Source organism: Lytechinus variegatus, chromosome 3 (assembly GCF_018143015.1).
Source record: "Lytechinus variegatus isolate NC3 chromosome 3, Lvar_3.0, whole genome shotgun sequence".
Classification (NCBI taxonomy): Eukaryota; Metazoa; Echinodermata; class Echinoidea; order Temnopleuroida; family Toxopneustidae; genus Lytechinus; species Lytechinus variegatus.
In genome coordinates, this window is record NC_054742.1 from 64,558,346 (window position 1) to 64,662,157 (window position 103,812).

The 103,812-nt window shown below is 36.1% G+C and overlaps 3 protein-coding genes and 1 non-coding gene across 5 annotated transcripts; all 4 read right to left on the reverse strand.

Annotated features, from left to right (window-relative positions):
* Positions 1–583: 583 nt before the first annotated feature.
* LOC121411661 (protein SSUH2 homolog) lies at positions 584–20,307 on the reverse strand. 2 transcript variants are annotated; one of them, XM_041604485.1, is made up of 12 exons: positions 19,875–20,307; positions 13,950–14,521; positions 13,359–13,507; positions 12,465–12,594; positions 11,894–11,954; positions 9,350–9,474; positions 8,274–8,336; positions 7,636–7,757; positions 5,390–5,482; positions 4,312–4,414; positions 1,697–1,801; positions 584–928 (listed from the first exon to the last, which is right to left on the reverse strand). In XM_041604485.1, the coding sequence occupies exons 2-12, from the start codon at positions 14,493–14,495 to the stop codon at positions 782–784; spliced, it is 1,644 nt and encodes a 547-aa protein (XP_041460419.1). In that variant the 5' UTR covers positions 14,496–14,521; positions 19,875–20,307; the 3' UTR covers positions 584–781. The 2 variants fall into 2 exon arrangements, with proteins under 2 accessions (XP_041460419.1, XP_041460418.1); XM_041604484.1 differs by lacking the exon at positions 19,875–20,307 and adding an exon at positions 18,455–18,608 and having other exon boundaries at positions 586–928.
* Positions 20,308–21,798: 1,491 nt separating this feature from the next.
* Positions 21,799–33,493, reverse strand: LOC121411662 (phosphate carrier protein, mitochondrial-like). The gene is given in 9 exon segments (XM_041604486.1): positions 21,799–22,995; positions 24,189–24,299; positions 25,608–25,780; positions 26,165–26,346; positions 26,752–26,931; positions 27,642–27,763; positions 32,994–33,163; positions 33,287–33,345; positions 33,347–33,493. Coding segments are annotated over 9 exon segments (1,293 nt in total). The 5' UTR covers positions 33,479–33,493; the 3' UTR covers positions 21,799–22,831.
* On the reverse strand, positions 23,686–23,897 carry LOC121412304. Its single transcript, XR_005969600.1, has one exon. It is a non-coding gene; the product is annotated as a small nucleolar RNA SNORA53 (small nucleolar RNA).
* A 9,232-nt stretch (positions 33,494–42,725) lies between the features above and the next one.
* Positions 42,726–65,432, reverse strand: LOC121411665 (forkhead box protein P1-like). The gene is given in 13 exon segments (XM_041604489.1): positions 42,726–44,703; positions 45,640–46,304; positions 46,961–47,090; positions 48,898–49,019; positions 50,010–50,191; positions 51,019–51,250; positions 51,252–51,389; positions 53,553–53,727; positions 55,892–56,005; positions 56,385–56,583; positions 58,147–58,357; positions 62,667–62,903; positions 65,267–65,432. Coding segments are annotated over 13 exon segments (2,763 nt in total). The 5' UTR covers positions 65,363–65,432; the 3' UTR covers positions 42,726–44,441.
* Between the last annotated feature and the right edge of the window lie 38,380 nt (positions 65,433–103,812).

Consider the following 103,812-nt stretch of genomic DNA (forward strand, 5'->3'; position numbering starts at 1 on the left):
TAGAGTAAAATGAGAATTACATGTAGACAAAATGTTGTCTAGACCAATGGAAATTAGTCTAAACTGGATCATAGACCAAATGGGTTTAGCCCATGTGGAATTAGACTGTCTGAAAAGTAGGTCAACTAATTGTAGACCAAGTGGAAATGAACCCTTGCCTTCCCTGCATCATGCTACAACCCCAGCAAAATGTATTTCCCTACAACACACCAGGGGGCCGTTTCATAAAGCTGTTCGTAAGTTAAGAGCGACTTTAAGAACGACTGGTGATCCTTTCTTACGCGCTAAACCATCGCCAATGATTATACCATGTACTACAAGAAAGGAACACCAGTCATTCTTAAAGTTGCTCTTAACTTGCAAACAGCTTTATGAAACACCCACCAGGGCCCCGTCTTACAAAGAGTTACGATTGATTCGATCAATCGCAACTATGGAAAGCCAGTAAAGTCAACATATGAAATGCATGTTTGCTCAAATTTTTTGTACATTTGAATGTATATCCATAAATTATATCTTGACAATTTGGTGTGTTCTCCTTTGTTTACAAATGATATTTTGCAAATTTCCTGTAGAAAAAAATTATGACACTGGTGGATTTCCATAGAGTTACCACTGATTGGATCAATCGTAACTCTTTGTAAGACAGGGCCCAGAACCCCAGGGACATTGCATCAGAAAATTTGCCTCCAACATGCTACAACCCGTGGAATGCATCAGGTATCTCCCTACAACCCCTACAGCACACTTCAACCCCAGCAACACTGCATTGGGTGTCTTCCTACAGCACGCTACAACCCCAGCAACACTGCATGGGGTATTCGGGAGCATACACCCGATGTTCAAAGCCATAGACAAAGAATACAAATGATTTGTCGTTATACAGGCACTTTGGTTCAGCCACAGGGATGATGCGAACGTGATGACGCTGTAGAGGGAAAAAAATGGAAGAATAACATGAATGGTTAATTGCATGATGAAACAGACGTATGTCATGATTTTCTTTTTCGACTGTTAAGCGAATTTAAATCCCCTTTTATGAATATTCGGATGCAGATCAAATGATATGCAACATTGTATAGTGTACTACAAATGTGTCTAAGCACTGCGTACTCAAGGACTCAGTTTTATAATAATGAGGGGAGCAATAAAAAGCTCTCCTAAATTTTTTAAGGGGAATTAGAAGAGCACTACAAAAAGCTCTTCTTTGACATACAATGGGAGCCCTCTTGTCCGATTTCAAAATGGATGGAGGAAAATACACTAAGTTACAACCCACAACCAAAGGAGACAATCAGATCTATGCAATATTTATCTCATAGCACTCTAATGTCATTCTTGCAAGTGTGTTATTGCTTACAATGTAATTGTGTGTTATTTACCAAACCTTGACAAACAACAAGGTTTTCAAGGTTGACTCTAAAACAGTTTGATCATTGACAGACACTCCTTTTAAGCAATTGCTGAGACGAGTGATAAATCGCTCTACCAAAAATGGATTAAGGAGAGCAGTAGCAAGTGATCACTCTCACCCCCCTTAAAACAGTCCCTGCATACTATTACCCCCGCTTTAGCATGGCTACCCTGATCAATATCTTCTCTTTGATTGTGTTTATGAATGATAAATACCTCTGCATTGTCTTTGTTTTGAAATGCAAGAGAAAATGATATCAACTTTAGAGCATGATTTCCTTACCTGCTTGTGCAGTCTCTCATTCTTGAATGAGTCCTCGTGCCTCTTGACAATTCTCTGGGATGCCTGGTTGATGGCTTCATCTGGAAAATGTGTTATAGGCCACACCTACAAAGAAGAAAGTGAAAATATTTCACATCTATTACAAATCAAAATCAAGCTATTTACCAATCGTACTGTCATTTGCCATTCATTTATTAGGACATTAGGTAACCCCCCCCAAAAAAGGGCTCTGCTTACTTATAGATGTGATTGAAAAGCCAGTATTATCTGGTAGACATATGTCTGTTCATCAAAGTGTTTTCTAGATATGATGTACATATATACTTGTGCAGGCATTACTCATTGTCTTGATCAAGTAGTCACCTCACCTGCTCACCTTTATTTAAAAAAGGGATTTAGGTATATGAAAAATTTGATGGATTTCCCAAGTAGAGACTAATTTGAATCAATCAAAAACTCTTCATACGATAGGTCCCTAGAGTTTGATATTTCTAATATTATTGGAGGACGAGTACCCACTATACTGTGTAGGACTTGTGGCCTACACCAAGAAATGCAAGAAGGTACACTCTTCAATATAACCAACCTGTAGGTGAATGTGTGTCCAGCCAATATAAATGGTCAATATTAACGAAAAGTTTGGTAGATAGTAGATAGTAACTCTTTGTAAGACGGGGCCCACAATTCAGAATATGGACCCAATTGACCGACGGCTCGGTGTAAAAATGGCAGAGGTAATAATGGCAGAGGTAATAATGGCAGAGGTAAAAATGGCAGAGGTAAAAATGGCAGAGGTAAAAATGGCAGAGGTAATAATGGCAGAGGTAAAAATGGCAGAGGTAATAATGGCAGAGGTAAAAATGGCAAAGGTAAAAATGGCAGAGGTAAAAATGGCAAAGGTAAAAATGGCAGAGGTAAAAATGGCAGAGGTAATAATGGCAGAGGTAAAAATGGCAGAGGTAAAAATGGCAGAGGTCATAATGGTATAGGTAAAAAGAGTCTTCAACCCCCATGAAAAAAAAATCAAAAAGCCCCCGCATGTAAGCCCTACATAGATTAACTAAGAAAGGTTTTAAGAAAATGAAAATAATGGAAAGGGTGACATTCTTAAAATCATAGATAGATCGTCTGCACCAAATTGATAATCTTTTAGAATATCCTATTTTTTCTGGACTCTCATGGCCTTCTCATGTCAAATCGCTGTATTAGTATTCAATTTGAAGCACACTCTTGATCGCAATTGAACTTAATTCATTGCAGGGGAAGTTTAAAAGTCATTGTAGAATAGCAGAAAAAAAAAAGATAATGGTGAGGGTTTTAGGAAATCAATCAAAGATTTAAAAAGCTATACTTTTATATTTCAATGGTGACGTCATTTGCGAGCAGCTTTCCCATATTTGGTGTATAGAAAATATTAATGAAATGTAATTTTCTAGAAAAATCCAAAAAAAAAATTTATCTTCAGTTTATATCAAGCGACAAATCATTTCACTGACGCTCCTGAAATATTTTTAAAGCAATTATGAACCATTTTTTAGTGCATAAAATGTCATGGGGCAGCTTCCCATATATGACGTCAAACCCTTTGGGAACCTGGCATCCACTTGGACTAGCTGCATTGAGGTATTGCTCTATAAAGACTGAACAATAATTGTATCATTTACATTTAACGTATCACATTAATCAGGGGCAGATCCAGGATTTTCCAAGGGGGGCACATTTTCCTGAAAAATGACATGCAAAAAAGTTTTCCGCCTACTAACTCGTAAACAAAATAAATAGCAAGCAGAAAAGGGTCTCGCTTTAAAAAGGGGCACACTTGAGTTAGCATATTTGCTAAGATTTTAATAATTACTTCTCAAGGGGGGGGGGGCCACGGGCCAGCTGTGCCCCATGGATCAGCCAGTGACATCACTCACTGGCGGATCTATTCATCATGATCCATCATGATATGGAAATTAAAAAAATACTTTTATTACAGAATGTTCAGTTATTTTTTTAAATCCAGTTTAAATTATGAAAGTAGTTCGACGTAGACCCGAACTTGTTCGTTTCAGAGGGTTAGTGGCTGCACACATTGGTGTTTACATTTAAAAATCGTTGGGTTTGTATGTAAAGCGTTGTTCTGCTTACGAGCTTAAGATCCTTTCATCATGCAGTCACTAATGAAATCATTTTGGCAAGAAAATGACTGAGTTTAGATCTTAAATGATGAATAAACAACATAATATTTAATCAGTTTTTATAGCCCATTTCGTCGACAAGAATCCGGTCATGGATGATAATCATAATGTAGCCTATCTTTATAATTTTTACCTCTGCCATTTTTACCTTTGCCATTTTTACCTCTGCCATTTTTACCTCTGCCATTTTTACCTCTGCCATTTTTACCTTTGCCATTTTTACCTCTGCCATTTTTACCTCTGCCATTTTTACCTCTGCCATTTTTACCTCTGCCATTTTTACCTTTGCCATTTTTACCTTTGCCATTATTACCTCCGCCATTATTACCTCTGCCATTATTACCTCTGCCATTTTTACCTCTGCCATTTTTACCTGGCACCTTGACCGACACACTGGTCATTCTGAATAATGATTTTTAAGAATTCTAGTACCTTTGGAAGTTCTTCCTCAAACACCATCTTGCCTGTGACATTACGGATGAGTTCATCAGGTAGAGCAGTCCTCTCTACGATATTGTCCTCAACGTGATTGATCCTGCACAGACAAATAAGGAAGAATAAACCTGAATTAAATATTTCACTTTACTTTAATCCAACGATGCTATGCACGTTCATCGTTCCTCGGGATGAACTGTATGCTCCACAATATCAGTTCAAATTAGCTGCATATATGGCAAGTAGTTGCATGTGATTTAGCTTCAGGAAAAGCAGAACTGTGATCAGAACTGATCACTGTTAAAGTGTAACTATTGATCGTGAGGCTGATTTTTTACCATACAGGTTATACACAAATAATCTAAACAAGCATAGAAATCAGCATCATCATCAATCACAAAGCTTTATGTTATGCCTGGGGTGGGGATGGTTTCATGAAAGTTGTCACCACTATTAACAAGTTGTCATTATCTGGTCCTACATAGTAACACTGAGATACACCTGTGTTTCTCAACCAATCGCAACCTAGAAATGTGGTCAGGGGCCCGTTGCAGAAAGAGTTGCAATCAATCGCAACTCTAAAAATCACGCGCAACTTGATTTTCAACCAATCAACAGCGCGCATTTGGGACTTGCGATTGATTTTTTGACTTGCGTTTAAACGCAACTCTTTCTGCAACGGGCCCCTGATCTGACAACTTCAGGTGATAGATATTGATGAAACTCTCCCCTGAAATGCCCTGTAGTATTCAAGACAATGATGTTCAGTCTCAACACCCACAAAAAGAAAATCTTCTATAAAATGCATTTCTTGATTAAATAATAGCATAGTTCTTAACCTTGGGCTCATTTAATAAAGAAGGTTTGATTGTTGTAAATTTGATGGTATTGTAATTATCATGATGATGGTGTCTATTAACCAATATCTTCATCAGAATTTCCACCATACATCATATGAAACAGGGCTCTAGCTCTGGCTTATCTTATATAACCAAGTTATCCTAATGATGCTGATTGTTAAAACCTTATGTAATTAAAAGAGCATGCAGAGAGAATAATTTGACAGAATACTTACCATTCGACTTTGAGTTCAATGTAACATTTGAGCTGGGTGTTGCCTTCACATACTGGACATGTGATCTGGCCATAGCCACTACAACGGAAACATCTATAAAATAAAAAAAAGGAAAGCCCGCATCAATCAAAAGTGTAACGGACATGATTTTTTTTCTCATATTCCCACCCCAATTTGGCTATACACCTAATATGCGTGTTCAACTTATTTATTTTTTACCCAAAGGTCGATCCACTGGCGATGAAATGAAAAAGGATCATGATTCATAAAAGTCCATTATTCATAAGGTCTCCTATTCATGTGATGAAATGAGGGTCGCTATTCATAATGCGAGACTTTTGCCTGGCTTTGGCTTGATTCTTTACGTGTTAAAATGAGCAAGCAAATGCTTGTGCTCATAAGCTGAGGCAATTTTCTAACTGCCTGCTAGCATTAGCTATTGTATGGAAGCTTAAAAGTGCCACCGAGATGTTGAGATAATTATCTTGGGAAGTTGACATCATGATAGCAAAAGATCGAATGACGAGATCCAGGATCTCATCATGTTGACATCTTTTAGAAGAGATGATCAGATGACAAGATCCCGGATCTCATCATGTCGACATCTTTTAGAAGAGATGATCAGATGACAAGATCCCGGATCTCATCATGTTGACATCTTTTATAAAAGATGATCAGATGACAAGATCCCAGATCTCGTCATGTCTACATCCAGTGGAAGAGATGATCAGATATCATGATCTCGTAACTCGTCATGTCGACATCTTTTAGAAGAGATGATCAGATGACATGATCATGGATCAAAGATCTTGTCATCTGATCATCCAGTGGAAGAGATGATCAGATGTCATGATCTCGTAACTCATCATGTCGACATCTTTTAGAAGAGATGATCAGATGACATGATCATCGATTAAAGATCTTGTCATCTGATCATCTGCTCTAAAGGATGTCGACATGACGAGTTACGAGATCATGACATCTGATCATCTCTTCCACTGGATGTAGACATGACGAGATAGAAGATCTTGTCATCTGATCATCTCTTCCAAAAGATGACGACGTGACGAGATCCGGGATCTTGTCATCTGATCATCTCTTCTAAAAGATGTCGACATGACGAGATCCAGGATCTGTCATCTGATCTTTTGCTATCATGATGTCGACATCCCAAGATAATTATCTCAACCCCTCTCAACATCTCGGTGGCACTTTTAAGCTTCCATACTATTGCTATAAAGCGAACCTTTTACTTGTGTGTTTGAGCATTTTCTTTGCATTTTTTGAAGCACCATCAGAGCAGCTTGAGCATTGGCTTGAACAGTTTGTTTACGTTTAATCGTGTTTAGACCCCCGAGAGAGAACCCCCAAAGTGTACAGTAGCCTACATGTGCATGTTTTCTTCCTAGTAAGTGCAAAACGTCTGCTAATTTTATAAATTTAATAATTAGAAGCAAGTTAAAGGAATTTTTTGACACCTTGTCTAAGGAAAAAATGTTACATGGGAGATGCGTTATTTTGCGCTTGCACACCTTTGCATCCGAGTCCCGCCTTTGTTCTAATCTTGTTTGCACCAGCGTGACGTTGCTATTGTTCAAACCGCTAGCAATGGCTTTCTGAAGGCAAGAAAAGGGTTGAAGCACAGGCAAAGGGTTATGCAAATAAAAAAAAGTCAATCGCTAAGGCATGATATTTTGCTCGGCTAGCGATTGCTTGCAAGCAATGGCTGCATTTTATGCATCTGACCGAATGAGGTCACTAATAATGAAGGGGCACTGTTCATATGAGGGTAGCTATGATGGAAGAAAATCAGGTTGCTACTCATATTTTAAGAAGAGGGTCACAAGTCTGATAATTATTAAGAATATTCACCTTCAATCTTTTAATATTTGATTATAAATAGCAACCGTAATCTTCATTCTGTTCTTATCAGGTCAATGATGAAAAACAGCTTTTTGCTCATTTTTTTTGCCAGTATAGATATATTCTAATAAATAAATAACTGTTGTGAACATATACCCCTATAAATAATGACCCTTCTCCTCTTAAATGAATCTATTTTATGGCTGTGGTGACAATTTCCTTTGATAATGAATATTGATTGTTAATCCACTACTGCATGACTATCATTATTGTGAACATAGAAAGCCTTTTTTTTCCTATTATGACTTCAATCCTTGTGATCAGCGGGTAGGTAATGTGACACCTATTGCATTTTTTTTTTCAATAGTGGAATATGTACTCACGTTCTCCTGCCATCCCCTCCACAGCTGTGGCATGTAACTGTAGTATAGTAATGACTCTTGGTGTTGGCATTGTAACGTCTGACCCTCCTCCTACCGTCACCACCACAACGGCGACAACGAACCTATAAAACACAAGTAAAAAAATGTGATAAATAATTTGTCTCATTCAAGTCCCGCATAATTATGCTTGTGCAGTTGGCAGAGCGCGCCTGCTGTATTTTGAACAGGAGAGATTTTTTTTTGGTTTGACATACGACTGGGTAATAAAATGACCTGACAGATCTGAGAATAGATTAATTTGCACTGTTTATTTAGCCAAGAATTTGATATATAATTTGGTATACAAAAGGATACATAATTTCTCCCTGATTAGAAGAAAACGGGTCATGCAGCTGCATGAAAATGTTGATGGATGCATACTTTACAGAAAATGGGGTTTTTTGATTTCATAAATTGCAACAGGTATATGGATGAAAAAAAAATCCAGAGTGATTTTTTTTTCATTCTACTGTACCTGGAACGAACATGACTGTTATCCATAAAAAAATCTGTACGTTTGGACATACAGAAAAAGGTCTATACTTCTGAAATTCATAGTGCAATTCAGATAAAATGATTGATAAAAAATGATGACTTACATTTCCTCTTCCGTAACACCTTGGGCAGCGAATATAACCAGTCACACGACAGTTGTGACAAGGCTGCAATTAAGAGACAAGCAGGATATTTTTTATTTTAAATTGTCAATTTTTTTAAAATCATCATATAATATAGTATCTTGGAAAAACTGGAAGTATAAGAAGCAAAAACAGAATCAAATTTATTTAATAACTTTTAGAAGATACAAATATTTCGGTGAATTAAAGAGTGACCCTGCTATAGTGATGATATTAATAGGGGGTATTTTCACATTTTACATCGCATTGTCAATCGGGAAATTTACAATGACTGATATAGTTTAAGATGAGCAGGCTTTTATCAGTTGTGATTTGTTGACAGGGCTTACTTTGGTCGCTTGAAAACCATTAGAGCTTGTTATATTATCTAAATTATTTGTACTCACTCATGTACGAAGTACCATGTTACAAGTTGCATTGGATGTAAGAGCATGGACCTGTTGTAGGTCCATGGTAAGAGGAACATCAAGCTTATTCACACAAGTATTACTTGACTTAACTTTTGTTTAAGTTATGCTTGAGCATTGATAATTCTAGGATTCAGCTTTGTCTTGGACAGGGATGTATTCTCTTAGAAATATAATAATAGCTATTTTTGTATAGCGCTTTTTCCCATGATAGCCCAAAGCCCTTTACAGCATGTTATTACCCCGGTCATCGGATCCTTGCATGCCCACATACAATTTATGCACCTTAATCACCACTCCCTGGGGAGCATTCCAACAAGAGTTCTAAGACTCAATTGCAAGGCATACTACATCTAGGCTTTCGCATCCTACCGGGTACCCATTTAGCACCTTGGTCAAGAGTGGCAAAGTGTGGATTAACTCCTTGCCAAAGGATGCTAGACCAGGGTGGGATTCTAACACACGACCCTCTGTTTTCAAGGCGAGAGTCAGAACCACTACACCACGGCTCTTCCACAATATATATATATTTTTTCAATTTTAGATGACAGTATGATGAATTGTCATGTTTAATTTTCCATGAAATGTTTGTTTCATCCTTTTCCAATTGAGGCTGGTATATGAACTTACTTTTACTGATGCTGTATGGGGCACTTCAATCTTCCTGGTATGATTTTTAAAGAGGGCCGGGAAATCCGCGGTGATGGCCCATGGGAGTGGAGCTGGCCCATTGTGAGGTCCATCAATAGGTTGACCTGATGATTGCAGAGAAAAAAAGATATTCATAAGTGTGTTCGTAATTAAATAGGAAGCTATTCACTGATAGTAAAATTTGAAATTGATGGAGAATTGGTGTGGCTCATTATGAGTGCACTGTGTCACACTGTGGAATCAATGTTGTGGAACATTATGAGAGTAATTCAGTTCAATATGAGTGTACTGTGAGACTTGAATTATTGTTGAAATGTAGTGATTGTAGTACATTGAAATTGATTTGGTTCATTATGAGTGCATTGCGGTGCTGTGGTACAGTGAATAATTGGCATTGGTGTGGTTCGTTATGAATTGCACTGTGGACTCCTGTGGACTAATTCAATTTTTGTGGTACAGTAGATATGGTGCATGATTATGATTATGTGATCACTGTAGTTCATTGCAAGTGAACTGTGGTACACTGTGGAATCATTATTGTGGTACACTGAATGTGATATGTGGGATCGATGTGGGTTATTGTGAATGCAATGTGGCACAGGAATCATTGTAGTACAGTGAATGTGGCGCATATGGGATTTCTTTGGTCAATCACTAGTGCTCTCTGGTACACTGCGGAATATTTTTTTGTGGTACAATATGGGATTAATGTGATTTATTATGAAATCTGTGGTACACTGCGGAATCATTTTTGTGGTACAATATGGGATTTATGTGATTTATTATGAAATCAATGAGGCACACCGAAATTATTGCATTGCACAGTGAATATGGTTATTGGTTCATAAGGCCAATGAGGAACAGTATTGAATTATTCGTTGGTGTGAATGTTTATCAGAAGAAGAAGAATGTAATGCAATGTGAGTGCATTGAGGCACACTGTGCAATAATTGTGTTAAAGGGGATACGTAGATGATCATTATGTGTGTCACACTGGTACACTATGGAGTATGTGTTGTCATACAGTAAATGTGGTGCACTAGCTGTGGGACTGATGTGGTAAGTTACCACATCAATCCCACAGACTGTTAAGTATGTGTGGCACTGTGATCATTGCTGTGGTAAAAAGAACGAGTTCCATATGGGACTGATGTAGTTCATTATTAATTCAACTGTGGGAATAATAACTGATCCAGTGAATATGTTGCATTATGTAATTAATGTAGATCATTATGAGCGCACTGTGGCACACTGTAGAATAATTGTGGCAGGATACATGTGGTTCATTATATGGGATTGATGTGGTCATGAGTGCATTGTGGCACACTGTGGGTTAGATTAAAATGTTGTGGTACATCGTGGGATTGGTTTGGTTCGTAGATGAGTGAACTGTGGCAAATTGTAGAAATTATTATGGAAATGATGTGGTTTAATATTACTGTGGTACAGTGAAGGGGTTCGGATTGGTGTGGTTTATTATGAGTGCACTATGACACATTGTGGAATCATTGTTGCGGTACAAAGAATGTTGTACTCTGTGAGACTGATGCGACTCATTATGATTTCACTGTGGCACGTTTGTGAATCATTAATTGCTGTAATGTGATTCATGAATGAATTGTGTGGTTCAATGTGAGTAATTTAAACTGTAGTACGCACATTGTGGGAAACTTTGTGGAATCATTGATGTTTTAAAGTATTATGGTACAATGTGTAATTGAAGTGGTTCATTTTAAGTACACTGTGGTTCATCACAAGATCAACCAGGGGGCCGTTTCATTAAACTTTGTGGAATCATTGATGTTTTAAAGTATTATGATACAATGTGTAATTGAAGTGGTTCATTTTAAGTACACTGTGGTTCATCACAAGATCAACCAGGGGGCCGTTTCATTAAACTTTGTGGAATCATTGATGTTTTAAAGTATTATGATACAATGTGTAATTGAAGTGGTTCATCTTAAGTACACTGTGGTACATCACAAGATCAACCAGGGGGCCGTTTCATAAAGCTGTTCGTAAGTTAAGAGCGACTTTAAGAACGACTGGTGAACCTTTCTTACGCACTAAACCATCGTCAATGGTGTATACCATTTACCAAAAGAAAGGATCACCAGTCGTTCTTAAAGTCGCTCTTATCTTATGAACAGCTTTATGAAACACCCACCTGGTCTGTGTTAAAGCTGTGATATATTGTAATTCATTATGACAGCACTGTTGCACATTAATTGTTGGATCAATGTTGTGGTGCAGTGAATATATATGGCAATATTCTCTACAACAGCACTAATCACACTAAGGACTACCTTTAATGTGTCTTGATCAGTACAAAACATATATGCTTTATTCCTGTTACTAAATTATTCCTTTATGTTACAAAATATCGTTTCATACCCATTGCATACCCATTGTACTGTTTGTGAACAATTACTTTAGTTCATTCATTAAATTAAATTAGGGTAAGTATATGTGGTATGGTAGTGAAAGGAGCCCAATATGATTTCGGTAAAAAAAGCAACTTACCAACATAAGGAGTATGAACCCATTTAGTTGTTCGCCTTTCAGAAAAGGTCTCCAGTGTGTACTGAAAGGGGAAAAAGGGTACGATTATTAATAAGAATGCTCAACGCCAATCATTCTATATCATTAAATTTGTTCACCTCGTTAAATATACGGTTTTGATTAGTCGACGATTTCCAAAATGAATTTTGATCAAGAAAGAGAAAGATGTTTGTTGACACATTGAGGGATTTTCGTGTTTTTTGAATTCATATTCATCATGAATATTCATATTTCTATAATTCACATCTAGGTTACAAACATGATGAAAGAGCTAAAAAGGCAAACGTTTAAATACGAAAATAATCATAAATGTATAGGCCTAAAAGCGGCATGGCGGAAGAGGCAAAAACCAATTATGATTTTGATATAAGATGGAAACTTTTTTTTGTGGGGGGGGGTACATTTTCATATGACTTCAACAAACGAATGTTATGTACTAATGTAACATATAACTTTGCAGAATTTGCATTGATCAGTTTAACTTAAAACTTGATCCACTTGGTATAATGTTAAAGCTGATTCTTCTACTCACATGAAAAGCTGCGCTATGTTCAATGTTGGTGAAGGTGAGACCCTCTGCAGCTCTCTTTCCCCAGCAACACTGCTCAGCTATGTGGGATAACAGCGCCTCTCGTGCTTCAGAGTTTGAAAGCGTAGGTAACCTGAAAAATGGGAAAAATAAAACACACACTCATAAAGTTATATAATCTTTACTTATAATATTCATATATGGTATCCATAGTAAAAAAAAGTTAATACAAATGACAGATCACCCAAACAAACAAGCTTATGATATTAATTTGTTTATCTTAAAATAGACTCCGTTAAATTCTGTTTAGATAAGATGAAGCGTGCAGGATCATGAGTCGCCACCATGCAAGATGGCTTTAAACAGTAAGTCTATTTATCAACATTACAAATGTTCACCATACCACCACCACCATCATCATCACCTTATTTATCATCGTCGTCTTCATATTCACGACCATCATCATCATCATCATTATCATCATCAAAATCGATCATCAGCATCATCAAGATGGTCATTTTTTATCTTTGTTTTTCTCTCTTATTTTTCAAATTTTGATGAATTTCAATCTGTGTGCCTTTTAGAGACAAGTTGCATGTTCTTCATTATCATTTTACTTTTTTTTGCATTCTCAATGATCATTGTACAAATGTTTAATTCTGTAATACGTGCTTCATTTATTGTATAATTTGTTTGATTTGAGAGAAGACAATTAAAATATGTTATAAAGCAAAAAAAAAAAAGATTCGAGAGATTCAAGATAATCATCATTGTCGTGGTCATCATCATCATCATCATCATCACTTGTATCCCCCCTCTCTCTCTCTAGTCTAACGGAATGTACACACGATGTTTTTTTTTTAAATCGAGAGTTGTAACATTTTGGAATATACTTACACCCCGTCGGTCTGATGGGTGGGGCGTTTGACAGCCTCGTCATACGTGGGTGGAGGGGGTGGTAAAAAGTTGACCCCCATCACATCATCATATCCAGTGACCTTATCCATCTGATCGTAGGCGAATTCGGTAGTGGGAGCGTCCGTAACCTGTCATCATAACCAGGAAAATGATGATTACTTTTTTTCTATCTTTATATAAAAAGTTAATTTGCATTAATTCATGGTGGAATTAGGTGGCCATTAAAAACTAGTCTTTCAAGTTTCTTTATTATAAAAATACGATAAAAAATAGAACATAATGTATACAAATAATTATATTGACGTGAATGATAAAATAAATATATCTAATATCCCTTTGTATATAGAATGATGATATATTTCCCTGTAGTACATAACAATCATACCAATAAAAATTTGCTTCGAAAATGGATCGCATCTTGCACACTTTCAAGCGTTCCTGTTTTTTTTTAAGAAAAAAAAATCAAGTGGTATATCGGTCTAAGCAATTAAATGCAATAGCAAATTAACGATGTGTATATCGTATGTTCACGTCTTTCCAGGGGGGGGGTGAAATAAGTCATGCATATACCTCATCATCGGAATCTCCGGATACATCTTCATCGGGAATATCACCAGCGTATTTGGTCATCGCGGGTTTGGCACCCCCAGCAGGTTGGGCGGTGCCTTGATCTACACCCCCTGGTAAAACAGCATTACCCCCACCCTGAGTAGGAGCTGATCCCAGTGGTCCAGAAGGTTGCTGTGGAGGAGGTGCTTGGCCAACCTCCATTGGCACCGATTGCTGCTGTTGAGGTGGCTGCTGGTACCCTTGTTGTGGTGGTGGGTACCCTCCTTGTTGTGGTGGTGGGAAACCTTGTTGGGGCGGTGGATACCCTCCCTGTTGTGGTGGCGGGTACCCTTGCTGCGGCGGTGGGTACCCTCCTTGTGGTGGTGGGTACCCTTGTTGGGGCGGTGGGTACCCGCCTTGTTGGGGTGGTGGCGGGTACCCTCCTTGCTGTGGCTGTTGGTATCCTTGCTGGGGCGGTGGATACCCTTGCTGAGGTGGCGGGTACCCACCCTGTGGTGGAGGGTATCCCTGTTGGGGTGGTGGATAGCCTTGTCCAGGCGGGTTCATCGTTGAGCACACTAGATCACAACCAACTACAAAAAAAAATGAAAGGAAACAGAAAAAATATTAAAGGAGAATGAAACCTTTGGACCAAGATCGCTTGTGTGAAAACAGAAAAATCAAAGAAACAGATCAACGAAAGTTTGAGAAAAATCGAACAAGTAATGAGAAAGTTATGAGCTTTTGAATATTGCAATCACTAATGCTATGGAGATCCTCACATTGGCAATGCGACAAAGATGTGTGATGTCACTCTTGAACAACTCTTCCCATTACTTTAGTATATATTTCACTTAAATTGCCTCTTTTATTACATCTATCAGTAGAACATCTATTATTTCTATAGGAGGGCATGTAATACAGATTTTTAAAGAATACATCATGGATAAAGAGTTTGTATCAACATACGAAAAAGCAAAAAGACACATTTTCAGGGTATTTCATAGTCCATCAAAGGGAAAGTTGTTCATGTGTGACATCACGCATTCTTGTCGTGTTGCCATTATGAGGATCTCCATAGCATTAGAGATTGCAATATTCAAATGCTCACAACTTTCTCATTATTTGTCCGATTTTTCTCAAACTTTCTTTGTTCTTTTTCTTTGATTTTTCTGTTTCGACACATGCCTACTTGTTACAAAGGTTTCATTCCCCTTTAAGAACATATAGCAAGCATAGAAGGGAATATATAGGCTAGGCATATAGGTATTATGTTTTCGAAAAAAAAGTATAAACATATATGTTTAGGGGCCTGGGAACAGTTTTCGAACAGGGGATGCTGGTGTGAAAAAAAGAGACTTGATAGGCAAAGAAAAAGGGACATCGTTCCAAAATGAAGGTCATATGCAGCATCCCAGACAAAATCTCGGGGTGCTTCAGAAGCGCCCTCAGCATCCCCTTCACCCCACTGCAAAGGGCCGTATTATACTTGTGAGAAAAAAAAAATGCCATTTTTTATACGAACAGACATATAGGGCATGGAAACAATTTGTAACAATTTCCCCCATCATAGCACTCTAAAATATCGTAGTGCTTAACCGTGAGAATGAAGCGTGCATGATGGAAACATTAAGGTCTGGATTAATTCCGAATGTTTTATTCTGGAAATGGAATAAGGGTCGATAATTCGAAATAAAAGTCTCTTCATCCAAAAAAACAAATAGGTTCATTCTATCGATTGACTCATGTCCATTGACTTTATAATTACTAGTACATCCATTTCGTTCATAACTTTCCAGTGTTAAGGTAAAGAAAAACCTATCCATCCATTTATTCATCCATCCACCCACCCACCCATGCATACATCTATCTATCTATCTATCTATCTTTGTATCTATCTATTTATCTATCTATCTTTGTATCTATCTATCTATCCATCTATCCATCCATCCATCCATATAAATTAATTACAAAAAAATAGGTTTGATTGCCATTTAGAGAATAGAAGAATCACCAATGGTAAAAAGCATACCATTACCAAATAAAACAATATCTTAAAAGAAAACGAAGCATAGTTCTAGGCTATTTCATATATTGTGAAATTGCTCATGGCTGGAAAGATTAAATATGGTTTCCAGCAGGGGCGTAGATAGCGGGGGGGATGGGGGGGATGCATCCCCCCAGAATTTTAGGTGGGGGGGGGGGATGGTGTGTACAATCATCCCCCCCAGGTTTCTGTGGGGGAAGAAGCAAAACTATACAGTAATAAAGCAATGAACGCTAGTTAAAATCAATCAATAATAATAGCAGTAATAATCATAACGTACAGCAATGACAAACATGATAAAAATTGGACTTTTATTCAGAGTCAATCATCTTATATGCATTTACAACTTGCCAGTTTTAAGTAATAACAACTGTCCTGCGTCGTCATATACATTTAAGGATCGTTATTCAGAGTTTCACCAAGTACAATTCCTTATAATAATTATGTATTTGCAAAGGAGATAAGTTCAAAATATTTCATTACAGATTTAAGAAAGTGTCGCTTAATCACTCCCTTTCAGAGCAATTGCTTTCATAACACATTAACACTGTTCAAACTAATTAATAAGAAATTACCTATACACATACACTGACCCTTTTCCCTGCTGGCCATGTCCTCAAACCCTACTTTGCAAAGGAAAGGTGAAAATTTTCAGTCTCTAAGGAGCGAATTAGTAAATGAATGATTTTGGAATGAAAGTGCAAATTTTGGATGGCCTCAGTGATATCCGAGGGTTTTTTCACTCAATATTCACTCTTTCATATATTCACTCCTATAAAGAGTGAACTATTTCACTAATTTTTTTCAGAGTACTTTGTGCTTTTCAAAGAAGGTAGAATCATCCAATATATAGACATGCCTTAATTCACGAAGGCAGATTGAATCAATCCATGCATAAGATTAATTTATGGTCTAAGATCACAGAACAAGCCTAACTCGCAAGAGAATAGGAACTTAGCAAGTATGTTCCTTTCGAGCGTGTTACCTGATACTGCCATATGAAGTATTAGTATGCCTGTTTTTCCTTCATGTTGGGCATTATAATCCTTTACTGTTAAGGACTGTTTTGCATAACTATATTGGGTGAAAATAAACGTCTTCCAGTTTCAAGAAGAAGTAAGTCGAGGCGCAATGTATTTTGGAATTACTTATACCAGTGATTTCTGTACGTGCGCAGTCTTCTAGGTTTGAAGGTTATAAACTGTTACATTTCCTTACCTATGTTTTTATCATAATCATCATAACAAGGTACATAATAAGAAATGAATTGAAATTATAACAAGTTACTATCTATACAGTTTACTTCCGACAACCCGGTGAGGTTTATTTCATTTCCATACTTAATTCAATCAAGCCTTTGTAATCATGGTAATTTTAAACAGAGTGTGCTTATCATTTCAGTGTCCGCATATCTGCACGTGGATAAGAAATATAATGTTGAGCTTTTTTTATTTGACCCCTATTACTATAATTGTAATTGATATTTTTTTTAGTTATTTGGCTGTTTATTTGTTTATTCCCTTAGTTGTTGATTCATTCGTTTGATCATTAACAATATCGCTACTTTTAAAAGAGTATACTACTATACTAGTAAAATAAGGAATACTAGTTATTCTAGATCATGTTTAGCAGGACTGTCATGACCAAGATGATAACTAGACATCCGACAAATGACATTTCTCTTATGATCATCTTTACTCATTGTCATTAATCAAACAAAAGATTACTGCCATGAAAAATGTGCAAGGAAGTTTGTTTATTACTGGATGCCCTGTTTATTGCTGAAAGCAAAGTGATTAAAAGACACACGGGATAATCCATGAGGCAGATCGTGTTATTTTGTTATCTTTAACTCGTCTGCTTTAGCCCATGATATTTTGTTTTTATCGAGTACGTTATCTCCTTCATTCTGTATATTTATATATTAATTATATATATATATATATATATATATATATATATATATATATATATATATATATATATATATATATATATATATATATATATATATATATATATATATATGTAAATATAAATATATATAATATATATATATATATATATATATATATATAATATAAATATAAATATAAATAATATATATATATATATATATATATATATATATATATATATATATATATATATATATATATATATATATATATATACATATATATATATACACACACACACACATATATATATATATATATATATATATATATATATATATATATATATTATAAAGTATGACCCAGCTAGGGATCATCCCCCCCAGGTCTAAGGACCTGTCTACGCCACTGGTTTCCAGTACCATCAATAATATGATCTGTGGCAGACGTGATGCATATCAGAAATTAAATGTCACTGAGTTGGCAATTTCTCCATCTGTCCATCATTCTGAATGCACAACTGTCGGGGACAATTATTGATATACTTTATATAGTAAAATATGTCATATATATATACTTACATTGACAAATCCTTTCCAATTACTCCTTTTTGCAGTCTATATTCCACATAGGCCTCATATACATAAATCCTGAGTGCTGATGGTCACCCCACGTCCGAGAAAGTGAGTAGGCCTATATTTGCTACAGTGCGTCACTGCGCCGTGGTAACCGAGATAACAGTACACTTACTCTATTTGAGTTGTTCGCTTCAGTGGACAGAGGATAACAAATCGATAAGCACTAAAAGTGTCTATCCACCTCGTATTCTGTTTTACAATAGGATATTTTTTTCTTTAAAAAGATCGTCATGTGTGCATATGAAAACATCACACAGTGATGCTATATTTAAAGGCAGCTATAGGCGATAGGCAGTAAAAGTATGTTTGATATAAATTATGTTTGGTTTGTCTAAAGTGCACGAAAAATATAGTCACTCTTATATGCCACTTTAATGAGACATATCCCGGAGATATTTTTCATTTTCAGTATTACAAATTGCCCTGTTTTCAGATATTATATTGATCTGTAAATTTCAGCTCGCGATTCGCGCTCACAATTAATATAAAAATAAAACCCCGCAATTATACACCAACGCTGAAGAGCAGAGCTATAGCCTATAGGCAGCCCCTTTTAGTGTCCGTTTTCCCCTTCTTTTTCGTTTCATTTTCCCTTCTTTTCGCTCTCTCTCCGTCTTTCTCTCTTCATATCATGTATTTCACTTCTCATTTTCCATATTCCTTTGCTTCTACCCCTTTCCCCTCCCTCTCTCCATTCCATATTTCCCATTTTCTCTCTCTTTCCTCCTCCCCCTTTCCATTATTTCCTTCATTTTAAAAAAATATCTTTTCCATTCCTTCTTCCCTCCTTTTAGCTTCTTCTTTTCACTCTTTCCTTTCTCTTAACCTTTCCGTCAGTTTTCCTCTTTTTTCTATCTGTCATTCTCTTTCCTTCTTCCCCCTTTCCCTTCTTTACTTTCCTTCTCCCCCCCATTGTCCATTATCGTTTTCCTTTCCATTTCTATTCCCTCTCCTTTTCCATACTTTCCCTTCCCTTTCTCTCATCTGTCTCGCCTTTCCATCTTTCTTTCTATTTCCACCTTTTCATATTCATCTCCCTTTCCATTCACGTTCTCTTCTCTCTCTCCCTTCCTCTTTGTCTTTCCATCTCCATTTTCCTCTTCTATATTCTCTCTCCCTTTTCATTTCTCTCTTTTTTTACCTATACATTTTCTGCCCAATTTTCCCTTCTTTCCTTTCTCCGCTTCCCCCTTTTCTTTTCGGGAAGGGTGGGGGGCAAGGTCCCCCTCGGCCCCCCATGGATTCGCGCCTGTATGATCAATCATATTTTAGCTAATTCTACAGTGACTAAGGATAATAAAAATCAATCTTCTATTTTAGACCACTCTTTTGATGTATCACTCCAATCGACAAAACAACTTACAGTCTGTCTGGAAAAGTTCTGCTCACTATAACCACATGCTCTCATCCAATGCCTGTCCTGATCAAGAATATGAATTATACTGCTTCCAAATCTTGCGCCGAGCAGCTCATCAAAAGCTCATGCAATGAAAATGGCGCCTCTAAAAGCTGTTTGCATGCATTTTCCAAGGTGCCCATTTCCCAATCTACTGAGTAGAGATTCACTCTACCATGACATAACAAAAGGGTGAAAAGGAACCCTAACTCCAATGGAAGCCTAGGAATTATAACCACCTGCTTTTGGCCTACTATCAATTAAAGAGCTATGCACTTTGTTTTGGGGACATTTCCCACATTCTATACAAAATAACAGGTAAAAATATAATTTCATACAAGTTTTCTGAGAAAATTGCATTTTATCGAATTTACATCACATGACACATGGGGGAGCTGCTCACATGTGAAATAATAAAAAATACTTAAAATTTCCATGTTAATTCATCGAAAGCTTTTTAATTTTTTTTTTTTGGGGGGGGGCTTTTATTGAAACCAACATTATAACAGCCGTTTTGGAGTTGCCCAAAATAGCCAAAATATTGTGTTTTTTTTGGGTGCCTGTTAAATATTAAAATTAAAAATACATGCTATGGGCGACAACCGAGAATTTTAACCAAAGTATCCTTCAGGACTTCCACTAATTTATTTTTTTTTATGTTTTAAAAAGAAATCATACTTATTTCAAATTAAAGTGTATATGTCTCCTAAAGTTGCAGCAATGATTATTCTACAAATGAAATCAAGTCTTTTTTTTCTTTCTTTGAGGACTAAACTCTTGTTCCCCAAAATAATGCAAACATTTGAAATGTCATTATTTTGTCCCATTTTCAATGAAAGTTGGCAGCATTTTGTCCGTCTCATTTTACTTTATCTATAAACTATGTCTTTCAACGTAGAGCACCCCTTTAATAAATTGGTCTATTGCCAATTGGTCTAATTACCCACTCGTCTACTATCGTTTGGTCTACTACCAGCTCTTCCACTATCCACATAGTCCAATTGCCTTTTCGTCCACTCACCATTTCGATTAATAACCAGTGCAGTTAATCCAACAGCCATTTAGTCCATGTACCATTTGGCCTAAATGGACTGTTAATTGGACAAAATGAAGAAAATAAAATGGACATTAAACCAAATGGTTAAGAGACGAAATGGTCATAGACAAACTGGTGATTAGACAAAGTGATGATTGGACCAAATAGTTATTGGATCAAATAGTTGTTAGACGGTGAGTGGACGAGTTGGCAGTAGACAAATTGGCAATTACCAATATATCCAGACCTGCCAATTTCTGGGAATGAAAAAGTGTATTCTGTGATAAAAAAAGTGTATTTTCCCCCCAAAAGTGTATTTCATAATAAAATGCTTGGTGCACTCGCTCATCGCGGCGCTCAAGCTGCATGCAAGCAAAAATGCGCACTGCTCTTGCAGATGAAAAAAAATATTGAAACATGTGTATATCTTCACCCTGGTTTTAACAAAATGATTTAAAGAAAAAAATCACCTGAGATTACATTGATCTAATTTGTGTACGTCTTATGAAATGGAGACATATTGAGATGATTTTTCTCAATAAATTACAATTTTGTAAAAAAAATGTATTTTTGAAGAAAAAACGTACTGCCGTATTTTGGTTGCAAAAACATACTAAATACTCCTAAAACGTACTGGTTGGCAGGTCTGTATATCTACCAACCCATAAATTCATAATAAAGATATTCATTCTACAGCTTAGTTTGGCACACCTTCAAGGAAGAATCCATATGACCAACATCGATGTTTAAAACTCGACAATGATGCTAACAAAAAACACATCTAGCCAACGCCTTCACTTAACTTTGGATTACACAAGGTTGACTTGGAATACAATCAATGATTTGAACAAGGAATATGGTTCTTCAAGAATGACCATGTGGTCGATTTATTTATGCATATTTTCAGACAGACACACATTCATTGTTCCACGGGTTGTGCAGAGAGGTTCAAACATTCACTATCATCTCCACTGCAAATTACACAATTATCACAACGATCATTATAAGCAAAAATTTTATTTCTTTCTCTCCTTACTATCACACTAGTCTTGACTTCTTGTGGAATAACTAGCATTTCATGGGTATTCACAGCAATACAAGACAATTTGTGGTATTTTTAGCATATTTCACACAACTCTTTCTGGGTCATTATATTACATTCTCTATAAAAATAGACAGACATTTTCTGGTTTATTCTACATTAAAAAAGTGCCCTTCACTGACACACTTTCGCTTTCGGTTGTAGGAATATTAATTTTTATTGAATCAAGCTACTGTTATCAATTTTGATTTCAGCTAAATCTTGCAAGATTACGTAAAATGTGATAAAATCAATTATTCATTCTAATACCTTAGAATAATATCCATCCTATGATCTGATCATAAATACAAAGTGATCATATGAATACATGTAGAAGTTTACTAGAGGTCATGAAAATGCATGATGCCATTTATTCATCACACAGAATGTCTCACAATATGCATAAATGTGATATAAGACCTTGTCTTTATTTCATATTAGGTGTACTCATCCAAATACCCATGGATGATAACACCCAATATTATAGTCATAATACCCATGATATACAAGTAATACATATATATATTATATTTTTTCCCTTTCATAATGTATAACGTGATATCACTTTAAAAATTGTCCTTTTCAAAATAAATGTTGAGCAATACTTAAACCTGATATTGCTTTATGTTTTCAATAGTATATTTTGTTATTAACAAATGACAAGGATTTTTAGTTTTAAATGGTACTTAAGCCAGACATAAATATAACAGTTTGTGTTCCAATAAAATAGTATGCCTCCTAAACATATCCAGTAAATTTGTATTACTTAATGCTATTTTGTTTGAGGATGGTCCATATGATATCTGTTTATTGATTCTTGGCAGCAAGCTTGGCCTTGAGGCTAGCAGGCATCTCTGGTGGGGGTGGGCGGGGCATACGGAAGAAGACCTTGACAGAGTCGTAGATGAACCACTGCAGGGCAGTCAGGGTACCGATCATGATGATACGTGGTACCAAGCCCTTCCATAAACCTAGACAGATTAGATAAAAACACACATTGAAAATTACCATCAATTGGATTGCACGTTATCAATACATTGATCAAATCAATCTTCATTTCAAAACGACACACTTGACAGTGAGTACTTCATGATGATTACAAGGAAATATTAAAACAGCATAAAGTAGGAATTTGGTTGAATAAGGTCCATACAACCGAATTTCCAATGTACTCAGTCATTGCCATAGAACTTGATAACAAGCAAATACCTGAAAGTAAAAGTATAGCTCCCACTTTTTTTTCAGATGTTCTTTGGGCCTGATGTTGCCATCAGAAAATGATGAAAAGTGGCCCATGACTGCCACATCATAGACCATAATTAAATTAAAGTACAAGTTTTCACATCAAGCTAATTAAATGTGTATTAACACTATTTTTAATCTGTCCACGTTGGGAGCTACATGGAATGTGTTGGCGGGAAAAGAATTCCACAGCCGGGCCGTCCTTGGTACATATGAAGATTTATGAAGAGAAGCATCTACTATACCATTTCTCAAGCAAATGATCCTGAGCCCATTTCATAGCGTTAAACTAGGGTAATTTGCCATTATGGCATCTACCATGGTAACAGAGCTTGAGCTAATCACAAGCAAGATTTCTCTGGAAGTTACAATAACGTAACGATAGTGAAGGTAATCCATACATCCTAAGCGAATAGAATAATGTCCCCATCAAGAGCAGCAAACTTGTTAGCATCAAACAAGATTGTCAGAGTGCTCCTACTGGAGGTATATTGATCTCACACACCAATGACTCAAGCACTTCCAATGGTACACAACGTTGTAGCGTTGCTGGGTGGCTGCAACACCTTGTGCAAAACACTGACACAGCCATACAATAACAAGACACAAGCACCGATGGAACTAAGGTGTCCATGATCCACTGATACAGGAAACATGCAAGGGATTCACTTGAATCACAATGGATGCTTCATGCTCAGTAGAAAGGACAACAAAGGACCAGGGTGCCACCATGTCAAGTGAGAGATGGGTGTGTAGCGTGTGCAAGATGAAGAACGCCACCCTGGAAGCGGATCTAAGGAAGTGTGTTTCTCTCAAAACATATACCACATTCAAAATTTTATGGATTTCACAGAAGAGCATTTAAACAATAAAATGGTATTGAGTACTCCTACCCTAACTACTGGAGAAAAATGTAACTTACCGGCCATGCCAAGTTTCTTTGCAGCCTCAATGGCAGTGCTTCCCTTGTCTTGGTTCAGCTTGGATACGACGGTATCAGCAGGGTGGGAGACAACAGCACAGAATACACCAGCTGCAGGACAGAAATGAATAAATACCAGTTGTGGTTAAAATCTAAAATTGATTTCAAGCAGAATCCAGTAAAATGAATACCCAAGTGTTTGTGTGTATAAAAAAAATATGTGCCACATGATTCTGAAAATGTTCAATTGCAGAGAAGTTGGCCAAATCAGCATGGCATTCCAGCCAGATGTTAGGTCTTCTTACAAGCAAAAATAATACACTGTCCCACATGAGCTTATCTGTGTAGGTGACCTGTAGAGTGGACATTATGCCAACTCTGTTGACTCAGCTAATATGATGCACATGTGTGGCTGTCAGGTAAAAACAAAAAATCACTGTTTGCTTGATTTTTCTTTTTAAATTCAAATCATCCTTCATTAAGAAAACGTAACCCTAATTCTCCCGGGGGGGGGGGGGGGGGCATAATGCCCCCCCCTCAACAATTTTCGCGATATATCTGCTGCGCGAAATTTTGAGACCAAAGTTGTGATGCCCGGGTACGCGGTTACGACATTATGCAACATTATGCAAGTGCATGTCAGACCCAAAATTGCTCATAAACGTGATTTCATGTACAAATCCAATGCAAATTGCGTATTTAGCCAAAATTCATAAATGTATCATTATTTCTACTTTTACTGATTAAACTTAATTAATTTTGCCTTGTTTATGATCAGAATTATGTCTGGAACAATTTCCATTGAAAAAACAATAAAAAACAAAAAGTAAAAAAAAACAAAGAAATACATAAGAAATTCATAAAACAATAAAATACATAATTTATTTCCAAACCAAAGTTTTTTTGAATTACGATTGTTAAGAATGCTACAAAGAAAATTTTTACCAAAAATTAGCATTCTAGGAGCTTTATTTAGTGAATTAGAGCAAAAAGTATGATTATGCATAAATTAGCATAATTAATTCATATAAAATAAAATCTCATTATTTTGGAGAATTTTACCATACAGCCTTGTAGATTACATCGCACACTACCAGCGTGCAAATTTTTGCGTCGCTCGCGCGATCGGCGGCCGAGATCTTAAGGGGGGGCCATAATGCCCCCCCCGGGAATGACAAGAATCAAAATACCCGGGGAGATTTAGGGTTAACTTTTAACCAATTTTCTTTATCAGCAATGACTTGACCCCCAAAATAATTCAATCAAAGAAATGATTCAATTATTTTCACTCTTTAAAATCACAATGAAAAATGATATGAAATAGTATGAATATTAACATTATTATCACTAAAGATGTGGGAAGTCATCAAAAGCAATTGGCTTCTCTGGGGTGACTTTCCAACATTTAGTGTTACTTACCAATGTAACCAGCGAGGAAGGTGACAACCAACTGCTCTCCTTTGGTGCAGTCACTGCGTGGCTTAGGAACCACATACTTGTAGAGGGCTTCCACGGTACGTTCAAAACAGGCAAACTTCATCATGGTGTATGGGATCTGCCTCATCCAAAGAGGGGGGAGTCCCTTGTAGAAACTGGTTATCACAAAATATGAAATACAACATCAATGAATAAGCAGCCAACAATATTTAATTCCAATTTAATTACTGATTCACCAGATTCATGTTAATTCTAACCAGCAGTTTGAAGATTTTAAGTAACTCAGCTCTAGAATATAGAAATTCACCTTTTCAAAATATTTTTTCTTGCTCAAATACATGAACCTCTCTGTGACCACACATATATATTTCAAATATCATCACTTCTTCTTGGGTCACTACACAAGTCTGTCCTTGTACCCTTCACTGGACGGGTCTTGTGTAGTGACCCGAACTGCAGTGACCATATTTGAAACCTATCACCTTTAGATCTATTTCCTTATTCTATATTCCATAGAATGTGAGTCTGAAGATCCTTACCCATTGAGACCCTCTTGGCCATAGATCTTTGGTGCTGCTTCTCTTAAAGTGTTTGCAAATCCAGGCATGGTCTGGATCCTAACCTTGGCAGCCTCCATGGGAGACAATGCAATATCAGCAAAGAACTCGGCGCTAGCACTGGCTGCAAGGTACAATGACGTCCTGTACAAGAAGGCGTTTTCCTAATAATTCAATAAAAAACAGAAAGAGAAATTCAGAACGATCCAAATTGAAGGCTCGGGCAAATGATTGAAAACTCTTACTACAAACACACACACTATCTGTACAATTTATGTGAAAAACAAAAAGTATGTTTTTGTAAATCAATCAGCTTTCAAATTCACTTTTTTTGAAGAATCATCGTCCCTCCCCATTGCTCCTCCTCATGATCATCACCATCATCATCATCACAATAATTTTCAGTGCCATTACCAATATCACAATCATAAATTTCATTAAAGCAAGAAAAGATTGTAAGCTACAAGTATTTACATGTATCATCATTACTCCATAAAATCTTGACAATCAAGATATCAGTCAAGCCCGCCATCCAATGGAAAACTCACAGCACATCGAGATTAGCTTACCTCACCGAGCATGTTGCCATAGAGGGCCTTGAAAACCTCATAGAATCCAAACTTGCAGAGACCCTGCATCGAGTAGCCAATGAAGGTGGGTGCCCATCCCTTGGCCAGAGCACGTACACCTTCTTCTGCTACCGTCACCCTGAAGCCATTGAAGATGCTCTTATATTTGGCTGGATCAACCTGAATGAAATAACAAATGTGAACACAGTAATAAAAAGTGTGCAAGTTACATTCCTAAGGTTCTGAACTATGCCAAAGTACCAGCAGCTCGCTAGATATTGAATTGAATCATAACAATCGCTTTATATGAATTCACAAGAATTTGCATTCTTTCAAGTTCAAATAATTCACACTGCAACATTTATTCCACATGTTATAGAAAAGTACAGGGTCACGTAACACAAAGCTTAGTAATTAAACATACAATGTGGTTGAAGCAATCAATTACAAAAGTGTGCTCGATGATTGAATCATTACTATGCTTTTTGTTATGGGCTCCTGTAAAATGTATTACAAAATGTAATGCCAACCAGAAGAAATTTACATACAGTTTATGATGAATTGTTGTTTTCATTTAGCACAATTCTAACATTGTCATCCAATGTCATACAGTAATTCAACATCAATAATAATGAAAGGCATAGCATCTATTTAGAATGAATATCTACACCCATTCTAATAACGTTCAATATTCCATTCTATGTTCTAATTTTAGTATACAATTAAAAATCATTAGTTTGACGATTCCTGTACATAAATGGATAATTTACAAGGCAAGTACATCTTTCATGTGAATGTTATTCATGAGCAAGATAATGCATTGATTTCAGAACCAGTTTCAAAGATGGTAAAATATTACATACATAATGTATACAGTCAACAGTTCTCACCTGAATTCTACATTTGACAAGATCTAGAGGTACAACAGCTGTATGTGTGAGTCCACAACTTAAAACACCACCAAATCCACACAGAGCATAGTATTTCGCCGACCCATATTCACAGCTGATTTCTGTAAATATAAAGAGAAGTCTTGAGATTAAAGTATGCAGCACAGTGTATGTGATGAAGAGTGCAAATATATATTAAGATGTGGATTAGAAATGGAAGCTTTGTAACTACAGGTAGTTAGTTCCCACTGTCATATGTGTCATGATTGAAACCATAGTCTTAGTCGTGGAATAATCATGATCTTATCAGATCATATCAGATCAGTCATGGGAATTGTATTGATCTCAGAAAACTTTTTGAACGGTTCAATTTTTTTAGATCTGCTACAAAAAGCCAATTGTGGCATTCGTTACAGACTGCATGACAGTTGGAACGAGGTAAAAGTACTGTATCAGCAACAAAAAGTCAATAGACTCTAGTCTGTACTGCAATACATAGAAATATATTCATTAAAAAATCCAATGAAAATGGTGGAAAAATAATGAATTTCAGGCATTTCATGTGATGACCTCAAAATGCAGCCTTCCTCATCAAAATCCTTGACTCATGTGTTAAGTAAATGGGTGCGCAGACATGGGGAAGTCTGCTGTGCAAACCCTTCACTCAAGTTAGGGGTTTGAATATGCAGGCATCCCTTGTGCACTGAAGGCAGCAAGTTTTGTATGTGCTAGTCTTTGCATGGAGACACTCTTGTTGATCAAAGTTTCAATCAGGGTCTATGCCTGCAGACTAGACATGGGACACCATTTTTTAGTTTATCAATCTAAAAATGACTGGCCAAGGTTTTTCCCAAGAAAATCACATTTCTTTTTTCAAACTTCAATGAGATTTTTGGCACACTTACTCATAAGAATTTAAGGAACATTTTCGACTGAAAATTTTTGTGGAATAAAAAGAATTTTATGTTCAATCATAAGTTAAATACTTAAAATGTAGGTGCGCAGACATGACTCCTTCATACATTTCACAAAACTCTTGAGTCTTGAGCCAAGGTTTAACACCAATCTCTGTGCACCTCCTTTTTAACTTAAGATTTAACATGAATTTTATATTTTACAAAATTTTTTAGTTGGTCATGCTCCTTTACCAAAAATCTCATAAAAATGTGAAATATATGATTTTCTTGGAAAAAACCTTGGCCAGTCATTTGCATATGAACAAAAGATGGTGCCCCAATGTCTGCCACCCATTCACTTTAAACATGATTTGAGGAATGCTTCATTTTGAAGCTGTTTAAATGCCCCAAATTCACTATTTTCCCACCATTTTGAGTTGGATATTATTATTAAAAGAGAATATTTTATGTATTGCATGTATAAAGTTTGTGGTCATTGCATATCTTCTTTTACTAGAATCATAGATAGGCATGTGCGCAAGCAAGGGGGACCTTGCAAACTTTGGGGACCTTACTATCATCACTAGAGGCGCATGGCCAATATGGGAGACTCTCTCTCCAATATGGGAGATTGTCTCCCATATTAATTATTAGACTTGCTTTGCAAAAGACAAGAAACAACACCAACAAGAACATAGTTTTTTCTACCCAAAATATTGTCTAAGGTCAGATGCCCATTTGTTTTGTGTGTGAATAACAATCCTTACAAATCCTTTTTCATGAAAACATTTTTAAAGTTGATCTGAGCGTGAAAAGGGGTAATTTTCATTTTTCATTATGAATATTCATGATAGGAAAAGAGATTGGGATTGTTTCGCATTTTCAAAATTATAGTCCTATCATGAATATTCAAAATTTGATATTGCGATTTCCGCGCATGCGCAATTTGCGATGTTTTGGAATCGGCAGTTAATTGATGCGTGAAGAACCGGATACTGGCTGAATGACGGTGGCCCCAAAGTCTGCGCACCTAACGATTTGGGTTAAGATTTAACAAAAATTTCTTTTTATTTCCCCAAATCTTTCAGTTGATAATGTTCCTTATATCATTATGAGTAAGTGTATCAAATATCTCATAAAAAATTTAAAGAAATACGGTATATGATTTTCTTGGAAGAAACCTCCGGTGGTCATTTTCAGATTGAACCAAAAAGTGGTACCCCATAATATCTGCGCACTCATTCACTTTGCACGCGATTCAGGGATTTTGATAAAAAAAGGCTGCATTTTTAGGCCTTCACATGAAATGCCCAAAATTCATTATTTTTCTACCATTTTGAGTCAGATTTTTTAATGAATATCATTAGAATGTATTGCATGTGTAAATTCTGTGGTCGTCACGTATCTTCTTTGCCTAGAAATAGAATTGCGCAGATACGTGTATGCGCAGACAAGGGGGACTGCACAGACTAATGGGAACTTGCCATCACCAATTTTAGACTAACCAGAGGATATGGAGTGAAATTTGTACGGTACGGTACCGGTACATCTTTATGATAAAGATGTATGGTCAGTTCCCCCATGTCTGCGCGATTCTAGTACAAGAAGAAACGCAACGAACATGAACTTTACACATGCAATACATAGACAGGTATTCATAAAAAAATCTGACTCAAAATGGTGGAAAAATAATGAATTCAGGGCATTTCATGTGACGGCCTCAAAATGCAGCCTTTCTCATCAAAATCCCCGAATCGTGTGCAAAGTGAATGAGTGCGCAGACATGGGGTACCATTTTTTTTTCAATCTGAAAATGACTGCCCGAGGTTTTTTCAAGAAAATCTTTTCTTTTCTTTCATTTTTTAATGAGAAATTTGGTACACTTACTCTTAATAACATAAGGAACACTATTAACCAAAAGATTTTGTGAAATAAGAAGAAATTCATGTTAAATCTCAACTCAAATTGTTAGGTGCGCAGATTTGGGGCCCACCATCATACCGGTACCGTACCGTACAAATTTGGCCAATTTCCTTATGTTATGTAGTGAGTGATTGTATTACCGACCGGCCTTGTATTACCGAACGCGCGCATCATATGCGTCAGAAAATAATCAAATACGCTCAAACCTTTGCAACTTCCTTCCAAAGGGAACTTAAATAGAAAAATTATGAAAAATTATCAAAAACACAATTTCGAAGTCTTTATATCCTCAAAACAATAAAATATGGTCAAAATAGCTCATCAGTGACTTTGTTGTTTTCCTAACTTTTCCCATAGAAAACACACGTTCGGTAATACGATAACTTTCAAAGTGACCAAAATATTTCACTTGCGAAGAGGGGTCCGATTGGAAGCTGATGTCGTAAAAATGAAAAACAATTTCGGCAAAATTTCTGCATATTTATATTTTGTAGGTATTTGTGTATTTATGGTGAAAGTTTGGTGAATTTTATTGGAATAATGTGTTTGATATGATCAAATTCATGAAAAGTGTTCGGTAATACGATCCACTACCATACTGTACTGGTACCGTACTCCGTAGGTATCTATTGTGTATTTTAAAAGTTTTGTGAATTTCATTTTCAAGATCATCAATGGCATTGATGATTTGAACAAGGACATGTTCTTCACATCTGCATCAACTCAGACGACACGTGGACATCTATGCAAATTGTGAGGAGAAGCAGACTGGATGTTAGAAAAAATACTTTCAGTGCCAGAGTTGTAAATGACTGGAACTCCTTGCCGGCAGAGATAGTTACTGCATCAACGTTGAACAGATTCAAGTCACAGTTAGACACTTGTTCACTGCTACCACCCTGCCTGTGGGGAATCTACAGGTAGGACTATGGTATGCCAATGTTGTACAGAGCACACACTTCAAAAAATCATTAAAATATCACTTTTGTGACCAAAATTACTAATTTTCATACAGTTGCAATTTATTTTTCATTAGTAACTTAGGAATAATTTTGTATTCACCAGAGCGCTCAAAAACTTGAATTTTGGGCATATTTTTGTACGCCCTCTATTGGTGGAAAGTAATATGGCAAGAAAATTTTCATTTTTTGATCTCTATTTTTAATTAAGAAAAAAATGATTTAAAGAATCAAATTGAAATAAGAGCCAAGTAGTATGAATAGGTGTAATGAAAACTGTCAGTGTAAAAAAATCAAGCATTTGCCCAAAGAAAAAGAGAAAATAAGCCAAACATTGCCACCCTTATTTTGCCACACATGGAGATATAACTGAGAACAAGGTTATATTATAACCTTGTTCATTGAATGAGTGCAGTTAGACAAGTTTTGGTCTGCAGTGCAATATGCTCACCCATGGGAATAGTAACTCTGGCACAGCACACATTATTTTAATAGTTAGATGGAGATAGCAACAGTGATAGTAGGGTGTCTGGAGAAAAAAAATAATTTTCTTATTTCAAGAAAATATCACATTTTCTTTGTGAATTTGAAAAGAAATGACCTTCAGACTTACAGAAATGTAACATTTTTGAAAAAATTCCAATTATTGGCTGCAAAAAAGAAGAATGAAATTGGGTAATTTTTCAGCATTTCTCTGCCATAGACTGTGTAGTTAAGAAATGGACACACACAAATCCAAATTTTTAGCTTCCAAGTGCTGTTACAAATTTATTATTAATGCCAAAAACTTGTCCATAAAGAGTCAAATAGGATTTTTTATGCTCTTTCTGATGGTATGATTTTTATAAAGATTTGGAAACCAGATCACAATGAAAAATTGCGACAAAGTGAAAAAATTGTGCAAAACAGAGATTTCATTTTCCCATAGAAAACGCATGGGGAAATGGCAATCTCAACACACACAAAAATAAGGGTTTGCAATTTATCTCTAAATCCTTATTTAGAATGATCATATAAACTTGTCCTTACTGTCAAAAGAAGCCCCTGAATTTTCTCTTTCCATACATGCCAAACACAAGTTAATTAATTATCAATTCAGATCACATTTTTCTAATAGCCTGAACTTCCCGAAAAATATGTGCCACATTTTCCCCTAAATCAGCCTGTTTTATGCTGACACTTTTCAGTGTGGCTTCAGACACCCTAGTGATAGACCTGGAAACACGACTGCATAATTACATGTAATTGCATTTTTCCAGTAGATCCGGTAATAAGTAATAATAAGAATATTGTGTGTGTGTGTGTGTGTGTGTGTGTATTTGAGTTTTGTCAGACGTGTATCAATCAGATATGATTATTTACGTCTGGGACCGACCTTTAACGTCACCATCCGAAAGACGTGACCAGGGCTCGAACCTCGACCCTCTGCATCAATTTGTAACTTCCCCACAGCTTGGATTACAGGCGCACGCCACAACGCCCAGTTAAAGAATATTGTTTGATATCATTGAATTAATAATTCAATGGACCGATGTCTGACCATGGTGACTTTTACAAATCTTGTTAAAACTCACCTTCTGTCGACGCAGCAACCAGATTTCTGTGACTGGAAGGATGTGTAACTTGGGGTATTCTTGATTCTACATTGTTCTCTGCAGAGGGCTCGCACCTTGCGGTAGAGAGAAATGGACTTGAAAAGTGGTTGCGCTTGGCAGTATCAATTAGTGATTGAAACATCTTGAATCTGAAAATAAACAAACAACAAATAATCTTGAAATATCAACTCATCAAATCACAAACAGACATTCACTCTTAATAAAGGCGAAAATGTTAAAATATCGACATATTACACAGGTTATGCACTTACGTATTGGTCTGTTGATTGGGAAAGATGACGGACGTGTGATCAGCGCATGTTCTGTAAAAAACGCCGGTTCCTGTATGTGACGTCATCAATAGAAATGAGAGTCTGCATGCGCAGTTCATGTATGGCGCATTTACTAGTCATGAACGTTGCTGACCTAGTCTGCAGGAACAGACCCCAAACCACTAGTACCATAATATCAGGAAAATTGTGATTAGCCTGCCAGAACAGACTCAAATTTGACCATGTTTTGAATAAATTATATACGACTCCAAACTGTTTGTATGTGATAGGAGTAGCCACGAATCATGAGTGATAAGCTTTGGACTGTAGAATGCACAAAGCGAAAACTAAAGGTCTGCAAATATGCCTGCATGCAGACTAATCTGTGCCAAGGGGCGCCTCGGAACTGAAAAAAGGGAGGGGGCGAGCTGATGGGGTGTATTAATTTGTCTATGTGTAGGGGTATGGAACCACACCCACACCCCACTGCTCGCGGGATCGTAGGTGGGAAACTTGTCATGAAAACTGAGAAAGAAGAAAATCAGAATGAAGGGAAAATTAGGAAAAAGTAGAGGGAAAGAAAAGGAAAGAGGGGGGGGGGGTGGAAGAATGATGAAGAAGAAGTCCAAGAAGCAGAAGAATAAAGGGAAGGGAAAGGGAAAATGAATTTGAAGCCCGGGGGGGGGGGGGTATGCTTCCATTGAAGAGTATATATAGACAGTATCCACGACAATAAATATGGATTGTCGGAATAGTGAATTGTGGGGTTCAAATTTTTCAATGTTAATTTTATCTCAAGATAAATCACTGGCTTATTTTTTTCTTCTTTTTTTTGCACAAAGTTCTTAATCGGGCATTTTATCTGTTTCTGTTTATGGTAACTCCTGCGGGAACTTGGCAGGACAGCATTTTGCTGGTAAACGCCAAGCTGGTATATAACCAATTACCTAGGAAACTTTTTACGTGTTGGTTAATCAGTCATAGTGGCTGACATTATGGACGACAGATATCACTCTCAGGCATTTTTATCAAAGTGGCGATAATGGCTGAGTTGGGATTCGAACTCACAACCTTGCGATTATGAGTCCAATGTTCTAACCACTGGACCACCCAACTCTGATGATCTTGGTGGCTTATAGAATTTTCTGTCGAAGGTTCATGGATCTGGTTACATCCCATGCAGTCTGTCATATATAGGCCTACTACATTGATGCAAGTTAATACCCTTTTCATGTTGTAGGGATTTTTCTATACTTTTTTGTGTGACACTCCATTCATGTTCCATGGCTACCCCTATAAAACACCACAACTTCTCCATTTTTGTTGTCGTTTGCTGTCAATGGAAGTGACCCCCTCACCCCTTCCCAGGGGGACACATCCCCCCTACCAAAAATAGTGGGGGGCACAATATCATGTCCCCCTACTTTTTTTGGTCTTTTATGATGGATAAAAATAAATCATTCACAGTTGAAATAATAAATGTATTTTGGAGTAAATGACCTTACATTTTTGGTGAAAACTTTTTTTTTTGCTTGTCATTTTTGGGGGTTCAAAATGACTTAACATCTTATGTAATAACTTTTTTTTTGCGTGTCAATATTTGGGGGTTGAAATTACCTTACATTTTGCGTGATAATTTTCTTTTTTTTTTTGCTTGACAAATTTTCCAGCCCCTTGTCCCCCTACATTTCGGGACAGATTTCCGCCCATGCTTCCAGAGCATTAATTCCTATCACTCCCAGTGGCATTATCATCACACATCAGACCTTCCATGTTGGTTTGTCTGTGTGCACTACCAGACTGCAGAAATGAGGAAGTTTCAATGATTCATTTCATAATTCTATTCTGGTGTGAATGACTAAATCCTGCCCACAGGCAATGGGAGGTCATTGGTTTGGTTTGTCATAAACACCTCAGAATTCTCTGAATTGCTAGCATCCATTTTGGTACCCCTCCCTCATTCAACTCTTTCTCAAACACACACACACCCTTATCCAACCACCCTTACACACACACACACATACACACAGTCATCACTATTAACTAAAGACATACTTCATGTCATTTTTCGAAACAATCTCATCATCACTAAGCCAAAAGGCATCCTCATTTACCCCTGCAATATGAATACCCTATCACAATCTACTTTCAATTTGCCAATTTGATAGTCTTAGTGATTCCATAATTTTCCAATTCCATTGTCAAACTTTCTCAAAAACTTTCACGATTCTCTCATTTTTTCCTATGTCACATATCATTCCCGGATATCATTACAAACGAAGAGCCACAATGGCTCATATTATGAAGTCCATATCAACTTTGGCCAGTTTAGCTCTGTGCTAAAATGAAAATTGGGAAGTCGAAAATGTCAAAATTTAATTTTATTGCAATTTTTTTATTGTGTTCTCTCCCCATGTTTCATGCTGATGAAAAATATTTCACTTATTATTCCCAAATAGTTATGATAAAAACTGAATCTCCATCAGAGATTTGTGTCACAATCAGCTTTCCATACTTGACCCTCAACTTAAAGCCAGAGTTTAGAATACAGACAAAGAATGTAGCAAAAAGTGATCACACTAGGCTAGTGTGCAAGCATGGCACTGTCACTAATTATACCATGTCTTGAGTGATCGCTGTCTATTCTAGAGGCAACCACAGTACACACATGTAGTAAATGTAGTTTCACTACTTCAGACTCTGCATTATGTGAAGTATGAAAACAAGAAGTCTGTGCCTGCAGACTATTATTACTGATGTGGTTTACTGTCTATCTTCAGGAGACGGACAGTCAACCTGTCCGAAAACGTTGAGTCTCTCTACTACTCATCATCTCTACTCGCCGACTCAAGCCAGCATCTCCTCATCAGCTCTACTACTCAAGCTGTTCTCACTCTACATTCCTTCTGGTTTACAGTCCTTTTCAGGACTATTTTCAAGAAATACTCTACTCTCAAATCTCCACTTTCTTACCTATCCACTTCTTCTCTTCTTCTATCCACTGTTTCTATAACACTCTACATGGTGTACCGTAAACCACATCAGCAATTGTACATGCCACCACGCAAACATTCAAACAACATCAGACTCTTATTAGGCTACACATAGTTAAAACAAAGGGGTTAAACCATATATCTCTATGGATTAAACACACCTCTTCTCTCATTTTCTTTCACATCAGTTCTTTTCTTCTCGTTGAACCCACAATCATAAATCATCAGGCAAATACTAATCACAAAAATAACAAGAAATGTACACATTTCAGTCATGATTCAATCATTTCCTTTTTTTATAAGAAATCAGGTGTAACCAACTCGACATGGATCCGGTACAACATGGACATCATATATGTGATCCACACTTTCATGCCCAAAACCATCTCCTATATTCAACAACTTTTTTTTTTAATATCTCGTCGGCCATCACTATAAATTATCTTTGTTTTGTGTAAAATCATTCTCATCACTAAAACGACTACTCTTTGGAAGGCTTTTGTCTTTACACTACTACGCAACAAAGAAGAATTCAAATGCTTCCTAAAAAAATTATCATCAGCCAAGTAACAAACTATCCTTTCTCAAAAGTCTTTTTACTACCATATTTTAGTATAGTATTGTGTTGCTCAATGGAAAAGTTTGGTACACTCCAGTCCCTTTTCCCCCTGTTGGCATGACGATTACTAGAAATTTAGTACATGCTTACATACCTGCAACAAATGCAAGAACATTGATATTGATCATCACCTTTCTAATATTAAGCATGCTAAATAGAATAGCATGCATGCAATAGCTGAAATGTATACGTGTATGGTATGCAATTCTTATCCATTTTACTTCACATAAACTTGCAGCACTCTCTGTTAAGTCATATACGATGATGATTATAAGGATCTAAGGTTTCTTCTAATAGATTTACTAGCATACCGATCACTAATTTTGCAATCATAAAACAAGCAAATGCAACAAAAGTCAAGCTAAGTATCATTGTATTTGAAGACTGCTACTGCACTGAAAACCTGGCCTTTTTTATGTTTCTACTACAGATTTGTACAAAGAAAATGGGAGACATATTTAAGAAAATATCAAAATAACACAGTTTTGTGCAACAATCAAGATAATTTATGAATCATTGGTCACAGTGCAATTCTGATATCTACGTTTGATTTTTTTCTTACTGATCAGCATATGTACAGCTTTTGTATAAACATAAGGGATTTGATCCTCCCACTTAATAGAAATGGTCACAGAAAGGGTGATTCTTCATTTAAGAATTGATTTATTTAGTGCTATATATTAGAAGGCAATTGGAAGCATTCACAATTATCTCTCAAAAAGGCCCAGTAGATTTCCCTCATCAAGGGATAGGCTCGTTTCGTACGATTCTTTTGTCTTCTTTGAAAGAAAATCTCAAAATCACAACCTTAGATAAAAAATAAGCTTAAGAACTTTTACAGTAAGGGCTCTCTTTGGTATATTCTTCAACATATTATACACAAAAATAAAGAGAAAAAAAGGAAAACATACACAAATTACATTACTCTATCTATTTGTACATAATACATATGTATACTCGATGAAAGATTAACTCACTTTTCATGTACATTGCAAAAAGTACAATATGATAAATAGAACTGGAATGACAAATACCAAACTATTGGGGGGTCTACATACAACCAAGGCCAGATACAGCTTCATGATAGAAAGCATACTGGCATACTAAGTATGCAGTTTAGTCATTACAAATAACATGTCACACAATTGCACAATAATGGAATGGACATAAGTTAGGTTAGTTCTAATCACAGTAAAAACAAGTTAACTTGTTTCTTTCGGGTTAGTATAACAAGGCAGGTTTATATAAATAAGAAAATGATTGCATTAAAATGAAAAGGAGAGAAATCAAATGTGAGTACAGTGAGAGGGGGAGGAGATTAAATCAGCACATTAAAATCTATAATTGGTTACACTTGATACACCCACTCATGGGTATACATGAGGGAGGGGAACAAAAATGATTTTTGAAACAGAAATTTTTGAAATTACTTGATAGAATTTCCAACCAAGGCCACCTTTTACAAACAGACAAATAAATCTTCTAAATCTTCCACAAAGACCATCACTTAAGAAATTCATTTTTTATTGAAATATTTAGTTTATACAGATTCTGTAAAAACAACCCATCTTTCCTGAACAAGCTTGATGTTGGCAAACTATCTTTGAATGTGGAACATGCCATCTTGATTATTTTAATAGTAGGCCTATAAAATATCTGAGCCAATTATCTACCATTAATTTGACTCAGACGGAGGGAAATGCCAGCATTACTTGAAACTTGATTCAACCCCCCCCCCCCAATTTTAAAGTCAATTTGATATCAAGCTTACATCCATAATTACAAGAGAGCAGACTTTGGTAAGGTATGGTGTCTGTTGTTTTTTTCTTTGAGTGTGTGAATTTTTGTGGAAAAAGAGAACCATTGCATGTATTTCAGTTAGCTCTGTACTCCTCTAGATAACTGGTGATTTGAACAGTAAAATCGCAAACAATAACCAATATTTATAGCAGTGTGAGCTCAACAATGGTAATATTTTGTCTCCATACATCATATTATACAATAATGTAACTTAACCAGCCATCAATATGTAATTTTACTTGAATATTTCTTTCAATTGTGACTTTACTGGGACTGAATTACATACATGATTTCCCTGCAATTTGCATATTTCAACCTACAAGCTTAAGGGGGACTAAAATCACTGAATAGTAGTTGATGTTCTAGTTTAATAACATAACATGAAAATTACAATTTCTTACATTTCCCAAATACCCCCCCCCCTTATTCGTATTGCATATATGCTTAAAGACACCCCTACGTACGCTTTGCATATCACTCTTTTTCATTCAAATCAAAGAAATATTTACACAAGTGGCAGAGTGAAGTAGTATGTGAAAACAGGATAATCTCCATCAACTATACAATATCCAATATGGAAACAGATTAAAACACACATTAAAAAAGGGGAAAGATTAGGAGGACTTTGGCAAGATCTATATACTACTTAAGTTTAAAGGGGATAAGCTGTGCAGCAAGTCATACATCACGGTGAAAAGATTAAAGAGAGCAAATTATTTAAAAACAATTCAAGGCATAAAAGAATCAAACATATTTGACAATTTTCATACAATGGGAAAAGACTCTTGCATTAAACTAATGAAAATAAATAGAGCCAGATAAGTAAGATTTAGTTGGATTAATCAAAACTTGAGGCCACACCAAAGTAATCAACTCCAGACTGACACACCTATTATTTCATTTTTAATGAAATACCATTGATTTGTTAGAAGTCAAATTTCCTTGGTGTAGCTGAAGCATTTAAAACAATGTATCATGGTCCAATTATCTTTACTAATAATCTATATTTGTTACAAGAGAGTATGGTCTCCCCATGAAAAAGACACCCAAACCACCCCTACCCCCTTGTTTTAGTGTGCACTTTCATCTCTCTTGAACAGAAACTGTGCACATCTATTACAATCTAGTTTATTGAATGGAGTAGTCATTTAAATAGATATACTCAACCAAGTGAAGGGAATACAAAAATATACTATCTACATCATAAACTATACTCTAAACCATTCTTATTTCTGCATAAAGTTTGGTTGTACTTGAAATGTCACGTGAAAATAAATCTCACCATTTCTCATTTCATTTGGCATGTCTCCTCAACAGAGCTTTCTGTGCACACTCGACTACCCATCCCATCTATGGCCCAGTGCACAAGATGCGATAGCACTTAAGATTCAATTGCAACACGTTGAAAGATCGCATCTCAGTGTAATCGCATCGCGTGCCAGCGCACACATCGTAAAGCAACGTGCTACATCTCCATGGCACTTTTAGTCATGTCATTATCAGAGACAAATCTGATTGGCTGAAATTCTCAAAATTGTAAAAGAATCACAAGATGAATTGGCACATCAAATGTCTGAGATTTGGTCTGCCATTCTTCTGCAACAAATCGGATCGCAGTTGCAGCACGTTGCAGGTCAGCGCACCCTCTGTGCTGAGCTATTATGAAAGCAGTATTCAGAGAAAAATTCTGAATTAATCTTAGAACACAAGATGCTGGAAGCCATTTCCAACAATAAAATACAAATCATTTCATGTAATCAGACAAAAGAAATTCATTACATACTACGCAGCATTCATAATCACGATATATCGTCTCTTCTTCATGTACAACCTTATTAGATGAAACTGGAAAGCTAGAGAATTACAATCAACACACTACTCGAGATTGTTTTGCATAAAGCCAATGTTACATCTGAAAGCCTTCTCAATAATAGATACATACATCTGTTCGCCTATCTGGTATTTATGTTGGCAGTTCCAATCTACTCATAATCATCTCACAGTGATACTAATTTAAAACCATATCCAATACGGCACAAAATATCTGGGATCAGACACATGGTCATGTGTCTGACGTTTCAAACTACAAATGAAACATAACTGAAGTTAATTGAAGAGAGAATCATTTGCAGTTATTACGATCAACAATGTAATTCATAAGAATAGTAGAAAATGAATCAATGATATCCCAAAATGTTACTAATTTTGCAAACTCTATGATATGGAGCTTTTTTAAAAAAAAAAAAGGTACACTTACACTTTACTTAATTGTAGAATTGATTATGTTTTATGTTAAAGGGTCCAGGGTGATTACATTCAGGGTAATATATCCGAACTGGGGCCCGTCTCACAAAGACCTGCGATTGATCCGATCAATCGCAACTATGGAAAGCCAGCAAAGTCAATATATAAAATGCATGTTTGTTCATCAGATTTTCTAGATATGAATGTATATCCATGAATCCATTGATTTCTTGACAATTTGGTGTGTTCTCCTTTGTTTACAAAGGACGTTTTACAAATTTCCTGTAGACAAAATTATGGCACTGATGGATTTCCATAGTTATGATCGATCGGATCAATCGCAACTCTTTGTAAGACGGGCCCCAGGTCTAAATACAGTGGTGCTCAAAAGTTAGTGAGCCCCTCCAGAAAATGAGCATATCTAAAGTATTTAAAGTTTAGTCAGGTTTTAGATAATTGTGAAGTCAGGGGATAAACTATTACATTGAATAAAGTTTGTTTCTCGGGGCTCACCAAATATTGTAGTGTTGTTGTTTACAGTCAACACTCATGAATGAAGCATGAAGGATCGCATGTTGTGGTGGGATTCGCAAACTGAATGCACAAATGGCAAAAGAATAATGGATACCACATGATAGAGAATAAAGGTATTGTTTAACTTTGTGAGCAGCCGATTTAAAAAATTCTCAAACCAAGATGAAACATGTGTACAAGTACATGTATTAGAACTAAAAAACCCTGAAAACAACCATTATTGAGAATGGAAAGCTAAAACTACAAGGCAAACCTCCAATGAAATTTAAGATGGTGTTTCCGGTCACTTTAAATTTCAATTTTTGAAGCACTAAATAATTATTTTCGAACGCAATTTTTTTCTCGGCTTCATTTTTGTAACATATCACAGGCACAAGTGACAAGTGTGACCTTCTAGCTCAGATTTTTTAAAAGTCAAACCAATGTTAACCAATCACTTTAATCAAATGTAATTCAAATAACTCATGGAAATCTTTTCCACTTTAATTCTGATCCTTACTAGGATAATTCCCACTTACCAATCATCCTAATATAAACGTATTCTATTAGAATGATATATTTGGTGCCGATATTGACAAACACTTTTTTTTCCAATTAGGGGCAATGTCAGCCTTCTCTGGGCAAGATAAGACACGAATGAGTTGCTCCAAGTGAGATCGTATTGGGTAAATATACCTGGTTATATTTTTCAAGGAATACAGTAATATATTTAACTAGGTTGAAACAATTTTGGCAACTGCTTCACGATAAACTTCGGACTAAAAAAATCTAGCTACATGTATATTTCACTTGCTGTGACTTCCTCGTGAAAACCTGGCTTAATTCTTGAATGAATGAGTGTAAATCACTGGAAGTTTATTCATTTTCATTTGATATTGTCTCGATTACATACTTGCATATATCTAATGCAAGGCTGGAATGGTATTTGCATCCCATTTTCAGAAGAGAATATAAGAAAAATTCAATAGAGATGATCATGATCCGACTTTAATCAAATTACACAGTAACAATAATTTAGAGAGAAAATAATCATTAAGCACGAAAACAGAGTTATCTCTGTGTCTGCAGAGATTTGATATCATGCATATTTACATACATGTACATGAGTTTGAAGGATTATATGGGCATCAAACACAGGATTGGCAGTTTTTAAGAGAGAGAGAGAGAAAACAAATATACAATAGCATTTCATCAAATAAGTGAAATAAATAGTAAAGTAGTTCAATTGATTTTGAATGTTACCACTCCATATTACACATTAATTACAATATATGGCATCTGCCATTAAAGCCAGTACTCAAAGTTGAACTTTCTTCCTCTTTCAAATGGACCAAATTATTACCAACCATTATCAATCATATAATGGACTTCTCTATAGTACTTATATTTACTTGTGGAGTGACAGCATAAGTCAATTACTATGTAAGTAAGGGGCGGGGTGGTAGAAAAGGTTCGAATAAGTTTTTGGAATAAAATAAAGAGCCTTCAATACTAGAAAACTATTTTCATTATCTAAATCAAATTTCTGTCTTAATAGTCACTCCACATTGGATGGATTGTCAAAATAATAGTAAACATTCAATACACTTTGACCATTCAATGCATATTCAATGTACTTTGACCACTCAATGCATATTCAATGTACTTTGACCGTTCAATACATATTCTTTGAACAACCATTTTAATGTATACTGAACATTAAAATTTAATGTTCAATATACATTGCATTGGTTTGAAATGTACATTTTATGCACTTTGAAAAGTTCACAAACATTCCACGTACATTCAACATACTTTGAATATTTACATACATTCAATATACATTCAATGTCCTTTGGCAAGTTTATTCACACTACCACACTGCATTATCAAGGGATCATAAGAATCTGTTCACATATGCTGTCATCAATCATTGCATTTTCATTTCATTGGTGTGTAAATGATTGACATGTACAAAAAATCCATATAGTATGCACTTGGCTGTGTGTATAAAATATTGTGAACTGTGAGGCATATTTACATGGTTTGCTACCAGAAAAAAAAGGGGGTTAACAGGTCAGGGATGACATTTTATTATATTACTGTACATAAATCTGCATATTTCACTGTACCTGCATTCAATATAGAAAACTATAACTAGAAGAGAAATAACATTTTTTGCTAGCTGTGGTATGTCTACATCTCTATATTTAATTCAATTTTCCCTTGCACCATGCAATCTTTGTTACAAGGCTAATCAAGCCATGTTCAAGATGAAGGCTTCTAGAAGTAATGAATGGAAATGTAACATTCATTCATGATAAGGAAATTACAATATTTTTGTCGACATATCAGAAAAGTTATGCCTTATCTTTGCTTCTAGTACCTCCCAGCCATGAAAGTCAGCAAATTCTTCCTTAAATTCACAGGAATCCCTTTTGAAAGGTGTACAATGGGCGATTTCAAGAACATTATTTTTGTGTGCGCTGGTGATGGTATCAATTGGGCTACTGAACAGAGCTCATACAAACTGTTTGGATTTAGAAAAAGAACACCAAACACAATGTTGAGAGTTCAATTGAAAGTGACTTTATAATAATAACTGGCTTTTATACATAGCGCGATGTCAATCTACGACTGCTCTAAGCACCCAGTCACTGGATTCATAACTTTTTTTAACAGCCTGTTAGGCGCACACTTGCTACGATTTCAGCCCTGGCACCAGCCTTACCACAAGATGGGTGGTAATGCCTGGAAAGCATTTCATCAAAAAATTGTGTCTGACAACATGTCAGATATGGCAAAATTTCCTGATTTTGATTGGATGGTAAGCACAGGTGCCCAAGTGTTACTATGCTAACTATTGGATAAAAAAGACTGTCGAATAAAACATATGACAAGTCCTCTCATGAACGACTCCCTTGGTATTTCCTTTCCCCCAAACAACTTGGTCAGCATTCAGTATTAAACTTGAAATCATTTATCACTACACCAAGGTAAGGTTCATGTGATCATGGAAGGTCAGCGGAAATGACAGAAGCGATGACATGGATGAATGGACGATTACATGACCCCCTGGCTTGGCCCCTCTAAGGAAGCTTCTTGGTGATGTTCGGAGAGATGATCTGATTGGCCCGTTGGTGGACACAGGTATCATCATCATGGGGTTGTGATGCATCATGCGCTTCAACTGCTCCATCGTCAGCTGATTGACTTTCCGACGGTGGGCCGCGCTCTGGCTTTCAATACTAAACAGGGGGTGAAAGAAAAGTAAGAAGAAAAAATATAAAATTATTAACTTCAAAATGTTGTTGAAAGGCACATCTTTTCGGAGTTACATGTTTCATTGGTCGTTTTACTAAGAAATGATCACAGAATGCCAGCAGAAAGGGAAAAGGGAAACTACTTCCGTTCATTTACTTCATGTTTTTTACTGATGAAAAGGAAAGGTTTCACAATGGTTCCTGACTTCCATGTTTTCCAATAACATTTGTCTATGAAACCAACATTTTGTGAAACTGTGACCAAACTTCAATTTGAGTCAATGGCAATGTTATTTGAAAGAGAGTCCTGCAAATAAAAAGAAAGTGATTGACCTATTTAAGGACAATACAGCAGGCACAAGACCCTTCCAGGAATATCTGTTGCAATTTTATAATTAATACATAAATGTTAAAGGTAAAAGACAGTGGTTACAGCAAACAATTATTTCATGAAAAAGTCTTTAGAATCAAGGTTAATTGCCACAATATTATCATTGATCTAGATCTGGTACATTGAAATAAACTTATCTTTGTGAAATCATGAAATTTTAGCTGAAAACCGATAGTTCTGATGATCACTAATACAGGAAAGCATATGTGGGACAGTGTTTTAATATTGCTCGGAAAAAATGCCTGACATTTGATGGAATTTCGTGCTTATTTTGCTCATTTCTCAGCAATTTCTTCCAGAGCCATTTGGCACATATTTTTTATTCATACATACAAACATTTGGGTGGTAATTTTATTGTATTGTGTTCGAACTCGTTTTGAGATCGTTACCAAAAATGGTATTTATCTTTAATTGTACAAAATCAATTTACACTGAAAGGAGCAAATTAGTCATCAATGAAAGAAGTATGATTGATTTGGGGACCCTGAATAGATTTGCAATTGATTCTTGCAACGCCCATAATACTCACATATCTGCAATGGCATGATTAGTTTCTTCATCATGATCCCTCTCATCTTCCATATCATCGTCCTCCTCTACCAGCTCATCACCAATCGCTGCATTCCTAACCCTCTCCTCCACATCACCAATATCCTGCTCTTCCCTCAACCCCTGGGAATAGGATTCCCTCTCTTCCCTCTCAAGGGCTTCGGCATCTTCATCTTCTTCCCCTCTGGCAAACCGTTCTTCTTCGGCCCTCCTAAACCTTTCTTCCACCATGAAGCGTTCGCTCTCCTCGCTTGCAAATCGCTCCCTTTGCTCTAGCCGATACTGCAGTTCACCCTCGCTCACCACCTCCCCAGGAGAGCGTTCTCTGGGTGGGGGGTATACATCCCTACGGGTGTCAGCGTGGGGAGCACCCCCACCCTGAGGATATGAGTCTCTATCATCATCGGGGAAGGGGTCGCCGCTACGTTCCCCACCGGGATACTCCCCCCGGTCTTCCGCCTCCAACAGGTATCGCTCCCTTTCTTCTTCTGGATAGGCATCATGGTCGTCCTCTGGATAGCGCCCTCTTGTGGCCCCAGGATAATCATCTCCTTCAAGATCTTCTTCATTGTCCAACACCTCGATTGCATGATCTGCTGCTGCGGCTGCTGCATCACTCAACAATGGCAAGCTACCGCCCATAGGCTGTAGACAAAATATCAAATGATAAATGATTCTAGCAATTATCAACATTCTGTTGTTTCATGGCATACTAACATGGATACCGATGTTTCAATATCATCCTTCAATAACTATATTAAAGCCTAGGTAATAATTGTGAAGGGCCAGGGTGTCACATCTGAAGGACTTGAGCAGTATTTTAGAATTTACTCTAATTACAATCATACTATTTCCTAATAAATTATTCTGGAATAATTATCATTCATCTTTTGTGAACTCTAATGATCTTCACTTTAAATCTTTTAATCAAAGACATTGCCCCCCCCGTGTTACATATGATACTACCTATGGAGCAATAATTGTGGAGTCCCCAACTTTCCATGAAATGAAAATAAACAAGTTTTACCAAATATTGGAAGAACATGGAATTCACAGAATGTCAGAGAAAAGTTTTTATATGAAAAATAACCCCCCCCAAAAAAAAATAGAGGGAAGTCCATATGAACAAAAGAAGAAAATGTAAATGGAACAACAATTGGTGTTAGGGAAATATTCTTTAAAAAGATCTTGTTTTATCTTGTATCACTAACTAGGGAATTTGCATTTTAGAAACATCATCGAATACGCTTTCAGAAAATTAGAAAACTGGATTGACACTCTAGGACTGGATTCAAACTTACATGCATATGTGTCTCTAGATTGAGCGGCATGTCCTCTGTAGGCAGCATATCGGCTGACTTGCTGATGGGTGTGGTAGGTGTGTTGGGTGTACTCGGAGGCGTGTTCAGACTGTAAGAAGATAACGACGGTCTGTCAGCAGGTTATTTCATTAAGCTCATGCAAGTTAAACAAACATGCAGCAAACATATTCTTTAAAAGAATTTATAGGGACTTTTTTTCTTAGTAGGTGAACTGATAAAAGTGTGAACTCAAAGCAAAAATAAATCTGAGAGAAACATTGAATTATTTTCTTGACTAGCTTTACATGCAAGATGAGCGATTGATTAGTCAGTGAATTAATTATAAGCTTTGAAAGATAACAGTTATGAATTTCAGCTGAGCATGTACAGTAGGTCTAGAAAAGAGGGATATCTAAAAGACAAATATATTTGACAAATGAATGCTGAAGACTATTCAAAGACTACATGCAAAATTATATGTATCATCATAATCGTAGTTATCATCATCATTGAGATGTCATCATCATCACCATCATCATCATCATCATCATCACCATCATCATTACAATCAACACCAGTATCATTACTATCAACATCATCATCACCATCAACACTATCATCATCACCAACATCCTCAATATCATCACTACTATTATCATCATTGCCATCATCACCATTTTCACCATCAATGTCATCACTGAACTGATTATAAAGATGCCCTAATGGTGATGTTATGACATTGCTAATTTGTAATATTTTTAACAGTATTAAGTCATTATCTCAGAAAGCGCTACTTATGCACTGGTGATTGACTGCATGCAAAAACACTCCTACTCTGAGCGTTCGAGAGAGCTGAAGCTGAGAAAATTACATTGCATTTGGTATATAATTCATTCATCAGGAAAATATTAAACAAGTACACCAAAATTAAAATATATCAAGTTATCATTAAAATATCATGCATAATTCTACAATGTTAACAAAGGCATGCATTACATTTTAAAAGCTGGAACAAAATTATTCATATCACTATTTAATATAAAAATAATTGAGGACAACAAATACTAGGCCTGTATTCTGAAGTCAGGTTTAACTTAGACCACGGTCTAACTCTGTGCTAAAATTATGAGGGGCCAAAAATTAAAAATTTCTGTCTATATTGTATATCTGTTATGTTTAATATTTTGTCCCTTTTGCTTTCTTAACAAAGAATAATGCTTCAAAATACTTCAATTATCATTCCCAGACAATTATGAACAATTTGGGTGTCATATGAGTTAATGAATTTGACGTGTACTGTTAGTGATTTGTGCTCCAATCAGCTATCCATAGTTAAACCTCAACTTTAAACCAGGGTTTAATTTAACCTGAATTCAGAATATGGGCCATAGAGTACAAACTTTGAAATATTATATCCATAAGGGAGATTAAAAAAAGAATAAACCTAACTTATAAATAAGAGCCTATTACATCTTACCACAAACCCATTTTCAATATATGAAATATTCAGATACATCTGGAGATTATCAAGACACCTGGGCCACGTCTTACAAAGACATGTGATCGATCCAATCAATCTCAACTATGGAAATCCATCAATGTCATAATTGTTCATCTAGGTAATATATAAACAGTCCCTTGTAAACAAAGAGGAACACTCTGAACAAACGTATGCATTCTAATACTGCAGTTACTGGCTTTCCATACTTGTGATTGATCCATCAATCTGAACTGTGGAAATCCATCAATGTCATAATTGTTCATCTATACAAATACACATTCCTTTGTAAACAAAGAGGAATACTCTGAACAAACGTATGCATTCTAATGCTGCAGTTACCGGCTTTCCATACTTGTGATTGATCCATCAATCGCAACTCCGTGAAAGACGGGACCCCGAATGGTTGATGACATGAAATAACATTTGTGCAACTCACCTTCCCATTCTCTGCGGTCTTCTTTTCATGAATTCAATCTCGTCAACCGTCCACACGGCACCCTTCACATTCTCAACACGTACAAAACACTTGTGAAGACTTAAGTTATGCCGTACAGCGTTCTATCGAGAAAAAAAAACAATAAAAACAATTCGACTGGAGTGTCCTTGAATGATTATCAAATACAAAATTATTATATTTTGTTTAGAATACCAGCTAAACATGAAAATTCTGTATGTTTGGGTAGACATGCAAAATGCTGGTAGTATTGAATTGGTACTTGTTATTAACTGATGAGATAATACAATGGTTCCATTAGCGTTTGCTCCCAAAACAGAATCATGTATTTACATTGAATAATATGATGCTCCTGAAGCATAATTGTATGAAATTTCTAACGATACACGTACCATTGGATGTTTGATAAAGGTGTTTGTAAGTCATATTTGACTCTATGGACAACTGGTGACCCTTTCTTGAGATATGATATATTCCTGAGTAGTTAACTAATCGAGGAACAATACAACATGACCTACAGATGAAGGTTGAAACATTAGATGATAAAAGTGTTTGCAATCACTTTAGACAGTGAGTATACCCGGTATAATGCAAACATGGACAGAATATCTTATGAAGTAGACTATTACCAGTCCATGCAGTCTACAGACATAAACAAGATTGTTGGTATTTAATAATCAACCCTAACCAGGCCGGGCTTTTTTTGGGTTTTCTTATATGACCCGGGAGGGGGGTGAATCAACCCCCCCCCCCTTGAGATCTTTGCCTATGATTGGATGAACACTGTGAAAATCTGTATGATTAATTATTCTGAAATAACAAGAGTTTTCTTTTATATGAATTAATTATGCTAATTTATGTGTACATCGTACTGTTTGCTCTAATTCACTAACAAGAAAAAAAAAAGCTCCCAGAATTCTAATGTTAGGTGTTGAAATTCTTTATACCATTGTTAACGAATACAATTATGGTTTGAAAATGAATTTATTATAAAAAGATTTATATGTTTGAGGTAAAGGTTTGGATCAACATGTGGATTTTCCATTGGAGCAATTGTTGCAGTCTGAGCAAATGCCATGGGCCCAGCAACGCACCTTCCATGTTGCAGCATTTCTTCTGAAGTATGCAAATGTTCTTGTGAACCAGTTGTAGATTTCATTGAGTGTCAGTTGTCTATCAGGTGCATCGATGATTGCTTGCCTGATGAGGGCAGCATAGGTAAACGGCGGCCTCACATCCGTGTTCTTGTAGAAGTCTGAGTTGTGGTGAATTTCTGCTATCAACGAGAATGACATAGGAAACAACATAATGCTTACATGCATTGCACACCAATCCACCTTCTTACATGTACAAGCTCTATGGAAGAAATTAAAATATTTTCTATGGTACCGATTACAGTTTATACAGTTTTTGTCAATTATGTGTCTATTTACCTTGTACAATCAGTTGTAATTCAGCCTTTAGCTGCATGGAAATACAAAGTATCAATAACAGACCACTATTATAGAAACAGAATTCCAAAACTATTATAAAAAGAATGCTATCAAAATATTTTTTTCTCAACAAGTTACATTTTTTGGTTATTATAATTGTTATCTTTGGAACCCTTGCAACTTCTTCACCTTGTTAACAGATTTGAGTGTATTAAAACAAATCAAATGTAGTTGTTGCCATCTGTCATATTACCAGTATGGATCAAACAATCTGTACTGACTGCACAGAAACATTATTAGCACTAATGACTAACAATGTGCTGACAGAGGCCCTTTTACAAGCGTTAATATGGCAGCAATGCCTAATGTATTACTTAGAAATAAATGTTGACTTCACAATCCAAAAGATGTGACTGGGCTCACTAACAACGTTTCTGTGTGGCCAGCACTGTACTTTTAGGTTAAACAAATAATCACATAATCATATGAATCTTATAATCTCAGCATCCTATCTGATTCTCGAGTGAAAAATCAGCTGGATAAAAAGTTATCTTAAAGCCTTTGAACTAGTTTTCTATTGAGCATTTCTTTTTCCTTCATGAGCTTCATCATGAAAAAAATAAACAATGACAGAAGAATAATGTAGATGCACAAGTTGAAATATCTGTACCTGTACTAAGTGACAAGCCATATTTCTCACTGTTCCGCCTCCTGATTGGCCCTCCCGGTGTCACATGATGCGAAGTAAGCTTATGTGATTGGTTGTTACCGGGATGCTGTGGCTGTTGTTGTTGCTGTTGCTTGATGTGAATGGGACTCCGTAGTGCCTGGCTCATGAGAGACTGAACCGCGGCTTGCGTGGACACAGGGATGAGGGGCGGGATCTTGGGGGTGCCGCTAGCGAGCGAGACGTGGTAAGGGGCGGAGGCTATGGAGGTGATGGGAACGGGTGGGGTGCTGGGCGGTACCATGGGGAGAGACGGGGTCGTGTGCTGGACCACTGATACGGGGCTTCGACAGTGTTTGCGTCGATTGAAGGGACTGCAAAAGGGGGGAAAAGAGAGAATATGTATGGGATTGAATTTACCAGGACAGATACAATGAAACATTTCATACATCAATCACTTTAATAGGTATCTATGTACCATAATTAAATCAGACTTGAATGGCCTCTGTTCGTATGTTCGGAGATACATGAGTTATAAATTATATACAAAGTAAATTCCAATTAAAGGTATAGGTTAACATTGATCTGACTTTAATAATCTCAGCTGGCAGGTCAAACTTGTCAGCTGTATCTGTGATATGTTTTAAGAATTGACCTAGAAAAAAAGCGCCGGAAATCAAGTGCTTCATAAAAGTGAAATAGGACGTGACTGCAATAACAATGTTATTTTCATCCCATTCACTAACATTTTTCTCTCCTCTGTAGATTTTTTATAAGTAAATGTTGGTTTTTTCAGTAACAAATACCTTGGAATTGTCTGCACAATTTTGTTTTCTTCCTAAGTGTTGTTTTTGCATACAAATGAACAATATTAAATACAACATGAATGAAAGATTATTATTCTTTTCAATGAGACCTTTATAATACTAGTCTACACCCTTTAAGATGCTTACAGACAATATGAATGGTTTATAAATGTGCATCCTTGCTTCATTATCACACAGAAATGCCTCACACGGATATCTTCAATATGGCCATGTACAATATACAAAATGCATCAGACACCATGCTATCCTGTATCCATAATGTTGATAACGAGATTCAAGAAGTATTAAGCTAAACAAATACACCCTTTTCCTGATTGTACTTCCTTAGAAACCAATAATATTTACTCCTCTACTCAAACAAAAAAGAAGACGCATATCAACAGAGCATCCACAACCAGATATGACAATGGTTTGGCAACCAGGATGATATACAAACTGTTTGTATTTTTCATCTCCTAAATCATAACAAAAATCGAAACCAGTGGATAGTGTAATCAAATGTTGGTGTGATGGGGTTATTGTTTGAATGAAGTAAAAACAGTTTCAGAAATGAGGCAAAGGAAATTCAAACCGCCAGGAAGAACCTATTTATGTTGTAGAATTGTGAAATTATATGAATTATGAGTCTTCTTTTTCAATATTTAAAGGAATTGTTGCTATTCGATTGCATAAATTCTCTCACTTTTCACAAGAACTGTTTATTTCAGTACTAATTATAACCACTTATGACGCTTAAAGTGATGGTTCACGCTGGAGATATTTTTTATATCTGTGAATTTTACTATATTTATTCCTTCCCTTTAAAAAGATAAGGGAATACTGACAAATAATTTTTAAAATATCAAAGTTAAAATGAAATATGTGGCTGGATAGCAAGACAAACAAAAGACATAATTACACCAAAACCCTGAAAACCGAAGAAAGTTCGAATAAAATGCACGTATTGGATAGTTTACTATCTTCAATTTGTCAATGTTTTCTCACCACGAGAGAAAAATAAAAAATCAACACGCCTGCTAGACGGATCGATTATTGGTAACATTACTGTCGTTTTTTTCTAACATTGGCATAGAGTTTCACTATTAAAACATATTTTTCGTGGATATCAAACAATTTGAGACATTCAGATTGGTATTTGTAAGACTACATTTTAAACTCTAAAATGTCCACCATTTAATAGTAACAAAGCAATTTATTACATTCTTCCCATGGGTTTCAGAACCAAGTTCAAGGAATATTGCAAGGCAACAGTGATTCATTTCTGTCTAATCATATAATCTTTATAATATCTAACTTTGCTTACAATGATTTTATGACCTTACCATAATCTGAAAATGACTGTTTATTCATATTGCATAATAAAGAAGTAGGACTGAGAGTAGAAAATTTGGGGGACTTAAAATGACCTATTCACAATAATAAAAGAATTTTTAAAACAGAACTATAAGTTCATTCAATAAAATTTGTTTAGAGTGTAATACCTATTTCAAGTTTTCCAAAAAAAATGCACATCACTATCTAAATACATTACTATAGTACACTGTAGAACATACAAATGTTTTACCCTAAAATAGTGATGATGTTAAGGACAAATAATTGAAATGTGGTTTTACTGGACAAAGGTTGTAATTCAACATGAAAAATTACTTTGATTGGGTGCCTGAGTAGGGATCTACATATTTTCATTTCATGTTTAAATTTGAAACTTACCTTTGGCGTTTCTTGTTTGGAGTCTATGGGAGGTTTCATATGTAAATGAGCCATCATGGCGGCTAACCGTTCCCTCTCTTTGGTAAGCTGTATCTCCAGCTGATTAACAACCTGCATCTGAACCCTGGCTTGGGCTGTGCTACGGTCATCTAGAGCATGCTCTGTGCTTAGATGTCTGAAAATAAAATATATAAGTATTCATCATTTGGATGTGAATAGTATTACAGTGACCATATACACATTATTATTTGACTTGATAGGGTGGCTCAGTGGTAGATTGCCCGCCTCATGTATGGGAGGTCGCTGGTTCAATCCTTGGGCGAGTCATGCCAAAGCCTTCTTGTCAGGTGCTTAATTTATAAGAATTGAGGAGAGTACATGTAATAATGGGGAACACTTTATAATAGCTGACCTGGCCTACATGGTTGAATAAGAAGTATTTCGTTTATTCTTCTTTAATAATTTAGGCTATATAATGGAAGAGGTTTGTGAGAAAAGGATATAAACGGAGTATTGCAAAACAATGTGCATATTTTATGAGGCAAGTTAAGTTTAATTGTATGTGAATGCTTACAAATTTATAGCAAGATTTAGTATATGGATATTTTTTGTTTTGTTTCATCTGTATTATCTGGCAAAATAATAATAATATAGGTATATTTACCAAGGGAAGCCGCTTCAGTTCCGAAAACTGTTCTCCCAGCGGGCCCTGCTATTATTATTACCCCGGCAAAAGCATCTTGATAAAAAATTTTGTACTAGTTAATCCATATCTTGTTTCCGGGTTATGTTTTTATGTTCTAATTCTTGAATATCAAGCCTGGATTCTTTCAACGGTTGCATGAAATCCATTGATTGTGTTCAGAGATTTTCTTATGCACTTTGACCAATGAACATATTGACAGTGGCTCTTTTTTTCCATTTGATTAAAGTTTTTGGTGCTTAGCCCCCCTAATCATAGATTTTTTTTTCTTCACTGGTTTAGACTATCTTTCCGCTCATAGCCCCACACCAGACTGATATTTGACCAAGACAACAAACCACACACAAAAAACACAATTTTTCAAGGTGTTTGAACCATTCTTGTGCTCACATAAGATGCAAGATGAAGAATACCTACAAAACATACTCTCTGTTGGTTCAACATTCAGTTAAAAAAAAAAAAAAACAGGATGAAGCTCTGCAAAAGAGTATTCAACATTTTCTTACAGACTGGGATTATATGACTAATACATGGATGTTACACAAAGTCATGATTCTTTTCTTGTATTCTTTGATCAATATTATCTTTCAATCAAACAAACCTATTTGTTTCCCATAACATTTCTCTTAGACCAATCAAATAACCAGGATCAACAATAACATTTTTATATAGTGCTTGATACATTGGAATGACATCTGGTAAAGCGCTTTACAGGTATATTATAACCAGGGCCATTGACTTCATCAGTGCTTTGATATTTTATAATATAAGGTAGAAGTAGTTTGTTTTATCATAATGTTTGTACATGTAAGATTTGATTTATTTAAAATGAAGAAAACAAAATGAGTTCTCAGTAATTTGAAAACACCTCAGCATGTGTTTAAAATAGTGATTAAGTCCAAATTGGATGATATGAAATCAAAACGTGTTTTTAAAGGAAACATTTTGGGATTTTAAAAGAAAATCTATTTTTGTTAAGATCGTGGCTAAAATTTTTATTTTCTTATTTATGCACAACCATTTTTTAAGCAGAGAGAGGGCTGAAAATCTTAAGATAAAACAATTAGAGTTCTGATATCCACTCACTAAACTTGTCAGGTACTAATCGTTTCAAAGGGACTAAAAAAACATCACCACTAGAGGGGGCTATTAAAAAATCAAAAATTCAAATTTTCTCAAAGAATCAAGGATGAAAAGAGTTTTAACTGTCAACCACAATTTGGTAAAACTGGAATATTGAATGATACTCACATTCCTAAACCATTAACAAAGCTTTAGAGAAGCTGTAACAGGATGGATATAAATTGGCTCCAATCTGAGGTAATTTGAATACAAGTGTAATGGTTTGGATAACAATACTGAATTTGGAGAAAAGAATATTTTTTTCATCATTCTGAGCTAATGTTAAGTATGATTTTCCCAGCTTTCTTGAAAATTTTACAGCACAACCCAAAGGGACAGATTCTTTCTCATATTTTCTAGCAAAATTATCATAATTTTCCAGTAACAAAGATTGGGAGATATATGTTTCATGCCTAAATTGACAGCTCATAAAATAAATCTATTTTATCCATCTTCATCATTAAAAAAAACAAAAAAAAACCCAGCATTATGGATACATTCTGTTTGGACTTACTTGAGGAATGCCGGGAAGTCCTCACATACTGTCTCACAGCCTGGCCACTTGCACATGCCGTGAGCATAGAGGGGGTGGTTGTTGGGATTGGCCAATCGATCCTCATGAGGGAGCCTGTTAGAAAAATATAAGAAATACTCTCTTCTCAGTCATGTATAAAACTTATTACAGAAATATGTTTGATGTGATTTATTCACATCACACATTGCACACAATAGTATACAAAGTATTTCTATATATTGCCTAAACAATCATAGAGATATGGGTATATAATAATTATATAACCATTCAAAGAACAATAAGTGAAATTGCAAGAAAATAAATATTTGTTTGAATCGATGGGTTTTTGAAGATTTACTCAGAAGCAGGGGTTGCATGATATATATTCCCCTAGCCACAAGCCTTTGCAAAAATAATGACCACTTTTTTGTTCTAGCAGTCGTTTTGACTCAGACCTAACTCAAATACAAATGAATCCTATTCAAATTCTTACATGAGGCCTTGGTGAGCAAGAAGAAAGCCTGGATGTATGTGGGACCCGTCTAATAGACCGTTCATCATGTGCCGATGATGACCGCCAAGACCAGGCAACATGGCTGCGACAGAGCTGGCGGGGGTGCCTTTGCCTTCCTCTGGGCCACCAGACGAGGAAACTTCCTTCCACAGAGACTGGAGCTCCGATACTGACATGGCTTATGGGAGAAAAATAATAAAATCATGAAATTTAATGATCGTACTGTGAAAAGCATTTGATTCATGATATTCCATAGTCGATATATGGTGGTGTGACCTTATGAGATTGCGATACGAGTGAAACCCTTGACTTACTTTATAATTCCGTCAAGCGAAATTGACTTTGGGATCTTGCCTTCCGTCTGGTATTTATGATTTTGATTAATTTTTTGTGAACTGTGAAAAATTTGTGATTGAAAATCAACTTCAAGATAATTTTTAAAATGTGCACAATTTATGGTCACCCCATCATACTGCAAACAATCTTGACGTAGAGGCCGTTCTCATTACGCTTTCTAAAACTAGTTTACTGGAAACTGATTCAGGAAACCAGTTTGGAAGATCGCTTTGCTAGCGTTCCCACTTGATCACACGAAAGTGGTTTTCAAAATCAATCACGTAAAGCGCTCTTGTTGCTATGGAAATGCTCTCAGTGGGGCGACACGTTTCACGCGAAATTCGAAACCGCAGCATAGGCATTCTACACTGTCGTGTGGAGTAGCGCACTCAAAATGTGCGAAGATCGCTTCCCGAAGAACGGTTGTGTCCTCGCGCTAAAACCAGTTTAACGAGGCAAAGCAATCTTGAAAACTACATCGTGAGGTGGATTTCCAAACTGGTTTGGAAATCACTTCCAAGACGCTTTGACTGTTCTCACTACGCGTTAAACTAGTTTCCACTAAACTAGTTTCAGTAAACTAGTTTTAGGAACGTAGTGAGAACATCCTCCAAGTCTGCTCTGTAAAGAGAGGAACCCTCTTCTAGACTGCCCAGGGCTCCATGACACAGGTTTGCAATCAATCGCTAAATTGCAACAACCAATCACGATCATTCTTGCGTTTACATTTGTTCAACATGCTGACCAGTAACCAATCAGAGCAGTATTTTCATGTTTGCAATTAATCACAAGCCTTTGTATTACAGGAGCCAGAAGTGTTCTTCATCATTTTCAGGTGTTCTTTGAGAGAATAGGGTGATCAAACGTGTGCTATCCTTCTAGTGATAGCACCTCCAGCCATGCAACAATTCATTCATTGTATATGTTGGCTATGAGTAATTAAGGTTCATCTTGCTTTACTTTGTAAATATTTTTCATTTTTCAAGTTGTATTGAAGAGATCTAGTAATATTCATACCTAAATTTCAGCAAATCTTAAGGTTATTGAAAACGAGAAAAGATATCTAACATCTATGGTGGTATTCTCTTAGCAACATTTTATTTAACCATGGGTGAACTTAGACCATGGAGTGCTAGTTATCAACACTTTAACCTAGTGAGGATTATTTACCCTGACGCAAAATGTCCAATAAATAGTGTTGTGAAATAAGCAGAACACAAACTGTATACAATGAATTTTAATAACTATATGGTACATCATCTTTGCCACGAAAATGGAAGAAGCAAAATGAAACTCAGAGTTCCATAGAAAAGTGTTCTAAAATTCTAGTTTAGACTAGGTTTATACCGAGGTTTAATTATCAGAATACTACCCCTAGTTTTCAAGACACATTGACACACCATACCTTGTTGTAACCTTGGTGGGAGCATCATTTGTCCAGAGGCAACGGCTTGTTGCTGCGCTTGTAGCTGGATCATGTGAGCTTGTTGCAAGGCCAAGCTGTGTAGCTGCTGCTGGTGTGGCGAGAGTTTGGTTGGAGCTTTACCAGCATCCCCGCTGGCTGCGGCAACAGCGGCTGCTTGCATCTGCTGAAGCAAAGTAGCCTGCTCCTGTAGCTTCGTAAAAAGAAAATGGAGGAATGTACAGTCAGTGACTTAAAAGTCGAATTTTGCCAAAGTCAAAGACAGACACAAGACTGTTCTTGACTTAATCACCCAACACATTTAATTTTTCTATTTGGTAAAATAAGGCCCTGCTGTTCAATCCACTGCTTCAAGCAAAGCACCTCAAAGGCATTGGCTTCATGTAGCTTTGCGGATAGCCTATTTAAAAAATTGTAACACCGAGACGAAGCATGTGTATGTGTACATGAAATAGAACTAAAAAAAAAAAAACCCTGAAAATGACTATGATTGAAAATGAAAGCTCCAAGTACAATGCAAACCACTATTTTATAATTCCATGTCCTCGAGTAATTAATAAAATGCATATACACTGTAGGTGTATTGTGAAATTAAGATGGTGTTTACAGTCACTTTATATCAAATAATAATTATGATTTTCAGATGTAATTTTTTTAGGCTTCATTTGTTAACATTTCACAGACATGTGAAAAGTGAGACCATGGAGCTATTAACAGAGAGCTCTATGCTCTATGGTGAGACCTTGCAGCTCAGATCTTTCAAGTCAAATCAATGTTAGCCTAGATGCCTTAAACAGAAATCCAAGACACTTTGGGGCGCCTGTCACACGAAGCTTTGCGAATGTTTGTACTATTGATATGTGCTCTAATAACTGTACATAATCAAAGTAAGCATGAAAATTAGCCGTATGATCAAGTGCTATAAAGCTTCGTGTAACAGGGCCATGTTTTTCAGCAGGGATCACACTCATTGTCTTTCCTTCTATATCCTTCTATTTCCTTTCTATATCCAGTGTCCCATAACACGAAGGTTAGCGATTAATCGTACGCTTGATTTTCTCGATCGATTGTACATTGTAGTCCATGCAATCAATTATAGAAAAATGTTCTACGATTATTGCTAACCTCTGTGTTACGGGACCCGGATCCCCATTTTAAAATGCTTAAATGGGGATAGGTAAAGCTGCTGCAATTTCATGTAACTAAACATGATTGACATGACCTTTGAACTTGTTTTAGCTACAAAAATTTCATCAGTCGCTGCTTATTTTCCTTAGATTTGATTTGATGTTATTTTGACTCAATTTAATTTAATTCATAAGTCAAAGCATACTTGAATTTGACTGTGAAGTAAGATAGCAAACAACACTTCTTTTTTTTAATGTTTAAAACCATCCTTGTACCTTAAAAGTTTATTGGTTCTCTTTTTCTCTATAAAGGCCAGGTCACACCGCCTAAGCATTGTTGGAGCGGTAGGGAAAGAGGGTCGAATTCCGCTCACATAATTGGGGAAAAAATCGAAAACAAAATAAAAACAATCGAAATAAAAAATGGTGTACGGTAGCGAGCGGTGATGATTTTTTTTCTCTCCGCTCCACGACCGCTCCAACAACGCTCGGGTGGTGTGACCAGGCCTTAAAGCAATATGTAGAACTGAAATATCAGATGAAAGTTTTTGTTGCTCTGTGTCTTATCTTCCAAATAAGTGAACTAACCATTGTGCTGATGCAAGAACACATTCAACACCACATTTTTGCGCACTGCATGTGTGCAAAAATGCCCTTAGCACACACACACACATACATGTAAGGGTGTTTCTGCATTGACAGGATGTGCAAAAATGTTTTGCTAAGGGCATTCTTGCACTGATACAACACAATATTAAAATTATACAAACAGATTTGCCTGTACCAAGAAGGGATAGAATTTCTTGGCTGTCTTAACTGGGTCATTTTCTGTTGTTGTTTTTTTTAATATGTAAATACATATAAACGTTTAACTAGAAATAGTCTCTTTTTATTCATTTCCAATGTGGTATACATGTACAAAGCAATAATCACCATTTGGTTTCAGTGAATGAGACAAATATTCCTTCCTTAGTATTAAAATATGAATCTATATGCTATCATTGCTAAAAACTTATACCCTTTTCATAAACCTATCCTTTAATTAGCCGCCTAAGAGTAATGCGGATAATTCAATAAAAATTGCGTTCATAAAATCCGAAAATAAGCCGCATTATTTCTACGAGCGCCCGTCCTGAAAAAGGGGGATAATCGCCATGACAACTGGACACGCCCCCTCCGATGCGGTTGTGTTGGAAAAGGGTGACCTTGTGACCGCACCATGGCAATTATCCGCATAATTTGGAAATGCATTCATAAACTCAAAATCTTGTCCCGATGCTGCTATTATGCGGATAATAGCAGCATCAGAGTAATGCGGATAACTCTTGTCCTCCTCCAATTTTACGACCAAATTATGCTGCTATTAGCCGCCTAATTCATTTTAATGGGGTTTATGAAAGGGGTATAAGATTTGCTTCTGAAAGAAAGCTACATTCAAATCATTCAATTTGAATAAATATATTTTTCAGACCATTATTTTTCATTCATTTTCATCTTTCTATATTTATAAATCCATTCATCACATACATGTATTTATATTTCCCTCCCTCACACACTCACTCACAAAATCACTCACTCACACACTTATTCACTCTCACACTCACTCACAAACTCACTCACTCACACACTCACTCACTCACACACTTATTCACTCTCACACTCACTCACTCACACACTCACTCACTCACACACACACTCACTCACACACTTATTCACTCTCACACTCACTCACTCACAAACTCACTCACTCACACACTCACTCACACACTCATTCACTCTCACACTCACTCACAAACTCACTCACACGCTCACTCACACACTCACTCACTCACACACTCACTCACACACTCATTCACTCACACAATCACTCACACACTCACTCACTCAGTCATTTGCTCACTCACTCAAAATACATTACATTCTTTGATAGGTGCCTTGCAATGGAGTAGCAATCTTATCTCACTCCAACTCTCATGTAGTTTGTTTCATAAATTTTCTGATGTGGACTGCAACCAATCAATAGGAATATATGTGTTAATATTGAGGAGTTCTATAATTGGAGATTGTACACTCTCTATACTTAAGGACCCTTTACTTGTAAAGCACTTCATGTCCTGAAAATAAAACTAATCAAGTGATGGCTTTTCTTTTACTGAATAGACATCCTGCCATTAATAATATCTATAATTCACCATAATAATTGTCTCTTCACACACATATAAAGTATCAATTGCATTCATCACCAATGGTGTAGAGCTGCAGCGAAGTGACTAAACTGTGATCAAAATGGCCATTATAAATTTTTCCTGAGAAGCCCTTTGTTTAGCTGAACAAACAAAATGCAATTCTTGGTTTCACTTCTCACACAAAGCAATCTTTACCACAGAATATATCGAACATTTCTTTGTACTTCCAGAGAGTGAAAGAGAGAGATAAAGCAAAAAAAAAAAAAAAGCCTGCAACAATCGCCTGATTATTTTGGAAAACTACCAAGGCCAGCTCGGTTGTGTTTACACTCTGAGAGCATCTTGTTTACATTAGGTGATGGTTGTTTTCTTTATTTCCCTTCCCGGAGCGCAGTTTTGTTTGTGATGTAAACACTATGGAACCATGATTGAGTGCGCTGGCGTGGCTTTTCTCTGAGGGAGATTGGGGGGGAAGGTTGGCAGAGATGAAGAGTGGAGTAGAGAGCGGGAAGGAGGACAAGAGAGATGGAGAGATGGTGACGGATGTGGGGGGAGGGCAAAGGAGAAAGAGAAGAAAATAGTCCAGGCAAGAAATGTTTGCGATAAACAAAAAAGGCTTGGCTTGGCAGCAGCAGTTATGCATGCGCCTTTCACATGATGATTGCAATATACAAGATAAACATTGGGTCACACACCGAGTCCTGAGATAATTGGATTTAAAGGAAGCATGCTACGGAAAATGCACATTGCCTTTAAGTCAACCGAGGAGACGCATTTGCATCCAAAATTGGATAAATACTTCTTTTCCCAGAAAATGGAAGCCAAAATCAGTTTTGTACCTTTCCTTATCTAACATTATCCTGACCTTTGTTTTAACTGGAAACCGGGTTTGAATGAATTGGTCAAATACTTCATTCATTTATATTCATATATTACTCTACTTGTAGTCCTATATTATTACGTCACTTATTATCATTATCAATATTTGTGAACAATTTTATAAATTAATTTTTATAATTCATTTATCTATTCATTACTTCTATTTATTTATTATTAGTATCCTCATTTTAGTTATATTCATAATTAATTTTTTTTTTGTGGGGGGGGGGTGGTGGTGGAGGTTCAACATCAATTTTGTATAAAACAGGGGCAGTGGGGGGGGGGGGGTGTAGATGGTCTTATAACACACCTGCTGTTGCTGCAAGAAAGACTGTTGCTGTAGAACCAATTGTTGCAATTGTTGCTGGCTGAGGACCTGGCCTTGTAACAGACTCTGCATCTGTTGAGCCGAGAGCGTCTGCGGTGCTCCAGGGGGCATCAGGAGATGCTGGAGCTGTAGATGGTGATTGGATTGCCCCCCTCCAGTGCCCCCTCCAGAATGAATGCTCTTTTCGCTCCCGCTCAACATGGAGATTGCATCGGATTTCTATCAAGGGTGACAACAAAAGATGAACATTGTTGAAATGAATTCCTAAGCAATATTACACAGATTTTTAAAGACCTACCTGATTTATCATATTTGGTGATTTTTTCTTCTTCACCCAATAGCTATAAAAGTGAGACTTGCATGAATGCTTATTTAAGCAAGTAAGAAAAGGTCTTGATGCGATTTCAGAGTGGATAGTACGGACTTCTTTCTATTTTTGCAAATTCACTATCACATAAGTATGTCATAATAGTCTAATTTGTGTTTTACGATATACAAAAATCACCGCGAAACACGGGACATTTGCAAAGACCCTTTGCCAGCACACTCCCTCTCAACTATCCTGGAGGAAGATGCTACTGGGAGAAATTATTTTCAACATCACAAACAGTTGATATGTCAGGCAACTTCAGTTCGAGTTTGAGCATGATCAGTGACCCACATTGCTTCACTCCACCAAAATAGTCTGCAGGCAGCACAGACCCTTGGTTTTCGCAATTTGCACAGTGCATGATGCAGAGTCTGAAGTAGTAGACTAGATTCACCATGTACTGTGGCTGACAGAGAGAGTGTTTGGAGTCTAGCCTTCAATCCAGACATGGTTTTGGTTGAAGGATCAAATCTGAGTCTGAGCCTGCAGACTACATGTACCAGCAAATTTGTGTATTAAGAATGCAAGACAGTCCATAATGACATCCTTTATACGTGCCAGTCCACTAGTGCAAATCAAAAGAGCACCGATTACTACCTGGGGGGCAGTTGCAGAAAGAGTTTGCGTTTGATTCCAAATTTTTGTGCAAAGAACACCAGGTATGATTTGTCAATGCCTTGATATTCACGTTCTCAACTGTGCATTTTCGTTGCACACCATCTTCTCTCTGACTGGAAGTATCTGTGGTTAACGTCTTTATAGTGATCCTATCTCTTCAACAGACTTCTCAAAAAATTCCTCTTGATAAAAGTTGGCTACCAGGGGCCTGTTGCATGAAGAGTTCCAATTAATCACAACTCTAAAAATTGAATGCAACTTATTTTTTAGCCAATCAGACAGTACACAAAATATCTTATGATTTTTTTTCTTTTTAAAGGTGCGCTGAAATTAATCTCTTTATTCAACACAGAAGCTAATACCTGCATATGATTAAGATCTATCATAATCATTTTGTATAAACTATATTATCACAGCAACTACAAATTTTAGAAATGTACATGTAGTGTACCATTGAATTTTTCACCCCTACTTTGTACATGAAATGAAAAGGTTGATGGTATAATAATAATATTATCACACAAATATATAATGTATGTCACCTCTTTAAACATTCAATGAATTATCACCTAAATTTCATGCCTTGATAAGCCTACTTATAATAATACACTTATATAATACACCATTCTGTCAATCCCTGTTAATCTGCTATTATAACCTCGGTTACAAAATACCCAGATTGTCCACTCTCTAAAATAAGTCCAAACTTATTCTTGATGTAGACTATCATTGGTAGTAGGCATCTTTCATAAAGCCATGTATTTGAAGATTTAAAGGTGAGTCCGGCCTTGGTCATAATATGTTGTGTTGGAAAGGAGTAAAATTAAGAAAACAGAATGGTGAATGTTTGAAAGAAACTGGATGAGCAATAAGAAAATCATAGCTGCTTTAAAATCTAGATCCCTAAAGGCTGTCGATTTCAAATTGGCAAGTGGGCATTATGACAAGGGGCAAGGACAACTTTCCCCATAGGCCATACATGTATATGTACTGAATTATCAAGAATTTGTGGTTTTTGCCTATACCCGTTCCCCTGGGGCAGTAATCTAATGTCCTCCTGAAAGGCAAATAAAATTTGAAGTAAAACTTTTACACTTTAGCTAAATTATGTATTGGAGTACAAGGAAGAGTAGTTGTTGCTTTACATCACTATGACATCACAAATGCGGCCAATTTGAAGTCTCCATGGGTATAGTGATTACCAATTTTTACAACTTCCAAAAATTCGTAACTTTCTTCTTGTTTGTCCAATATTGTTCAAACTTTCACCTATCAACCTGTCTGATTTTTTCTTTTCCCACTATAAACAAGTCTTTTATAGTGGGGTGGGATTCTCCTTGAAGTAACAATTCAGTGACACTTACTAAACAGCGCCATCTCTTGGTGACATTGCAAAATTGCATAATGCAACATTCTCTCATGTAAAATCTTTTCAATGTTGTGTAATGTCTCAAGAAACATTTGCGAATAGAATGCAGCATACACGTATATGGGTCACATCTTGGCACCATTTCTTTTCACAATCTCACCACATGATGGCGCTATTCAATATTCTAGTAATATACCGTCGCTTCAAAGCGAGCGTGAGTGGTACCTTTGGTATGTCTGCATTTGATCTGACATCGTTTTCTGAAGTGCGCTGTTTGGAGTCAGGTGAAGCGCCAGCACTGTTTGCGAGGGTTTCACTCATGGAGTCTGGTTTTCTACCATGCACCAATCACCAGCATGAACTGCATGGGGAAAGAGAAAAATGATGAAAAGGGTTGAATGGAAGAATTCTAAATAAAGCTTAGTGACTCAGATGCACAAAAATACTGCATATATAATATGGAAATACTGTAGTCTGCCATTACACACAATTTACATTCATATGATAAAAAAAATCAATATCAATTTCACACTGTTTTCAGTAGATATATTGAACTTACTTTCAAAGAAAATAATACTGAATTGTCAAACTAATTCATCACGTCTTATTTCTGCAGCAATAATTTGACATGTATGCAAACAAACTGATTAAAAAAATTACAATTCCACAACTAATGCTTCAAAGACTTTATTTGATTACGTCCATATGAAATTGTTGTGACGTAGGATGCACGTTAGAACGAAGCGCTACTAGCATTAGTTTTCTTCCACACCCAAGTTACATTATCCACGCCCTATGCTAGTGCTTCGGTGCATCCATACACATCAACTTTATATCAGGAAACCTCTGACAATGCATCAAACCAACACACATCAGTGCAATGTACATTTATCTACAGGTACACATTAATGACGGAATCTTTATTAAGGCATACCTACATGTAATATACAAATGCAATGCAGATGCAGTACATGTTTATTTTCTCAATTCATATTTGAAAAGGCATTATGGCAATGTATTCTTGATTATCAAGTAGGGATTTAAGAGCAAGAGACATTAGTACAATACAGCACTAAACCTCTGAATCTTTAATAAGAAAAATGGGGCTTGAGAAAAAGTAGGCTTTCGGGTCAATATCTCTTTGGTGGCCTATGTGCAGGGCATAATAAAAACACAAGCTTACTCAAAATGAAAGGCTTCGGTATGATTTCATTCCTCTCTGTGTTTATCCTCCCGATATGGAAAACAATATTTTCTCTATGCATTTAAGTCTTCCAAAATTTAATGAGAAAAAGCTGGGAAGTGTCAGGGACATTGTTGACATGCCAGGTTTGTTTGCGTTAGTCGCTGCACAAACTCCGCTCTGCGCTCAAGACAAACATGCCTAGGTGCTGATGAAGGGGGAGGCCTGGCTTTAATGCGCGAGGTAAATCCAATGAAAAATAAACAACGCAACTTGGGGATGCAGGGGAAGAGAGGGAATCGAGGACTGGAGGAAGGAAAGGCGCGGTTTTACAGGTGTAAGCCGTGGCGACTAAATTGATATTTTCGCTGCAGGGCGCTGCTTCCCGGGGTATACAATCGTGGTTTAGGAAAGGGAATTTGTTTTTTGGGGATAGGGCTTGTATATGGCAATTATCTCTGCTTGTTTGTTCAGATGATAAATCATGCAATGACAGATATTGCAGCGAGCGCTAATGCGAGAAATGAAATCATTGTTTGTGTCTGTCTCTGGTTGTGTATCTTTGCAGTGTCGTGTGCAGCTACAGCTCTCCCTTGACAGCATGCCTCTCTTTCTCTCATCCTTGATGCAGTCTTCACTTGTTTTTTTGCATCCTTAAAAAACAGCAACGATAACTCTGTTGTTTGCTACTCATTGTTAATGAGAAGAGGATGTGATATGCAGGATCGCAGACAAGAAAGGATTAAAATGTTACTTATTTTTTGACAGTTGGCAGTGCTTCAGACAATAGGAATAAGAGGGTAACATAACAAAAACAAATTAATGGGTATTTCCACACAAGGCTACATTATGCCAAGAATAATTCCTAAACAAATGCTACTACACTATGCATGTAAGCAAGAATGAGTGTAAAGCAAGAAATGAACTTAATGAAGGTTTCCAAAATGGAAATATTTCATTTATATTCTTCAAACCCAAAACGTACAAAGACAATAATCTATATTTTTATAGGGCGTCGTGGTCGGGTGGGTACGGCATGTTTTCCTTCAGCAAGAAATTTACCCCCAATGTGCTGCACTCAACCCAGGTGAGGCGAATGGGAACACGGTAGGAAGAAATTCCTTGAATGCCAAAGTGCCTAAAGGCAGCACGGCTATAGTCAGTGTGTATCTTCAGGCAAAAAGCACTTTCAACAATCCAGCTACTATTATTATTATATTATCCTCCAACACCAAGAAAGCAAAATAGAATAAAGGCAATCCCAAGTAGGCAAATTCATACATGTCTAGAAAAAAGGGTAAAATCTGCATACTGTCTATACATGTACTGTACGTATACAGAAAATCTGCTGCCTGGTTGAAATTACACACCAATTACTCATTATCCACACTGTGTTGCACTAAACCCAGGTGAGGAAAATGGCGACTTGGCAGATCAACTTGGCTGCCGGGCTGCAATCAGGGTAATATATCCAAATCCTTAAGAAATGCATCATTACAAGATCTCTGTATTAATTATTATGACCGAGACATTTTTGAGATTCATACGTTCTACGGTATCCCTGCAGAAACTATCCAACGACATTATATTTCAAGTACCAACACAGAATCCGCAAGGAGACGAGTGATTCCGAGGGTTGGACTGAGTAAATAATTGCCCACAGCTACATGTAAAATCTACAAGCCTTCATAATGCAATTCTTTTCTTTTCTTTTTTCATTTTCTTTGACCAAATCCCTTTCTCTTTCCATTTCCCTAGATCCTCCTCTTCATTCCAATAAATTGTGAATTCATTTCAGGACTACACCCAGCCAATTATCCTCAGAGTAGCTAGAAGGCGTCATTATCCAAATAGCAGCAAACATCATCCATTGCTCTTCATCACTGGTCTACTTACAATTTTGAAATGTAATTACTTGAACGATCATCCACCAGAGTGGCTGGGGATTACGACCATTCTTGTGGAAATAAGAGAGAAATGGAGTAAAATGATAAATCCTTATCACAAGAGAAGGGAAAGAAAGATACTCCGCAGCAGCCTGGAGTGGAATTGTTTAATTTTTAATATATTTTCAATTGATAATGTAATGGTTGTAAAAAAAATCATCAAGATGACGGAAGTAAGATGCATTGCATGTATTTTTTAACAGATCATTGATAATCAAATATCTTGAGGATGATCTCTCAGCATTTCCATTCATCTATTAAAATGAGATGTAAAGAGTTTTAAAATCAGTAAGTTAACGCAAAAGTTTTGATAACTTACAGAGTTTTTTTCAAAGTGGTCAGGATGAATGAGTCAGTATAAATCAACACTTCAAAAAAATATTTTGATAGACTTGATATACCAAAGTATCAAATAATTCACTTGTTTTGGGGGAATTCCTATTAATAACTGATCTGAACGGACATGTACATGTACAATGCATTAAAATTCCCCCCCCAAAAAAACACAATGGCTTCCGCCTGTTCTACTTTACACAGACACCAATAATTTCAGACGATTGAGACTAATCATCCACCCCCCATGCTCAAGTTTCCCTCCAACTTTGCACCATTCACAAAACAAGACACTAATCCAATCTCCTGATTATATTTCACATGTGAACAGGGCCCTTACTGGTTTCCTCCTGGCTCTACCCTTCACACAGAGACAGAGACAGATTTATAGGATGAAGGCTAATCATCCATTACCCCATCCTGACCCGAGACTCAAGCTGAAACAAGAGATGATGAGACAAAACAAGGTCTTGACCAAGTTTGTTGTCCTCTTTTTCCTGTTTTTGTTTGTCACTGGCGAGGTCAATCAGCAGGGGTTAGTCTGAACAGAAACCTCAGTCTTGGCGCTCAGACCCCGCCTACAGGCATCCATTGGCCTGGTTCAGCTATAAAGGGGAGCATTTCCATGAAGTGCCCGGTGTCTAACGTTGGATGCCCAATGTTACATACTGCATATGGAATAATGACTGTGATACTTTTTATTGATGTAATATTGTAATTCATGGTCATTTTAGTTTGCACTGCAAGACATTTTTTTCATAAAATCCATTTAAAAAAAAGAAAAAAATAGTGATTTTGTTATCACCTACTGAAATCCTTGCATTCGATCGGCTAAGAGAAAAATAAGTCAGTGAAAAATCACTTTTTTTTCATAAAACACCTGCAGCAATTCATGGAGGCAGCAGGCCAATGATCAACACATCACATTTTAATATGATACAAGTCGTTTTTTTTGTTTTACATAATAAATCATGAACTACAGCAATTATTCTCCCACTTTTTTTTCAGAAAAAAGCATACAAGAGATGTGAAAATGACCCCCAAATTTCCTGCCTCCCCCTTTCCAAATACCAGTAGTTATTTGTGAAACAGCACATATCTGGCGCGAGTATTATTGACTCTCTCATCTCTTTCTATTTTCATAGCACAACAAGCAACTACTTCCAAATAAATATTGACCAAACTTGTTGGAGTGAGTTAATAATTAATCACAAACACAATGGTTTAAAAGAAGTTATGATTTGCTTTGTTTTGTTTTGTGTTTATCTAATTGGTGTGGTGTAGCAGATGGGACTGGTATATATGCGGTAATATTGGCCTAGATTTCATTCTGTTCCAAATAATTTCTTCTTGATAAAATATATAGAGGATAACCTTAACTCATTGAGCCCCATCCCAATGAAACTCACTGCTTGCCCTCTGGGAAACATGTTTGAATTAGTGTATGGTTTTAAGAAGTTAACAATTAAGAATTGTTTTTATAAATGAAGAAATCTTGAGCCAATGTCTGAAAGCAATTATGATATCTGAAGATACCTAAATTCTTATGACATCTATTTTGAATTTCTGTCTGAAAGTGAAAATATGAAGTTGTAGGCCAATAATTTAATGCATACATTCAAAATCTGGAGCTGATTGAAAATGATCAAAATATGCTTCATTCAAATTTGTTGTAGGTTATAATGTTCCATCATGTGTTCTGAGCAGATCAGCTTGTACATTGCCACAAGACTGTACTAGTGCTGTTATGAGTGAGAAAATTCTCTGTAGATATATCGCTAAAAATATGTCACCGATATCAATGTCAACTACCAACAAAAGAACATAATCAATGCCGTGAATACGCATTTTTTATGCATTATAGTGACTGTCACAATACTGCCACTGTACCAAGAAGGCAAGAACGCTTTACAATCCGCGTTCATTGGATGTAATATCATTACATAACATCTTTTAACAAACATATTTAGCATATATACATCCTCACCTTTTACGTTATTAGCATTATTTTAGGGTTGAAAGAAGTTTAATCAATAATTTTGGGGCTTTTTGGACATCGTTTTGAGCAGTCAACTACTTTTGCCTATCCGCCATTTTAATATTGTGCTGTACATTCGAGCGTAAAGGGCAGCAACATGTGAATTACGTCCGTTTTCCCCAATTGCAGAAAATCACTGTCATGTCCCTACATAACGGGTATTATCGACAACCGAAAGGTTATCGATATCGCTATTAAGTGGCAAAAAACAAGCGATTATCGACAAGACTAGGAAAAAAAAATTATCGATAACAGCACTGCACTCTACCAAGGCCTATATCTTAAGTTCCAGCATTTTACAGTTTCTAATTGTGTGGTGGGGGGGGGGGGATGTCATTCTTGCGCATATTGCTGGGACGCAACATGAGTAGTCATTTTTACTCCAAGAGCTGATCGTTTTTTTTATTAATTCAAATTTTGAGCATGAAACAATCCTCTAAGTATGATCTCCACTCAATCACTGACAAGATGTTGCTGAAATATCCTATGTGAGATATTGTTACAGGATATCCATTGGATAAATACAGATCTTCATATTGTTTGCTTATTTATAAAATCAAGAGGTTTCTTGTACCATCACTCTTCCTAACTTCCTGCCATAGAAAAGAAAAAGAACTACATGTAGTTAGGTGTATTCAGACTGACCTAATCACCAGAATACCTGTTAAATTACAAGAACTTGTTTAGGCTAGAAAATACCTGATAATTAATTTTTTTTCCATTCACATCAACCCAATGCAATCCCTTTTTAGGGTAGGTTGTTGAAGCTACGAGCATGTACAGGTTGGTGCGATATACAGCGTGTGAGGTGTGCAAACCAAAATCACTAGCTCAGCAGACACACGTCATTCATGCCCAACTCCTCAATGGTTTGAGAAAGTTCTCGTAATTTACTTTCACACTGCAAGCATACCTGTGACCTCGGAGAAAGTTTGTGCGAAGGTTCTTATAATTTTGACAAGGAGCCTACCTACTATTTAGGCCCAGTGGGTATTTTCTTTCAGGAATATTACAAGTACCGGTAATTTGCTTTCACACTGCCGAAAGGCTGCCATTTTCTGATCGGGGTAAATTTTCCGATCAGAGAACACCTGGGCCCCGTCTTACAAAGAGTTACGATTGATCCGATCAACATCGGTTGTATGGAAATCCATCAATGTCGTAATTTATGCTAGAGGAAATTTACACAAAATGATGTCCTTTGTAAAACAAAAAGAAAAGCACATTGAATTTTCTAGAAAACAATTAATGTATAAACATGCATCACATCTGGAAAATGTTTTGAGCAAACATGTACTTTAGATGTTGAAGTTGCTGGCTTTGCACAGTTGTGATTGAGTGGATCAATCACAACTTTTTGTAAGACGGGGGTCCCAGGTATTCTCGAACTTTGAGTCAGTCTGAATACGCCTGCTGAAAGTTTTGTAACCCTGGGTTAAGGTAGGGCAATGGCACTAGCTGAACGGGACTCCTGTTTACATCATAATTCTAGATATACCCTCACTGTTTATAAATAATGTCACCCCAGGGGAGCATTTTGTTGATATTTGCTGCTCCGCATCTGTTTCGGCCTAAATACCTTTGATATGACATTTGTGAGATTGTTCTTGTGCATCTTTTAAAGGCCTACAAACATGGAATGGTGAATGAGAGTGAATGAATCTATGTGTGCAGGTTCATGAAGACAAGTTGATCATCATGTTTCAAATCAACATTATTAACCTGAATAATATTATAAATTTTATAACCTACATGCAGGCTACCAAAATCATTGTAATAGACAGAAAAATAATAACCCTGCCTTCTCTTCCAAAATTAAAACCTCAGTTTCAATCATCAAATAGTAAAAAAAAAATAAAGAAATATCAGATTTTTTTGCTGATTATTACATTTTACCACATTGTGCTGCACTCAACCCAGGTGAGGTGAATGGGTACCCAGCAGGATTCATTCCTTGAATGCAATAGCGCCAATATGGCGGCTCAGCAACAGCAGGGGTAATAATGTGACACCGAGTATCAAGCGCAGTAGAGTATAGTAGCTGTGCTATAAAATGGACCATATTATTATTTTTTATATCAAATTTACCTTAAAAACTTGATGAATATCTTTATCCCTTTGGTATTTCAAAATTCATTCAAAAATAAAATTAATGCATTCTGATAAGAGGTTCCGTTATTTGATTAAATAGTCCCTTTTGTGTATCAAATCTTAATTTTACTTTCATCGTGCATGCAATGATCATGCAGCAAATAGAGTATGACCCTTTAATAAAGGGGATAATGGTATTTATCTCTGATATCACTTCAATTTTCTTTATAGCCTCTATAATCTCCTGGTATAATATTTCCTCCCCCCCCATCTCCCACTCAGGAAGTAAGACCTACATGGGAGAGCATCCTCCCGGGAACAAACAATCACAAGAGCTGGCTTGTTTAGATTGGGGAATAAACAAAGCTCATGTCCAATGCCAAAACAAGCCAAATTTGTTTGGAAATAGTATACCTGGAGATATGAAGACAGGTGGAGGTACTGTATTATTTGTAGAAGAGGAGGTTTGGGAAAGAGAGAGAGAGAGAGAGAGATAAACAAAAAGAGAGACTAATAAGTAATAACCTGTTCATAAAAAATTATACCAGAAGACTTTATTTTCTTTTGTAGTTTACATTTAATAGTATCATCTGTTACAAAATGTTACTTTCATTGTTATGTTTGCTTCATATGTTTGTAAATTGTCTTTTCATTGTAATGATCATGTGCCTCTTTGTATCAGTTTTATAACTCAAAGGACCCACGCAAACAAAAATGGAAATAAATAAAATACATTAACTTGTATAAAAGTATTGAGCATAACCTGTCTGATCTGTTTTCAAATACATGTACATCGCAAAACAGAATTATCTTCAAAATTCTATTTGTTTTTAAAAGTTTTGTAATAGTAAAACCATAGGCCTAATGTCATGTAGTGAAAGTTTGCTGACCTGAAATTATCTTTGACCTTGATTTTGTGATCAATGTACATACTTTATTCATCTCATATTAATATCAGTGATACTTAAATAGCATTGTCTTTTAGGCCACAGTTAAAATTTAAAAAGATGGGCAGAGCTGCAGCTAAGCCGAAGATCACTGTAAATTCTCAAAATGCTATAAAATGTAGAGCCAAAAATAGAAAGCATTTGGCCCACCTCTGAAAATTAAAACATGTAGCTAGACAAAAACCCTCTTTCTTCAATGCTTACAAAATAATAGATACACTGTAAGGGGGGGGGGGGTACTCGACTATAAATGTGGTAGGTACATGCCACGCGAGACACAAAACGGGGGCTTTGGAACGGGTTTATTGTCAAAAAGAGGGTCTTCGGAATGGGCTTCGGAACTACAAATGTTTGTGCGTATGCATCCGTATGGAACGCGCATACAGCTAACCCAGCGGCATGGGCACCAGGTGCGCTCACGCAGAGGCGATGGTCGCACCAAAAATGCAGCTCATTTTAGCGGATCAATGCTGCCGGAACAACGTAATGAAAAATGCGCGAAGCTTTGGAACAGATTTCTTTTTTTTTTCTCAATAAGAAGAAAATGCTATGCTTTGGAAAGGCTTTTGTCATTCTTTTTCTCAATAAGATAAAAATGCTACTATGCCTTGGAACTGAAATCTGAGTGTAAAAATTGGGGTTCTTTCCGCGGCACATACCCACCACGCATTATATACTGAGTGCCCCCTCCCCCCCCCCCCCTGGCTGTAACTAAAGGAATGGAATACCAGCAAACAATTTGAAGTACAGACTCCAGGGCTCTCTCTACAATTAAGAAAAAAGATAAAGGGAAAAACTACGGTACAGATAAACCTTTACATGCATTATTCCAGTGCTTATCATATATGGTGTCAATTAATTATAAAAATGTCATAAAAATGATTCTCTAGCTAGCCTAGAGTGAGAAATATGTAAAGAAATAATTCTACTCTTTGCAGGAATTGTCTTTTGTGGTCAAGTTTCTTCATTTATTTAATGATTTTGTTACTTTGGGACCAAGAGCCAGCGAGCTATTTTCGTAAAATCAAGGAGATGGGGCAAAAAGAGCATCTAATCCAAAATGGGCAGGGGGGGGGTGAGCCTTACTTGTAAGCTGCACAAATAGAACCCTCAAAGGGTGTGAATAGGAAAGATGGAAAGGGAAGACAAGATTTCCATTAAAACATACTGTACATGTACAGTTACAAATGAAGAATCCCAGAAATTAATGACCCGGAAAGCGGTCACAAATAATACTCATTCTAATGGAACTGGAATCATGAACTTCTGACAGGGTCTACTGATTCTCTAAAGAGATTAACTGATTTCATACAGGATGCCACTGAACATACAATACATGAATTAAGAAGAAAATCCCAATGACGTTGAGTGTATGAATGTTATGTTGATTATGAATAAAGGGGTGATTCAGATGGTGGTTTATGATGGTTTGCACCCAACGTTGGATACTTGGATACAACTGTAGACTTGTAGTAGTTTGGCCAATTTGCAAGGTGTGCGTTGCTTTGTTAGGCAAGCACAATTCAAATTAAATTCTTAAATGTTGTAACTCACTGAAAGCGGGTTGGCAAACTTCTATAATTAAAAGGCTCTGATTGAATCAAACTTTGAGGGCAAACTGCTGCAAACCACTATCTGTACTGGCGATGTGAGATCGCCCATCACAGGCTGGACTTCAATGACCATGTCTTGAAGTGTAGATAATATGATGAGCTGAATCTCCACAAGAAATACACAAAGGCTTAGACACTTCAGATATGTACAATAACACGTACATGATAATTGAACACAATCTGAGGTTTGTTGGGATTTTTTTCTCAAGGACCGAGTCTGGATTTACCAGAATCTGTCTGACAAGATCTGCTATGTTCCAGCAATGTTTTCTCCATATTGGTGTTCCAATGAAACAAGTGACAGCTGCACAATTCACACTCAATAATTCTTTAAAAAAATTATGATCATAACCTTTTAAGGCTTTTTTTACATTAAAATTCAAATGCTACATCCATGAGCTTTAACCAAGCAAGTTTGACTGTCATATCGAATTAGGAGAATTAAATAATCTTTCAATGGTACCAAATATCAATCGTGTATCTAGCATTGGGAACACATGGAAGAAATTAACGATCAAAGTTGGATTTCCAAAATGTAATTTTAATTCAACTTTTATTTGTTTAACATGTACTTTGCACTAGTCCCTGACAGTCTTCCAGCTATTTTTAGCCATTATTATAAATCGTTTAGAGCAAGTTTACAACAACAAAAAATAAGAGCTACACATGTATCAATGTGGTTTACTTCAATTCAATCACTTGTATTTGCTGTCATGAAAGGATTTGGTAAAATCTTGCTTTTATTTCAACAATTTCTAATCATTTTATACCCTTTTCATAAACCCATCCTCCAATTAGCCGCCTAAGAGTAATGCGGATAATTCAATAAAAATTGCATTCACAAACTCCGAAAATAATCCGCACTATTTTTACGAACGCCCGTCCTGAAAAAGGTGGATAATCGTCATGGCAACTGCACACGCCCCCTTCGATGGGGTTGCATTGGAAAAGGGTGACCTTGTGACCGCACCATGGCAATTATCCGCATTAGTTTGGGAATGCGTTCATAAAGTCAAAATCTGGTTCCGATGCCGCTATTATGCGGATAATTGCAGCATCAAAATAACGCGGATAACTCTGGTCCTGATCCTCCAATTTTACGACCAAATTATGCTGCTATTAGCCGCATAATTGGGTTTATGAAAGGGGTATTATAGTGCAAGCAAGTTTTATACAATTGCATGGTCTTCACACTATGATTTCATGAAACACAAAAGGACACTGATAACCCCAACCTACATTGCATGCAAACAATAATGAAATACATGTACTACATGTATGTGTACACGTTATATGTCAGAGAAAACATTGACTGATCACTGCAATATATACGCCCAAATGTTCCAGGGAGTTGGAATGGTCCAACCTCCAGCTTTTAATGTATGCATAATTTCATATAAATCATATGCTGTTTCTGTCCATGAGTTTGGATCATAAATCACACTTTATGAGTTATACTCTTGGCATTCTAAAGGGGAAATTCACCCAGATGGTTTTAATAAAAACAGAAAAACTAAAGAAAAATACTGGTGAAGATTTGATGGAATTTCATAAAAAACTAGAAATTTGACGTGTCCAAACAACACAGATGCCCCTGCTTAACGTGATCAGAAATTTGTTCAATATGATTGAACATAATATCGTGCAGAAACCAATATGCATATATATTATAATGAACAAATTTAGACCTTTGAACCAACTGGCATATACATGTATACATATATAATGAGCTGTGACCTTTGACCTGCCAACTCCGAATTTGATCTTAGCCCTTATTTTGGTGTCATCTACCTACACACCAAAATTTTTTAAATCCATTGAATATTTTCGAGTTATCGCGCGGGAACCAAGTGGGGGCACGGACGGACAGGGGCAACGCTTAATGCCCCCTCCGGAATTCGTCTGTGGGGGGCATAAAAAAGAGAGTTATGAATTCGTTTCATTTCTAATTTGTTACGTAACATGTATGTGAACAGCTCCTCCATATCATCATTTTTCAAAGGAACATGATGCATAATTTTTTAAAAAGAATTATTATCCCCTGATCCCCACAAATGAAATCATTTTTAAGTTGAAAGAATATGCCATTTTCTTAAATTTACAGATGACACAACATAAATGTACATGTATGGAGAAGCTGCTCATCCAAGAATCACAATATCATTTTGTTCTTTTAATTCTTAGCTCTTCTATTCTTTGACGGATTTTCAACAAACCTTCACCAAACTTTTCCTCAATTTTTTTTTGCTTTCATATTAAAACAAAGTATTAAATCCTAAAGGTGTTTTTCCTCTTTAAAATCATTTCCTAACGACATATGTGCAACATCCAGACATGCCCAATTCTACATATACAGTATTGCTCGGAATAAAGTTGACACCCTCCCGAGGGGTCACGCACCTACCGCGAGACAGGCGTGAACCAAAAAATTACCGCCAGCCAATTTCACGTGTGAAATTCCCGCGGTAATTCCCGCAGGCCGCTGGCTGAAGAGAGGCCCAATTATCACGTCAAACACGAGATTTTAGTCAGATCTGATCACCATTTGTCCATGTACTTTTCGCCTCAACACTAGACACTTTTTGGTAAAAACAAGACGCAATCTCAAGCGATCCCGATGCGATCCCGTCAGTTTACTGACGGATGTTCTATTGTCACTTGGTCTATTTATCAGATGGGCTAACAACATTATGGCTAAACCCACTTTGTTCAATTCTCTTTTAATCTACCATCCAGTCATTTGCACTTCAAAATATCAACCCGATAGACAGTAGGTTGAAAAACTGCCTCGAGCGCGCGCATCAGAAAAATTCCCGCTAAAAATCCATGTGCCCAGTTCCTGACCGAGTGACCCAGTTATTGTGACATCTTTGGCTTAAAGGACGAGTAGATTTCCTTTCCACTGTTTATTTATGAAGCTAGCTAAAGGTTTATTTTTCAGTGTATATGTTATCAATGACGTCTTCCGTTTAAAAGGAGTAGATAATAATTTATGTCTTTTATTTTTATCTCCTGTTCTTCAATTCTGTAATTTTAATCAGGTACGTATTTCATTCAAAGAACGAATATTTTCATCATTTTTCTATTCATCATTCAAAGAAGAAGATTCGCTTCCCATCATAGGCGGCGGAAGCCAACAAAAATAGGAGGGGTCCACCTGAAATCTTGTGATGGACACAGTTAAAAAATTTGACAAGAAAAAAAAAGGTTATCAACTAAAATTTTAGAGGGGAACCATCCTCCCACCTCAAATTTAGGGGGATCTGTCCCCCCCCGCCGCCTATGCTCATCGTTTTCTGTTCATTGTTTTTTTTTTTTTTTTTTAATCAGTAATACGTCGTTTATTTAAAGGACGAGTAGATTTGCTAACCATCATATTCTGTTTATCAATTCTGTGTTTTTTGTTTTTAATTTCATCACTTACGTTTTTATTCAAAGTAGATTCGCTTTCCATCATTTTTCTGTTCATGAATTCTGTATTTGTATTTTTCTGTTACGTCGTTCATTTAAAGGACGATTAGATTACCATTATTTTTCTGTTCATTGATTGACTTTTTTTTCATGTAATCGTTACAAAGTCAATTCAAAGGACGAGTTTAATTCAGATTTAAGTTTTATTATGAAGTTATGAAATAGAGATTTAGAATTAAGTCAAAATAATCATACATTTAAATAAACAAAACAACCTATGAGATACGAGATCTACTCAGAATGGAACAGAGATTACTAGATTTGCTAACTATCATTTTCTGTTCATCAATATTTTTGTGTTTTTCCATTACTGACGACTTTTATTCAAAGAAGATTCGATTTCAATCATTTTCTGTTCATTTATTCTGTGTTTTTTTTTTCATTCAATCACTTGCGTCTTTTATTCAAAGAACATTCGCTTTCAATCATTTTTCTGTTCAATTCTGTATAGTTTAATTGCATCGTTCACTGCAAGAACGAGTTGATTACCTTCATATCATTTTTTAGTTCCATCAATTCTTTTCATTGTTTCATCAGTTACGTCTTTTATTTAAAGAAAAAAAAAACGCTTTCCCTCATTTTTCTATTCAACGATTCTGTATTTTTATTTTATCTGTTACATCGTTCATTCCAAAAACAAGTAGATTCACTTTCCATCATTCCGACGTTCAGAGGACGAGTATATTTGCTTTCCATTTTCCTGTTCATCAGTTCTGTGTTTTAATTAGTTGTTTATTCGAAGAACTAGTAAATTTGATTTCCATCATTTTCTGTAAATTCTGTACGTTTATCGGTTACGTCTTTTATTCAAAGATGATTCACTTCCCATCATATTTCATTTATCGCTATCGATAACACATGATTTTATACCCCAAAAAGATTACTTTTCAATATCATCATTCGTATATTATTTATTCTCATTCAATTCTTATGTCTTTCACTTTGTTTTCTTCCTGTTCTTCTTCTTTCTTTACCTTTATCACCTTCATTCGTTCATTCAACATATCATCCGTTGCTTCTCTTGTATCCTTATCTTCTTTATCCTTCATTCCTTCTCCTCGCCGTCTTCTTCCTCCTACTTCTCCCTCTTTTCTCTTCGATCGGCCATCTTGAACCCCCCTTCCCGGAAAAAGAAAACCCGCAAGTGGCCCTGCTTTAAATGCCTAGCATCAGCAGTTTCTGAAAAATCTTATTCAGTCCCCCCCCCTTGCATCTTCCTTAAATATTTTATATGCCTGTTAGTGTTACTCTGTTCCCTTTCTCCCGTTCATCATTCCAGCAACAGCCTGCCCCTGTAGGCTATATCGTCTTTTTACGCCCGCCCGTATGAAGGACACACTCGGTGTCCGTCTGTCCGTCCATTCGTTAACTTTTCCTTCTCAACATGATAACTCCAGTTCAACTTACCCGAGGCTTATATTATTGGTGTGTATATGATCCGGGAATTCTATTCCTTTTGAGGTCAATTAAGTCACTACCTTCCAGTTTTCTTGCTTTACCAATATACTCCATTTTCCGTGGCACAAAACATTGACAAAATATCATAAAAATGTTTATGGGAAATGTTAAAATCATATAAAAATGGTTTTCTCATTACTATAAAACATTTCACTTACGTTATAGCTGTAACGTAAAAAAACATTTAAAACATAATTCCCTATAAATGTATTTCAGTAATATTAATAAAATGTTGCAATGGTATCTTTTTATGAATTGACTCGTTTTAATCCATGTGCATATCAATTATCTCTTGCTAATATGTTTATGTATATTCATTTTAATGTTGCCCTGTGTATTGTTCGTCTATATAGAACAGACAACCAGGAATTATTGCAATTGTTTCTCTTTTTATCGACAACAGGTGATTTTTATCCAAAATATATGATAGATTTTCAATATCATCCTCATGACCATCATCGTCACCCTCATCAACACTCCGGGCCCCCAAATTGCCCACTATATTGGGCAATTTGGGGGTGGGTATTCATGGACTGTCTTAATACATGTTCTTTTCAAACAGTTACACAAAAGATCAGATGTGTAACTTACAGCCTTCTCATTGTTTGCTGTTCTATAATCTTCACACCTCTATTCATTGTCCACAAAAAGCGCGAGACGGTGTAATTAATTGACCCCAGTTAAGTTCACATACAGCTAGGGTTGTTCAATTCAACCACGTTTCAAGAGTAATTAATATACATGTACGAGGACATCATTCCTGATCTTATCTATCTGTCTATATAAATAATGTACACGTTCGATAGGGAAGATTGATACTGAAGAAATAAAACAATGTAAGAGTCTTGTACCGTCATATTATAAACCCCTCAAAAAAGTTCCGCAGCTCAAGTTTGAGTGCTAATAAATTTCTTAGTGTGCCATCATCATATGTAAAAGTGGTATCATTGGAAAGTATGATTATTCCTCTTTACGATCATGTGTCATTTGTAATGCCAGAGTTATCATGAAATACACAGACATGATATTAATATGCAGCAATGTAAAAAATGAAATGTTGCAAAATTCGTTGCCATGTCATGTTTGAGTTCTGCAACTCATACTGCAAATTTTAGTGCTAATAAATTTCTTAATGTGCCATCATCATGTGTAAAAGTGATATCTTTAGAAAGCATGATTATTCTTCTTTACAATCATGTGTCATTTGTCATGCTAGTGTTATCATGAAATACACAGACATGATAATACGCAGCAATGTTAGACATGAAATGTTGCAAAATGCGTCGTTTGCAATAGCGAATTTCCAATTGTTTCGAGGATGGACCGAGTGCATTCACTGTCACCTGCATGGTGGAAATTCTATAGAAATGGAGACTCTTGTTGGAAATCAATGCATTTTGCAACATTTCACTTCTGACTTTTCCCGATGTTCAGGGTGACTGCATATTCCATGATTACATAATCACAGCAAATGGCATGTCATTGTAAAGAAGAATAATTCAGCTTTCAAAGATACCAGTTTCATCTTTTATACTTCATTAACCAAAAAGATATCACCCCCAAAACGAGTTGCAAAACTTTTTTTGAGGGGTTTATATGTGTGTCTGATGGAAACGATTGAAGTTAAACAGAAGAAAAGGCGAGATCAGAAAGGAAAGAATGATCTGAATAAATAAAATACTTAAATTTAAAGGTACAAGCCTATAGGCTTGAAAGAGATTGAACAAGAACGGTAGACGAATACAAAGACAATAACAATTGATAGTGAAGACAAAAATAAAGAATAGAACATACATGTTTCGAGGTGCGACACCTCGTCCTCAGCCTGAAAATTATTAACAGTCATTGGTATTTATACAGTTAGGATGTCAAGTATAAATTTCAAGAATGTACATGTAGTTACACACAGTCACTGTCTACCATGTCTGGAGACACTTGCAATCGTCACCCCAATGCTAGTTAGAATGCAATACCCATTGTTTCAAAATTCTCGATACTGCTCAAACAGATTTTCAACTAAAAATAAAAGAAGGACTTTTCATCAAATGGAAACAACCTCAACTAAACCAACAGGTGTGCAATTTCCAAATAATGTTATCCATTTAATTTAACCCACCCCTATCTGATGAATCCATAGAATTTGTATTTTTTTACTGCATTCCATTTAACAATTGAATTCACACCTTGTAATCCTGTGTAACTACATACTTGACATCCTAACTGTATAAATAGCAATGACTATGTTCCGTTTATTAAAATGTTATGTTCTATTCTTTATTTTTGTCTTCAATTTGGTATTGTGCCGTTCTTTTGGAAGTATCATAATTGATAGTGAATAAAATAGGGGATAGACATAGACAAGATATTCAACAAAAATTAAGAGCGATAGAAGAGGACAGGACCTATTGATATAGAGGAATAAAATAACGGGATTGACTTAATTGGCTTAATACATGTTCTATTCAAACAGTTACACAAAAGATCATTGTGTAACTTACAGCCTTCTCATTGTTAGCTGTTCTATAATCTTCACACCTCTATTCATTGTCCACAAAATGCGCGAGACGGTGTAATTAATTGACCCCAGTTAAGTTCACATACAGCTAGGGTTGTTCAATTTAACCACGTTTCAAGAGGAATTAATATACATGTACGAGGACATCATTCCTGATCTTATTGATGCTGAAGAAACAAAACAATGTAAGAGTCTTGTACCGTCATATTATATATGTGTGACTGATGGAAACGATTGAAGTTAAAGAGAAGAAAAGGCGAGATCAGAGAGGAAAGAATGATCTGAATAAATAAAATACTTAAGGGTATAGGCCTATATGCTTGAAAGAGATAGAACAAGAACGGTAGACGAATACAAGACAATAACAATTGATAGTGAAGACACAAATAAAGAATAGGACATACATGTTTCGAGGTGTCGCACCTCATCCTCAGCCTGAAAATTATTAACAGAGTCATAGGTATTTATACAGTTAGGATGTCAAGTATAAATTTCAAGAATGTACATGTAGTTACACACAGTCACTGTCTACCATGTCTGGAGACACTTGCAATCGTCACCCCAATGCTAGTTAGAATGAAATACCCATTGTTTCAAAATTCTCGATACTGCTCAAACAGATTTTCAACTAAAAAGAAAAGAAGGGCTTTCATCAAATGGAAACAACCTCAACTAAACCAACAGGTGTGCAATTTCCAAATAATGTTATCCATTTAATTTAACCCACCCCTATCTGATGAATCCATAGACTTTTTTTTACTGCATTCCATTGAACAATTGAATTCACACCTTATAATCCTGTGTAACTACATTCTTGAAATTTATAATTGACATCCTAACAGTATAAATAGCAATGACTCTGTTAATAATTTTCAGGCTGAGGATGAGGTGCGACACCTCGGAACATGTTCGTTTATTAAAATGTTATGTTCTATTCTTTATTTTTGTCTTCAATTTGGTATCGTGCCGTTCTTTTGGAAGTATCATAATTGATAGTGAATAAAATAGGGGATAGACAAGATATTCAACAAAAATTAAGAGCGATAGAAGAGGACAGGAACTATTGATATTGAGGAATAAAATAAAGGGATCGTCTTAATAGAGATTAAGAGAATTAAGATATAGATAGCAGGCGTATGTGTACGTGTGGTTACAAGAGAGGTTGATACTGACTGATGAAATCAAATGATGGATAAATTAGAAGAACTGATGATTGAAGAAATAGAAATAACCCACCCCTCACCTAGTCTGCTGGGCAAACCCTTCACTCGAAATAAGGGTCTGAATGTGCAGCCTACTCATGCCTTGTGTACTGAAGGCTCTCTCGCTCAGGATTGGAACAGCAAGTTTTGTATGTGCTAGTCTTTGCGTGGAGGCACACTTGTTCCAATGAGGGTCTGTGCCTGCAAACTACCCCTCACCCATGATGATGCCAGGTCGTCCTCGACTATACCCGATGTTCAAACTATAACTATGTTGTGCATTAGATTAATAAGGTAAGTTTATCTTTCCACATTTCTAGCTGATTGATTTATTTTATTTTTTTCATTCTTACACATTCATGAAAAACGTACTGCGAAATTTAATGTCACTTCATTGGATATATTTCTTTATTTAATTTATGTATACTGCCACTTCCTGACTCGTTTCCATTGTTTTATTGCTTGGTTTTCCCTCATTCGCTCCGTCAATCATTTTAATCACAGCATCACTATTGAAGTTTAGGGGTGGATCCAACTTTTTCAACGGGGGGGGGGGGGGTATGGTTATTCAGTAAAATCTTACAAGTTGAAAAAAAATGTGTTTCACTCCCAAATGAAGGTAATATATGCCACGAAAAGTCTGAACATTCTTAACAGAACGGAAACACGCAATGACAAGCTCGGTCGCTTTTCTCACTTCAATTTTTTTTTATTTTATGCATCTCCCCCCCAAAAAAAATTCTGCATATAACCAAGGGTCAGGTCACTTACGTATGTCCGTTATTTTACCACAATAAATGTTTTAATGGTTCTCGATGGAGAGGGTGCTACCCCCCCCCCCCCCGTTCCTCTACAGCTCAAATTCACTTTTTTTTATCTCGAAGTTTGTTTCGATTTCAAATGGGATTTTCAATTTCAGAAACATTTTCCTTAGTAATTGTTCCCATCCTTTATATTAAAAGCTCTCGCTATGCCTCTTAGAACTTTTTTGTCGTATTTCTCAGTGATATTAGGCATATCTATTCAGTCTACTCCTAAATCATACCATAATTAAGAGAAAAACCCATCTCGTGCGAGTACTCGTTAGCGCTTTTGCAGATACCGTACCATACCAGCGAGCTCGAAAGAAAATCAGATTGCTCGAACTAAGTTACAACAAAATCACCAAATAGAAAGTATTTCGTGCTTTTGTGCTATCCCAGTGATTGTTACTGAACCTAAACTCATTTTCTTCAGTTAAATGATACAGGTATTGTATTTTTTAATGATGGACGTCCATTTTAGAGACAAAATCGGAATATTATGCACTGTCACTGTCTTCTCGGCCTCTGCTCACAATGTACGGTAACCGGTACCGTATACTAGTAGTACAGTAGCTAGCTAAACTCGTACTAGTGGTTTGACGTAGTGACACTGACAGTGATTGTAGCTAGCTACATGTAGTTACTTAGTACTAGCCTTGTACACTTCTTCAAAAGACTTTACCAAATTAGGCCTAACGTTGATCGTATACCCATATATGCTTACTCTCGGGCTTACTCTGTCGTTGTCGCAATGCAGATATCGCCGAGTGAGGGATAAGCACAAACAAGCCTTCACAAAGCACAAGCAAATGTTTATTCCGGCACTAAAACTTAACTGAAGACATTCATACTTACAGTTAATTGTCATGATGTTAATCAGGACAATTTAATTCATTGTCTGACTTCAGTGGTTCATCTTTGTGCCTTCAGGATAATATGATCCACCGTTGGGTCTTAGTTAAGACCAAATATTTACTTATTGACAAATATACACCTTTATTTGTTTATTAGAACATTCAGGTACAAAAGATCAGCATAAAATTGTTTTTCATCAATGACCAAAGGAAAACATAAAAACTATAAATCATCATATAATACATGAAAATATAGTCAAAATCTAAGTCAAAAAAAGACAAAGATAACAATACTTGGTAACAGACGGTAGATAAATATTGTGATTATACGAATCAAACTAATATCTATATATCAAATTAAATACATGTATCTAAGGAACGATAAGGCAAGGGAAAAGTGAGTCGAGCAAACATTAGTCTAAAAATGTAGACCCACATCAGCAGTGTGTGTACCTCAGCTGATTCAACGAGTCTGCATAGCAGACTATGTCTACGGAGGCTGCAGAAGCTTCGCTCGACCTTTCAGGCTGGTTTGCTGTGCAAACCAGCACCTCACGAGCCATTATGCCATGGTAACATTTGTTCCACGGCGGCCGTACGGCGAGTCGAAAACAGCCGTTTTAACATTTTTTTGTCCAACTACATATTGGTGGTTTGAATCAAAATGGATAAAACGGCTGTTTTCGACTCGCCGTACGGCCGCCGTGGAACAAATGAATGGCCATGGTATAAGCAAGCATTGGCGTACCTACGGCGGGGGGGGGGGTCAGATGGGAGAGAGTGCCCCCCTGACGAGCGACACACAGATGGCCTGCTACTTTGGTCTTGAATTTTATTTTTTTTTGCTTGTAAATTTTTTTTCTGATACGAAATCCTTTATTTGTGGTTGAAGACTTTTTGGCTGGCCAAAATTTTTCCTGATACGAAATCCTTCATTTGTTCTTGTAGACTTTTTTTTGGTTGCTTGTCAATTTTTTTGGGCGGACGAATTTGCCCTCCCCCTTGCTGGAAAATCTGAGGTACGCCACTGCGAGCAAGAGAGATGACAGCAGACAATGACAGAGGTGACGTGAATCAGTGAGAGGAGAGAATATAAAAACAATTCTGAAAACTATCATTCAAACAATGAAAGATTAATTAAACTTTAAGAAGATATATGCATATTATGACGATCCGGTGACAATAAATTGACACTTAAAAATATTTTATCTTTGTTCATCCATTAACACCAGCTTGAACGTCGGATAATATTGAATATAGAGCTTTGCAATATTACACCAAAAAAGTCAAAAGGATTAAAGAATGGAGGAAAAAAGATAGGGATCGAGGGAGAAGTGACCTGAGATATTGATTCAGTAAAAATTTAATGAGTGAGACATGGGTCAAATGGAAATATATCAACATAAAAAACGATAAAAATAGAATATGAGGAAACAAGGGAAAAACAACACTGATTATAATTAAGCATGAGTAATCAATTCGTGGTGCAATCATTTAATATGCCTTGTACGTGCTGTGTTTTTGTGACTTGATCGAGTGGTGGGAGAAACAAAGTAGTTTATCATTCCTTATATCATAATAACGGCAGGAGGATTGTTGGGCAATAATGCACTGAAAATATTAAAATTAAATAATTGTAGTTGCGAACAAGTGAGAGAATGACGATAAAGGAATGTAAGAAATTAAAGGAAATAGACGATAGGTCTGTTTTTTCCAGCCTCGGTGTCTCTTGCTCAATCTAACCACCCCGCCCCCACGCCCTCTCTATCCATTATCTAATGCTCTCTCTCCCTCTCTCTTGATCATTCCCCGTCTCTCGTATCTGTCGCTCTCTCCTCTTGCTCGACTCTGTCCCTCCGTTATTGGGTGCTCCCTTTTTCTTGTAACTATTTACAACTTATCCCAGAAAGTACATGATCTCATCTCGACCCGACTTTCGTTCAAAGAAGTTCAGAAAGATGACAATTTGAGGGCGATGACACGAGCGTGCATTAAAATTGTGCACTGGCGCAAAGCTAAACATCAAGCCATGACATTTTTGTTTGGGTTTCGAGGAGATCGAGACGGCATCTTACGGCAATAAGTTGCTGTATTGTAATTTCGAGAGAGACATCGCGGCAAGTCAGGAGGGCTAATTTGAACCATGTGAGTTGTCTAAATTGTGACATTTTATTATCAACATAAGATCGTCCCTCCTTCTGCGGTATTACCGCGGTAATACACGAGATTTTTATTAAAAAACTCGTGGTAATTACCGCCGTAATTTCTCTTGGCAGGAGACTCCCGCCGATGGGAATTTGCTGGTGGTAATCGCGCGGTACCCGATCTCCCGTCGACTTACGCGGTACAGCGCGGTAATGTGTCAACTTTATTCCGAGCAATACTGTACTGCAAGGTGCCAAGGCGTCATTATACCTAATCAGGATTGGGGATGATTATCTTCTCAAACAATGCAATGACATCAGAAGAGAAAAATTGAATCAGGGGCCCGTTTCATAAAGATTTACAATCAGCGTAAACTTGCTATTACATTGTACATCATGTATGATTATTAGTTGAGTACAAACAATGGACACCTTGATTTATATTCATTGCTGAGCTCTGTAATAGAGGCATGGTACAGTGAATGTACACGTAAGTAGGTCTACATGTATGTAGTTTGATGGTTATTCACCAAATCACAAATTCTTCATAAAACCATCAAGTACAGTGTCCTGGTGTAACTATTAATAGTCCCCTATATTTTACAACATATGACAACTGCATGTATAAGTAATTTCTAACTGGCAGGTAAAACCCTACTTTATTTCACCTTTTTTTCATTTCAATCCCTTTTTATATGCAACTCCTCAACCCACAAACCTACACCCTTCAAATTTGTTTATCACTTTTTTGTTGTTTGTTAGGCACTCCTTTATTTGCTGGCTTGCACTTTGTTCACCATTAACAAAGAAATGTAAACAAACAAATGTCCACAAAAAGCACTTTAGGCAGGTGTTTACTTGTGTTTACCTCATGACCTTGTTTGTTGTTAGAGCTATGCAACCATTGCACTGTTCTGATCACATGAACAATGACTACCCATCCCATTGCATAAATTTAATTGTCTGTTTGAGCAAAATATTAAAGTTGATCCTGTTAAATATCAACGGTCAACACAGAAAATCCAAGGACAGCAATTATACATGTATGTAAAATTTTGATTAATCACTTCTCAGGTAGAATATATATAGGCCTATTTTACTATCAGAGGCTGATCTGCAATTCTAGCATTTATCTTATTTGAATTACGCCTATACTTTTTTAATGAATTATAGATTGTGACGACTGTTACTTGAAGATTTTTAATTTTTACCTATTACTACTCATACATGTACATGCAGCGCTGTGTACATGTAGTAAAAATTACAACAGTACTAGAATATTTAACCAACAGCACACCTATTCAAATCGATTATCCTGCTACTTATTCAGTACTAACAACCAAGAAAAAGCTGGTACTCAGAGAATAACCCCCCCCAAAAAAAAAAAACTCAAGCAAACAAAGCAAAACAAACACAAAAGAAAAGAAGAAAGTTCAACATTGATGACATCAGAAATCAATAAAAATAATTAACTGCAGTACATGAACTCACATCTCTGTTAACGTTGGCTGCCTAAGGTCCAATTACATATGAAATATCTTCAACTCGACTGCCACAGGAACACAATGACAAGTTGACAACCTCTACAAATGATTCCCAAATGAAAAATGAATTTGAACAAAACTTTAAATACCAGTCAAAACCTCTGTAATCATGTATGATAATTTCAAATTCAGGCCAAAATAGGGGGAAAATAGACGATTCACATTTTGCCTACCTGTAAATAGATTCTCTACGCTGATAAGATTATCCTGGGAAATACATCCTTTTCAAGATGTCTACTGATAATAAAATGCCAAATGATTGTCCTTTTCGTGATAAAATCATACGTGTAGAGAAGAAAACCAGCATTACGAAATCTGATTTCACTTTGTAGCACTTTTTTTTCTCCCTCTCTCACTTGGAAAATATCTTTTCTAATCTAATTACGGCAACAGACATTCTTTTTTCCCATTGCTCATCAAAAGAATTGATGATAATTGTTTTGAAAGCATAAACACGTCCCTTGAAGTACTGGTTATTATTTGATTAAGTCTCCGCACAGAGATTTGTTTTTCTGGATATTATTGGGAGAAAGAGAAATATCAAGGAAAGGAATGGGTTTGGAGATGGCCCCAGAAACTTGTCTTAATGCTCTTCCTGTTTACCGAGAGGAAAACAAAATAACGGTCATCAATCGCCAGCTGAAATGACATCAGTCCCTGGAAACAAACAAGCCGCAGACATAAATTGAGAAGAAAAAAAAGACACATTGACAGAGAGCCAAAGGAAAAAACAGGGTTTATATTAAAAACAAAACTAAAGTAAACTCTAAAAGGGGTTATTTAGCATCTAATTTTATGGTTCCCTGATTCCCTTCAGTAAAAATTGAGACACAATTCCTTTTATGGTTATTTCTTAAAGCCAAGTTTGAAAGAGAAATATACATACGTATCATCTACTAAAACCAAATTGTTTATTTAGAAACACAAAAGATAATACAGTACAGATAGATCTGCAAAAGCGTACAATAACTCTCGTGAAAATTTAAGCTTTGAAAATAGTAAAACAAAGAGCATGAATGAGAATTTTGAACATTTCATTTTGATTGTATCCATTATCCATTTGCAGCACAAATATATTTTAAATGAAAATGAAAAATTATGAAGATGCTGATAAAAATGCATGCTTTATTGTATCTGTATTTCTGGCAGACCTAGGAGTCTGCAAATGGGAAATACAGGATTAGCTTTTTTAAATATGTAAATTCATAAAAATATGAATTGTACACAATCAAATTCTGCACTAACATCTTTATCATGACTTTTTTTTAAAGCTCATCAGTACAAGAAAACAACAGCTCCAAACTGTACATACATGTAGCCCTCAACACAAAGATGAAGTATTCTTGTAAAAACATTAACTTTTTTCTTGAAAAAAAGTACACATTCTACCCTGAGATTTTCCTTTTTACGGTACCATAAAATGAACATAAACATTGAAATTCACTTGCTACATCATATTCTCACACCTGGGCGATACCAGCACTGTGAAGTTGATAGCCATATAGTTTTATACATTGTATGAAAAATTGCTCCATGAAACATTATCGTTTGTTGATAAAATCTTCTCAGCTTTCATAAAGACAATAAAGCCAATTTTTAATACCCCAGATAAACTTGTATCGAATTTCACAATATAAAATATCATTTTTCTCCTCAATATCTCTCTGAAGTGAATGCAGTTGATCATATTGCTCTCATTCCCTATAAAACCATTTCCGTAATTTACCTGTACATATATTGGCAAACGTGGTATACATGTACCTACTAATAAAAACAAAGATGAATGATTTCACTGTTAATTCAATCACCTAAACTTTGGTGATAAGCAAGAAAAAAAGGGTTTATTAAGTACATGTATCCGTAATCAGATGATTATAATAAACTCAATGCCAAATCAAACTCATCTATTAAAGAAAAAAATATACACTGTAATCAGTTTAATTTGTCTCTCGTTCAGCAATTAAACACAAGATCACAAAAGATAACTCACCAAAACAATGTTTTGTATGCATATCTCTCTTTTGGATCTCTCAACAAAAATTGAAAATATCTCCCGACTCCAAATCAGTCTAGAGTTATGACGTCCTTACACTGTTTATGATCAATTACGCATGAGATTAATTCATCTTCATCACAGATGGTAATGAACATGAAATCTCCAACTTTCGCTCATATCTACCACACACTTATGAAAGAAAATTAACTGATAAGAGCTGATAACACATCACTGCTCTTGCGCAGAATTTCGTCAACAAATAAGAGATTTTATCTGATTGGCAATTCAAGAATATTTACGTAAATCTGCTATGACATCAACAAAAACCAACTGACATCAACAAGAGCCATCTGATGACAAAGAGAAAGAAAGCCACTTTAACGGCTAGTTACTAACAAGAAATCAAGGCAATTCCCCCCCCCAAAAAAAAAAAGATTACTAAAAGAAAAAGCGAGAGTTCTTCAAAAAAAATTCCATGAGAAGCAAATATCCTTTTGGCACATATCATGGGAGTACCGGTAATGAATATCACTAATATTAAATGAATATTAATTTACCTACAGAATAAAGGAGTAATGAATATTCATAAGCTCAACATCCAAGGATTCCAATCTGAGCTCTGGTTTTAGTTATACATCGTATACTGTACTGTACATGTGCTGTAGAGCCTATAGATTCATTTAATGTGTCAGCCCCCATACAGACAGCCAAAAAAAAAGGTGGAAAAGCAATGGAATAACCTTAAAGATTGCATTCTATTGCATCTATTGTTGTTCTCCCATTCATCTAGAATAGGATGACCTTGCACTCACAGGGTCAGACTCTTGGTTACTTGAGGTCAATGCACTCTCGAGGGTGACAGCTGTATAAGTCTAGCCTGGTGGGCCAGCCAGTCAAGCTAGAGTAGTCTACACAGATTTCTATTCAGACCTTGATTTGCACTTGCTGATATTTAGCAGCTGATGACAGCAATGACTGCAAGCCAACATTTAAGTGTCTAAAGGGGGGGGGGGGGGGGGGGGGTGGTATTCTTCAACATTTAACGAGGTCTCTTCAAAACTGAATGAAATCGAGCCTACATGTACCTACATGTAGATGTACAGTACCATGTACAACTGAGAGAATTACCCAAAATAGGTTTTTTTCAATAGGGATTCCTGTGTACTTTCATTACTTTAATTTTTTTATAAATTTAGGAAAGAATTTGTTTATTTCATCCTTGAACAAGAAGTTTACTGTAAAGGTAAAATTTTTTTTTTTTTGGGGGGGGGGGTGGGTAATCTTCAACATTCAACAAGGTCTCTTCGAAACTGAAAGAGATAGGGCCTACATGTAAAACCAAGAGAATACTCAAAATATTTTTTTTTCATAAAGGGATTCATATCATGTGTACTTTCATTACTTATCATTTCATGAATTCTGGAAAGAATCTATTTTATTTTATGTTTATTTTATCCTTTAACAAGAAGTCTACTGTAAAAGTAAAAATGTTTTGGGGACTTGTCAATATAAACTTAGCAACTGCATAGTTGTTTTCACTTTTTAGGGCACATCTAATTCATTTACATGCAAAAATACAGTGTATGAACAGTTTTATGTGGTTTTCTTTTCTGCGAAATAGCTGAGCACCACAAAAAATAACTTTCATCATAAAGTATTCCACACTCAGGGGCCAGTTTCCTTTATGACATCACAAGAGAGTAATGTACATGTAATAGCCTTCTCTATATAAAAATCTGAATTTTCTACATTGTGTAAATTTTTAAAAATTCAAAGTATAGGAATATTTAAGTGATTGAAAATGTGGATCCTGCTAGTTCTGGTACGGTCCATGTTGAAAATGAAGAATAGATTTTATCATTCCACAAAATTCATCATTAAACTGCTAAAGCAGACTTACAGTACATGTATGTTCAAACTACTTTTTTAAAGTTAACCATCCTTACAATTACCAAATAATCGTCCTAGAGACAACATTGGACAACAAAGGTAATACTTAATTACAAGTTCATTATTCCAAACATACTTGGTCAATTTCTGAAATTCTAAATGGGTATCAAAGTAAAAGATGCCCGGCCAAAGTTAGAACAGAAAAAGCCCCGGGAGAGAGGAAGTTTAGAAAGAGAAAGTTTCTTTTTTTAATGCCTGTCTGCAGCATGTGATTGAGAAATCAAATGCTGTCCCCGTGGCATGACACAAAAAGGAAACCTAACTTCCTACAATTTGTCCAGTGAGCAGACAATAGCACACAAAAATCATGTCATGTCTCTATTTAACCTTTTCATGGAAATTCAGGCAATAGACAAACCTCAGGGGAAAAAGCATACTCGCGTTCATATACCTTTTTTAGATAGAGAGAGAGCTAAAAAAGAAGAAAAAAAAAAGAATGCAATTGTTTTGATTTTGTCATATAATTTTAATTTGAAAATACAGAAGGAAGGAGATGAGGGTTGAAGAGATGAAGAAAAATTCTATTTTCTTTGAAATTTGGAAAGGTTTATGTTGATCTGAGTCATCCGACTATCAACTAAACCCAAAAATATGCTGTCTGCTAGTCTGTGTAGTCAGTAGCAACAAAATAAACGAAGGCTTTGGTAATGTGTATGTACATTTACATATGACTCCCCCCACAATGAATAAAATAATAATAATGATAATAAAAATAATGAATAAAAATAAAATCAAATAAAAACATCTGTGCCTCTAAAACCCTACATCTTCACTATAAAGTAAAAAGGTGCGTTCAATGTCGTTTTTCAAATTTAACAGCAACATGAATCATGATTGAAAATGCAATTAAATGTATTAACAAAACACAGAACAAAAACACCATCTGGGGTGCAACGCTCAGTGTTGAAAATATAAAGCTGATTATACCTCGATTGTCTTAAAAACCTATATCTGCGTTAAAATTTTTGTTCTAACCACGATCTGCGAGACAGGGGAATGGACGGCATTCAACAAGCCCTTTCTCTCTTATTACAATGTATATCCATGTTTTGCAATTATGTTTTCAATCATGATTCGTGTTGCTGTTTAAATGTGGAAATCAGCATTGAATGAACACATCCTAAAATTGATATATCATGGTTAAACACGTTAGATTACATGTATCTTTAGAAGTTATGATACTGGTTCTTTAATAGTGCAGAATTTATAATGAACTGGAAGAAAGTAATAAACAGATGTGGCTACTGCAGGCCACCCATATCATCTCATTAGAACCGACAAACAAGGCTTGTTTACTACCTCTCAGAAGCACATGTCCACACTCATTAATTTGTAGGTCACATGCCAAGGAAGCTACACCTTTGATAGCCCTATACAGTAGGTTTAATAGACAAGACAGTCATTTCTGACTCTAGTACAGTACCATATACATACATGTACATGTAGGTCTATATATCATACACAAAGGATTAAAAAATATTAAGTGAGATCCCTCCACTTCTATAATATCTGTATCAAGTATTATAGCCTGTCAGTGTGTTTGAAATCGAGTTTTACAGACATGGATCAATATAAAATTTATGTCTGGGACTGACCAAGAAGTTGACACCAGAGAGGCGAACCTTCAACCTTCCTCATCAACTTGTAACTTCCCCTATACAATATGCACAATTTCCAATAAATGTTATGTCAATTAACTTTATATTATTCTGTATTTACATGTAGGGCTGAAAGGTTTTTTAAGAGTAGGCCTACAGGTGCAGTCCATATGGTCTTAATTTCCAAATATTCAATGAAAAATAATATAGAACAGGTGAATTCAACCTTGATGACTTAGCTTGTGGAAAAGAAGAAATAATAGTTCGGTACATGTATGAGAAAAATGGGATACTTTTTTTCCCTTTTTTATTTAATTTTCTAGAATTTTTCTCATGTCCTATCAACAAAATATTTTTTGAAGGGGTCCAGACAAAAATCAAAAGACAATGATTTTGTCACATTGTAAGTGTTGTTAAAGCATAGGACAAATTTATCATAAATTAGTGAATGAATGAAAATTTGATCAATTCCTAGTAGATAATTTTCTTGAAATGTATAGAACACTCCACTAATTGGCTCATTCTGAGATTACAGTAGACCAATTTGATCAATGCACGAAGCTAAGCAAGTTTACAAATTGGATCAGGGGAAAAAATTGGCTTCAATGTGCAAAACACATGAGAACAGTTGGTAAGATCATTGACTAATTTATCGTAAACTAGGCGCCATAATAATTGTATCAAAATGAACTTGAGCTTTATTACATTGTTGTGCGAATCAGTCGCCTAAAAATAACATTTTTTTTCTAGATTCACTCTCCCATTCATTCCACACCCTCTCCCTCTCTTCATAGCCTAGCCTTTCATTCACCCAAAACACAAGAAAGAAAACATGTCTGTAATGTGATTATTCCCAATGTGATTAACAGGATGAGAATATTGCGGGGAGCTACAGTATTAATTATGGAAGAAAAAACAGGCTGCAACATCGTCAGAACAACAAAATCTTATTAGCCAACAAACCAAGTAATTATTTCGGCATGTTGGCAATGGGAGAACAGCAGGATGCTCAGAACTAGTTTTTTCCTCCTCCGTCAAGGCTATGCTCATTAGGGGGCTTGCATGTTCCACTTCATGAATATTGTTGAACTCCATGAGGCTGTTCTCATTACGTTTTCTAAAACTAGTTTACTGGAAACCGATTCAGGAAACCACTTTGGAAGATCGCTTTGCTAGCGTTCTCACTTGATCACACGAAAGTGGTTTTCAAAATCACTTCACGTAAATCGCTCTTGTTGCTATGGAAACGCAGTCAGTGGGGTGACACGTTTCGGGCGAAATTCGAAACCGCAGCATAGGCATTCTACACCTGTCCTGTGGAGTAGCGCGCTCAAAATGTGCGAAGATCGCTTCCCGAAGAACGGTTGTGTCCTCACTTACGCTAAAACCACTTTTCCGATGCGAAGCGATCTTGAAAACTACATCGCGAGGTGGTTTTCCAAACTGGTTTGGAAGGGCGCTTCCAAGAGCGCTTCGACCGTTCTCACTTAGCGTTAAACTAGTTTCCACTACACTAGTTTCCAGTAAACTAGTTTTAGGAACCAAGTGAGAACAGCCTCCATGATACATAAGTAGGGTTCCAACTTAACTGCACTACAAATATTCTCAAGAACTTTGACTCGTATACTTTACAAGTATTACACCTGTTAACAAAGCTATTAAAACAGAAAGAAATCTGGTCAAACTTTCAAGAAAACTACAGATTTACAGAATGACAGATTGAAAATTATATGTTTAGGCCCAACATCACATCCTAAATCTACTGTGTAATTTTTGCCTTTAAAAATGATATGGAATCTACGGCAAAACAAATTAAGAAGAGGCACATATGTAATTAGTACCTATCCGATCAATAATGTTTATACAATGCTGTAAATATCATAATCAAATAATTATGACAAACAGGGATTTCCATAATCTATTGTCTAGATACTGTACATGTAGATTGAATAAAAATTTATGTGCAAATCATGGACAGTTTTCCCTTCCTTATCCACTTTCTCTAGACACATAAACACAATATGCATGTAGTGTATATTTAGTGGTTTCCTGTTCTGCAAGGGATGTTTTTGTTTCCTCCAAACACAATGGCAAAATTACTGTGACAGGAATCAGGACTCAAGTTCACCCAAATAATCAACGGAAGAAAAAACAAAACAATCTGAGAAAAAATGTTGCCAAGCAAAGCATCTGCCTTATTACAGGTCCTATGTTGAAATGACTTTTACATCCGGATGAATGGATATGTGGCAGCCATTATACTATTTGTCAGTTTCCTTATCTTTGTGTTTTAAGCTGGCATGGTGAAATCAAAGAAGCATTATATTGTCAATAATATGCTGACATGTACCCGAAGTGCAAAAGCAATGTTAAAAGTTGTGTTTAGTCAATTTGTAAATAACCCAGTGATTCTTGTTTTTACACAAGGTCAATCTTGTAAAATTTGGTCAACATTGATCTCATTTTAGATGTGTAGGTCCATCAAAGTTGATTTTATGTCAACAAGCAAAAAGAAATTGAATATTGTGTGGCCATAAAAAGACACAAACTCGGGCTCATTTTAAAGACAAATTCCAGTTCTGGTAACGATCTCAAGATGACTTTTTACAGAATCTAATATAATGACCACCCAAGTGTCTGTTTGTATGAATAAAAAATATGTGCCAAAGGATTCTGGAAGAAATTGTGTAATTGCTGAGAAATAAGCAAAATAAGCGCGGATTCGGTCACTTCCGTCAGGTCTTTATTCCAGCAATAATAATACACTGTCCCACGTGTGCCTATCTGTGTTGGCAATCTTCAGTGTGATCGTATTTGAGCTTAGATTTTATGATTTCACTACCGGTAAGTTCAGTTTATGTAACTGTACCAGATCTAGATCCACGATGATATAGTCATACTTAACCTTGGTTTTACAGACTTTCTCACGAAATTAGTGTTTTACTGCAACTACTATCATAATAAAGCTTTAAGAAATGGAAGTTTGAATTATAATTTTTGTCTTCTGTACATGTATCATTGTATGTATCCTGTTTACTGTGTATAAGTACACAAATACTTGCCATCAAAGTTGTGTAAAATATCACATCTGTGCCATTGCATAAAACTTTCCGCTTTTTTCTTTCTTTCTTTTTTTGCTTATTATCATTTATATTTCTTTTTTCTAATGATGATTACTTGTAAATAGTTTAATCATGTTTGATTTGTTTTTTTTGTTTATACTTGGTCTGTGCTGACCCAATAAAACATATAAATACACAAAAAAGTTGACTTATACCCTTTTTACACACGCTAAAATTTCCTTAACCCCGTACGATACATGTAGGTGGGGCTAAATTGCCATTTAGCCCCACCTATAGTACGGGGTTAAGCTTAGCCCACTTTCTTTTTACACAGCATTTTTGCAAAGTGGGCTAACCCCACTTTTAGTACGGGATTATTTGGCCCTGCAAATAAGCAGGATTATCCCAGCAATTGTGGTGCTAAGAGCGATAGTACGGGGTTAAGATCGCTAGTGTAAAACGAAAGTGGGCTAAGCTTAACCCTGTACTATAGGTGGGGCTAATTGGCAATTTAGCCCCACCTATAGTACGGGGTTAAGGAAATTTTAGCGTGTGTAAAAAGTGTACGAGTGAAGTACTTGTACTACGAATGATCGACAAATGTATTTAAAGCACGAGCTCCCACTAGTCCGGGGTTAGCGAGTTTCATGTGTGAAAAGCAAGCATTCCTTATCAGGGGTAAGCTATAACAATTTGGCATGTGTGAAAAGGAAAAAAAAATAGTACGGGGTTAAGGATAGTACGGGGTTAGCAATAGTCCGGGGCTAAGAAAATCCTGTGTAAAAAGGGTATCTATGTACTGTATAAAGCCATGAGTACCCTGTTATCAGTTTGAAACAGACTACCAATAACTAATCAGACTAGTCAACTTCAAAAAGAAACTTTCAATAAACATGTGTTCAAATTCATACTCATAGCTCATCTACAGGAGCAAACTATAGTAGCATGTGTGTGAGTTTGTGTGTGTGTGGGTGTGGTAGGGGGGGGGCATAACAAAAAACTGTCTGTATGCCTGTGGTAGAAATCATCTCTTTACATCTGATCTTCATTCAACGGTGCAAAAAATAAACATAATTTCACAATGGGATACAGATAGAGCACCTGAAGTAATCAATTCAAACACAAGACTTGACAAACCGATTGAGAAGACAAACTGAAGCGAATCATTGGCCATGACAAAAAGCGGGACTCAAAAAAGAACCTTTTGAACAGAGAGAGAGAGAAATGTAGGTGGAACAAGTTGTTCTGAATCGGGAGCATGGAGGTATGAAGTTCACGTGTACAGAGAGAGACAACCATTTAATAAGTGGTTGTCTGGGTTCACTCAAGAGAATCATCACTAGTCTTATTTCAGAAATCATCATAATTCTACTACTATTTTGAAAGATTAGTGCTATTCCATACACACTTCAGTGATATTTTTTGTAATGTCCCTTAATCTTTCAATCCATCACTTAGTAATTCAGAGTGCAAATGTGAGTTCTGGGGGGCGTTTCATGAAAGGACTTGTCGGACGTTTTATCCGACTAGTCCCATTTTATCCGACAGTTACCATAGGAACAGTGCCTCTCAGCCAATCAAAATCATGGAAAGATGTCAGATCTGACAACTTGTCGGATGAAAATATTGATGAAACGCTCCCCTGGACACTACATGTATACTGTACTCTACTTTTGCAAATCCAATCCAATGTGGAGCATCAAGATTTCATTTTGATCTTTAATATATATTCCTGTGAAAGACAAATATTTCCTCAAATAATGCTTTGGTGGAGGCTAAACAGGACAGGTACTGTGGGAACAAGGAACCAAGGGCAACATAATGTGGTTAGTGAATGGAGCGATGCACACCAGTTCATCCTTACTGGAGACAATACAACCCAAGCTTTAGTCTTGACTAGCAACCAAATCATATTGTCATTTTGTTGAATATTATTTACTACTTACACCACCTCGCTCATAAGAAGGGTGAATTTCAAGGCTCTTAACACTTTGCTTTTACTCACACACTGAACACAATTGCAATTCAGTTGTATATATTGCAGGATACAAAACTCACTTGTGAAATGAACTGGGAGGGCCTATTAAAACAAGGCAGTGAAAATCATTCCATTTCATGCAATCACACGTGCATGTATTGCTTTTAATAAAAAAAAATTATTTAGATAATAATCCGTAATAATGATCAGGTAAAAAATCCAGGTAAACATTACCAATTGCTGGATGAATGAAATTGAGAAATCCTTTTCACTGCAGTACTTGTGAGCAAATCAATATATGGAAAATATTTTCCTCTATTAACCAAAGTCCTTTACAGTTAAAAACAGTTCCTCTTCATAGATAGCATAGGGGAGACCGGGGTTAGTTAGAACATGGGGTAAGTTGATTTCTTTAACGCCTGTAAAATAAATTTATGCAATACTGCCCTCAATTTATTGCTATTAATCATACAACAGTGTTGAATTATTATTGCAATAAATTGAGGGCAGTATTGCATAAATTTATTTTACAGACGTTAAAGAAAATTACAATGTTTCAAATTACCCCATGTTCCAACTAACCCCGGTCTCCCCTACACATAGGTCAAATAAAAAAAGCTGTGCGCTAGAAAACACAAGAGTTTAGCACTTGACAATCCAGTAGTATGCAGACAATAACCTCAAATAACCTTGGTCTTTCAATGAACACAATCAGAAAGTGCCTTTTAATTGGAGGGGACCACAGTTGACCATGCATTTACAGTGTATTCACATTTTCAATTTGGTAGAAACAATCAAATCAAACAAGTTATTTTTAATTTTAAATATACAGGTATTACATCATGTATATACCTTAATTTTTAAGAATCAGGAATTCTGGCAATTTTTTTTCCTGGGACAATCAGCACATCATGAAGGAGTATTCATCACTGTGATGTCAATATTACTTTCATTATTTAGAAGGGGTGGAGAGTTCAATTTTGAACTCTTCAAAAGGATCGAATCATTTTGAAAAATGAAGCTTCATCATATGAATATTTACTAACATAAAGTGGACAAGGGGCAGTGGTACGTGTATGCAAGTATGGGGGATAGGAAGAAAACCTCTCGCTGATTGATTTTTTTTAAGTGGAGAGAGAAAAACAAAGAGGAAGAAAATGGCAATATGATGAGCATGCAAAAGTTACAAGGCTCATGTAACAATACATACATTACCCATGATTACTCCATTGCCCACACCCCGAAAAAGCATCTTTTAATTCTTCTTGCACCCCCCCCCCCACCAATCAAAGCAGCAATGACTAAATCTCAATTCTGGTGCATTGGAAAACAAGCAACCACTTTCAGTTAACAAACATAAATTCATTAAGCAAACATATACATACATTTGATTTTTGTTGTACTCATAAAGAATATCTGCTGTACGGAAGGGCCCTGGTGGTTTTTATTTTATATACAACTTCCTGTGAATAAAACAAGCCTTGTGCCCCAATTTCTTTATCTTAAATGCGGAATAAGAGGAGGAGGAGGTAAAGAGATGGAGGGAGAAAATAGGATATACTAATGACGAATCCAGCAAAGTAAATAGCAACAGCAGTCGACAACTCTTGTGGACAAACAGTAATATGTGCAGCTTGACAGCTGAGCATTGAGCGCGCTTTGTTGTCCTAGCCTCTCTCTCTCTCCCTTCATGAACAGGCTCTAGCAGCCATTTGGCTAGGTAAACAGCATGAACAAAAAAACAACCCTTGGGTAAACAAACACACCCGCTTGCTCACAAATTTCATATATTGAAAGTGGATTCAATTTCCTGTGCATGGACAAAATGCACTTGATTTTAATGGGAACAATTTTTTTCCATCCAAAATCTTTTATACTGGAGGTATCTTTACAATCAAAATAACATAAAGCTGAATCACTTATGGTTTTGGGGTTGTAGGACAGACAGATACTTAGAAAAAAAAATTATTGTGTTTAATGTACATGTATTAATAAATTACACCTGGAAATAATTTTTTAAAATGTCTTCAAGACCCATGCATCCAGCTTTTCATCAACTCCAAGTCAATATTCCCAGAATATGTACAACTAATTTAAGTGCTTTTATTTGTTGACATGGCTGGATCTCATATTAGAGAGGTCTTGATATTTACTTCAAATCCAAATGTTTGGAGAAAATTTTTCCAATCTATACAATTACAATGTACAACCCATCTTCACATTACTGCATTTTTATACCAACTTTGTTTAGCTGGGTTTTTTTAATCCACTTTTGCTGTTGCTGTCCATTTGCTGTTTAATCTATTTTGTAATATATTTCTGCATTGACTTTTGTATGCTTGGGTCAAGATCTTATAAGTAAGGCTTCTAGCTCTTTTTTCCACCAAAATTCCCACGAAAAATATTTGTTATGAGTATTTTCTTGTGTTCTTATTTTTATTATCATTCTTAAATACACATGTAAGGTGAATGAAAGAAATTAAATGTTCACATCCATTGATACAAGTACCTGTATGTACATCACTAAATGCCACATCTCAGGGCAAGGGCTGCTGCACTTTTTTTCCTTCTAAAAGAACAAAGGAGGAAGGGAAAAGGAACTTAAATGGACCACAGAAATGAAATCCCTGAATACACAGAAGTGATTTGCTGCCATTCATGGTGGTTACCCATTCAGTCCTTAGGGGTCAAAAGGTTAGCAAGCTTACTACCAAATTTTCCCATCTAGTGTCAGGTTACAATGGGGCTCTGATTGAAGCCTGAAGAAAGAACTCAAATTAGGGGAATAAAAGGAAAATATTTCAGGTTTTTTAAAGACTCAACTTTTGTAAAGTGAATGAATCCATATTTCAGTTAATTCAAACAGAAGATGAGACAATGTAGGTTGGGTCAAAATAATGCCCATCAGATATGGATGCAATTATGTCATTGAGACCTACATTAATTTTTTTTAGAATATAAAAAACACTTGGAATGAAACGGAAGCAAGAACTTTTTTGACAAAAATCATCCAATCATTTTTGCAAAATAGAAAAAAGCTGAAAGCAATATTAACTGTTTAATGGAATTTACTGTGTGTGTCTTTCACTGTTTCTCAGTAGGCCAACAAATCTGGGTCTCATCATTTCAGGGGATAAGGTCTGTTGTAGTCTTGTAGACATACTTTGGCAAAAGAAGTAAGTTACGGACAGAAGTATCATTTGTTGTAAATAAGCAATGTGTTTTGCCATTTACATCTATAGGCATCGATGCAATTTAACAGCATAATTTCTTTACTATCTATAGAATGATCATTTCTTCCCCAAAGTTTGGATACATAGGATATTTCAGAAACAACAAATTTGACTGATGTGTCACTTGCTTTCCTGTTGTTTGGAGTGGTGATCGAGTCAATCATTTTGTGTGTGTGTGTGCAAGTGAAAGTACATTATGTTCTTTGTTTATACAACTTTCAATAAAAAATAAATAAAAGTAAATACATTCATTCAGATTATGTCAGTTATTTACTTCATGTTTAATAGAACTACCAAGACTCAAACAGAAATAACCCATCAAAAGATTTTGAATAATCTTTTTAGACTTTAACATACCCATAAAAATGGCAAACATCAATATGAAATGATATGGTCAATTACTGACCGCTAATCACCTCCCCAAAAAATGAAAAAAATATATACCGGTATATACTGGTGAATAACTAAAGAGAAAATGGCATGATGATGCGAGACATTTATGAAGTGAAAAAATAGCCAGACATTGATTTGAAATGCCTAATGGCAATATACCCGTATAGTAACCTAGTGTACAAAAACAAAATCTCAGAGTAGTAAAGTGACCAATAAGCAAAAAAAAAAGCTTGTCATTCGTAATTGAGGTTTGTAACTGATACTGTATCATTTATTCATAAATCTAGTAAATACCTCAACAAATAAAAAAAAATTACCCGAATTAAATGCAAGTATACATGTATCAAAGACTAACACAGAGAAGCACGCACTGGCACAACATCCTTACTTTATACAAAATGACCAATCTACCGATTTTT

Coding starts and splice junctions, on each gene's coding strand:
- LOC121411661 (XM_041604485.1), bottom strand. CDS start 14,495: ATGAACCCGCCTGGACAAGGCTATCCACCACCCCAACAGGGATACCCT. Junction 12,595..13,358: donor ACCCATCAGACCGACGGGGT/GTAAGTATATTC, acceptor CCCATTTTTCAG/GTTACCTACGCTTTCAAACT. Junction 1,802..4,311: donor TTGAGGAAGAACTTCCAAAG/GTACTAGAATTC, acceptor TCTTCTTTGTAG/GTGTGGCCTATAACACATTT.